We start from the raw sequence: 133,323 nt of genomic DNA, 5'->3' as shown, positions 1-133,323 counted from the left end.
AGCGTTGCATGTGGTAAGATTGGAATTAAGCTCCAGGATGATGGGCCAGGGCGGGTCACGGCCTGCGACTACTATGTAGCCCCTCTGTTTGGTGACTGAGAAACCCATCAAGATGTCTTCTCTGGTTCATACGCAGTACACTCCAACTGACTCGTGTGCCACAGTCGGAGCGTAGTTTGACAGGTTTATTGGCACTTAATGGCGGGCGATATTGTCGAATCTCCGTCATAGCCAGTCTGAGCGGCTGTCGCCGTTCTGCGAATCGGGGACTTTAGGGTTCGGCGAGCTATTGAAGTTACGGGCCACGATAGAGTGGTAAGGTACGAGATCCTATACTACCTTACGCTGACCGCGAGGTAAGCCGTGAAGCAATCTCGATGAACCATGAGTCAATGGGGCTCGCTGGCAACTCAGAGATGAAAATAAATCCGTGCCTTTGCCCATGTATCAGTACTGCGTAGCACCAGTGTGCCCCCCACCTCCACTGTGGTTGCCGCGACCCTCAACCAAATACCTGGTACTGTTGGCGCCGTTTACATAGAAGCATGAAGGAGATGGTTGATTCTCTTCTAGAATCGGCGATCAACGGTCAGCTAGACTCGGGCAGTTGGTCCCTTGCTTTGGCGCTGAATGCGAGGACCCTGAAGGAACCGTACTAGTGAGCAACCGACGACGGTTGGTATCGATCGCTGGGTAGGGCGTCATGGTCTCGTGGTTAGCCTCCTGTACCCCAGCGCCGTTGCGCGGGATGCCCCAAGATGGCTTCAACCATGTGTCCAGATTGGGATGCACACCATCAGTGGTCATAATTTCCTGCGGGCATTGAGCAATGAGCGCTCAGGAGGTTATACCGTTATACTAGGCGCTACGGAACGCCCTGGGGTCTGCTGAAATCCTCTTACCCCAAGAGTGCGTGCTCCGAAGCCACATGTGCCAGGGCCCCGCAAACATGCATGGCTGCCCTCCCACTTTGACGCGCTCAGAAAGGCCACGATCCCGGGCTCTCTATCCGTGTTGTACCACGGCCGCCCACCCAAGCTGGTCTGAAGCGTTGTATTTTCAATTCTTGGCGAGATTTGTGGCTCGCGATAACATCGTGCGAGGCCGATGGCAGCTGGCTTCAACGCCGCATATGCGGGCTTTAACTCAGGGCTTGCTGGACGCTCCGTGCGCTATCTGTTAGCGCAATATGGGCATGAAATGCCTACCAGGCATGATTATTTGACAGATAATCATCATGCCGCTGTAGTAGCCGTCTCTGGCACGTCTGGGTCGGCAACGTCCTGAGTGCTGAGTGCGGGCTCGCATTTGGGCTGGACATGGTATCCATGGTCGAGCTCAGGATCCCGGGGTAGAGCTTTTGCTGGACCCGTCTACTCATGGACAATGTACTCTGCCATCTCGCCTGGTAACACCTTGTCCGTATCCACTCGGTGAATTATCCGGCCAAGTTCAACTGATCAGAGAATTATGTTTCGTGGTATCCGTACTTCGTAGTGGGCAGAACTTGGTGATTGCTGCTGCTCAGGCAGACTCACCAGGCCCAGCAACTAGTTTCCATCAGTCAACGCCACAACATACTCGTGCCGCAACCCGGGAAGAATGAGGTGCCGAGACTGGCCGACCCCTGTATTTGTATCCATACTTCGATGTATCGTCAGGCCGAACAGAGCAAAGACGGGAGCCCCGTTTCTAGAGAGAATGACGTTGCTCGCGGCACCTCAGTATCCCCATTTGGACGGCACAAAATGTGACTGTAGTGAGGCCCTGAGGAAAGCTCAGCGCGCTCCCCTTTTCGGAAGCTGGTCTGACAAAGGTAAAGCCCATCAGATGACAGGGTTGCGAGTTTCGAACATGTCCCGCACAACTCTCTCAATGACACAGAGAGCCATGGATCGTGTGTTGTCGAGGTCTGTTTCAACTCTCTGTGCAACGACAGTTGATGCAAGTACCATTGCAATAGCACAACGCTGGGCTCTACCGGTGCCACGAATCAAGCGTGCGGCGCAGAGGTTTCCACACCGCAACTCTCAATGATGCTGCATTGCGGAGAGTTGGCTGAATACGTGAGGATTAAACACTGTTCATTGGAGCCTTTTGGAGTGGATGGAGCATGTGCCATCGTGGGATGTTGTTGGTGGAGTCGATGTCGCTGTTCCAAATGTATCCGTACTTTGGTGAAAATAGCAACCGAGTGAAGACAGTTTTTTCTTCTGCTTCTGTTTGGCTTTCTCAAGCACGACATGACATCATCCCTCCGTGGCGGTGCGCTCCCTCCAACGTTGACAACCATCCCCGGTCCTTGTCTAAGATGAAAGTGGAGATGGAGAATGGAGATGGAGCACGCGCACGCGGGTCCTGGGCCCCGCATCAGTTTGTTTCTCTCCATAGCCCCGGGGACGAAAGCAACATACGGCGCTTTGCAATACCGTCCTCTCCATCTGAGTACGCCGTGCCAAATCAACGTCAGGTCTCACCCCCAGGATGAAGAGGAGGAGGAAAATTTCAGTAGTGGACTCCATCTGAGTGGCACCAAACAAAACCATCAAAGTCACAGTCTGAGCTGCGAGGCCCATTTTGACTGGCTGCCAATGTCGTCAGTGAGGCATTTGCCATTTGGCGATGGCAACAAGACGACGCTGAAGGGGCGAATTCTCACCAAAGTCTGCCCACCCATGTTCCACGCGCTGGTGCATGTCTGTGTCTTTGATCACGAGACCCATCCCACAGACTCTGCAACTTCTTCCATACGCGAGGATTGCCTCTCATCAGCTTACCCACAAACCACGGCAGGTGTGTGCGACGTGAACCGTACAGCTGGAAATTATCGGGACCCCCAACTACCGATATTTGGCGAGTGTCTGGGTCTCAGGTAGAGGCCTTACGGCCGGATCCTTATGGTTTAATGTTGGCAATGTTATCCCGAAACTGATGCGAATTCATCGGACTGCAACGAGCGCGTTGGGTCTATCCCTGCAGGATCCTTTGGGAGTTGACTCTGTGGTTGGTGCTTGGATGCCATTCTTATTTGTATCCTGTGTAGCGGTATGACAACAGGATTGGACATGAGGAGAAGGTGATAAGTTTGCAACTTGATCAACAGGCCTGGACTGGAAGACCTCCTGCTCGGCCGCCTTGTTATGTGCGGGGAGGGGGATTCTCGGCCAGTGGCCCGGTCCAATCTCGTCAAGTCGTGGAAACTCTGTTGAGTAGACTCGAACTTCCATTCTCCTCGGGACGAACGGTTGGGTTGCTGTGCTCAGGAACCAAACAACGACCGTTGAAGTTGATGACAAAGGCAAGCGACGATTGGTTCGTCGTTGCCCCCCTGAAAGCTGTCCTGGGATGAACTACCACGCCCATGGGCAGATTCTCCAGCGTCTTGAGCCGAAGATCGGCATCAAAAACGGGTAGGCCAGCTGCGGCGGCCTGCTCCCGACAAACAGTGCTTCTATTTCGATTCCATGTTGGTCATTGGCGCCAACCAGTCCCGGCCCAATCGGCAAACCATTCATGACACCCTTCTTCCTGAGGCTCCTTTACGGATGTAGATCGTCGTCCAGAACCCAGAGACCTAGGTATCGCGCTTGTTGTCGCAGGCTTGTAGCCCCGTGATTGATGAGTTTCGAACTCTCGACATTAGCCTGTGGGTAAGGAGGTGAGTCTGGGTCGTCATGACGTCAGAGCCTTTCCCTCGTTGTCCCCGCCTCGCCCTGGTAATTTGGGAACAGTCACATACTCACAGCCGCTGCGCGAGACACTCGGGTCTAGAGTCTAGGCATGGGGTTGCTTGTGACATGAGACGGTCTGGCCCTCCATCAACCTTCTTCCCTAAATCGAGGCCTGTGGTAAAGGTTTCGGCTCGAGCGCTCTGCACTGATGGAGTACCTGTGCTGCATAGATACGGGGAGCCCGAGGGGAAATCTGAGTGGCTTCCTTTGGACTCTTCTTAGCGTGGTGCACTGAAGATGTTCCTGAGAGCTAGCTTCGTTGACGTCCGTCTAGAACAAATTGGCAGCTCGGCGATCCCATCTGCAAGGGCAACTGTGTGGCCTGTAGCTGTCACGACTTGAGGCGGATCCAGTGCCTCCACCGAACTATTGGGACGTGCTGGAAGTTGTTGTGGTCGGCAAGCTTTGCAGACTGTAGAGGTCATTGCAGCCGCAGTCGGGCCCTCGCTTAAGCTCGCATCGACAGTAGATCTTCTTTTAGCCCGCCCGTAAAGTGTGACTGAGATGAGTCTTTGACGACTTTCGGTTCGGAACCCCTGGTACGGAATATCTCTCGCTCATCATCAGACCCCGTTGGCAACTGTTCCGTTCTCCAGGTTTGGGGCTTACATAAAGTCTAGCCAGAGGCGCATTGAGGCGAAGGCCTTGAGTATTGTGGTTCTTGTGTTCTAGCCTCGAGGCTTGCTCTCGTGGTAATTAGTGAATTGTGTGGTAAAGTGAATAAGCTTAGATGAAACAAGGATCGCAGCGCCCGTCTCCTCTCTTGACAGCTACTGGTCCGAGTGGGAAATGATCAGTCGGCGCCCAACTTTGGTAGTCTCTCAATGGATCCCTGGATGTCGCCTTGTAATCTCCCGAGGACTTCTATGTACTGTGTAAATGAAAGGAGCCATATACCCATCGTCAAAAAACGTTTCTCTTGCTTTGATTCGATACGGCTCGAAGGATTCTGGACGAGTCGGCATCCCGAAATGGTTGTGAAGAATGCAGCGTCGTCTCAAACTACCACGCCCGGTTATGCAACGGCCGGGCGGTTTGGTTCTGGCAGCGTTTCGAGCCAATTCGATACTCAAAGAGGCTAAGTACGAAACACTCGACAAGTTTTGTGCCGTGGATTTGACGGCGGCCCGGAAGAATCCTCGTCAATTCTCGTTTCCGAAGCCTTGGTTGCATTTCAAGATGGGGATTGAGCTGACTCGAGTAAGCCCTTGGAGGTGCATCTAGGAACTCGCTGGTCGGGAAAATGACGTCAACCCCCTTTCAATATCATTAGCCATTCGAAACAAAGCTCCACGTCAAGACAGAGCTGTGTGATGTATGCTCCTGTTACGCGGCCAAGTTGAAGTCTCCTGCATGATGACTGCGGATACGTTTCCGCGTTGCCTTCGAGGTATCGAGGTACCGGACTGATATATTCCTCAATGCAGTATCATAAAGTAAATCTCACCCATTAGAATGGCTGCCACAATGACCGGTCACAGTCACCAGTGCTGTGCCGCCGCAAGTCTTCAGCAAACAGCGTACTGACGATGTCGGATGTGGTTTACCATCGGGATGGCGTCAACACAAATCTGCCTTGGAAAGTGATGGCAGCCAATGGTCGCGTGTGAACGGGACGGGAGCTATTGCCACGTGCCGTGTCCCGCGCGGGTAACAGTCGTCATGTCCAGTAGCGACAACGGCGCGCCAGGCTAACAGAACGTTGGCGACGTTGTGATAGCGCCACTTAGAGTTCACTAGATGGTGCGTAACGGTCGGCAAGGCCAGTCATCTGGAATAGGATAGTCAGGCCCGAAGCCACCGTTTAGCGAGCAACCTAGGATGTCGAATCAACGAGCCTGCAAGAGGTGGAATTGAAACGCTGAGCATACCTGCATGGTGGCAGCCACTACAGCCTCGCTGTGAAATTGCACCGTTTGTAAAGGATACGCGATTGACCCGATGAAAGACATGAAGTCGGATTCGGCCCTGTCAGTAAAGCAGAACCGAGACAGAGCCAACAGCCGTCCGTCCGCTGGGGACCACCAGTAGGGGGTTCAGGGGTAAATCATGCTCGCTGTCCGGATATTGTGTGCATTGTCTTGACGATTGCAGCGCTGATCGCATCGCTGAATCGTGGTTGACATCAAGAACACTACTTGGGGTTTGGGCGGCATGGCTTGCAGGGCAGAGATCTGCATTCACTAGTGTAGACATTGAATCGCCGCCAGGCAGAAAGGAGACACCCCAAGGGCCTGTTGTTGCAATATGCGATCCGAGACCATTGCCGCTTCTGAACCAATTCCCGACTTCATCGAGACTTGGGCGTGGGGTGTCGCCGGCGACTTGTGTCGGCCTGCTTAGCCGTCGAAGCGATGATCGACTGAATGAGCTGTTAGGTTGTCGCTATTGGCCGACAAGAAGCGCATACAGCCCGTCTTTCGGGATCGCATTCAGACGAACATCCCCGAAGACCCTAGGCTTCAAGCCCATGGCCAGCGTAATGCCCTTCCAATGGCAGCAGTCGTCGGGCATGACCGTTTTGGTGTGTCCTGCGATCTGTCAAATGACCCAGAAGTCTCTATCTTCGGACACTGGCCGTCCTGGCACAGCTCGATTGGGATTCGGCAGCTCTCCAGTTCGTCTAGGGCGCTTCGGCGAGGGGCAAAACGGAGATTGCACAGCCACACGGCTTAAGGGTCCAGGGGTCTTGTGGCAAGCCTTCGCCATCTTCAATATACAACGGGTGTGGTATGGTGGTGCAAGTATTGGTACACGCCGGCTTGATCCTTTGGCGGTAGATGTTTCTGGTAAGGCATTTGACTGCTTATGACGAAGAAGCAACTTTTTGCGTACTGGCAAAAATAGGTTTGTCAACCGCTGCACGGACTGACTGAGTACGAATACCTGAGTGTGCAGTCCGAGGTGGCGTTCCGCGGATTAGGTTTGACGGGGATAAACGGCTCGACCAGACTTGGAAGGCATCGCAGCGCTGTAGGCTTTGAGAGTTACCGAGCCGCGTGCTGCTATACGAATGAAGTGTCACATCGATTTTGTCCACCGACCATCCGCGACTCCTAGTTGTGTACCTATGGCCAGAGCGGCCAGGCAGAGAGAGTTGACGGAATGCACCCGTACGAATGGTGCGGTACTAGTTCGCCCTGTACGGAGTAGAAAGTGCATCTGAAGCATTGGACGAGGGATCGGGGGGCTGGCAGATTGTCTTGAGTTAGCGGATGAAATTGGTCGAAAAAAGCAAAGACGGAGAATTGCGAGCGTCCTTCAGCGGAATGACTGGTTAAAGCCCGAGGTAGTTGGGCGGCTGCGTCAATCTAGACGAGGTCTGCCCGAAGGGTGATGCAGATTTTGGACCCTGGAGTCGATTAACAATGCGATGAAAGTTTTGTGCAAAGAATACACAATGGGCGGACTGCACCGGCGAGCATCTTTGGAGACGAAGTTGTACAAAGCTCCGGCGCCTAATGCCAATACTGAACGTTTTCTCGGAGGGGCGGCGCCGGCATGGGGTATCCAGCTGTCAGAGACGCGATGGCGCAAGAAAGGACCGATCCAAGAGACGACGCCTTAATCAGACGATACCCACCGAGCCCACATAGTACTGTGACGGTAGACACATTAGCAGACTAACATGAGAAGGATGAGGCCTGTGGACGAGAAAGAAGAAGAGTGTACTCCGTACTCCATAGGTAAGGTATGCATGGATGGCATCGATGGCAGACGGCAGAAGAGGAAGCGCAGGACGGGCCAGGGGCGGGGTTAATGGGAATGATGAAGCCAAAGGGAGCATGGCACACGGAAATGCCAATGCGAGGATGGGGAAAACAAAAAGGCGCATGGACGCAGGACTGGAAATTGGCTTGTGGCAGTGTGGGCAGATGAAGATGAGGTCGGACTGGCCCTGGCAGGTTCTTGAGTTCAGTGTTCTCGAAGATGGAGACGACGGACGCAGGACGCAGGACGACGAGGACGGGGACGAGGGCAGCGGCGATATGATGTGATTGAAGAGCACGGGAGTCCCGTGGAGTTGAGTTCTACATTGGAAGAGAGCCTGGAAGCCTAAAGGTGCCTTTTGCGCAACATGGAAAGCACCCATTCTCAGTTCCTTCCGCTGGAAGACGAGGTTCCCAACACATGAAGTGTGGGGCAGGAAGTGAATCAGCCGAGCTGGGCACAAGGGAACGGGAGGACCAAGCCGCTGCAAAGGTCGAGGTGCGATGCCTGCTCTGCTCAGCTCAGCTCAGTACCTTGGGGCAAAGGTATTAGAGAGGTGGCCCAGGCCCACTCGGATAGAGAGACATTGTTTAGTGAGGCAGGCAAGGTAATGCTGACTACTACCTTCCATGCTTGACGATAAGGTGCGAGGAAGGCGCCGTTTAAAGTGCCCAGTTGACGATTAAAGTTTCGGTAAGGCGCCCTTCATCGCACACCTGCCATGTGTGGTGTTTCTGTTTTGAGCAAGGGCGTTTTGCGCTTTCCCATATTTGAAAAACACCATAACCCGTATGGCCTTACCTTGAGGTAAGGAAGGTAGGCACGAAGTAGACACTGGAGAGAGAGAACGGCAGGAGCAAGCGGGAGCAATTGACTGGTGCGCTATTTCTTCCCTTTACTTTCCTTCCGGGAAGGTACCTCGGAACAAGGAAAGGTGCCTTAGGGTAGGAAGCGTCAGAGCATTGCTTCCTTGTCCTTGGTACATGTGGCATGGCTGTTTTACCATGTTGGTCAAAAAAGTAAACAAAAAGAAGGAGAGAATAGAGTACCGTATCTTACTCCGTGCCTGGCCTTAGCTCAGCTCCCCATGTCAGCAATGTAGGTAGTATTAAAGGTGGCGAGCCCTTTGGGTGTGTAGCAACTGCCTTACATCGAGATTCAATAGTAATCCCGATGATATTGGTTAATGAGAAGGAGCGAGGGTTGGACGGCACACGGGAGCAGGTACGAAGTGCGAATGGGGAAAACCGCCGCGGTTATGGAGTCAAGTAAGGTACCTAAAGTAGGCCTCAGGCACATGGTGCGTATGAACAATGAACAATCCATCATTCTGGATGTTTATTGCTTCGTTAAAGAAACGGAAGGCACCTGCCTATGGCCTACGTTTGCTTGGCTGGCCGAACTTGTGCCTCCGTCCCCGTCTCCGTCCCCATCCATCACCGAGCATCTCCATTCTCGTCTTTGCACCCAATCTATGGCTACTATCGCTACTATGGTTAGCTCGAGAGAGAAAGCTGTCCTGTCGCAATCGAGCCTGCACACGGATGACGGCTCGCCAACAATGACCATCAGGGCTAGCCAAGCACCAAGATGGGACACACGGCAACGGCGACGGCGCCGAAATCTGATCCCAAGGACCCCAAGGGACCAAACGTTGTGCGGGCTGCAGCGTACAAGGTACCTTACCTTGTCTCGGGGTGGGAAGAGGCACGCAGTAGGCGCACGAGGGGAAAGTCTACACCGGTATGAAGCCAGGCCCAATCCAGACAGAAGAGGGCCAGAAAGGGCCTGCCATCTGACAAGACTCGCGCGTTTCCCCGTTCCCGCCTGTTCAAGGCTTCAAGCCAGAGTGAGAATAGCTCCCCCGACCACGAGACACCACCCAACTGCACCAGGGCAGGCCGCGCCGCCGCAGAACCGAAGATGAGGGACCGACTACCTTAGACTAACTAGCATCCGCAACTTAGGTCGCAAATGCTAGCAAGGCCTCCGTGGATGGTATCCATACTCTGTGGTCCTTTGCATTTTGCGCAGCACTTTTTTCTTAATTGACTGACGACGTCTTTTGCCTCTCACGTCTATTCCGAGCCGCGATCCCAATCAATCTGCCATACTAATCGGCTCTGTCAGAGAGTGGTCAGCTAAAGCAACTACGTCAGATGGGAAAGGTCGCCGCTGGGACGGAGTAGCGCGGCTTCGTCCCCCTGTCCATCCCCCACTCTCCGAATCTTTCTTCTCCGAGTCTACTGAAGTTAGAAAAAGTGTCGGCTGACTGTGCAGGGGAAGGAGAAGAGCAAAACAGAACGGCCGGCAGAGAGGCAATGCTGTGAGTGTATCCGTAGTGCTGTATACCATCGGTACGGATACAGATACGCTACTCTGCACTTTAGCTTGCGTAATAGCAGCCTTGGCCAAATAAGAAAGACATCGGAGAGTGCAAGAGCTCGAGCCACGATTGAGGTGCCACACTCGTCGGGGTTGAGCTTGACTGGTCGCTTGACTGGCGGTGATGAATGCGCGCGCCCCCTTTGCATAACGTGGGTGATTCTATTCGAAGCTGGGGCGCCAGAGACAACACTCGACAGAGCAGGGTGCGGATACATCTGGACTGGAAGGATGGACTTGACCTCGGTCTGATGGGGCCACAGAGCTGCGCGTTACGGGAGAGAGAGAGAAAAAAACAGAGAAATTCGGTCAGTCCGTCACCTCACCTCACCTTACCTTACGTCGTCGGTCGCCTCTCCTGTTCGTTCCCGAATCTCCTCATCGACTTTGCAGTACTCGGTACCTTACACATCAGCGGCGGCACTTTCTCATTCTCCCGTATCTCCCATCCATCTGAGTGATGATGATGGGGTAAGGAGTACGTATCCATACTTGGGTGCTCGAGAGAGACATTGGTACAACCGTTGCCGTCCATTTTCCGAAGAGCACGAGGGGCGTGTGCATAAATGAGCCTTGTCGACACATCCCATCCCGGGGGGGCCAGCGAGCGGGGGGTGCGATACAATGCTCATTGTCGCGCACTAACAATTATTTTTTCCAAGATGGACAGTCGGCCTGGCAAGGGAGGGGGGATCGAGTGGAGGAAGCCGCCGATGGACATGCCCTGCCCCTGCCTGCCCACTGCCACTGCCCACACACGACCTCACAGTCGCGGTAGCGGTACGGACATGTGTACAGACCAGACCACCTCACCTCACCTTACCTCCAGTGAGCAGGAGCGAGGGGAGCAGCAGCAGGAGGAAGGGGAGAAACAGTGGCACACATGTACTGCAAGTCGAGTCCCACCTCCAACGACACGTACCGCTACCTCGGCTGACCATGTGTCTCACGCAAGACAGCAAGTAGTCGGAACCTCGCATGTCCACCCGACCCGACCAGAAAAGCCAACGAGGGACAAAGTCCAGCCCAGCTGCGCAGTGGCAGCGGAAGCGGCAGCTCCAGCAGCAGGCCGACCTCACACATCACACATCCAATCCAATGGCACCCGACACAATATCGTCTTCTTCCTTCTAGTTCTCCCTCCCCCGTCCGACTCGTTTCTCTACCTGCCTTACTTTACGCAGTACATACCCTATCCTAACGTACCTTCACCGTGCTGTGATTCAAAGGGAGCGAGCGACTGTTTGTTCCTCATACTCAACATCTACCTCTTTCTTCCACCCGATCCAGCTTGACTTTGCTCTCTCTCTCTTTCTCTCTCGGAAGTAGTACCTGAGTTGACATCCATCATCCCTCTACGTATCCGTACTTTACACAGCTTCGCTCTGCTGTGCATCATTGCTCTGCTCAGCTCTGCTCCCACCTCACCCACCTCGAGGCAAGGAAAAGGTAAAAGGTACCTTACCTTACTGCCGGAAATCCTCCGTTGGATACATCACAAACACACCCCACTGCGATTTCTTCATATCTTCCGCCAGACTTCTCCCATATACCGGCCTTCTTCTCCATCCTTCCCCTCCTACCCGACTTCTCCTCACTTTTGTTGCTATTCCATCTCCAACTTCTGTTAGGTATCCTCCTGCGTTGCCAGTCCTTGCAACCCATTTCACCTCTTTTGTGTCTCTCGACTCAGCTGCTGCTGCTGCTGCCTGACATCAACTAGCTCACCTCACTTGCACATTTCATCCCACTCCCACAACCGCAAACCTCACCGGAAAGAAAAACGAGAGGGAAGAAAAAGAGTACGTACCATCAGCTACTTGTCTTTGCAGTCTTGCCCAAGCACATCGTCAGGTACCCATTCCCCCCGACCATCCTCACCCATGCCCATTTACCCATCTCTTCCAACACCCATTTCCATATCCCACACACCCATGCCCTTACCAGCGTCAACCCAAGGCCCCAAGGGCCCCAGTTCTCTCCTCCAAGGAGGTCCCAGACCCAGGTCCCATCCATCTTCATATCCATCAACCCAGGTCCCAGCCCAAAGGGCGCACTGCACCGTCGTTCAACCCGTGCGCACACCCCCATCCTTACCTGACCTCTCTTTACCTTACCTTGCTCTGCCTTACAAGCGCGCATTCACACATACATACATTAGATACCGCTCATCCCATCCATCCCTCTTCCCTTGGATTTTCTACCTACCCGTCCTGCTTGAAGTTCTGTTCCGACCTTCCATCGTAGCCGCGTCTCTTCTCGCTCTTGCGCGCTCTTCCAACCTCTCTCCCGGCCCCGGAGCATAATACGCATACCTCGCCCACGCACCCGCCGTGTTGTCTACCGTCCATTTACTCACCTTGAGCCACAGGTTGTGTACCAAGCAACGCACCATTACAGGCCGTACCCGAAACCACACACCAATACTACGAGACCCTTTGGCGAACCAACAGACCACCACTTGCTGTTACTTCTGGTGCGCGCATGGTCTCTGTCTTCCAACGTCTTAGTCTCCTCGTTTGCGCCTCTTAAGCAAGCCGCTACACCCGCCCGATTCATCTCCTCGGCGAAGCAGTTCCAATATCGACAGAAACGCCCACCGCGCATCTAGGCCATCGTGACTCCGCCGCGCATCCTTGTCTGTCCACCTTGCTTCACACACGTACTTACCAGGTACCCACCGCATCCTCTAATATACCGCTCTCTCCCCACGGACGTCATACCGGAGCGGCCTTTTCCTCTCGAACTGCACCTTCTTGACCTTTGCTAGCGGCCCATTCGACTTTGCACATCACCATTTGAAGAACCAATTTCGTATCGGTTTTTCCCCCCATTTGGTTCCGCGACCACGTACGACGCTATCACCTACCCATTCGCTCGTTTTCACTTCCGACCGCTCTATGAGGCGCCAAAGCTCGGCCTTCCCCCACCTGACCTACGCTCGTTAAGGAAGTTCAGGCTTGCTCAGCTGAATCACGGCAGACGAAGAAGAAAAAAGAGACAGGCGTCGCAAAGCAGCAACACGAGGGCGAGGATTCGGACCGTTCGATCGCTCGCCAGAAAGAGACTGGACTTGGGAGACCACCCACAACTACTGAACACCAACTCGGTATCGCTGTCACTAGGCAGCGCGCAGATCTACTATCAAGATGTTTCGCCAAAGGTAAGCTCTGCCATGTTTTGTCGTTATGTGCCGACAAAAATAGCTGTGCAGCCCGGCTCCCCGCAGAGGATGCGCGCGTTGTTGCGCCATCTCGAAACCTTTTTGCGCCTGCCCGGACATGTACTGACTCGTGTGCCTGTTCACAGAACAAGCGCCCAAAAACCCGGCGATGAATTGCTGGCCACTTTTCGAAAGCAGTTCCCCGAGGTGGCTGTTACGACCACGGCCCCAGTTGGCGCCGCGAGCGCCGCCGTTGATAATACGGGCATGGTTCCGTCTATTCCGGGCGTTCAAGAAAGGTCAGTACAAATACCTTCATGAACCTTTTCTGGAGTTTTGCAGTTGCTTTCGCGGCACCCGGCCGCGCCCGCCGGGATGAGTTCAGGCAGAAACGCGGGGTACTCTTGCCCATGTGTGGATCAAGAGGACTCATGCGCAGTATTCCAAATAAGATGCTTGATTTATCCGACTCTGTGGCTAACATTATACTTGCTGTAGAAGCCACAGCCTCAGTCATGAAGCTTTCAGGGATCAAGACCCAACGCCCAGAGCTACGAATGAACCATGGAGGTTCACGCCGTCGCTGCTTGACCCCAACTCGTTCTCCTTCACCAACTTCGCCAATGCTCCGCCCGGTTACTACACTCCCACGCCGGGAGGCACCAACACCATCTATCATCCTCAAGCCGGTGACTTGCACACACCTACCCTAGGGCTCGGCATGGGTCTCGGGACGCCTCTGTCGATGCCTACGTCTGAAGGCGCAATGCACGCTGGGCAGCCTATGATGGACCTCGCCGGGTTCCAGGGGATGCAAGGAATGCACCACCCTCAGCAGTTTCAACAACCCTTCAATCCCTTTATCCAGCCTCCGGCACACCAGCAATCCTTCGCCCCCTCGTCATTTGTTCATCAAGACACCGGATACGAGACTATGGAGCAAGATGGGTCGCCAATGAACTCCGATCCATCTGAAGAGCGAATGGCTTCTATCGACAGCGCATTTCACAACTCGCCCATGGTTGGTTTCCAGGGACGCCAATTCGGAGGCCTGCCCATGGCTGCGGTCATGCCACCATCTGCTGAGAAGTTCCGGTTTCACGCTACTTTGAATGCCCCTACCGCCATGATCAAACACGCCGATGAGATTCCCGTCACGTATCTCAACAAGGGCCAGGCTTACTCTCTGTCTGTGGTCGATACCAATGCTACAATGCCTGTGGCTCCGGGGACCAAGTTCCGCACTTTTGTCCGGATCTCCTTCGAAGACGAGCAGCAAAGGCAGAAGCCCGGCGTCTGCTGGGCTTTGTGGAAAGAGGGACGAGGCACAAACGAAGCTCATCAACGAGGCGGAAAGCTGCAGGCCGTGGAATATGTAGAGGCAGGCCAGCCGACCGAAGGCGACGACAAGAGAACCCGTGTTGAGTTGGAGTCGTCCTCCTTTGACGGGTTTTCAGTGGTTTGGACCCCCGGCATCAACGGCGCCCCCGAATGCAACATTGCCGTACGCTTCAACTTTTTATCAACCGACTTCAGTCACTCCAAGGGTGTCAAAGGCATTCCAGTAAGACTCTGCACCAAGACCAGCACATTCCCGATAGACACCGCACAGCCAGCAGCCGATGCCAACCCGGAGATCTGTTTCTGCAAGGTCAAGTTGTTCCGCGACCACGGTGCCGAGCGGAAGCTTTCCAACGATGTTGCACACGTCAAGAAGACCATCGACAAGCTCAAGCAACAGATTACCCAAGCTGAAAGCGGCATGAAGGACTTTGGAAAGCGCAAGAGGTCGAACGCTGCAGCACAAGTCAAGGGTGCAGATCAGCGACCCGGCAAGGTTCAGAAACACAAGCGAACTTGGTCCATGTCCTCCACCAGTTCAGCCGGGGCCGGAACTCGCCCTCCTCTCGAAGAAGACTTGCACTTCAAGCTTCAAACATTGCAGGATATGTTTACCAGTACCCGACCTGTGAGCGTATTGTACCTACGTGGCGAAGAACTCGACGATCCAGACCTGCACCCCGTTTCGCTTCCTGGAGAGCAAGGCGAACTTGCCAAGGTAGAATCCCGCGAAGGCCCAGCATGGCAAGCACGGAGTGGCCGCAGTTCTGTTGCTGGCTCGTCTCTCGTATCACCTTCGCCGAGCTCCCTATCACTAGCGTCTCAGGCTTCAGTTGTCCCCAATCGTCAATGGGCTGGGTTTGAGGGTGAGGGCTCTGGCGAACCTGCTTCCCGGCAAGGGTCAGACCAACCTACCAAGGTCACCAAAACAGACGATGCGGGCAATTTGAGCGGTTGGATCGAGGCACTAGGAGTGGACCCAGCTTATCGTCCTCCTCCAGAGCGCGTGGTAAAGCCCGCCGCTTGCTTCTACATTCTCCGACCCAACATAACGGAGCCAGAAAAGCGGGAGTACTACCGGGCTATCTACTTGGCCCAGAGGAATCTCAAAGACTTTAACTATCGTGTGGCTGCAAAGTGGAACCTGGATCCTTCGAAGATTCTGCGGACAGTTCACGTTCTCGATCGTGGTCTCGAGGTCGAGATAGACGACGACGTCATCCAAGAACTCAGAGAAGGCCAAGACATGAGGCTCGAAATCAAGGAGATCTTGCCCGAAAACCCCGTCCAGCTCAAACGCGAATGGGACATGGCCATCGACCCAAGCGATGGCGACGCCATGGATCAATCATCTGCACAAGGCGGTTTCGAATTGCGCCTTAACTTTTAATTTCACATAATTGGATCCATCTCTACTTCAGCAACAATTGGATAGGAATCGAATTGGGGACGGGCTTCATTTTTTCTTTCTGCTCGTCACCAGGGAGGCCACTAGGATATGGGTGGCATAGGCATACACGCGCTCGCACACGCATGGTTGGAATATCGCTCCGAAGGCGTTGTTGATTTTGAGATACCAAGTCCCTGGATGGGCCGCTTCTTCTTTTCAACGCTTCTCGCCACACGAATCGTGGGCGACTTTATGATTTGGGTGTTTAGATCTGGGCCACTATGGGCAATCCTGGGCAGCAAAAAACACACAAGATATCCCCCCCTTCCGCAAGGGCCGTTCGGCACACTCTGGAGAGGCCCGTTGGAAGCGCGACGGGCAGACACACGACGAAGAAGATCTCACAGACAAACCAGACTTCTGTGGCCCTTTCGACCTTGCCAATGGCCTCTGATGCGGCCTTTTTCAATCTCTTTTTTCATTTCACGCATCCATAACTTTTACCATACTATTTGGTACCCAACTCTCTGTCTTTCATTTGTTCGAGGCAACACCTTGTGTGTGTTTTTGCTTCCTGAGCGCTCAGGAGCCATGTAGCTTGGCCGATGGAGTGACGCAAGCATTGGAGGGGAACATTGATAGAGACGAGCTCCCTGCACTGCAATGCATTGTCGCTTGTACCATAGCAACATACCCGCTGATTTCTTCGGTCTATCCGGGAACAGAGAATTTACGGCATTTTCATGAAGTTTGCATTATTATCGCAGCGCTCGCATCAAGCATATTTCAAATTGAGATTGCCAGGCCCGAGAGACCGAACCACAGAAACAATGGCTGACTCTAGTGCTCATGTCGGTTCCGTATAGGTCATGCACGGCGGTTATTACTGACTGGGACACAAAAGCCGCCGTTTAGGTCGTTAAGCACGATGATTGGAAGATGGCCGTGTTGTGGCTAATCTCGCGTGGGAAGCGCTCATTTCGATCGTGGGAGCCACCAGGGAGGCGTTGAAACCGCTGTCGAAGTGTTTTTTCAGCTAGCGTCGTCGACGGTCTAGACCACTGTCATCGCGGGTCCGGTTGCTCCATCATAATCGAACAACATGAGCGGAGACTTCCCTCTGGCAATGAAGACGGATCCAAAGTTTCGGTCTGCCGCGACTGGGATAATCCCTGAATACAGCCATCGAGTCCACAACATCGTCGATGAAAAACGACTGTCTCTCTCCCACTGTTTAACTCCATCGTTTTGTATTACTAGAGGATTGCCGCAATATATATAGACGCTACCCTGCCCTCGAATTCCGCACTATTTAACCTTAACCCTTTTCTTACCTATCCTTTCTTCTATTCTACCCTCTCCCTTATTAAAAAATTACTAAAATCGTAATTTTAATAACTTATTAATAAGTTAATATTATTATTTAAAAATAAGTAACTTATTTTTATATATAAGTACTAAGAGTTTTATTATAAAAAAGTAATAAATATATTAGAGTATTTAAAAGAGCTTTTTAATAAATTTTAATACTATTTAAAGCGACTATTCTCGAGCTATAAAAAAAACCTAAGTATTATATTAATACGGCCTTATTTATTTTATTAATATTAATAATATCTTTTTTAATATAAAATATATTAATAATATTTTATGGCTATATTATTATATTTTATAAATTATACTTAACGTTAATAAAGTTTTTAGTATTATTTACTAAGTTTTTTATTAAAGTTATTATTATAAAGTTAATTTAGTTATTAATATTTTAATAAATATTTTAACTTAATATACTTAGAGGCTCTTATAACTCTTAAAGAGAGGTTTTTAAGGGATTTATAATTAGACTTTTTACTTATTATAAATAAAGCTATTATAATTAAAACTATAATATTATTTATAAACCTTAATAATAAGTAATTAATAATATAATTATTTTTTTTAATAATAAGTTTAAAAAAGTATTTTAATTTAAGTACTAAATAAGTACTATATTATTTTATTAAAACTATATTCGTATACTTATAACTTAGAAAGAATTAACTTTTTTTAATAATAAGGTACTTAGACTGTCTTTCTCTAACCGCACAGCGGTTTCCGTCCGATCGGTCCCATTACGACCTGCTCCAACGCCCTGACGCCGCGCCGCGCCGACGGGATCCGGGCGTATTCGTACCCTCGAACAAGAGCGAGGCTCTCACTTGAGAGTCATATCCAGACCGTCTCGCTGGCCCTCGGTGAAATCACGACAGAATCCGACATTGGGGCTCGTGAATACGGCATCAACTAATTCCTACGAGCTTTGACCCCCGCAGTTCATGTTTGTTCAACGATCCCAGCCAACCGGAGCAGAAGATGCAACTTTTGGGGAACGGGGCCAACCGAAGTTTATTTTCTTGCGACTCTACGGGGTGAAAAAGATTGGGCAAGCACACGGTAAAGGCTGAGGCAACAAGTTTCCATCGAGGATGGCAACCTAATTCCGTACAGCTGCTTGAGTACCACTGATCCATCAGGCTGCTATTCTGCGATCGGAATTCTCGAATTGGGGTAGAATGACCACTCAACATGCATGCCTCGGTCAGCGAATCAGTGAAAATGTTCGACAACCCTATCGAGTGCTTTCAGTATGGATAGAAGACACATCAGGTGCTCATACGCTGAAAGGGGTCCATCGCGACATACCCCGACAGCTCCGCGGCCACCGACTGGCGAATAGCGGGGCAATTGCTTACTTCGTCCGATCCGTCAGCAGACCATCCCCCCGACGTACCCGGCGAGACACTTACACACCGGCCGGATTCCGGCCATGCCGTGCGATCGGCGCAGTACAAGATACCTCGCGAGGCCGCCCGACAATCCCCCTCACTGCTCTACGTCAAGCCACAGCGATCGCCGCCTTCCATTGCCTTTTGAGATACACGAGCCACTAATGATGTGGCGAGTGCTTGCGTGTTTCGAGGGTCTGGAAGCGCCATGGACTTTTGTCTCATTCGCTCGAAGACGTTTCCTCGGATGACCCAAACATGAGTCAAAATATGAAGGTTGAGCTAGTAAGCCGACCTACATACGCCTATCCGTGCCGTGAGGCCGAGAAGCCACATGTGGCGCAAGCGACGCACCACAGGACCAAAGATGGGCGACTACCTACGACTACAATGGCCCATCATGAGCGTGTTGGATGCTGCGTTGCTCGGCTACCTCCAAGAACTTGTGGCTGAGGGGTGTGTAGAGAAAGGTTGTTGGTCGATACTTTGGAGCAGCAAACGTGTTGACCTCAAAGAGCTTGATATCAAGACACCAGCGTACACAAACGACTACCCATGCTCATACAATTCGATCGCCTACGTATCATAGTATCATCTCACCAAAAGCGATGCCGTATCACATCACAGGCACATCACCTCTGTAGCCTGGATCAAAGGTGTCTATCATGGAGGCCGCCCTTGGCTAGAGCTGCAAGATGAACGACCGGCCTCTTGTACGGCCGCAACCATGTGGCCGCACGAAACCTCCTTTGCCAGACGATGTCAGAGGACAAGCCCTCAAACGACATTGTGTCTCTGAATCACGCACGGCGACGACTGGATTGTATTGCATTACGCTAACAGATTGAGAGTTGTTGGATCTCTGACTCGATCTTCTGATCGATTTCTCCGGCACCAATAGCCCGGACCGTCTGATATTTCGGAATGCCGAGGTGAGGGTTTGTGATTGAAATACAGTCCAGTCACGTTGAACTGTTACTGAAAGACGTCAAACCCAACAAATTTCACAACATCGCAGAGAAATTCGAGGCGCATTTCGCCGGTAGTCTCGAACTTTCCTGACAGATACATTCAAAGAGGGGCCTGCGTGCGGGGAATTCGGGGTCAGAAAACGACCTTGGCATGCGGAAAGCGAGGCTTTCGCCTTACCAGGTCGATCTCCTGCGGCTAAAGGTAACGGTAGCACCTTCGGCTCCGGTCGCATGCGACCCCATGGTCCCATTGCTGATGGGAAAAAGAACGTAGGGATACTTCGAAGATTGCCCAACTTGCATCAGAGCCTGATAATGTCTCAAATTCTTCAGACATTGTCTAAGAATTTGGAGCTGTACACACCAAATCACCCAAGAAGAGAAAAGTAGCGGGAAGCACTCCTCCGGCCACGCGTCTCATACCATGTCGCGAAGACGCGGTTGCGAGACCCTGCACCTGAAAGTTAATGATTTCCGAAGGGTCTGCATCATGCAGCTGCACGAGTACACGATGAAGGTCTACGCGAGCGGGTGAAGCCATAGGTCCTGCATTCCAAGTACCGGTACATTGGAAAATGGAGTGCCAGCCACGGCCTAGAGATGGTGGAGGGCACTCGCCACAAATCAGTTCTCAAGTCGTTCAGCAGACGCTTCTGAGTGGCTCAAGATACGAGAGAGACTGGGACCTTTTGTCCTAAGGGAGTGGCTCAACCGGCTTCCCAAAACGGAGCGTTTGCACGCTGATCATTGACGACCACGGGAGCATCTCCAGGACCACGCAGAAGAGCCTGGACCCAACGAGCTGTAAGAGAGACCACGGAGAGACAGCCTTGTCACGCAGCTTCGACGGCGTCTATGGAACACGAAGATACTTCATGCAGAGAAAAGGAGGGCAGCTACATTCCAGATGACCTCTGTGCGCCTGTGACGAGACAGGATGCGCCATGATTGCGCGGCTACTAGCCACAGTTGGTGCCACAGGTCGATAATCCGGCGCCCATGATCCTCCATGGCATGAAGATCACTCCAAACTATATCTCAAAGTCGCATCATTCTTCAGGGGAAGTATCCAGTCAGATTCATCAAGACCATGGCATCTCAGCTGGCCAAGGGTTCAGCCCCTTCGCGTAAAACAATTAGGTTTAGCGAAGGGTTTAAGGCCTCTGTTCGGCTTCGACCTCGCCCGCCACAAGTGTAGGGAAGACGTCGATCACTTGCTTCATGTGGCTTTAGAGGCGAGCCACACTTGGAGCGTTCGAACGATATCTGTGGAGAGTTGCGTGGCTGAAGTGGCTGAGCCGCTGCTTCCCTGGGGGGTGTGCGCCAGGTGTGGAAGAAGTACGACTTCTGACTGGCTCTGGTCTGATGCACTCGCCACAGTTGAAGGGGGACGGATGGGGGAAACAAATGGCGTTCGTGCGTAGGTGCGGCTTTTGCAGCCGTCGGACGCAGTGGGCGCCCCAGGGGTGAGTGTCTTTGGGGTCTCGTTAGGAAGAAGTCACTTTCTATCTCGCCAACATCTGGGCCGCTCATTGGGTGACAGGACCCCTACACGATTCCAGACTCTTGGGATCGCCGAGGATAGGGGTGCCACGAGGGCTCGGGACTCGGGAGGCATGGCGGAGGGGTTCCATCAGAAGAAGGGAGTCTTGGACCCAGCCACAAGGGACTCTCGCCAAGTTGAAGAGGATAAGAGTCGACGATGCCCCATGGACCAACGCTCGACGCGGCTCTCTTGGTTGATGGATGTGAGGTTCTGGTGCCCTTTCCACGCTCTTACACCGATCGTGCCCTGTCTTTTTCTCCGATCTGCTTCTGCGACTCCCTTCTTCCTCCAGGACACAGCGACTTCGAGGTGAGAATCCCTCTTCTTGTTTCCTCGTTTCTCCTTACCCCATCCTCCACCTCCTCTCCAGCCACAGTGAGGGACTAGGTTTCTCTGCTTCGGTAGCGGAGTGACGCTTGTCTTGCCGTTGGAACGTCAATGGTGAGCCAATGGCGACGACACATGAGGCCTGTCGGTTTCCTGAAGCGGTAACTTGAGGCTTTTGCCACACCCGAGAGCTCTCTTTTGAGGGAAGATCGCGAGTTCGTGGCGGTGTTCCCCTTTCACACCCTTTCTGGCCTTTGGCTCGGAACGTGGGGGGGCGAGGGTGAGGGAGGAGCGAGAGGACCGTAGGCGAGAAGGGGCTAGGGCTGCAGGATCTCGCGATTCACATCCCCTTCACTATCAACTGGTCTGTTACCTGCTGCATGAGGGCATTCCCCTTGTAGAGCAGCAGCCGAGACGGCGATCCTCGCTTGCCAGCTGGCTCCTTGTGGGTGCAAGTGCTCCCTTCCGGGACCTTGAGGACGGATCAGTGCCCCCAGTGCCACCTACAATCGGTCTTGCTCCCTGTAGGGCAGGCGACAAGCGAACGAGAAGCCCTTGAAGCAGCGGAGACAAGCGTTTCCACTGATCAATGGGCAGGATGCTACGGGTGGCCAGGCGGCGAGCTGTCGCCACGCGAGACAGAAGCTTGCCCCTGGCTTGTTTCCGCGATCGGCAGGGAGAAGATAACTCTTCTGGCGGCGAAAGGGGCATCTATCACCACAAGAGACCACTGGAGAGGTTTATCGCGCGGGGCGATATTCAGATCTGCGGACTCTGTCACCTGGAATGCGACGGTGATCGTGTGGCAGGAGTACCAGTGGAAACGCGATCGCCGTGGGAAGATGCCTTCTAGGGGCAGCTGTCGCAGTATGCCGAGTAGCATTGAGTTTAGGGCTGAAAGGTGCCTTTTCTTTTCTACTGTGTATGCTTCCCCCGTTTCGCCAGCTCGCCACCCTACCTCTCTGCAAGCTCTCAGAGTTGCTCTGGGTGACCTGACCTGACAGGCTGGCGAAGAGGCACGTTGAGTGGTGGGGATCGGCAAACACGTTTTGAGGGGGGGGGGGGGGCCTCGGCACGGTTAGATGGGAGCCCATGATCGGCTGGGGATGACAGAACTCTGTGGATGATGGGACGTTTCAGAAGCTTTGTCAAAGAGAAGGGGAACGACCGACGAATGTGAAAGGCAGGGATTCTCCCGGATCTTTGTGCGATGGTCTTTTCTTTCTGATGGTTCTGACGGCGAACAAGAGGGATGAGATCTGCAGATCGACCGTTTGCAAGAAGCGGGGAAATCTGTTGTTGTGTGTTTTGTTGACTATTTTTTGCGTGGGTTTCTGGAAATGGCCAATTTGCAAAGCTTCTTTCTGCAGTTATCCGAATCGGCCCGTTTTGGGTTTTCAATTCAATTGATTTTGGATTTATTATGCCTGATTGCTGTTGATTCTTACATTCTTTTCGCAATGCTGTCATGTTTTTGGCGGAATTGAGTCGAAGAGGATTCTGGGGTTACTTTTCAGGTGAGAGGAGGCGAATGGTGATCGGCGGTGATCGGCCGTACGTCATTGCCCGTTTCTACCAGCTCCGCGACGTTTCGGAGGCGGGGGGCACGTTGCGCGGTCTAGCACAGCGTAGGAACGGCCGGCGGGAGAGGATCGGTTTTTTGCCACATGAGAGAATGAGAAATTTACCTATAATTCTAGTGATTTCTCTTTGCAATTTTTTGCCTGTGCTTTTTTGTTGTGACTGTTCTTTTCATTCGTGCGACTTGGGGAATACGCTCAGTGGAATCTGCGTGGATGGGCGACGCTTTGGGGGCAAGCAGTTTGGGTTTTACGACGACACGACGGTTGTATGAGTTTGGATTGGAGTACGACTGAGGTTGAATCTGGATATTCGGAATGACGGAGATTCGCTTGCTCTGGATGGGAACTTCGCGATGAGGTTGATGTCCGAGGTCGCGTAGGGGACGGAAAGGGGGGAGATACTGGGCGCGAAATGGGCGATGACGAAGACCACGACGAACACGAATGGGGTACACGATGATACGATTACGACGATAGCGAGAACGTTGCAACGGATTTGCGTTGATGGAGTCATTCGACACGAGTGGCGATGGTATAGAAGCATGCGGCCCCGGATGATGAGGATGGTTGCCCATGGATTCTGCCGACTCAACCCACAAGGGCGATTTCAACATCCGGCACGACGATAAAAGGCAAAAAGGTGGATGGGAGATGCTAGACTGTGACACCGAAACGGATCGAAGCGGAACGTGGGATGGTGTTTCCCGACGAGCGGAAGAGTTACGAGGATGCTTGGAAGGAGGGTGGGCTCGGGCTGGCATGCTATACTCCCACTACACAGCCATGCTCTGAGGCTACATCCATCCATTTTTTTATGTTTGGGGATGGGCCATGGAGAGTTTCCTTAGAGAATAAGGTCGAGCGGACAGATGGGATGCCAGGTTGTACGAGGTGAGAGGATACCTGGCTTTTGGGTCATGGTATGAGGGAAAGGTAAGTCGGTACTGGGGCCGGACATGCCGTCTCGCTATGCTTTCGTCGATGTGAAGTCATCCACCATTCACCCCTCAACCGTCGACCGGCAAGGTAAGCGGAGTCGGGTGCTTTCGCCGTTGGGGTTGTGTCTAGGGAGGTCGCTGTTTAAGGTGAGAGTATCAGGTGAGGTATCGTCTATTCCTTCAGCTGTCAGTCGTGGGAATTTCGTTATGGAGTTACATTCGGTGCTATTACTGTCGTCTCTCAAGTAGTAGATTGTTTCACTCTCAAACTTGGGTAAGTAATGTCCCCACGAGGTTCTTACCAAAGGCGTTTGTGGGCCTCTACGGACTGTATACACCCTGCGATAAGCTAGCCTTGCTGGGCCTCGCTGTGGTAACTCTGGGGAAGGACCTCGAGGGGACAAGGTTTGCCCAAGTGGGTTACTAAACGCCCACGACAAACACCTCGTAGGTTGTCGTCTTTGGGCCGCCGAGTGGTGGGTTCTCAGCGTGCTTATTCTTGTATTTGTTGTATGAGGGGTGGTTTGCGCCCACCCCTCTGTCACCTTCTGCTCTAGGCATTTTTGCGCATCGTCTGTGGTCATTCCGTTTCATCTCTGCCATCATCAGGATAATACGTAGTTGCTACTTGAACTCAAGTCATACAATGGCAAGCGCCATCGGGGCCTCTCGACCATTTCGTCACAATTAGTGGGAGGGAGTTAGAACTACGAGCAGTCTCTAAGTAATTCTTTCTTGATAAAGCCATACGCAGTCCTTGCTCATAGTCGACAGCAGGGCACCTTATATATACCCTCCAACTTCACGCAGCCGTTCAGGCGATCCTCAAGGCACCAGTGATTAATGCCATCGACTTCCTCGGCATGAGATAATTTCTAGGAGAAAACTGAATGTTACTGTTACCCCGAGATCATCTCTTCAAAGACAAACGTCTCTTTGTCTTGGTCTGACTAAGGATACCCTCCCGTTATCTATCACGCACGCTCATCCTCCCAACATCGTGAACGAATACGAACAGGTCTACCAGATCCCAGGAATGACTAGAAGTTCACTGTGCCTCCGAGGTCCCCTCCTTCGGATGTTGACACTCGTGCGGAACCTGGCCTCTCTCGGACCTCTTATTCAAGAGAGTCTCCTCGTCTCTTTCCATAGTATCGCGGAGCCGGCGTAGAAGCTCTTCCTCATAGTTCTTGCCGAAGCCACGTCTCAAGTTTCAACCTCGATGTCTTTTCTCAGTCCCTCCTTACCTTCGAGCTTAACTCTACATGGCCCCCACTCCAGGACCAACTCCACAACATGGAGGGACTACCGACAGAAGAGCCGAAAGCAGATCTCATCCTTCTCATCAAGGAATAGCTCTAACGGGACAGTCTCGTCACTCCCATCACTAAAGCTTGGATCGCGAACCACAACCGGAATTTTCCTACGCCGCAGCGCCTTCCACTGGGCCTTGTCTGTCGTCGGGCGTTGCAGATAATAGGTAATCCTGTCCGGTAACCCGACGAGGTGAAGATACTCAGGTCCACGCTTGCGAGACCCTAGCCGGTAGTGTCCCGTCTTCAAGTACCCGGCTGCGCCGTAGCTAGGATGTGTCAGGTGCTTGTCCACATAGACTCGCTCGATACTCGGTAGGGAGAGGGACCATTCGAGCGCGCCGGACAGGGCCCCTGGGGATATGATATTCGAACTGAGCCAATCGAATCTGACGTTTTGGATAACCCGGAGGATTCCGTCGGCCGTCGCACTAGGCTGAGAACTTGAGGGGGCGTGATGGTCGCTCGATTGTTGGGCACACGGCCACGGCTGCGCAAAGTCGATCTCGACGTCGTCATTAATGATCCAGAAGACGTCAAGAGCTGGGCATGCCCAAACACAATCCTCCTTCGAAAAGCCAAACATGCGCTCTCCAAAGAATGAGGCACGCGGTAGCATGTAGGGTTGGCTGCGATAGCGAAGGGGATGGAAAGTCTTCAGGGCCATGGCCCTGGTCCAAGAGCAGACTTGTAATGGCAGTCGCATATTGTTGAAGCGCTCCCTCGAGGAAACTAGCTTCGTGTCTTGAAGGTGTGGGAAATGTCGTTGTGAGTGGGCTATTACGTCGTCTTGTAATACGCGTCCCGGAAGTTGTAGTCTTTGAGGGTCTTGACTGTGACAAATTTCCCACGTGATGGGCTGGCAATCGGCGGCGGCGCCTGCGACCATTCTGTCGAATATCACAACTATGATCTCGTTTGGGAGATGGGGAAGGCAACGAGACTCCTCCACTACGTCCGAAGTCTTTTGCGGCGTCATTGTCGCAGGCGAATCAATACTCAGGAAGCGTAAAGTGATGTGGTAGTGATGATACTGTATGAGAAATTTGTGATGATGGTGTGTTGCCTCTAGAATTTCTCAGCGTTTGTCAGGTAGGATAGTAGCCATAATATCTGTAAAACCGATGGCTTCAGAGACGGCAGATGAAGAACCTTGAGTGTTCCACCGACACTGGACTCGAACAACTTTTTCTTTCGATCTTCGAAAGAAAATTTTGTCATGAAATGTTGATGCTCTGACGTTGAAGTCGGGAAAAGACGGACAAAGACTTTCTTTGCCGACCTTTCAAGCATGGGTTTGAAAACCAAAGGATCGTACGCCTACACGACCAGGCGTCGGGCTTTGAATTCTTTGTTTGGTATCTATGCTTAGAAGAAAGGAGAAGAAAGGGAAATTCTCAAGCACAATATTACTCCAGACTAACTAACTTGGCCCTCTTCAATATGTGTGAGGCATTCTGCAAAAGTAGAATCTCGTTGTCCGAAACTCCCTCACCACCATGTTCATGACGCCGTGGTTCCAAGAGCTTACTCCGTGCTCCGTAGCCACAGTGACACAGAATCATCTAGTATCGTTCCCAATATCCTGTTCGCATCACAGTATCATCCAACCTGACAAGAATTTACAATCTTTGGTCTCATCTGGAGTCAAGTATTTCATTTTGAAGCCTGCGGTCGTCTGAATGATCTCTGCACCACCCTCGCCATCCGTGACGTACAATCGAACTTTCTTTTTCTCGAGAAATTCCCAATTAGACATGCCATCAAATTTTGATGTTAAGAGTTGCAAGTCGAGACCTATTCTGTCGTCAATCTCTACCGGCTCGCTCGGGCGAGGGCTTGGTAGAGTCGATGGTGAACGGCGACTCCAATAATATCTCCATGGTTCGAGGTGACAGACTACTTTCCTAAGATTTGGTAGCAACGACAGAGCAGTACAGAAATTGACTGGCTGATTCTGGAAGTATCTACTACCAGGTTCCGCACTGGTGGGAAGGATGATGTTTTGCACTTTCTGTAGGAGTCGAATGCCCTCCAGATTTGCTTCAAAGTATTTGTCTTCCATGGAAAAAGCGTCGATTTCAGGCAACGCCCATCCGTAGGTGGGCTCTTCACCCCGTGATATCTCCGCTCGGATTAACCTTTGACGAACCATTTTTTGACCCGTTCTGTTGATCTGCGAGGGAAGTCTGAGGCTTGCGAATCTCTTTCGAATTTTGTGAGACATTCTTCCGTGGTCGCTGGCGTCTAGGGCGATGAGGCTTCTAATCAAATAAGTCCGTTCCCAGAAGATTGGACATGCGGACTGCACAGCTTCTGATATGAGGATATCGATGATGGCCATAAATATCCTAGAAGGCAATGAAGCCGGGCCAACGGGGCGGGTTTCGCTCTCTTTTTCGTCTTTTGTTGCCGACAAGCATTGTGAGCATGTGCATTCTGGATTTAGGAACTTGATACTTGGACTTTCCGCATCAGGGTCATCCGAAGTATTGTAAACCTCAAAGGTAGAGAGTCGACTATCTGGTACTTTTCCGTATACTCGTACGCTTCGACGGCCGAACGGATTCCAAAATGACCCAAACTTGGTCTTTTCGGGGAGATGATGGTCGCTCCATTCGGGAAAATTGTCGGCATCCATAGGAATCATACCGAGAAGGCATTTGGTATCACTCATCTCGATGGTGTCAATGAGGCTTTTCCCATTGAAGATGACTTCTTTCAGTTGCAGCAGATTCTCAACAACTTCGAGAATAGTCATGTTGAATTCCAGGATATGAAATCGTCGAATTTGTTGCATGAAAGCGTGGGCCTCAAAAGTCGGGAGATATATCAATGAATCGAGGAGGCTTCTAAAGTAATAACTTTCCACTTTGGGTACCCGGAATAGATCAACGTAAGGTAGGACGAAGATGTCAGGGCCCGTTCTCTCAAGATAAAAATGCAGCGAGGAAATCGGTATGAAGACCCTACTAGTGAGCTCTCTGCATTTCTTGTTGATCTGTAAAGGAATAGAGATGTTTCGGAATCGATGGATGCTGAGCGGTCCAGGGTAACCCACGTCGCCAGTGAGAGCGAGCCGGAAGTTCGACGGAGCGTCTTCTGCGTACTCTAACCGCCACTCAATGGCCCGTGAAGAAGCTTTCGCATCTGCGAGGAAGGCCTCAATGATGGCAAAAAATATCTCGGTGGGGATAGAGTCAGGGCCGGCGCAACCTGGAAGCGCCGGACGAATTTGATGAGGAGACATCCTTGGATGACATAGATTGGCTCGAAGAAAAGTAAGTGGTAAGAAATCAGATGAGAACGAAGTAGAAGCTTAAAGTGATTTTGGAAGAAGCGGGAAATCTGAAAGGAGGAGGAATGCCCCTCCTTTCCGGAATGAGGGAGGATGCACCATTTCGCGGCAAAGATTTCTACCCTTTTGGGCCTTATTCTATCCGACATATTACAGGTACCTGGAGGGCAATGTCTGCTGCCTTGAACAAACGATGACTGACTTTGGAGCTGCGGAGCCGCAAACCTTCGAAAGGGACCAAAGACTAGTGCCAGAGGCGACAGAAGGGAGGAAGCACCAGGAATATCAGCGGGCACAAATGATAAGAGAGCCCCAGCCACCTACCTGTTGGGGTCACAAGGCAATCAATTTGGTGTATTATGCCTATAAGCCGTTCCGTCCTCACAAATAATACCTTACATCGTACAGAGCATGTTTGAGATTAATCCGCAGTGAAAGCATGAACAGAGGAGTAGGAGGTAGTGAAATTGCGCTAAACGTTTGGCCAAATTAATTATATTTTCCACGGCCTACTCATTGCTTTCGACTTTGATCTGAACTGATAATGTATACCTCGCCCGAGACGCGGCAATCCCAGAGTCCGCGGGTTCATCGTAGCTCAATATCTCGTACAAGTACAAATGGCTATTCTGAAGCTTCAACTCTCCTTGTCATTATACTCAAGGTCGGAGGGACAGCAGAAGCAGTCGGGGAAAAGGTGCTTCACGCGGATACCGTCCTTGGTGATTTTCATCTCCATAACAGCCGGCTTGATATCATCCCTGAACGCAAAAAGCTCAATCTCACGTCTCTTAAACGGAAGCCACAGCTTGCGGAAGGCACGACCGTGTCTCTCCTCCCAAATCTTCATATCCGGGTACCGGTGACCCTCGACCTTCATCCAGCCTGGGTGAATCGCCAGGAGCTCGGGGTCATCGTACATGGGCACGGAATAGCCGGCGATAATGGAGACCGTCTGAAGGCTCGGGAGCGTTGACATCGCGGCGACGGCGACCTTGTTGTTCTTCTGAAAGAAGCGAAGTGTCGGGAGGAAGACGTGCTGGACGCCGCTCAGGAAGTCGTGGCCCAGGGGAGTGGGGAGCTGAATGGCCGACGAGCATTTTGTCTCGCGTATGGGACGGGCTCCTTCGGTGTCGTTGAAGTCGGGCGTGAAGAGGTCAACGTCAGGGCGAACCCAGGCGTCGACAGCGGAGAGGGGCGAGTAGTATGAGTGGTTCTTCTTGACGGGCATGCGACGGAAGTGGCGATGTACCATGGAGCGCGTCTTCTTGTCGATTTGGAGGGGAAGACGAATGCTCTGGAAACGGTCGAGTTCGCTCATCTCAACCATCTCGGAGCCGACGTTATGGCCTCTGATCCGAAGGACGAGCTTGGTCGGGGCGTCGTGGTGGTAGTCGATGACCCATAGGACTGAGCGGTTGTCGGCGAGAGCGTTTTCGAGGTAAGCATCGATGATGCTGAGAAAGATCTCGCGGGGCAGATCTGCAGGACTTAATTTGCCTCGTCGGATAGTGGATCGCGATATGCCGGCGAAGGAGGCTGTCGAGAGGACTGTTCGGTCTGCGAGGCGAACTTGACCGCCTTCTCCTTTGGTGTTTGACAAGCCTGCTGGCGAAGATGAAGCAACGATGTCAGACGCCATTGTATCTAGATGAGGAGATTTAGCAAATGAAAAGTGGTAGTGAGTGCGGCGAGTTGTCTACTTACCTTCCGACCGCCAGAATTGAGGATCTGACGGTGTTTTGTCGAATCCTTCTCAACACTCCGACCTCAATGCTAGAAGAGGGTGGAAAAGGAAAGAAGGGATGAGTCGAGGTAGGAAGATTAGGACTTTGAGAAGATTCGGTTTCATGTGAGTAGCCGCTTAGTCGTCATGTTGGGCTCTGTTTGTTTGTCCGCCTGCATACTCACTCTTGACTCAAGGTGCAGGATCAGGCCTATGGCAGATTGACCAACCACAATACGGATCAACGTCCTGTCACATTTTTCTCAGAAAAGCTGAGGCTTCATGAAAGGCCCTGAACTGGAGACAACGACATACATACTCGGTGAACATGTGCAAAAGAAACCGAATCACCTTCGATGAACTGTGCATGGGACAAAGACTTTGGTATTTCCTCATTACGACTTCTCATGAGCCAGCGTGTTGAACAACCTGAATTCTCAGTACGTCCTTCTATGATAGACTGATTCTTGGGGCGAGAGCTACCCCAACTGCCACACCAGTCTTTCCGTAACCACAAAGCTGGGTATCTATCCTCCTTCCAAAAGACAAGTGTGAATCCATCCCTTTGTACCATTCGTGATCCGCCAACGTCAAAGTCAGATTGCCAAAGATTCCAAGACCTGCTTCATGCGCTCTCTCAACTCTTCGACGGCTTCGTCGGCCTGAGGCTGAATGTATGTGATCATGATCTTGTCACGACTTGGGTGTAACTCCATGATGGGGCGCTGGTCATTGTCGATGACCCCGAAGAGCTTGACTCCTCGTGCTTCAAGATGACCGGCCCATAGAGTTCTGAGTGCTTCAGAGTCCTGAGTGCAGAATTCTGCAAGGCGCGGAAACTTCTTTGGGTCGACCTCATGGAGACCTGGCTTCATTCTATTGTGAAGTTTGCCAAATCTTCCAACGTTGACTGTGATTGACTTGAGGTTAGGGAGTCTGATCAGGGTTGAAAGGGACTCCTTGTTTGCAGTGATGAGGTAGCGCAAGCGCAGAAGAAAGATCTTTTCGATGCGAGAGAGGAGGGCGTAGCCAGAAGCAGAGGGCAGAAGCACAGCTTGGTTGTAGATGAACTGTTCGGCCTCGCGGCCTTCTTCCAGAGATGTGAAGAAAGGGACGAACTCGTCTGTGACAGGGACGTATGCTTTGACTGGGCAAAGTTGGCGACTGAGTCCGTCGGGAGTGGCGACCATGAATGGGAGTCTGGTAAAGGTCTTCTCGGTCATGCGTCGGGACTGCTGGTTGATCTGCGAGACAAGGCGAAGCTTCTGGTAGCGCTTGTAGGTCACGGAATAGGGCTTGTCCTCTAAAATGTTGACATCGTTGAGGACCAGCTTGGTGGCCAGGCTGTGATTGTAGGCGAGAGACCAGACCTTGGTATCGTTGCTCTTTGCCATATCGATAAGCTGTTCAACAACGTGAAGAAAGACCTCGTATGGCACACTAGCCTTCATCTGAGGGCGCTTATTCACCGCTGCGACAACAGAAGATGGGAAAGGGTCTGCCATGATGGCGGTGATCGTTGTGACTGGTGGTGGTTGAGGTGTGATAATATTGTGATATTGTTGTTGCTGTGGTAATGGGTACGGTCGCGGCAGTGAAAGTGAGAGAAAGGGAGAGTGGGAAGAAATGGATAAGCAGGTGAGTATTTTATACCACAGCAATAGGGAATTTTCGAATTGTAAAGAGGAAGGTGCAGCTCACTCAAAACAAAAAGGAAGGAGCAGGAAAATTGTGAGTGTGATTCAATGTGTTGAAGAGGAGGCTTCCGGGACCGAGAAGGACGACAGTGGCTGGACGAGACGAGAGACATACTAAGAATCATCGAGGCCATTGAAGCAAGGCTGTTTACAACTGGGATATGATGCCTCTTTCAAGATGAGTAAGGTAAACAAACAATTGGCAGTCTTTTCCGCGAGCCCTTCGGCCTATTGACATGGTGTGACGATAGCTTCACCTCAGAGCTTGAGATGGATTATAAGCCGAGGACTGCCACCGTCATAAAATCACTATCAATCTTACCCTCTGAACTTGCCGAAAGTGTACCATGCGGCCCTCCATATTGTACATGCGTCGGTAATCAATGCTATGGTAGAACGCGACTGGAAATTTGCATCTGGTCTTACCGTCTGTTATTTGGGCTGGCCGTGGACGGTGACAACTTTCTTAGACAAAAAAACAGCATTTTCTGATCGGACCATTGTAGCTATATCTCATGATGATATCACTGGTGCAATGAATTGAGACTTCATGGAGTTTACGAATGAGTATTGTGATTCATACGAACGACTAGCTGTCTGAGGCCCAATCCTCCCACTTGTCATCTCTTCGTATGAGCTGAATGATACCCCTTGTGTACAATCGAACAGGAGCCAGTATCGTGGAACTCTGAATAACGCGAGTACGCAATAAGGAGGCGGGAAACCTCGTGTCCATAACCATCACAGCCACTGCACTAAACGCTACGGAATTCGCCTCCGCGAGCCAGATCATCGCGACTGAGCATGTTCAGCTGACCATCGTTGTCAGCCTTCATGGCAAGAATGACCGGGTGACGCTGATTATCGTAGCAATGACAGACGGGGTCGAGGAATTTCATGCGGACGCTGCCATCGTTCTTTCGAATGAGCTCGAGAAGCTCCACGTCGCCGGCACCAGGCGCGTAGCACACGAGCTTGATGCCCTTCTGCTGCAGCTTGGCCCATACAGGCTTCATCTCTTGACGGTACTTGCGCTCCCACTCGATAAGTGACGGGAACAGCCTGCTGTCGAGGGGAAGTTCCGAGTTGTGCTGGTGGCGCTTTCTTTTGGGGGTGCTGAGGATGCGGATGACGCCAACGTCGATGGCGACTTGCTTGAGGTTGGGCAGCTGAAGGATGGCCTCGAAGTCCTTGCCATAGGCGTAGCGGTACAACTCAGTGATGAAGATGCGGACGCTCTGAATGGAGTGGGTGATGAGACAGTTGGCGGGGCGAGGTCTCATGAGAGCGGCATAGAGGTGCGGGATGCTCTCCCGCTCGCCCACGAAGATGAGGAAGTGGTCTCTGGTGGGACAGATCCAGCCGACACGCACGAAGCCGGGCTCGGCGCCTTCGACGTAGATCATCTCCCGGGGGCGGAAGAGGAGCTTGAACTTGATGCGGGAGCGGCGGTCGATCTGGTTGAGAATGCCGACGATGCGGAAGCGCTTGCGCTGGGGGGCGCGGTTACCGAGCGCGGCGTAGTCGACTTGGTCGAAAACCGTCAGGCCAGACTTGGCATCAGGCGTGGGGTCACGGGAGGTCCAATAGAGGATTGAGTCGGTCTTTTGCTCGGCCTCCTTGAGGAGGTGGTCGAAGACGAGCTCGAAGACCTTGTGCTTGGGGTCTTTCGGGCCCTTGACGACTGGAAGAACCTTGCCAAGAGATGACATATCCATGGACGGTGCCATCTTGGCGTCTGGAGTGGATGTCGAGGCACTCATCGCGATGGTTGGAAGCCTCAGAATCGGTTGGAGACTTTTCGTGTGCCTGAGTGGAAAGTGTATGAGAGAAGAAGAGAAGGAAAGCTGATTGAAGAGAGGTAAATAAGTAAAAAAGAATAGAGACGTGTGAGGAAGAAACCAGGCGAAAGTCTCTTTTCCATTGCTTGCAAACAGTAGCCGTCAATCTATTCAGACGTGCGGGTAGCCGAAGGAGCGGTATGAGTTGAAGCGGAGGTGGTTTGTTTGTGGTCAATCAATGCGGGAGTCGGGAGATGTTCAGTCATGCTTGATCGTACGGCCTTGACTCTGCTTCGCCTCCCGTACCGTATTCGTCACAGTGCTATCCTGAAATAGTATCAGTGCCAAGTACTTTGAGACTCAGGTTCTGGCCAGCCCTGCTCTGGAGGAAGATGGAATGAACTTCCATGGTAGCAAGAAAGTGAGTCCTTGATTTTGGTGTGTGAGAGGGAATCACCATTACGACAGACGAATTGGGGGAAGGTTTAGAAGGAAGATGCCATTGAAATGTGTTTTGAGGCGAGAGCAATTCACAAAGGCAAGAAGCAGTGTATAGTGTCAACTTAGGTATTATTAGATGAAGTTGTGATCGCTTAAATCCTTTATCAACCTTTCTGTGTGACTTTCGCCCCTTTTGTTACAAAGAAATTGAGTCCTCTACAGACTCAAGATTAATCTCCTTTGTAGTTGCCCGAATCTGCGGCAATTTGTTCACACTTCGACTTTGAAGCACATTGGTGACGCTCGCCTTCTTCTGCGGGGGGCTACTGAAGAAGATATCATCAAACAACTTGTTCGAGAACCGGGTCTTCAGATCCTCCAGAGTCCACCCGGCCTCCTTTCCAATATCCGCCATGATCCCGAGGAACTCTTGAATCTCAGCCCTGTAGTCCTCGTTCTTCATCTTCTCGAGCCACGGCCTGCCGTTGACGCTGAATTCCTTCCACTCTTTGGCCCAGTGAGGTCGCGTCTTCAACAGTTTCTGAGTATTAGGATCTTTGAGAGCCATCCAATTGTCAAGAACCTGCTGAGCGAACGGCACCCAGATATCCGAGGCCGCGTGGAGAGTAAGAACCTCAATGGAACAGGTGCCCAACTCGTTGCCGCGCTGAGGCGCCATCACGACGTTACTTCCTCCCATGATCCTCATCTCCAACGGCATACGCATAGGGCACTTTTGACGGTTCTCTTTCGTATACGCAGTAAGAATCGCATCCCACCAAGCGCGCTGGACAGGGGCATAGTCAATCTCTACAGGCTCATTAGGTCCAAACGTCTTGCCGCCTTTAGCCACGAGAGGGATCTCGACCTCCATGTCGCGCACGCGGACGTTCTGGATCGCGCGCTGGAAGTGCAGCGCGTCGGGGACGTAGGTCGTGACCTCCTTGTCCGGGAGAGCCAGCATGGCGAAGCGGGAGATGAGGGTTACGGCCGCCTCGGTGAAGCAGACTTGGTTGACGAGCTTGTCGAGGAGCGTGGTGTTCTGAAGCACGTTCATCGTGAAAGTCTGCACGAAGGAGAGGAAGATGTGGGCGTCGTCGGGGAAGTTCACGACGCCGGCGCTGTTGGTTGTGTCGTTCCAGCAGTTGACCCAGACTTTGTCCGAGTACGGGAACCAAAACCACTCCGAGTAAAAGTCGTTTGTCGCGCGGTCCTCAAAGATCTCCTGATATCCCCGCCTCTCTCCCTCGGTTAGGTTGCGCCAGGGGTCGGCGAGCGTAGCTGGGAGCTTAGACAGGTCGAGGTCCGCGGGCGGAGGCACGGCCAGCGCGACGGAGACCTTTTCGGGCTTCAGGCGAGCGTAGGTCATGGGCGACATCTCGAGTGTGATGTGCGTGACGACGCCCATCAGTCCGAAGCAGCCGCTCGCGGCTCGGAGGTGCTCGGGCCTGATGACTTCCTGCGGCTCTCCGTGGCAGTCGACGTACTCGATGCGACGGACGAGATCGCTGAGGGTCTGGTGGCGACGGCCGGCGCCGTGGCAGATTGGGGCGTTGGAGCCACCCAGGGTGATTTCCACCATGATGACGTTCATGGGCATCGTAACGGTCTTGTTGTCAATGCACCATCGGCGGAGTCTCTCGTTTGTGCAAGCGGTGCCGACCCTGACGAGGTAGTTGCCGTTCTCGAGGGGCTTTTCGGAGACCATGCTGATTGTCTGGAGGTCGTTGGCGGCGGACTCTGGGAAGGGTAGAGCCGTAATGTTGGGCAGCTTGGTGACCTCGTGAAGGCCAAGGAGGGAAATGAGAACATAGCCGTTCTCTGCGAAGACCGGGGACCACGAGTGACCTGTTGAGAGAAATCAGATATTGAGCGAGCAAATAGGGACATGCTGAAACTAACGGAAACCTGAGCACCGCACGCCCATGTTGTGCGCCTTGGCATACTTGACGATGAGTTGGACCTCTTGAGATGTCTTTGGCACACATGTGAGAGCTGGAACGTTCTTCACGGTGAGACCCCAGTTCTGGAACTCCGTCTTGTAGTATACCTGACGACTAGTTAGGCATATCGTTTGTCGAGATAAATCATTCGAGCGAGTACTTACTACGATACCGGCTCCTTGGAGCTCATTCTTATTACCCTCGAAGAAGTCCTCCATCTTGGTCAATGTGTTTTGAAGAAGCGCTCTCTCCTTAACAGCAAGCTTATGGATAGGCTCCTTAAGCTTCTTGATACCCCGCGCGCCAACCTGGATAACGCAGTCCGCCTCATGCAGCCTCGCCAGCTCCTCCCGGCACCCCAGACTGGGACCCATCTGGAAGCCGTTGCCGATCTTCTTGGGGTCATCGCCGGCGAGGAATCTCTTGATACACTTTTGCTCGTCGTCAGTATGCTTATGGAGAATGTTGGAGAATGCGCCATCGGTTTCCGAGTCCTTGAAGACCTGGAGAAGCCTGCGGAGGAATTGGACGTAGTCGACATCTATGTCTGTGTTGATGTAGTCATCGAGAAGGGCTTGTAGACCTGGGACTTCCTTTTTGCTGAATTTGGGGTTGTTGTGGAGGCCCTTGGCAATGTGCCCGATACGTTCGTCGACCGAGTGGTCCCACGCTTTCGATGTGGAAGTCATGATTCAGTTTGGCAGGGTAGTCGAGTAGCTATCAATATTGATTGTGATAGTAAGCAGTAAGCCTGTCAATTCATAACTATTGATGGCAGACTATCAAACGATGGGTATTAGGTAGTAGGATATCCTGCCGGGACTTTATATCTGTCCCAATTCTATGAGATATGCTCAGCTTTCCGCTCACAGAAGAATGCGATACCTAAGAGACCGTTTTCGTCTCTCAGAGCATCAGTTTTCGCGCAGTTCTATGACCTTCAGCCGCATTGAAAACATGCGAAATCAGAAAGTCAGTATCAGCCGTGTCTCAAATGAACACTGGGGGCGGGGGCGGACTTGACGACGAAAACGGCAATAGTATCGCCTTCGTGTGAAACAAGCGCCCACGAGGAGAGCCGGCAGTGAATGCCAACGTCTAGGTAGATCATGTGCGGGGTATTACCCATCTGTTGGTATCAAAAGGTGAACACGTTTGGGCTCTAGAGAAAAGCAGGCGTCTTGTGTCGGCTTTGGGTCTTCTCCAACTTGTATGTGAGAGCGGCGCATTAGGCTTTCTGAGAGAACACTCAGTTGAAGCGGGGATCACAAAGTTGATAGCGAAGAACAAAGTCAAGTTCACAAGGCCAAGAATCAGTCAATGGCATCAATACATGCGGGGAGTGGCAAGATCCTTGACCTCCCGCTTGATCAGAAAGGTCCGGCCCGACTTTTAGCCCATCCTCTGTGATGGCCTTAAACTCAATCGTTCACGGCCGAAGTGGATCACGGAAACATTAGGAATATCTCTCATGTTTTTTTTTTTTTGGGGGGGGGGGGGGGGGGAATCTCTTTGGCTTGTGGCGTTGTAAGACATTTGGGGAGGCAGATAACCGGTACCGTCTCATCGGCCGAATTTTGTGGCTTTTCCATTTCTCAGAGGTCGTTGACGGGGATTTAATCAGAAATGGGCGAGAATGGGCTTGAAATAAGTCTCGTCCCAACTCCCGTAGTTTGAGATTGCCAACGCAGACTATCTGGAGCGTCCTTCCTCTATTTTACGATAGACCGACTGTCCTCATTTTGATGGAATTTCTATATCAAAGCCTAGACTATCAGCGGGTAATCGCCGGCCACGAAGGCACAAAGACTATGATCAACGATGAAAAAGCGCCAAGGGTATCTTCTCCAAATATCATTGTCGATCAATCACTGACTGTCCTCTCTCCGCTCGCTGTATTGGTCTTCAACATCTCTATCCGATGCCGCAAAGATGCCTTGTGAATGCTCGGGCAACCTGATCCTGCTCTCACGCCCACACGCAACCCATAGCAGAGCCCACAAGATACTCTGCACAATTAGAAGCGGTAGTTGAGTGGCAAAGGTCGAGATGCTGTCCGTGTAGTCTATGATAATCTGACCGACTGCCCAGCCTATCCAAGACAGGGACACTGATCCCAGCGCCCCTGGCCACGATGTCGATTGGCGAACCATGAAGGCCCAAAGGACTCGAGAGCGTGTCAGCCGGGTATATCGGGAGGTTTTTGGGGGTTGACTTACGAGGCAGCGGCGCTTCATTAATTCGCCCTAGGAATTGGAAAGGAACAGCTTCGAGGAAGCTGAAGCCAGAAACAGCTAGGACGCTCAGGACACCTGATGTTGTCGCGACTAAAACCATGATGGCGACTGATTGAAGAAGTCAGCAAGAGGACAGTGAATTCAAAGGACCCAACCAATGCCATCAGAGAAACTAAGTGACTTACAGAGCGTTGATGGCAATTTGTAAATCAAGAGACCAGCGAGAATGCTGATGAATACAGCACCCGCCCCGCTGACAGGGTCTTCGTGAATGACACCCTGAGAGGTGAGAGAAATAGTCAGGGCGATGGAAAAGACCAAGAATGACAGTAAGGCGTTGAAGAGCGATTGCTATCAAAGACGTTAGAATATGAATGTCGTGGAAGAGGAAGATTTCAGTACGAACCTGGTGTTTCCACCACACAGCCCCCGCTGCTTTGGCGTAGAACGACTCAGAAGCCGCACGCTGTGAGTAGTAGAGTTTCTGATGCGGAAGGAGCCAGGTAACATCCTTTGGCCCTCCGATAAGATTTGAGAAGCCAACCTGTATGGCGTAGTACAGTAGGCTAATGTTGGTGAAGAAGATGATACCGCCAATGTCGATAGTCAGAGAAGTTTTGTGGAAGGTGATTTCTGGTAATGACCCAAGCGAGCTAACAAGCCCTTCGAAGGCAACGTTCCAAAAGAGGAAGCGCAGTGGTAACTCCTGGATGGGATACCATGTTATCATGTACTTGACGAGCGTCAACGCGAGACAGCTTCTCAAGACGGCGTGGACCCTGGAGAGCAATACGGCGATATTGTGGAACAATGTGCCGCCTCTCACAACGCTGACTAGAACTGCTCATTTATTAGTCCCTGGCTTGAGGAGGAGGGCGATGGGGATTTCTGAGTACTGTTCGCTGCGAAAGTGCAGATGGCGACTTGGTTGAGCGGCAAATACTGCATCAAAATGAAGCCTGGCAGTTGCCCCACGAGGGACCAAGTATGAAAGATGAAGATTGCGGATGGCCTGGCGGAATTAGATGGACCGAGAGTGCTCAGTCCGGCCTGCTATCAGTCAGCGGTTGTTCATCTACTGATTGATCTGAGGCATCATGGGCTTACAAGACATAGTGCGAAGAAGAGGAACTCTACTCCCCATGTGTGAGAAGTAGTGATAAGAGTCGAGGTCTTGGCTATGTTGTTTTGGGCTTGCACTGGTAGATTATCGTTATTGGAGGAAGAGGATGACGATGCATCATGTATGGTGTCGTGTGTCTGCTCCTTGGGTTGGGGGTGAGGTGCCAAAGACAGCCGGATCCTATCGATACGATGCAGCTGCTCGACCCCTCGACGATTCACTCTCAAGACAGCTTGCCTATGGAACGTGTTCGTCCGAGCGTCGTAAGAGCAGAGAAGAGTTCGCTGCAGACCACCTTCAGAGCCACATTCGAGTATAGCGACTGGTGGGATACGGCAGTGGAAGTGCGTGACCGTCATCAAGTACGTATCCACCAGAGTGAAAGCAAAGGTACCGCTTCCGGCAGGCGGCCCGGAGGGCTGCAGCAATGTTGGTGGGTCTCGTCGGTCATCTTCATCGCTGTAATGTTGCGGGTTCGTGGTGGTGAGATTGCCGTGATTGAACCCCCATAGATGCTTCTCAATGCTCGCAGAGTCGACAATGCCCTCTATGCCGATGAGTCGGGACTTGGCAGGCTGTTTGACTCTGCCTCGTGTTGAGATCAACACTATGGGGAACAAAAGAGCGAAGACCACAGCAAGAGGAAGGAGCCACATGTAGACCTGCCAGATCGACAATCGCATAAAGTCTGAGAGTACGATGCTGGCAATGCCAGTGAAGAAAGAGAATGCCATAGGGACGGAGAAGCATGCAAAGTACGTGAAGCCGACAAAAACGACATAACGCATCCCGAAGCTCCTGTCGAAATAAGGCTCTGGTTCGAGGTTGTCCCAATGAATCGTCGCACCGTGAACCTTATCCAGCATGACTGTATCGGCGCCGACCACGCCAGTTATACTGACGCTTGGAAAGATCTCGCTGAGCCTAGCACCCCAGGTATCTTCTACCCGGTGCCATGGGGCTCCGTCTGGCTGGGAGAGGGATATCAACCTGCTGAGGAAGGCTCCACTATCATTGGCGATGGAGAGCTTGGCAAAGGCCTGGAACCCGGAGTCTTCTTTGTTCACTGGGGGTCGATGGCGGTTGGGGAACAGACCCATTGTTGCATATGCGATGTCTCCCTTGTTGAATTGATCCGTCTGACGCCTCGAGAAACAAGCGAGAGCAGCTTCGATGAGCCGAAGGTCGGTAAGGATCGCGGATCCTTCAAAGTGGTCCACGAGTTCCTTCACAGCCTCCGCGTCGTCCCATGCCCGCTCAGCGAAGTTGCGTTTCGCCAATTCCTTAGGTTCCGCTTGGTCCCCGAGGACATAGAGTCGTATGCGATATTCCCCTGGGCAAAGTAGGAGTTCCGGCAGCGTCCACAGGCGGGATCCCCACTGCCGTAACCACGGCGTGACGTTCTCACGCTTGTACTCAGGAGGCTCAGTGCTAGCAAGGATTGAGGCAACCTCGTCGTTTGCGGATGGCCCGATGGCGATGATCATTGAATGTGCCGCGCGCACAATGTCGCAAATTCGATAGACGTCCTGACTACTACTCGTCGATCGTGCGATGCCGTCGTCGTTCCTAACACACTCGAAGTCGAGCCAGAATGCCCTTTTGCCCACCCTTTTTGCGGCATCCATGCCCCATTTGGCCAAGATCTCTCGATCCTGTCGTGCAACTTTTTTGTTAGCGTTCCTGGTAGCTTCGTCTTGGTAGTCGTGCTTGTTGAGTTCCTCCTCAGTAGCTACCCTGAACTGGAGCCTGGTGTATGAGACGAAGACGAACTCGAGGTCTACATCGTCTCCATGCTGCGCGAGGTAGTCGGAAACCTTGACTGTCTCATATATGCCTTGTTCAAAGTCTCTGACGAAGCATAGGTATCGTGGACGAAGAGAAGTTGGCGAGCTGTCGACGCGTGACCCTGAAGGCGGCAGAGACCCGCTCAACCTGATGTTTTCGGTGTATTGCTGCTCTGATGCTGGAGGCCTTGCTTCTTGCAGGGGACCAGGAAGGATGGCATCTTGCTCTATCGGATGTCGACCTGGAAACGGTCTCTTCTGGCTGCTTTCCTCCCTTGAGAGAACCCATACGTTATCGTAGCGTGAGTCCTTTTTGTTGCGAGCATCGACAAGCTGTTGTACAGTTGTCCCAAGATTCCCGGCCCAGCAGACCTTGAATTCATGATCAGCTCGGTTCTGGTCAGTCTGTCAAAGCAAGAATGTCTCATACCAGCATACAAAGCACCGGCCATGCCACGAGGAGCTTCAGCGCTGTCACCACTAGTGTGTAAAAGCTAACATTGTACTTCCTTGTCCCAGGAACAAATAAAGATGAGCCGGTCCAGTAAGAGACGCGCAAAACTGGCGAGACTCGGGAAGGTAACTTCCCCAGGCGCGACCATCTCGATGTCTCGGGCAGAACGTCCGGCTCTTGGCCGCACTGAAGCACGAGTGGAACCAAGTAGCCGTCCGATGGCCGGGCCCACCATTCGTGGCTTGGGTCCGTGTAGTCGGGTTCCATCCTTTCAGGATCTCGCGATGCTTGATGAGGCGCGCATAGATCAAATACGCAACGATTTCGCGCTCAACTTTGAAGCAGAGTAGGAATCAGAATGCGCTTGGCGCGTATCAAGGGAACGCCTCACTTTTGTGTGGTTTTCGCTCTGAATGTCGTTGCCTGCTTACGCTGCACAGCCACGGCGGCTGAGACCTTGCATGAACCCCTGTCATTGTCGATGAAGTTGCTTCTTCTAGAGGTAGGCGCCGATAGCTCAGACTATTGGCTGGAATTAGTCAATGTGGGGCCACGCAACATCCAGCGCGAAATTGGAAGGAAGCATCGATCTTAACTGTCATGGCTGCACCTTCCAGATATTGCCGTGAGAAGGCCCTATAGGACCCCTGAGTTCCATTCCTGTCACCAACGGTGGCAGGCGGCTCACAGGCTTGTGAGGTCAGGTCAAAGTCCCGTTTGGCGGGATGGTCAGGGGCGAGCCTTCTCGGCGGCAGACTCGTCTTCACCAGGGTTCAGGTTCGATTCCCAGCATGTGCACCAAGAGATGTAGCCCCCAGTTCAACACCGGGGGGGTGAACTCTTTTTGGTATCGACTTTTGGTCTTTTTCTGGTCTTTAGGCGACCTTATACTATGGCATCTCTAGGCTTAAGTCAAGTCGCGAGCCCCTGCCCAAGTCTGAGATTGACGCCTCAGTAAAATTGACTGAAAGGCATGACCTAGATGTCTGCTACCCAAAAGATTATTTGGGCTATGTTGGATTGATTGATTATTCTAGAAACATTGCATCATTAATCATCCAATACCTCCCAACTCATCACGTGACATCATCCTCCCACTCTTCGCACTTGCAGATCTTAACGGAACGAAATATCACGTAAGTCATTCCAAATAGAATCATCGTATAGAATGGAATAACTTTACACTCTTAAGTGGCGGCTGCAGACTGGTCCGTGTAGCTGTCGTCTGAACAACGGTTTCGTGACAAGCTGCAACTGCGAAGTCAGATTGACTCGAGCCCCTCCATATCTCGACGACATGTCTAATCGTCGACTGGTTCCGTCGCTGAAGACGCGAGTTGCAGGTAACTTTTGTTAGTATCCGACTACATGCTCTATCCTTTTGGATCTCAATTGCGCATTTTGGTCAGTCAATACGGCCGACTGAGAGCAAGAAAAACTGCATCCATCCTTCCGACCGTAATACCACAGACAACAACCGAGATTCAGGTGCTGATTCGAAAGAGAGTCTCAGCTCTGTATAGCCATCTCAGTCACATAAGATATCTGTAGTCTACTAGATACCTTATAAGGCCAGTATGAAACACTCACACAAGTCGGAAGGAGCAAGAGGGAATGTCGTTGCATCTCCGGAGATCGGAGCCGAAAGCGGACCTCAGACATCCGAAGCCCCGCTTTCGCCGAGATCCGCCGACCTCACGCCAAAACCGGATTGGGAACCCTGACCGAAAGCTCTGGCCATGGGTATGGATACCGGCCGACTTTGGCTTATCTTTCAGACTTTTTCCATCTTCCAGGTTCATCCTTCGGCGTCTCACCTCGGATTTCATACTGCCTCACGTTCTTAGTCCGGTGACAATGCTGCATTGCCTGAGACGCATGTCGTGCAACAGCACCATCGCTACGAAGGACAGCCACTCCGACATCTAGCCCAGGTCGCACAGCATACGCCGTCTACCAATGGCATTTTGAAGGGAAATTCTCTCGTTGTACGAAGGAGAAATTCCTACATTCATCCGTATGAATCGTCAAAAGTCAAAACAAGGGATGATTGTTTTTGCTGCTTATGCGGTCAGCGCCCCGCCGAAGCCTCGGACGGTATCTAGCGTCCAGGGATTTCCGCCGGGAATAACTTTTGCGACACACTGCCTGACAGGTTCCACCGTCCTGGGAAGCCACGCGGAACTGGCCAATCCGCAAACCTTCGTGGTGGTATTCTCGATTCCGCCAGACGTTCTGGAAAACTCTCGACAAGGTCATGGGCGAGGCCGCGAAGATCATTGTCGGAGCTGCCAAGGCGAGATATGACTTCATCTATCAACTACACTGTAAACAGTGTATCCTATCGGAGACGTGAGCGGCATTGTCTTGCACGCAAATGGCGAAAGAGACATGACTTATGTTCTCACCCGCCTCAGCAGTGCTTATTCTCATGGGACAATGGGAGTGGGGCAAACCGAAGCGGACCTCGGCTGAACTCCACACCTCCCCAATCATCGACTCATCTCACACCGGAAAACGATGGGCTCCATTGATAAGAGGAAACGCGGGATTTGGCACTGTTTTTTCCGCTTCCACAGCACCACGACTGCAAGGCTCCAATGCGGAGGAGAAGCTGGGGATTCTCATGAAGCGGGGGCAGAAGCAGTTCCAGACTCTAATTCTAGAGATGCATCGTGTCTCAGTCTCGATGATACGATACCTCAAAGTCTCGAGGTGAAGCGACACACGCATCCAACCAAATGTCGGCCCTCTTCGTCACCTCGCTCCAAGACGGCGGCCACTCTAGCCCGAGGCGATGCGACCCTAGCTCCGCCGTTATCCCCGTCGGGCTCTGAAGGTCGATCACCTACCCAATGGGCCAATTCTAGTGCTCTCCTCGTCAGGTTGTCCCTTTCCTTTCCCAATCCTGCTCCGATTGCGTGCCTTGAGGATACCCACACCGCGCACCCCACCAGCACCCTTTTCGCGGCGGTGGATCGGATGCGGGTTGCCGCCCACCACCCATTCCATGGATCTAGCACTAGGTCCCCTCGCCCCTTTGACGGCGGCGTTGTGCTGCTGGGGGCGTGGGCTTGGGCGTGGGACGTTTGAGAAATTGTCGGTTTGTAAAACTCTTCTGTCTCTCCCTCGCTCTTAGAGGTCCTATCTACTATCCGTGTCTCTTGAAGGATTTCTTCGGGGCCGCCCCTCTTGCAAATCTCCCGTTGACTCATTTGCATAGTATACCCGCTTTGTCGACTGCGTCTAGCTGTGAAGGAAGTTTGTTACACCTTCGGTCAGAGATACTACTAGTACGGTTAAAAGTCTCTTGTCCCGAGGCTCGGCGCGCCGTTTCTTGATCTACTTTCCCTGTCCCGATTACCCCCAAGAGCCGCAATTCCCAGGACATTCGGCCACTCTTTGCGTGGAGGGAGATCAAACATCGCGCCGGGCGCCTACCCACACAGGCCTTTGAACCAAAGAAGACCTCGGCAGCAAATCGAATAATGTCCGCAATACACGATTTCGGGACCGGGTTCAACGCGGCCGCCACCGACACGGCGACCGCGACCTCAGCCAGCTCCGGCCAAGACTCTCCGCCACTCCGCCCGCTCAAGGAGGTCGAGTCCCGGCACAGCCACCACAGCCGGAGCCGGGCCTCGTCCCACTCGTCCACCGACACCGACCCCCTCGAGCCACTCGAGCACGCCCTGACGCCCGACCTCGAGACCGAGGCAGAGCACGTCGCTCGAGAGCCCATCACGTACACTCGCACCGGCACGAGTATCGGCAGCACCGCGTCACGGCCTCCGGATTACGAGGTCGTATTTGAGCCCGATGACCCAGAGAACCCAAAGAACTGGCCCCTATGGTACCGCGGCTGGACCATCTTCGTCGTCTCACTCTCTACTTGGATTGTCGTGCTTTACAGCACGAGTTATACGGCATCTATCCCCGGCCTCGTTGAGGAGTATCACTCGAGCAGGGTCATTGCGACGCTTGGTGTTACTACTTACCTTCTTGGCTTGGCTGCCGGCAGTTTGATCGTTGCCCCGATGAGCGAGTTGTATGGCCGGCAATATGTCTACCTTGGATGCTTCACCGTTTCATCTCTTCTGATCATTCCCTGCGCTCTTGCAAAGTCTCTGACGACACTGATCGTCGTTCGCTTCTTCGGGTAAGCAATCCACTCTCTCAAGTAACCGGGATCATCTAACACTGTAACCCAGTGCATTGTTCGGAGCTGCCTTGATCGCCAACAGCCCAGGAACGGTGGTGGACATTTCAGATGAGGAGTATCGTGCCCTCGCCATGTCCTTCTACTCCATCGCCCCCTTGAACGGTCCAGTCACCGGCCCGATCATCGGTGGCTTTGTGTACCAGTACCTAGGCTGGCGATGGACCAACTGGATCGTCCTCATCATCGCCGGCGTGGGCATCGCGCTCATGTTCACCCTCCGTGAGACCTACGCACCCACCATTCTCCAACGAAAGGCCGCTCGCATTCGCAAAGAGACGGATGATCCGCGCTGGTGGTGCCGCTACGACGAGAAGGTTTCCAAGGTCCACCTTATCAAGCTGAATCTCAGCCGTCCCTTTGTTCTCAGTTTCACAGAGCCCATTCTGTGGTTCTTCAACCTCTGGTAAGACTCTCCCGTCACGCCCCCCCCCCCCCCCCACCGCCCCGGCCGAAATATTAACAAAAAGCCCAGGATCTCACTCATCTACGGCATCCTCTACCTCTGCTTCGTCGCCTACCCCATCGTCTTCTCCCAATACCGCGGCTGGGGTCCAGGCGTCTCGGGCCTCGCCTTCGTCGGCATCGGCATCGGCACCATCCTCGCCATCATCAGCGAGCCCATCTTCCGCCGCATCATCAATGCTCACCCAAAGGACCCAATCACAGGCCGCGTCCCGCCCGAAGCCACCGCCCGCGTAATGACCATCGGCGCCATCCTCACCCCCATAGGCCAGCTCGTCTTCTCCTGGACCTGCCTCCCCGCCACGATCCACTGGGCCATTCCCATCGCCTTCGGCATCCCCTTTGGCGCCGGCAACACAATCTCCTTCATCTACGGGTCCAATTACCTCGCCGGCGCGTACGGCATCTACGCGGCCTCCGCGCTGGCCGGCAACGCCGTCATGCGGAGCATGTTTGGCGGCACGCTGCCGCTCGCGGGCACGTCCATGTATAAGGCCATGTCGCCCCAGTGGGCGGGAACGCTCTGCGGTCTCCTCGAGCTCGCGCTCATTCCGATCCCCATCATCTTTTGGCGGTACGGCGAGAAGATTCGCGCAAAGAGCCCGATTATTCGGCAGATGAGGGAGGATCAGGAGAAGAATGAGAGTAAGCGGGCTAAGCAGCTCGCGCGGCTGGAGAGGAAGAGGGAGAGGGAGGCTGCTGCTGCTGCTGCGGCTGCGGGTGGTAACAGCGAGAAGTCTACGGGCGTGTTGGCGAGCGAGGAGCAGACCGGACCTCGAGACATCGAGAAGAGTGCTTGAGAGAGGTCATCATTCTCTTGCAAACCCATTGAGAAGAGGGAGGATGTGTCTGATGTATAGTGTGTCCGTCGCGACACAAATTAGAAGAGGACTGTATACCCCCTTAGCCCTCCGAAAAGATCTATTGTAGCATATACGGCGTTTGGAATGTCGCATCAGGAGACACATCAGCCATTGAGCCTTTCTCCATAGAAGTTGTCGAGAAGTGAAGATTATTATAGCTACATCCATAGGATCGCCTCATAGAAGTAATACTTGTTTTTTCAGAAAATGGTCTCCCACGGTCCCAGGTCTCTGGCCAGTTCCTTTAGCCTCTCCTTGACACCGTCGCCCGTGCCCTTGGTGCCCTCTTCTCCCGGTCCCGTGGCGTACCGCAGGCAGCCTATATCTCGATACCCTCCTTTGCCGCTATTGGTTTTATCGCCTGTATCAAAAAGGTCAGCATACAATACGAATGTTGGTTAATGAATCTGTCAATGAAGTAGCTGGTAGACGAGCTGTACTCACATTCTTTCCAGTTCCAGTTCAGCATGTACTCGCACCGATTCATCCCATCAATCTCCTCCCCCGTCTCCCTCGGATCAAAGGCCCTCATGCCATACTTTGTTCTCTCCTTGCTCGGAAAGGTGCAGCCCTGTATCCAAGAAATTGTAAAATGATGTTTTGAACCATTCGTGCCCAGCCCGTTGGATTTGTATTCCCCGCTATCTGGCGATATCCGCAGCTTCTTCTCATCCAACGCCTTGCAAATCTTCTCAATATCCATCAGGATATCCCTCCCGCTAATGACCTCCTGGCCGAACGAAACCTTGTCGTTGCATTTCTGCTCGCCGACCTTGATCTCCATATCCTTGATCCACTGTGTGACAATAGGATACGGAGCTTTGCTGGTGTTCTTGGTCGGCGTTGTTGGGGTAGGATCCGATGTAGGCGCAAGCGTAGGCACGGCTAGACACTTGCAGACCTGGGCCACTTTATCACAAGCCGGGGTCTGGTCGCGAGCGCACTGGTTTGGGAGGTTGCAGTGGCTGTCTTCGGTGCAAGCTGTTCCCGGTTTCTGTACCGCAGCTGTGGAGGAGGGCCATACTGTGGGTACGTCGGATGGGTTGAATGACTTTTCGCTCTTGGTTGATTGAGGCAGAGGAGACGTCTGAGGAGCTGATGGAGTTGTCGTCAGAATTGGAATTACAGATGGACCGGGTGGGCCAGGAGGTGGCGGTGATTCTGCCAGAACAACATGTTTGTTGTTGTAGCTGGTTGTCCATGCTGCCCATTTTTGAATGATGTGTGATGGTTCAGCGAGTACTCCTAATTGAGGACTGGCCAACAGCAACGAGCCTAGGAAAAGAGTGAACCCGGACTTCGACGGCATGATATGTTTTCAAAAATGGATTGATGAGGAAAAGAGATGGCAGACAACACAGCGACGTAGTCTGGTAAAAAATAAGGGAGGAAGTGCACTTAAGTCGCCAGTGGACTTATCGCAACTCAAAGGGGAGATGATTGCCTGATTGAAAGTGTAACGCCCTTGTTTTGGGGCTTTGATTCGTGACACCACATCACCCCTTCTGAATCTGGGACAAACAACTCTGTCGTAGACTTGCCAACATTGTACTTTTTCTTACTGAAGAGAGCAGTTCATTGACGCGAGGTCCTCGAGGAGCCATTTGTACTTTGAAGGGATGAACTCATGCCACTGCAGTTGTTCCCGAAAATAGACTGGATACAAAACTCACCTCAATAGCCCAAGTGGGTCCGAGTAAATAAACATGAAGGTACATCAGGGAGGCAGAAAGCACTCGGGGAAAGTCTCAAGAGAACATTAACAAAGAAGTCGGTGTCAGCGTTGGAAAGAACTTGGCAAGGGAAGATTGGAGTGTCTGCCTCTGCCCCCTAGTTACTTCATCGCCTTGATTGACCCCATTACTCTTCGATCGCGTTCCGTTTCCGTGTTGCCTCCACTAATGACTGAACTGGACTGGAATATGGGTCAAAGAAACCCCAACATTCTACAATGCAAGCCAGAAATTCATCATAAACATGGCCGCGCAGTTGTATTCTGGCCTGGCTTCGTGTTAAAAGCTTCAAAAAGTATCCGTTCCGGATAAGTTAAACGGCTGTACTCGTGATTCGCCACTGTCTAACATGGGACACACTACAGCGCAAGGTAACTCCCAACGCCGGGCGCGGCTGAGATGGCATATTGCATACGTCAAACGCATCAATGAGGAACGTCTATCGAAGCAGCGCCCCATTTCCGATGCCCCTCAGCTAATAGACGAAATTCAAGAATTCGAAGCTCTGTTTGTGGACTTGCCCCCGCTGCCGCCTCGCCTTCCACGACCCGATTATGCTATTGATGTCGGTAACCTAAACCCCGATGACCCCATGGAGCTCGGGTTCTACATTGCTTGTCGAATGGGCCACCTGCAACAGGTTGAAGTCTTCATTCACGACATTTCTCCTAGTCACGCAGTTCGTCAATTTGGTCTGCAGCAAGCTTCTTTCGGGAACCAGCCTGCTGTCGCCAAGTTCTTGCTTGCCAACGGTACAGCTCTCCACGGATACGTCTTTGAAGGCACGGAAGCCGCATCAAAGACACGAGGAACCGCTGTTGGCGCTTCCCTTTTCGAGACTTTTCCAGACGATGACGATACCTTGGTTCCTCTACTGCAAGCCTTCATGGACGCAGGGTGGCACCCGAATCAAGCTTGGGAGCCCAGAGAGGGGAACTACCCAAATTGGGCGCTCCAAGATCCTTTATGCGTCCGCAACAAACCTCTGGCCAAATTTCTCCTCTCTTGCGGCGCTGATCCGAATATTGGGCCAGGGTGGTATCATATTCCGACACTTAGGGAACAAGAACCAGATGTCTGGTTTCCAGTTGAGGTTCCGTTTCATCGGCATGGGATATGGACATTTGGTCTTGCGATTGAGACCTGGAATCCGCGGTTCTTCGAGCTGCTCAGAACGTACAGCGATCCTGCCCTCAAGGTCTCCGAACTCATGCCCTTGCTGCGCATCGTGCGAGACATGTTAGTATTATCAGCTGTCGGCCAACATAGTGAGGACGGTGAACGATGGGTGAGCCCGTTCTCCATGCGTCGTGAGATGGCTGAGCACATGTTGAGCTTCGATGATGTAGGGGTCGATGACGTGAAGTGGGCAGGAGAAAGAGGGGAGCAGACTGCTCTGACTTTGGCTTGTGCCACGGGGGACTGGGATTACGTGGAGTGGCTTCTTGACAAGGGGGCTGATCCGAGTGTTCTTGACGGGATCGCTTTCGCTCATGATCCCAAGAGGCTGTTGGGGCTTATGAGTCGGGCTGGGGCACCCGATTCAGGGCAGGTCGAAGATGTTGCCCGGCCATATCAGATAAAATTGAAAAAGGAGCTGGACCAATATAAGATAAACAATCGAATTACGCGCCGTTAAGGCGTGATCAACAAGTTCTGACGACGGGACATATGTATGAGGTGCCAGATAGGTACATCAAGTACGACTTGTCCATGAAAGACAGGATGGAGTTGAGATTTCCATAGACCAGGGCCCAGCCCATCTAAACTGTGATGAATTGCAGTATCGTTATGGTGAATGTGAACTTGACACTGACAATGTTCAGAAGAACGAAGGTTTCAAAGATCCCCAAGATCTAGCAGTGAACGAAATTGAAAATACGACACCTGTAGCAGTCTTGATAAAGTTGATAGACACTCATTTTCAATTGTAGGCTACTATAGCTACATTCTCACCTCGATTTAGATCTACAGCTCCATGTCCTTACAGAATTTTGTCCCATTTTGGCAGGTTGCCATTCCGCATAATGTTTGGGCTTTATCTAGAGATGAATGGACTGCCGGGATATCTTATGACAGGCCGCAAAGACGATTTCGTTATCCAAGTCACAACAACCATACCTCTCCCGGCTAGAACTTGTGATCTCAAAACTGCTAATAGCTGAACAGACGGCACCCTACTGTGCTACTGCCAAGTTCTTCGCCCCCGGCAAGCTGGTGAATCAGTCGAGACTTCCCTTCGTAGCCTTGCGCCTCAGCCTTCCACGGAGGGGCTGACTTCTCCTTCTTCCTTCCAATTCCCTTGACAACCAAAAGGTTACCTCTCTCCCTTTCACATCATCGGTTTCCAATATATTCCTCGTTTTTCCATTTGTTTCCTTCGCAGGAAGGCAAACGTGTCACTCTAATCTCCCGGCTTCAAGCTGTCGAAAAGGCACGACAGCCGTCGCCACATCGAAACCAAGGACTTTCGGTCTTTGCTTCACCGACACCAGACGAATACAGTTGAGAGATTGAACTTGACCATCGAAATAACGCAAGCGGAAAGCCACGATCATGTCTCTGTCAAAGCTTCCGAACCTGACCGATTCGGTCCGCGTCCCTTACGAAATTTTCCTCAATATCATCGAGGTTCTCGTCCGGCAAGAAGTGAAACACACCCATCCGCTGGAACACGTTCTCGAGTACGACAGACGGAGTGAGGCCAGGATTGTCGTCAGCACGATCGGCTATGACGATGATCACTACGTACGAATCAACCGAATTCGCGACCTCCTGCACATCGATTCCAGAAGCCGCAATATGGTTAGCAAATACTTCCCTCGAATGGCCATGATCACACGCAGGCATCGGTGTTACCGGGTCCCGTTCGTGGGACGGGTGTGCCTCGCTACCGACATATTCACTCTCAAGAAAAATCACGAGATCGATTTTCTCAAGGCCTCGATCATTCTGCCCACCGTCAATGGCAATAAGATCGTCCGGAACATCACGGCCATCAACGGAAGCGACACTAAGTTCTTCCGAGAGAACTTCGAAAATTTTGTCGACGTGCTCGCTTCCCTTCCCAACCTCCGCAAGATCGTCATCGATGGTGGTAACTATCAACCGAAGGAGAATGACGACAGGTGCGCATGCTCTCTCTCGGAATCCCACCCAGAGTTTACGACCGTTGACGCGTTCCACTTTCCATCGTTGGCCAAGTGGGCGGAAGACTACGGCGACGTTGCTCGAAAGTTTGGTCCTCAGTTCAGAAAGAGAAACACTTCAATCATCGCCCGTGTCTCCACGAACACATTCAAGTCCAATCTGGAGCTGGATATCACCGAGGATGCCATTCGCGTCAAGTCCAACTGCCGGAACTGCGAGTGCTGGGTGGATGAGGTTTGTCTAGATATGGCTTTGCTCCTTCGGCAATGTCGTCTCGCCGATCTCAGGGAGAATTCCGAAAGTCACCCCTAGATGCTATTATCTGTAGAGTTATGCTCTCGAAGGACGAGATACCGGAGGAGCATTGCGAATGGCAAAGGGGGAGGGGTGGGAGGTGGGGGCGTTTCCTCGAACTTTGAAACATAGGATGGGACAATGAAGGAATCGACATCTCGCGAAATGGGTCGAACAATAAGATGGACATCCTTTCATGCTATTGAGGACTTCTAATGAATAAAGTGAATAGTTGCGCATACAATCAAAAGAGAGACTCTATGGGCATTCGACACCCAAGTAAGGTGTCTACATTGATAGCTGGCTTGGGTACCTACCATCTTGAACCCAGCCTGATGAGGTCAACTGTTTTGTACATGATTTGTGGTCTTATCACAATCGAAGTGGACAAAGAACACTGCGTGAAACAGCATCGACCGTCAGTGTCATGATGGGAAAGTAAGTCAAGAATTTGATGTAAGCTGCAATCTACCGCAAGTGATACAAACAACCTCTAGAAATGGAAACGCAAAGCATACTCTTAAACACTCATCCGTGATACCTTATCGTAAATACCACAGTCCAAGCCTCATGAAAAACTAATCCTGCTGCTGCATCGCTTGCTGTAGAGTAAGGCCAAGAGCTCTGAGATCCTCAGAAAGCTCAAGGTAACAATCGCAATGCGGGTCAAGGAACCGCATTCGAACAGCTCCATCCTTCAAGGATAATCGTAATGTCTTGGCGCGGGAACTCTGTGTCCATGCTGTGCTTGTTGTTACGTAAACATCAATCCCTCGTTTTTCTGCAACGCGCAACTGCGTCTTCAAAGTCTTCAGGTCGTGACCCGATGCATCCAGACCCAGTTCGGGGAGAATTTGGGTGTCGAGTGGCATGTCGTCATCGTGAGAGTCATGGAAAGAGACTCTCGGATCGATCCCTGTGAAGTTTTGTTCGACATGGATCCAAATTTCTCGCAAGTTGGGAAAACACAGCAGCGTTTCAGGAGTAAGAGTTTGCGGCCAAATCTGAGTGGGTAGGTAGTCAAACCAAGTCCCTTTGACCCGTCTTACTAGTTGAAAAAGCTTTTCGTGTTCAGGTTGAGGATGAAGAGTGAAAGATGCATGGAAGATGCTATTCCCGTCCGGCGCTATCTCGAAAATGTCAACATCCGGAAGCACACACCCTGGCAGCAGACGGACCCTTTCGTCCATGGATCGAGGATCATACGTGCGTGAAAAGTACGCGACGCGTACCATGTCGTTGGTAACGAAGGCTCCTTTTACCAAGCGTCTGCTGGTTCCGTCAATTCGTAGAAGGTCGCGGATTTGTTTCCATCGCTGCATCTGTATCTTGAAGCTTTTACGGCCCCACAATACAACAGAAAAACTGGACTGCGAGACACTTTGATGCTGTCCGTCCGTGAAATCAATTGTGTAGATTACCTTTTCATGTCTAGCCCGCTCGTAGGCCTCCGAAATCATTGCCTCTACGATGAGGAGGAAAATCTCGTAGGGCAGGTTGATAGGGCCCTTCCGAGCTGGGAAAACTGCATGCAACGATTGAGCGGACATGTTGCTTTTCTTTTAGGGGATGGAGTGATAGGTTTTGTTGCCTGATTAGTGTACTTTACCTCTTTCTGGAGGACTTCGCTTTTAGTGTCTTGAAATTCTGAGTATGTTGAGAAGTTTGGTGATGAGAATGTTGGTGATTGGCTGATGTGGTATGAGAGAACTCCAGATATGACATTGCATCTTGGTATTAGTCCATCTTATACATTAACAAATTTTCATCGGCCTTTTGTGCCTTTGATCAACTGTTCTTGGTCTCTCTTGCATTGTCATCGCTCAGACAAATCTATTGTACGCATATCATGGGCCTAGTTCGTCGGTATTATTAGTTGTCGCGTCAGGCATTGATCAGTCCAAGTCATTGTTACACGACTATTGTCTTTGAGACAAGAAGGAAATCACCATGTCTTCCTTCGAGGATCTTTGTGCTATTTATTGAGCTTGAACTTTTCTATTCTTGCCAGCATGTCCTCCTAGCATTTACTCCAAGTAAGTAGTATAGGTACATGACGTCAGAAAGCTTCCTGGCCACTGTAGCTTTTCTAAACATAGCTCTTTAGATATGCCACAAGGCTCCTGCAAAATCCTTTGAGTCTGGACACTTCTTTCTAATTGAGCTACATTTATACCAGGCGTTCACGATGTCATAGCTCTACTCATATGCAGCAAGTGATTCCATCGCCTCTTAACTATCAATGAACAGCCATGGTCCAGTTTAATGCCACAGAACTGTCGGGAAATACTGGAGGGTGCTGATAATTCGGAAAGGACCCGAGCGAGACATATGTGCCAGATGTAGAAGTCAGTTTGTCTCAAGCTCGCTAACTATTACTCAACAGATGGCAGATGGCCATATACACCTAATCCCCCAAGTCAGCTAGATGACCACATGAAGAATTTGCCTGCTTAGTTGGAGTCATTGGAGCAAAGGTGGGAAATTAACATTACGAGGTCACCACAGCATAACAATAAAAGAGGCTCGTGAATACAGAAAAGACGAGGTGAGAAAAAAGAAAATGGCTGTTGTAGCTTCAATTATATGACAGACTCGCTTAAATGTTCCAAGGAACACCAATTCTCCTAAAACCAAGCCTTGACACCAGCCTGAATGGCCTTGAGAAGGCTGAAGTCGTACGAGTCCTCACCCAAACTCCAAACAGCGACGCCACCCAGGCCACGAGCCTTGGCAATCTCATTGAACTTGCGGGTGACAAGAGCAGGAGTATCCCAGGTCCAGAAGAAAGGACCGGCGGGGTCCCAGTACCACTGGCCACCGCTGACCTCATCGGTCTTGCCGTTGGCCATGGCAGTCTTGAAGGAAGAGAGGGTGGAGGTGCCGTTGCAGATACCGTAGTCGGACTGGCAGCCATTACCGCAGTGAGCAGCGGTGGCACCGCAGAATCCGTACTGGGAGCAGCAGTTGCCAGTGGGGCACTTGTAGAAAGTTCCGGCACCGCAGGAAGCATCCGGAGAAGTAGTCAGGTTGGTGGGAGCAGCCTGGAAGTTGGCGGTCTCGAAGGTGACGGCGCCAGACATTCCCGTATCGGTGCCGTCGGCAGCCTCCATGAGCTCGGTGGGGCAGCCGAGACCCTGGGTGCAGTTGTAGCCCTTGGCGGTGGTGAACCACTTGGCGTAGAGAGCAAAGCCAAGGTTGATCTTGGCGGGCTCGACGCCAAGAGCGATGTAGGTGTCGATAGCCTCAAGAGAACCCTTGATGTCGGTGTGGTGCTTAGTGATATTGTCACGGCGGTTCATGAGATCGTAGGTCATGACGGTGAAGTGGTCGACGGCGGCGTTGATCTTGGGAGTCTGGTGCTTGGTGAACGCAATCATGTCGCGCTTCAGGCCCGGGGCGGTGACGGAAAGCTCCATCTTATGGTGCTTCAGCTGAGTCTTGATTGCGGACAGGAGCAGAGGGAAGGTGTTGATCTCCGAAGTCTTCTGGATATTTGGCTTCTGGATGTAGTCCGCACCATTGCCACCGGGATATTCCCAATCGACATCTAAGACCACGTTTAGTCGGCTATCATAACAGAAACACGGCGAAGGATCATGCTTCACTTACCGACACAGTCATATCCGAGCTTGACTGCCGTCTCTGCGACGTTGATGGCGTACTTGTGACGGCTCTCGTTGGTGGCGGCCCCAAGACCGAATCCGTCCGTGTCGCCCCAACCTCCGATGGCCATGCAGACCTTGGTTCCGTTGTTGAAAAGAGCGCGAACCTCATTCAGGGGCTTGAACGGCTTGTATTCGCCAGCCGGATCGGAAGCAAAAAGGGACGAGTTGGCGAATGCGGTGATTACGTGGGTAACACCGGAAGTTACGGACTTGTCCGGAATCCCTGCGGTGTGGTACCTAATTGGATCTGTTAGAAAATTGTCTTGGATTCCGGGTGATTGGAGCAACTTACTGGTCAAAGTACATGACATAACGAGGAGCTGCACCTGTTCCTTCGGTGCAGGTAGTGCCGTCAGAGGCAGCCTGAGCGGCCACGGCGGCCATAGAGGCCAAGCCAAGAGATCGGAACAGCATTATTACTATGGTCTGGTATTATTAAAAGAATGTGGTTCCTCAACGAGTGGTTGAGACGGTCAGGTTGGATTGACTTGGAGAGGCGTGAAAGCGCTTGCCAAAGAATCTTCAACACATGCGTGGGGAGAGGGAGACGCACCCTCAAATACCTCGACCCCTATCCGAGGGATACGCAACTGGTCTCGTGTTGACGAAAGTTACACACGGGTAGCGGGACCTGGTGCACATTACCGCTGCCCACAACCCGGCTGTTTGGAGGAGCAAACTTGGACGTTTGGTTTGCCTAGGTTGATTGCACTCGTAACGAGTGAAAAGGTAGATTAAACGGGCATTTGTTGGGTGGATCACGAGGGGTGATCATTCGCGGGCGGACGCGGTAGTGCGGCACTGCGCGGTGCCAAGTAAGGAGACAAGGCGGGATCGGTTGCGGTCACTGCGAGACATGGTTGACAGCGGTGGAGAGTTCAATATATCAAGAAAGTATAAACTGGCCGTTTGGTACAGTCGGAAATTGCGGTTGGACTCGGTCTGCGTTTAGATAGGCTGACTCGCTGGGATGAGCCCGTCCGAAATACCGTCGACTGAATCGCGCGCTCTAGAAAGTGCTATAGCCAAGATGATTTCTGTCACGAGTTATGGCACGCAGCAATGGGCATACGGAGTGTAGTAAAAGTGGCTTAACTATTAAAATAGAAATAGATAAAAGGAAAAGGTCTATATATATAATATCTAAGATAAATACGTAATTTAGTACGTAACGAGTACTTCGTGAGGTATAATTACTATTTCTATTACGTAATATACTCCCTAATTACTACTATTAGGGAGCTATTATACCTAAAATAGAATTTCTAAATACCCTTATAAAGGCCTAATTTAGTTAAATATAAATAAAGGAAAAATAAGTATAAAGGATATGCGTTTTTTAAACTGCGTTTATTATAAATATATCCTTTTATTTAAAGTAAATAGAATCTTAACTTAGAATAGTATATATTATACTACTTTTAGTATATAAATTACTAAGGGCGAGGCTACCTAGCCGCTTTATATATATTTAAATTCTCACAGTATTACTTAGCTATTAATTTTTTTTTTTTTTTAACCTCTTATAATTATTATAGGTACCCCCGTTTATTATGCGCATACGTTTATACTATCGAATTATTTACTAATTTTATTTTAAATATAAATATCTAATATATTTAAAAATAATAATAAGTTTTACGTAATTTTTATAATACTTTTTATATATATATTATATAGTTTATTAAGAGTTTAGATAAGTAATAATATTAACGAGCCCTTTTAAGTTATTTCCTCTCCCTACGACCTCTTACCCGCTTATTAGGGCCTAATTACTAAGCTCTCCCTCCTTAACTAAGGAGATATTAAGGCTACTAATTAAAATACTAAGGACTTTATTAAGTTCGAAGCTCTTTTTAATAGCCGTAATAAAGGTAATAATAAAGTAAGTAATAGTAATAAGAGCTTTAATAAGCTTTTACCTATCCCCCCCTTAGAGTTTAAAAATAAAAATAAGACTAGTTTAGATAATAAGCCCTCTAAGAAAAGTATATTATATACTTATTATTTTAAGAGTTTATATTTAATATTATTCTAAGGTTTAAAAAACGTAAGACTAGCTTTTTTTAAAAAAGTAATAAGAAGTAAAAAAAAACGCCGAGAGATAAAAGTACCCCCCGTAATAAGTATAGTTCTTTTTACTATTCTAGGCCTATTTAATATATACTTAATCCTTAAAAAGCTTAAGGGAGAGGCTTTTAAAAAATAAGAGATCTAATACTTACCCTATTTTAAAATAGCCCTTTAATATACTAACTCTAAGGATAATAATCGTTATTTTATAAGAAGTAATAGTTAGTATGCGCGCTATTTTAATAACTATTTAGCTAAGGGGTATATTAATATACTAGTCGTTTTATAACTAATAGCCTAGGCCCTTATTAAAGTTATTATAAATAGCGCTCCCTCTTTTATAAATATATTATCCTTTTTTATTATTAAGAAGCGTATTTTTAATTATAGTTTTAATAAAATATTATTAAGCTTTATAATATTATTCGCTAAATAAATAAAAACTAAAGGCTATATAAGAACTATATTAGCTTTTATATAGAGGACTTCTTTAACCCGCACCTCCGGTCTTTTTTTATACTTATCGTAGTTATTTATAACTAATTTCTTATTACGCCGCTCGTTTTTATACTTTAAGTTATTAATTTAATAATTATTCTAGTTCCTGCGCCCTTCGCTACCCCCGCTATTCTTAGTTTTATAAACTTCGAAATATATAAAATACGTTTTTTAGTACGCATACTAACCCTCTTTTTTAATAATACTATACTCTTAATAATTATATACTTCGTAAACTAGGAGTTTAAATAGTAAGCGTAAGCCCGGGTTTTATTTTTATATACGTATACCTTACGGGGTAAGGTTATTTTAGGAATTTAGGCCTTTAGGCTATAAGAGGTTTTTATTTTATTTATTTTAGGCCTCTAGGCCGTACTCTAAGTTTTGTTTATTATTTATTTTTAAGTATTAAGTTTTTTTAAGCATAGCCTAAATTAATTATTTTTAACTATTTTAGCTATTTATAATAGCTTTTTACGTATTATAGAGGTTAAGAAGTATGCGGAAATGTTTAAACTTAGTTTATAAAAGGTTTTTAGTAAGTTTATTTACTAGTATGTTTTTTATTAATATATAAATAACCTCGAAGCTACTTCTAGCGTACTCTTATCTTAGTTATATATTTTATATATTAATATAGTAAAGTTAAGTAGCTATTCTTTTTTTTTCCTTTATAACGAGTCGAATCGTTTATTAATTATTATAGTTAACTAATTATACTTCTCTTAGGTTAAGGGTAATATCCTTAAAAAGGCGCTTTAGAGTTATAGTCTTTTTTATAGTTTCTTTAAAATAAAGAAACTTAGTTTTAGTAATTAACGTTATAATTGTTACTTAGCGTACTAATTTTTATTAAATTAGGCTATTAAAAAGGAATATTATATATCTTTAAGATAATCGTTATATTATTTTATTATTTACGAAGCTAGTATCTCTAGCTAGAAATAATAATTATATACTCGGTATACTATTATAGTAAAGCGTAAGATATTTCGTTATATAAAAATATTAGATATAGTAATTAATTATTTTAATATAGGTTATGCTTAGGTTAATTAAGAACCGTAATAATTATAAGTAAGTAAAGGCAACGTTTAGTCTAATTATAATAGCTATATAAAGTATACTCCTAACCTTTTCTTAATAGCTTTTTATTTCCTTTTTTATTACTTACCCCTCGTTTAGTTTAAACTCTTTTTAAAAAAGAGGGGTAGTTAGATATAATAAATTTATAAAGTTAAAACGTTTAGTAACTCGCTTAATATATACGTTATAAATAAGGTAAACTTTATAAGTAGTACGGTTTTATAAAATCCGTATTCTAAAAAAGTAATTAATTAGTCTATTCTCTTTAAAATTAATATATTTTTTTATATTATTAACGATTCCCTAAGCTGCTTTTTAATCGTTTCGATAGTATAAAATAATAAAATCGTTAATATAGAATATTAGTATTACCTTCTTATCTACGGTTTAGTAAATATAGATCTTTTCGTAGCTATATATTATATTTATATTACGAAGTATAGAAATAAAAGTTTAGAACTAGAGAATTAGCAAGTCTTAGAGGTTATATAGAGCGCGTTAGAGCTTACTTACTTTATTAATAACCTTATATCCCTCTAGGAGTTTAATAATTATTAGCTTCTCGCTCTTAAGAGGCGCGTTAAGGAATGCGTTAATAGTATTATACTAGTCTATTTTAAGGTTAAATTAGGTAATTATTATTATTATAAGCCTAAAGGCTTTTATAGCGAGCGTCGAAGCGTACGTATTTTATAAGGGGTTAAGTAGTTATATATCCCCCCTTATATATATACGTACCTTTACTTTACTAACCTCGTTATTAACATTATATTTATAAGTATATACCTATTTTAATAAAAATAGGATCTTTTATTTAGGATTACGGTCGACCTCTTTTTATATATTAATATTCCTTAGCTTTTTTATTTTTATATTTATAATATCCCTAAGTAGCTTTTATAATTATAATAGGAGATATTTAATATTACTAAACTTTTTTAGTAAGCTTTAGAAGTTAACTTTAATAAGTTATAGTTTTTAAGCTTTTTTAGAGCGCTCTAAATAGGTCTTATAAACTACTCTTTTTACTACTTAATAAAGTATTATATATTTTATATTATTTTTTTTTATAGCTTTTTACTAATTAGGTATAAAAGTAGAGAAAAAGTAGTCCTAAAAACGGTTATAATAATTACCGTCTCTTATATTTAAATATAAGAGCGTTATAAAAATATTACTATCGAAGTATTATAGAAGTCTATAGGCCCGGTTTAAATATTTAGGACCTAACGGAGCTTTATTTAGTACTTAATAAGGTAGTTTTTATAAGCTCTATTTTTATATAATAATAAAGGTTTATTATAAGGGTTCTTTATTAATATTAACTTTAGCGTTAGGAATTACTTCCTTATAATTAGTACCTCGTTTATTACGTACTCTAGCGTTTTATTAAGAGTTATTAAAAATTAAAAGCTTAAGAACCTCTGCAGTATATATAAATATTTATAAAGAGGACTATGGACTATATAGAGCTATTTATAACCCGGTTATTATATTTCTTTCTTTACCCCTACTCCCGAGCTTATATAAGGGGGTTATTTTAGGGGTTAATAATAATAATAAAACTATATTAGCCTTTTTAGCTTTATTAACTATATCTTAAAATATATTTATTAGTTACTTAGCGTCCTAAATAGTTAAAAATCTAATAGTAATACTATTTTTAATTATAGAGTTATTTTAAGTACTAGTATTTTTAAAGTTTAGATCTATTTTTCTAAGTACTCGAACTAGCTTATTATTAATATTAAAGAGTTCTTATATTTTTTAGATTACTAAATTTGCTTATTTACTTACGATAGCTTATTCCTTATATATAAGATTATAAAAGACTTTTTTATTAAACCTAATATTTTTTATAATAAATACTTACTCGAGCGCGGGTACTTAGACCCTATATAAGTTATATATTTTTAATATATATCTAACTAGGTATCTTATATACCCATAAGGAAGTACTTTAAACTCTTTTTAATATATACCCCTCTTACGATCTTTATAAAAAAGGTATACTTAGTAGTTATATATATAGAGATTACCGAGATACGGAGTAATTAGTTTAAAATCCCGTACTTAGTAACCCGTTTACTATTAGTATTAATATCGCTTTTACTAGTTAATTTTTATTATAATAAGTAAATCTCCTTTATTAGCTTCTCGTAGGGTAATATTATAAATAAAAATTACTATTAGTACTATTTTATTTTATAAATTTATAAAGAGGTTTATAAAAAGGCATATTTTATAAGCTTTAGTAATTACGAGTTAACTTACTTTTTTAGTGTTATTTACGAGTTTTTTTATATATAGAAATAGAAGTTCTATTCCGATTCCTAGCTCGTTATATTACGTCTTATATACGCGTTTAATATTTATAGTTAAGAAGGTAGTTTTATTATTACTTCTAAAGAAGTAAATTAGAGTCCCTTTTTAATAACGAATCGCTACCTCGAGGCTTTATAATATAAAAAGTACTTCTTTTTTTATTTTAGTTTTTAAAGGGAACCCCCTAAGCTACTTATTATATTCGTTAGAAACTATAAGTATATATTATTATCTATTTAGAAATAGTTCGAAATAAAAAAGATCTTAATATATATAATATTATAGTTATAAAGCTCTTTTTAAGAGTAGTCCTTTTAAGACTATTATCTTAGCTTTAGATAATATATATACTTTATACTTAACTTATAATAGAGGTTTAATATATATACTTCGAGTTTTATATAGTAATTAATAAAGAGTATTAAGTCCGAAATAACTTATTTTAAAGTACTAGAGGAGCGCGCTATTAGACTTCTTATAGGTATATTAATATAAGTATTAAAATTTTCTATAGCTAATTAGTAGTATAATACTAACTAGGCTCTATAAAATATGCTTAAGGTTTATAAAAAAAGGATAGGATTAAAAGAGCTTATATTTAAGGAAGACTAGATTATTTTTTTAAATAAGCTACTTTTTAATAGTACTTTTATAAAGCGTTCCTTATTATAAAGTATAATTTAAACCGTAGTACTAGAGTACGCTTCTATTTAGTAAAGTTTCTAAGACTATATTAATATAAAATCCCTTAACGTAAGTAACGTTTTAGAGTTTTAAATTATAGGTTCCTTTTTTTTTAAATCCGTTTAAGACGCCCTTTATAATACGAGTACTACGTATAATAATAAGTAGTATAGTAGTTCTTAATTTAACGTAGTTATTATTACTTAATAGTATATAACTTTTAGGTTTAAATAAGCTTTTATTATTAACTAGATATATTATTTTATAGCTATTTATTACTGTATTTTAAGAAAGGGGGTAAGCGCTACTTATAGGGGTACTAAAAATTGTATTTATTTTTAAGTCCTAACTTTTTATAAGTATAGTAATTACGTAGCCCTCGTCCTAGTTTATTAATAAGCTCGTTATAAGTTAGTTAGAGGATCTTTTTAGAAACCTAGGTTTTTTAGGGGTACTATCGTTTTTTAGCTAACTAGCTTTTTTAAGCTTATTATAGAATGATTTTTATTTACTTAATTTAATAGCGGCGAGGACTTTTTTTATATAGCTCTTTAGTATTCGTATTAATAACCTATTAACGTTTTAGCTTATAAGTACTTATTTTAATTTTTAATATACTATAGGGCGTTATAAGTATACGTAATTATAAAAATATATAATATTACCCTTATTATTTATATTATTAACTAAGTTAGAGCGTTTAGTAAAAATAGAGTAAGCCCCTTTTTAACCTAAAGGTTATTTAGTATATACGTCCTAGGTTATTAAGCTAAATATATACGTAATTTCCTTAAGGGTCCTTATATACGTTCTAAAGGCTATTAATTTGCTAAAGGTTTTATATATACGTTAGCCCTATATAGGGTTAAGTCTAAACTTAACTATAACTAAGAAGTTAAGTATAATAATTTTTTTACTAATTTTTAAAATATCGTATGTTTTAGCTCGGAAGTAAGTAGATTATTACTCCTTATATTAGTATTAGGGGTTAATTCCGGTCCTCGCTTTATTAAGGATTTATTAATATTCTTCTCGAACCGCATTCTTTATTACTAGTTCGGGGGGCGTAAATTCTTATTTTAAGTATTTAATAATTTACTATATACTAAACTTAGCGCCGTTCTTAATAGCTTTTTAAAATACGTATTTATATAGTATAGCGTTAATTAATTTTATTAATTATTAGGCGAGGACTTTAATATATATATTAATAGTATTATATTTATAAGCTATAAGTTACTTATATTTAGTATTAAGCTCTTATTATTTTTAAATACTCTTAAGTATATAAATCCTTTTTATAAATATAGTATAAAGATAGATTTATTTACGTAAAATAAATAGTATAGTTAGTTTTATAAAAAGAAACTTAGCTTAGTCTTATAAGTTACTCGTACTCGAGGAAGTCGAAAGGTTCGTATTAAGAGTTATATTTAAAAGCTATTAATAGAGGATTTCTTAGTTTTTTTAATTATTTTTAAACGCCTTATAACGGGCTTAGTAAGCTCGTAGTTCTTTTTTATTATAGGTCATAACTAATTATCCGAATTTAAAAAGTAAAATAAATATTATAAAGGGGTTAAGGAATATATTAAAGTTTAGAGCGTTTAGGTTAACGTATTTTTAGACCCCGACGCTCTTATTTATAGTACGAAGTATATTAAACTATTTAATTTAACTATTATAACTAGTTAATTTAGCTTAAGCTAAAGTAGGTATAAGTAAGTCGGTTATTTTAAAAAGATCGTAAAAATCGTATTAATAAGTACGTTATCGTAATATAAGGTCTTAACTAAGAGCTAGGCTTATAATTATTATAAGTTATAATACGTAATAATAGGTATACGGAGTATAGTAAAAGTAGCTTAATTATTAAAATAGAAATAGATAAAAGGAAAAGGTCTATATATACGATATTTAAGATAGATACGTGATTTAGCACGTAACGGGCACTTCGTGAGGTGCGATTACTATCCCTGTTACGTGACAATTTCCCAGATAGAAAAAGCTTGACCTAAGCACAAGCCTTCCGGGGTTTCCGTCCGAACTCATAGACACCCTGCAAAGTGGTTCGTGCACTTACTTCTCGAACGAACCAGCGCGGCGTTGAAGAATCCAATATTATTTTTGGCAAGTTTGGCATCTTGCACTACTTCTCACCGTCTCTTCGGGCTTTCGATTTCGAAAAGTTTCAGTGTACGGGGTACATGTGTTCAGTAGCATGAAACTTTGGCTGGCATCGGAAGTATCTGAGAACAAAGTGAGCAACGTCTTTACTTTTGCTTCTATTTCTAGTAGCCGTGTGCCTTGCTTAGGTTAGTTTGTGGCTTAAAACCGCTTGAGGCTGGAGCTCAGTGCAGCTGCTCTGTCTTTCCTGCACCTTCCATGGGAACAACAAGCTTGTGGCACTTAAGGGATGACACCATGTCGCGTCTGATCGTGCAGCAGACAGAATTTCTTTTGGGTTTCTTCAATTCACACCTTTTGACCAAAAGATCATCGCGTTTCGTGATGTGTGATCGTATGAACTGAGCAGAGACATAAGGCAAAGTGGATACTAGTTCACAAGTGTTGGTTGCAGCACTGGTCCCTTGTCTTTGAAAGCGAGTTAAAAGTGGCGGCACAACTTAATTGCAAAGAAGCATTTGTGGCTATGACCTTTATATGCTCCATCTGGGTCTGCTTCATCTGGGTGTTGGGCTTGATCCCAACCTGGCAGAAGGGACAGTGAAATGTGATGTGGTTAACAAACACAGTCATGGTTCGTCGAATAGAGCCGGTGTATGAAGGAGTAAGAATGTTGGGAGAGAAGTTCGATGTCCAGATAAAAGCCTGGCGAGGAGGTGTAAGTGAGCAGAGCTACGGCCGTGAGTGCCCAACCACATGGAGAGAAGCCATAGATGGCCCCTACGGAGGTGGCTTGACGACAAGCTATCTCGAGACCTCCCTGACGAACTGTCCATGTCCCGGCTCAAAAGGAAACTAAAGACCTGTGTAATGCCAGATATCTCCAGAGAGCTGGTTGCCCTCGAGGATTGACAGTGGCATCTTCTCAACCAGGATCATGACTGTGCGATGAATGAATTGCCTGGACTTTTCGACGAGTGTGCACTCCATTAGTAGCAGTAGAACACTCATCAAACAGAACGCAAATTAAGCCCCATCGAGAAGCCCCTGACATGCAATGGTAAGTATGTGGCTTTTACATTCGCTCTTCGTAAACTCGTGTTCTTCTTTCGCTATATTTGGGTAAATACAAGCAATTTTCTGCTTACTTCACGCGCCTACTGCTGCGCCGTAACTCGTAACATAGAAGTTGCCCCCCTTATTTGAAGTTACAAACAATGACGATAGTAAGGAAACTTTGAACATGCCCTCGTTACAGATATCGGAAGTTGTCAGGTTGCAACATGACTAGGAGTAACACCAACCCAAGGACACTTGAATATTTCCTTTGCCCAGGTTCCCTACTATTCTGGAGGCTCAAGTAACAACTAAAAGTGCTAGTAGTATTCTGATCAATCGTGAAAAGCCTTTGCTATTGTTGCCACTCCTCCTATGGTCATCCCTTTCTTAGACCTTCTGGGTTAGAATTCGGAAAGAATAGTTGTAGCGAACTCAAACAAAAAAGTCCATACATATTGCTCATTACAATATCAGTCAAAACGTGGCCCAGACCACGGGAAGCAATCAATGGTTTCGTTTCTCAATAGAGTCTCTGCGTGAACTGCAATTTTTTACGGTGTTCTTATTGTCAAACTTTCATTGTTTGGTTACATACCGCACGACTTGTGTCTGGTCACTCATCATTTTGCCATTTAAGGATTACGTCAGGACGAAGGGCAAGGAGCTAGCCCAGGCTCGAAGATTGCTGTTGCACGCTTCCGGAGTTCCAGTTTATTCAGAATCGTGCGTTGAACTTGAACTTGAACTTTCTGACACAGAGGGCTACAGTAGATAATAATTATACTTCTCATTGGCGTAAGACGCTCTTACTTTTCTCATCTCTCTGAACATCGGAACGAAATCACCTCCCAGCTCATGGCCCCTGAATTCTTCAGTCTATTCTGACAATACTCAGTCTCACTCTCAAAACCATAGCATACAATCACGCCAGTCCTGGTGCATATAGCATGATTGCAACCCAGACTCAGAGTATGCTAACATCAACATGGCAGTTACTACAAGAAGCACAAATCGTGTCAAACAACCAAATCTCGGAATTTCTGTTCTCAGAGCTTTCGGTGGGTGATCAAAGCGTGCATATCGGGTTCATAGCCTCCACAACAAGCATGGCCACTCTGCAGCCTTCGTTCTCTTGGTAAATGCACATAAGATGCTCTTTCGAAAAATCATTTGCAACTGCGTGTGAGCTGTTACCGCCATACAAGTACTACTATGAAAACGTCAGCGTCAGAAGAAATCAGCCGGTGTCCATGAGAGTAGAAGCCAAGTTCTCTCTCATCAGCGCTAAAGTTTGACTTGTCAAATTCTCTACCGCTGTGAACTTATTGGTGATTCTGCCAAAAACGCGTCTGAGTCAATCTGCAGTTCAAATTCCCGGGTGCCGAATTCAGAAGCCTACGAAGCCAATAGAAACGAAATGTTGCCGAATTTCTAACAGAGCAGCGTCTCTTCTGTCATGTACCAACCCAAATTTTCACGTCGAATCGTGCCCTAATTTCTACAAACAGTAATTGCGGAATGTCCTGCTTTGCGAAGTATCCTCCAGAGTCATGAATTCAGGGACGTTAGGCAGTTTCTGAAGCTTCATGAATCATAGGCTGTTTCAAAGTGACCTACCTAAACCGCCAAGTGTCTTTTCCGCTCCAACTGGCCAAACTCTCCTTCCCCCCTTAACAGAATGTAACTAGAGGTTGGAAAAAGGGACACCGTGGAAGGAAAATTGTCCGTCGTAAAGGTTCATGTCAACAGAATCCTGCTCATACCTAGCACACTGGCGAGAATTAGGGTCTTCTCACGGGCATCGCCGACTTGTCATATCTAATACAACCCCCCATTTGACGTCGTACTGCATCAGTGAATCCCGATACCACCTCAGGTTACCTAAAATGAACTCTCAGGCCATAGTCATACCTCGACTTCCCAAAAGAGGCCAAGAATCAGCATAAGAGTACCTCTCGCGCTCCCGTAATATTCCGGCCTCTTCAGATCGCCAAGCGGGAAGAGCGGTTTGTATCCGCCGTGGATAATATCTAAATATGGTCCATCTCAGCTGGGGCACATTTGAGAAACCTTATTTCCCGCTACTACCTTCGATCCAGCGTGAATTCGATATCATAAGAAGACTGCTAGATCACAATATCACCCATGACTCCGATCTAAGCCCCAAGACTCACATGTCTCACACTGGATTCAGCAAACGGCAAAGCGACGAAACCATCAAAACGCGTCGAGGGGATTACGCTTCTAGGTTTACAAGCTCCCTAATAGCCTGATTATGGATGTATTGACTCTCCAGAGGATAATCCAAACCCCGGATAAGTCGTGTTTGAGAGCGTTTCTGCGACCGGCCGAATGCTACATGTAGGAATCAGGGGCGATGCGGAGGCAGTTCCGACGCTTCAACTTCACAGCCGGTATATCCTGGACATATGTAGTCAGATTCAAAATTCGTCTCAACCTCGACAACTGTTCCTTTCAGCCAAGGCCGCTGTCGAACCTCCAGAAGCTGCTTACATTTTTCAGACCTGCGAAATCATGTTCTTTTACGCTCATTCAAGCAATCTGGACTTCTCTCGGCTAGCATCTCAATCTCGTAAAAGATTTTCCAGTTTCAGTCAGTTCAGCCCGATATCAGATATGTGAAGAATGCATGGACGTCGGCGTATGAGTTGTTGAAGCCATAGAGCTATCTAGAAAGTTTGGTTTGAAGGATGCCCGGGAATGTGTCTTTGTCCTTTCGAGGAGGGGCGTGGACATCATTGAGGTGTTGCCTTTTACTTTGTACGACGAGCGAACTTGTGTTCAAGAACTTGTCGGGTATCAGTACTCTCTGGATCGGATCCAACGACGACTTTTGCAGTTCTGGCGCCCAAAATATCTTCATCGGGACTCCTGACCACCTGTCGCGTTGTAGTTTATGCATAAAGTATTGCCTCAGACTGCATTCGTCTACTACGTGGCTTCTGCTAGCCATCCGACTCAAGAGAAACGTCGAAATGTAGCAAGCAGAACATCCGGCAACCTGAGCCATTCTCATTTCATGGACATACTAGACTTTTATGCCAAATTGGTTGGGGACAAGACATTGCGGACTTGTCATTAGCTAATCTATTTTCGAGCAAACCTTGGGTAACGAGCACATCAAAATCCGCCAAAATCAGATTACTGGCGGAAAAGATCTGTCATCTTAAGTCTTGGTCCCAGGGAATCCAAGCTTTTGACGATCCTGAACGTCTCGTGTAGATTTGGACTGGCATTATCCCTGTTGACAGGAATTCATGGATGGGAACTCGGACTTTGAAGGAAGCCCTACACCGAGAGACTGTGTGCTTGTGCATACATACCTCCAATGAGAGGGTTGGTGAAGCTCTCACATATTATCTGGAGACGTTGCAATTTTACACGAGGGAGACTCATTCAGCAGTTATCGTAACTCTGGTCAACCTCCGAGCTTATCGGGTTGTTATGTTGCGCTGAGACTCGAATAATCCCATTTAAAAAAAAATTACAAGAATCAACATTGCCCTTCCATAATTGGGCCGCCTTTCTCCAAGCTGATCCCCGGAATCTTGTCCGTTCGTACACTAGAGTCACGGATCATACGGAGACGCATCGATGGGGACAACTTGGCGGCCTCGGCTGTGCCGCACAGTAGTTCCAGAAAAGGCAAGGTTTCCTTTGAAAGGAGTGAAGGTACGAGGTCCACGAATCATGGTTTGCGGCCAGCTCCCACTTTGGAACGTCGACGCAGGATGACTAAAGTCCGTGTCCGGGGTAATTGTCCGGAGATGACGGCCTCAGAAAGGGCCTGGCGTCTTGGGGACGGACCAGATGCGAAGGTCGAGGCTTGGACATCTCATAGCCCGGGAGAGAAGAGATCTCGTTATGACTCGCGCCTCTCACTCATCAAAGAACGTTTGAGTCGCTGCCGAGCCTCGACACTGTTAAACCGCTCGTCTGGTAACGCGCGCGAAACTCTCTTGATCCGTAAGCAGCCAATCCGGTACCAAAGCATCAGTTAAGGTTTCGTGTCACCTGGGGCGAGCCTCATTTAGCCGTGGGCAGAAAAGAAAGTCTAAACCTACGTGGATCCCATGGAAGGTAACCCTTGGCGGCTGAGCAAGAGCAGGCTCCTGGGTAACTTGTTGCAGAGCGGCGAGAGCGGTCAATTCAACAGTTATTGTTGCAGGAGTGCACAAATCAGTCTGTCCAATCATCCTGTACACGCTACCCTAGACTTACGGCTCAATGCAACCAAAGCTTTGATCACAATTTGTCTGTATCGCACAAGTTCACAAGATCTTGATTGGCTCATACATTTCTTGGTTAAGTTGTCAATTCATTCTGATGGACTTCAGACTTGGCAATCGTCTCTTTAATTACTTGAAAAGGGGCTTTACTTATTGCAACTGTTTTTGCTAATCTTCAGGACCGGTTTAAAAGGACAACGAAGCCCTAGTTACTGAAGCTAGCTGCCGGTGGGCTTCTTGGCATCTATCGAAGATACAGGCCATCGTGGAGATGCCCAATTGCAAAATTGCAAGGGACATTGCGAAATCTGATCTTCTTGACTCGACAACTCCTCCTGGTTACTCAGTGGGTCTTCTGGAGACCTCGACACGGGTTCCACCTCTATTCCGCCGAAGACATTGTGCCCCGACCCATGAAGATGCCAAGCATCGTTGATAGCTTCCTGGGCGTCTGCGGGATACACCAGCTAAAACGGAAAATCGATGCCGACCAGGCATGGCTTGATACCTCCTGAGGTCTAAAGCACCGCCCCTCTGTTGCTAAATGGGATAGATTTAAGTTCAAGTATATGTTATGAACGAGACCTCGTCAATACCGAAGGAAACTTAAACTTGTTTCTGTAGTCCTTGAGACAATGAAAACGTGCCTCCGGCATGTGAATTGCAACCCAATGCCGTTTGACAGAAGCTATGATGAGGCCCAGAGAGCGAAGTGCCAAGTATAAAGAGAGCAGATGTAAGCTGTAAAGATCGAGAACTTCAAGTCTTTCACCACTGCTCTTTCAGCATATTGTCTTTCACCAAATTTTCTTGGAAATAATTTGTATTCGGAGCTCCATCACAGATATGTCAGCCATCACGAAGTCTTTGAGCACACTCGCTCGCCGCGGCGCACGAAAGTCAGCCCTTGGCCACCCCCGTCGTGACTTGGCAACCGTCACAGACCACAACCTCGCGCAGATGGCTGCCACAATGCCTCCGGGGCACAGAGCCACGGTAGCTCAGCTTGAGACATTCACACTTCCTGAGCGTGTCACAGGTAGCCCTGGAGATCGCGCCATGGGAAAAGCTTTAGTTGATGCCTGGCGCCGAGATGGTATCCTCCAAGTCTCTATGAACGACAAGCAGCAGCATATCTTCAACGAAGCCACAGCCTCAAGCAAGGCATTCTTTGCTAAACCCCATGATGAAAAGGCTGCTTGTGTTGACTCTCAGAGCTACTCGGGTTACATCGCCTCCGGCGAGGAAATTACCGATGGCATCGCGGACTACTCCGAGATCTTCACTGTCACTAAAGACTTGGATCTTGCTGAACCCCGCGTTCGCGCAAAGTGGCCCTGCCACGGCCCGGCCCCGTGGCCCGACTACGAAATGAAACAGCCTATGACTACATACATGGACTACCTTGGAGAAAGTGGAGAGAAGTTGCTCCAGCTTGCTGAATTGGGCTTGAATGTCCCCGCTGGCTCCCTCACAAATTTGACTCAGGACGGATGGCATCACATGCGTATTCTCAGGTAAGTCACAGTCACAGTCGCAGTAGCAGTCAAGTCTTCTCAGACGCCTATCAACTAACACCTATCCTACTAGATTTCCTCCCACCCATAATACAAACGGCAAGGGCAAGGCTGGACGTGGTATTGGCTCTCACACGGACTATGGCCTGTTGGTTATTGCTGCTCAAGATGATGTTGGCGGTAAGTCGAGATCATGAGCGAGTCAGACTTAGCGGAAACTAACACATAGATGCAGGCCTCTTCATCCGTCCCCCCTATGACGGTGAGCACTACGCAAACTGGGAAAAGAGCTCAGCTGGAATGGCGGAGGAGGACGACCGCTGGCACTACGTACCCCCTGTTCCCAACGTCTTCACAGTCTTCCCCGGTGATATCATGCAGTACATCACCAACTCCTACCTGCCCTCTACTCCCCATAAGGTCGGCTTGAACACCCGCGATCGTTTCGCCTTCGCCTACTTTCATGAGCCCAGCTTTCAGGCCGTTGCCAAACCTCTGCCAGGCTACGATGTCGGCCAGTCTCCCGAGGAGGGGATCCACTACGGCAGTCACTTTACCAACATGTTCCTGAGGAATTACCCTGAGAGAATTACCACTAAGAGAATGCATGCGGAGAATCGTCTTACCCTCCTCGAGAAGGAGGAGCTCCGAGCCCATTCTTCTCAATCAAATAAGGCGGGCAGAGTTATTACAAATGTCGTACAGCAGACTCAACAGGCTTCTTTGTAAGTTAACGATACTCAATAAGCAAGCGACACAAAATTGTCTTGGATTCACTGGCCTGACGGCGTAAGAAGAAAGCGATGGGGGGAAATCAAATTGATCAGGACTCCTTCGAGCAGAATTTCATTAGATCATTAGACAAAACTTCTGGTAACAGACAACAAAAAGTTTGGCAACAATTCTACGGTTTGGATTAATCTCGAAATCATGTTCTAGCGTTATCCCTTTGTGTCAGTTGTCAATCGTAGTCGTGCTGAATACCCGCCTCTGGACTCAAAATAGCCCGGGCTTCAGCGCATTGCCACTTCAATTATGCAAGTACCGACGGTATCATGTTCTGCAGAGTGGGTTTCGATGATAAGCTCTCTGATGCCCTGTTCGAAATTCTGCTCCAACTAGACAAACACAAGCTTGGAAGGCAAATTTAGGTTGGAAGTCACATATGACAGTATCTCGTGGCATGCTTTTAAGGGACCAATCAGGCATCCTCATCCGAACCTCGCTCTCCACAACAACTCAAAAGCCCGCCCACACCACCATACTTAAACTTCTCGTCTCTCACCATCTTCAACACTACGATCGAGCAATCTGACATGGCGTCAACAGCAATTCGATTTGTGTCAGGTACCAAGAAATCCCCCTTAGGTACCCTATATTTACAGTGCCATGTAAAACCTGGCGCTTCCCGAGTTCGTGAGGGGGTCACCGCCGTCACAGAAGCGACCGTAGAGCTCTGCGTTTCAGCGCAGGCGAAGGAAGGCGAAGCAAATAAAGCTGTTGTGAAATTGCTCAGTGGGGTATGTATCCTAGTCTAGCTTATTTTCCGCTCTGTAGCATTTCCGAACTAAGCGGCAGGAGCCCATCATTTGCGGTTTTCCTTAGTTACTGGTTGCTAACTCAAGTACAGGTTTTGGGCATCCCTAAATCAGACCTCACAATCACCCAAGGGCTCAAGTCAAGAGAAAAAACTGTTGCAGTAGGCAACATTCAAGACGGAGAGTCGAGTATGGCTAAGATAAGGGAGCAGCTCGAGAAGGCCATGGAAGATGGTTGATGAGGGTACATAGAATGGCGTTAAAATAATTGTGACAGCGGGCCGTTTGTCCCACAGCGAGAGGCATCAAAGGCATCTGTAAAGTATGCTTCAGTGCGGCTAGAAGAATGAGTTATACAATTTCTGGTTCAATATTGCTCAATGAAAGACAGGGCAAGATTCGTTGTTCAGCCAGCTGCTGCGCCGTGTCCTCTTTCCATCTATACATGTTCCAGCGTAGCTTACGACCGATCGACGTTGTAAGTCTCTGTCACGAGTATGCCGCCAAGTCTGGGTTCTTGTTCGTCATACCTGTTACAGTCACGTCCCTCAGTCTGCCTGACTTGGCTTTTCCGGAACTCCTCCCCCAAAATCTCTTCATCCGAAGTGTTATCCATCGGTATGTCTCCCCTGCTGACTTGTGTGCGAGTGGAAGATCCTTTGATACCAAGCGCAGCATCCTTGAAGCTTAGATCATCAGTGTCCGACTTGTTGGTGGTGTCTGTCTTGCTCTGAGGCAGTGGGCGACCGCCTCCGCCGACCATTCCACCGCCAATCGTGCGGAGAGGGACCGAAGAGGATCGTTCTTCATTTTGTTTTTGGTACCCCGAGCTGGCATTCTCGGACGTGAATCGATGAAAAAGACGCTTGTAAAGCGGCCGGCAAACGGGGATGCCGACACAGATCTGCGACGGTCAGTTTCTGTAAGGTAATTGGAGTCTCGGGTCTTGCTTTGTAGGAATTACCATTGTAATAGCCATCTCAGCAGCTGACCAAACAATCAAACCCACACTGTCTCCTGTTGAGGATGGGTCAGTATTCGTTACAATTGTTGAGTTTAGGTGTTTGAGGTGGATGTACTCAGGTAGTTCTCCGTATAGAGGCCCTCTACTTCGACAGTACGCTTGATACCTGCTGCTGCAGCACTATTTGATCGAAAAGTTAGCCATATGAAGCCCTGAGCGGTGCAGAGAGAAGCGGCTGGTCAACGCACATAAGTCCGAAGCTCATACTCGCCGCGATAGTGATCTTGTCGCGTTTTGGCATCTGTAGCTTCCAAATAAACACCCAAGGAAATATAGCGAAGAACATATCAACAAAAATTGTAGACACTGAAAGTACAGTCAGCATGTGTTGACTCTTCATATTGTCTCGGCAGAGATGTAGCTCACCACATAGAATGTACGAAGTCGGCCTCGTATCAATGGGGCAGTATCCTCCCTCAATTCTGCGATCGTACACGTAGTCAAAGGGCACGCATGACAGCCAAAAACAAAGGACCTGTGCTATTGGTTGCAAATGTCAGCGGGACTGAAAAACTGGGCAGTGGGCAATTTTTGTTCGAGGAACATCCAAAGCTGAGACTACTGATAGAGACATGAGCAGTAAAGCCATTAGTCTTAATAGGTACTTACCAATAGAGGCGAGTCCCACAAGAACCATTGCTGTCCAGATAGCTATCTTGTGCCATCCGAGTGTAACTATTCGTAGCAGGAAAAAGCCCATGGACCACTTCGCAATGGCCATCCCCACAATGGCGAATCCTTGGCCAATACATTCAAACAGAGTGGCACGAACTACTTCCTCCATGTTCCCGATCTCGTCCGGTGTTTGTCCGAAACCATGGTTGGCTGCTAGATGCGTGAACATGTTGAAGATAAGAAGAAAAACCTGATGCGTCAAATGTCAGTCTTGGGCTGGACAAAGCCTAGGGCGAGCCATGCGCGAAGAGAAAGGGAACTTACAAATGCGGCGATGTAGATTTGGTCATCGAGACCATATGATGAAAGGCACACTACGCGCGTATAAATACGTAGAAGAAGAAACAGAAAAACGAGTCCCGTCATAGACCACATAACAGGCAGAGCCCACAAGGCCTCACCGTCCATCGCCATGGTTTAGATTGGCGACAAAGTCAGAAAAACTACCTAAGTCTCTAGAAACAGAGTGAACTCTGTCGGGGAAGACGTGTTGTGAATGGCCTCGATCTTGGTGATGAGATTGATAGCTTGCAGAGTATGTTACAGTACGGAGAGGCCACAACTTTCATCAGCTGGAAACCTTTGGCAATAAGTTCCGTCCATAGCTCGTGGAGATGCACCAGATAGATATCTACAAAGATCTGCCGGGAATTTGCGGACGGTTATCACATCACAATCCAACAGTTGGTCAATTCAACTCCACACAGTTGATTTGAGAGGTACAGCATGTCCAAACATTCTCTCACGGTATTATAGGGGCACTGGGATACACACAAGCTTTAACGGCTGGTACGTATCAATCAACACTGCCAGCCATGAGCTCCAACATAAGACCGGGGACGCTTCTTCGACTCTGCTGGTGTCCGGGACTTGTGACCCTGCCGCATGTTCCTACAACCGATCTCTGGCAAACACATAAGGGTGTTGATTTTCTGTCACCAGGGGCCTTGTTTGCCAAGGTAGAAGGAGGTCCTTGGTGCATTTCCGGCATCCCAAGGGCCCAGATGTCGTTTTTCTTCTGAGACGAAATTTTCATGGTGGATTTGGGGAATCTAATTGCACAGATCGATCTTGGGGGTTTCCGATACGGAAAACACAGCCTTGATCCATAGGTGTTTCTGCAAGACATCAAATAGTGTTAGTCTAGATCATCAACAAAAGACGGAGTTAGCGACGTCTAAACACCAGACGTCCTTCAGTCTATGTCGCCATTAGTAGCGTGAGACATTCAAGCAAAGCTACGCAGAGTCTCGTGTTGGTTGCTCCCTGTGGAATTATCCTAGTCTTAGACGAGCTCGGCGGAGGGACACGTAATGACTTCCTCGTCTGTAACCAAATTCACTAGGTTGGTTGGTATTTTGTTCCCTGGCTCTGCTCGTGAACCAACACGTTCTCCAGCAAACTGCGTTTGGGCTCCACAATCTAGATCCCTACTCAAAAAGCAACCGAGCTTCTCAAGCGAACCGGAGCACACCAATTTCAATCCCGGTGTAGAAAGATACCCACTGGAGAACCAGGTCCCCGGTTGGCAAAGTCCAAAAGATCCGCCAAGTTTGCTCAAAAGTCGCGGAATCAGCCTCCCGTTCACCCGTCGCCACGCCCGTTGGAACTCACACGTCAGTTGTAATGTTATGTTCCGAATCCTGGAGTCTAGATTGAGTATAGATCCTCGAGAAGGCCCTGGCCGTTGCCAAGATTTTGGCCATGGCCAATCATAGCCCTTCTATTGGTGTATCGTGCGTTCAATCGTTGCTATGCAGTTATGCATGAGTGTGATGGTCGAACGTAACACCGCGCTGCTACCCGTACAAGCGATCTGTCATTCAATGTACACCGGTCACCATCCTGACTGATTGAGGTCTAATGCAAGAAATATCAACTAGTAAGCCAGCAACACGAACGCTGAGATCATTGTTGCGACCGATTTTGGGGAAGAAAATTGATGGGACACTTGAGTGGCTGGGTTTGAGAACGTGCCCAGCCTCGGAGACCTGAGCTCATTTTATCACATGTAAGAAGCCCAACTCTCCTCACAGTTATGGAGCAAAAGTGCTTGCTAGCAATCGTGCCATTGCATCTCGACCCAACATCAGACAGCTGTATGGCGGCATGGCCCCTCCGCCAAGAGCAAGGGTCCCCGCATATCATTTCTACAAAGTTGCAAATAAGTCGGATGGGATGACACAGGAAAACATGGAGCGTTGCACTTGCAATCAACAGCTTACTGCGGATCTATCTCTACGCAGGGTATCACAAACAATTCGTGTCGCTGCCTCCCTCGTCGTTTCTGCCGACTCGCTTATAGAACCCGAGGGCACGTTGATTCTCAATACCCTGACTGTCATTTGTTCCTCTCCTTTTTCAATCATAACACATACCGGGCCTTCTCGACTCATGTTCGTGGTTGCAACAGCTCTCACTCATTGTTATGGATTCTCTGCCTTCGTCTACTAACGGGACATCGTCCTCGTGGGAGTCCGTCTTGACGAATGCTCAATCCCATAAGGCGAGCATCGTGTTGCTCACTCCTACTATCGGCATCGTTCTCTGGTTCTTCGCCTCCTGGCAGACTTCTTCACTGAAAAGATACCCTGGTCCTTTCCTAGCAGGTCAGTCCAGTCACAAAAGTTTTTACCTACAGACTTCCGTCTATCCACAGAACGGAAGAGACTATCTGTGATGCGAACAATACTTACCATGCCCTAGGATGGACCAACCTATGGCGTCTTTGGCAAGTCATCTCAGCCGACTATGCCCCTCGAATGAAGAAGCTCCATGAGAAGTACGGGCCCGTAGTACGACTGGGCCCGAATCTCCTAGACATTGACATACCAGAGTTGGTCAAGGTCATCTACAGCACCGACGGAAAATGGACAAAGGTAGGTTCGCCAAACGACTTCCAGAACACTCAAAAACTTATCAATCGTTTCCAGTCAAACTTTTACCAGAACAGCAAATCCATAATCAATGGCAAGATCACATATCACATGTTCAGCGAAGTCGACAATGTCGAGCACGCCAGATTGAAGAGGCCGGTTGTCCGACACTACTCCGTCCCCAGCGTGCTCGCAATGGAGCCACACATGGATCAGGTCATTGACGAGTTTTGCGATCATCTTCAAAGCCGATTCGTCGACACTGGCAAGACTTGCGACTTTGGTGACTGGTTAGCATACTGTAAGCACAACTGCCATCGCACCTTTCTTGGGCCTACTATCTAGTCTAGTACCCTTTTTCTGACATTCGAATCACAGATGCATGGGACTTCCTCGGCTACGTCACATTCAGCAAGAAGTTTGGCTACATGGACGCAGGCCGCGACTTTGACGGCACTCTAGCCATCGGAGACCAGTCGATCGACTACCTCGGCCTCTGCGGTCAGATGCCGTGGACGGACTACTGGCTCGACAAGAACCCGGTCTATCCTCTCGGCCCGCCAAACATCTCCAACGTGACCAGAATCGCTGTTGAGAACATGACTGAGCGCCTCAAAGGCGAAGATACAAACTTTACGCCCGAGAAGCCGGACTTCCTGCAATATTTCATCGATTCCAAGGGAACGCATCCTGAGATTGTCAATGAGGGTACAATCATTGGGTACCTCCTGTTGAACTGTGCGTTCTACACTTACCCCGTCTGTCAAGATTGTGTTCGATGGGAACAGGGCTGATGCAAGATTACAGTAATCGCCGGCGCTGACACAACAGCCATCACCATGCGCGCCCTATTCTACTACTGCCTCAAGAACCCCCGCATCTGGAAGCGCCTCGAAGCCGAAGTCGTAGCCAACATCCCCAGTGACAAGCCGGCATCCCACTCCGCCGCCCGCGCCCTCCCCTACCTCGAAGCAGTCTGCCGTGAAACGACCCGCTACCACCCAGCCGTATCCATGACGATGGAGCGCATCGTCCCCGAGGGCGGCCTTGCGCTCCCCGACGGCTCCGTCGTGCCCGGCGGCTCCCTCGTCGGCATGAACCCGTACATTGTGGGCCGCAACAAGAGTGTCTACGGCGAGGACGCCGACGAGTTCCGCCCCGAGCGCTGGCTGCGGCAGGAGGCTGAGGGCGCGGAGGCGTACAAGCTGCGGATGAGGCAGTGGAACGCGGCGGATATTACGTTTGGCGGGGGGTCGCGTATTTGTCTTGGAAGGAATTTGAGTCAGATGGAGGTGTACAAGGTTGTTCCGTCGTTGATTTCGAGATTCGAGATTGAGCTCGTGGATCCGAATGAGAAATGGTGGACTAGCTCGCGGTGGTTTTACCGGACAAAGGGAGTTGTCTGTCACTTGAAGCGCAGAACCGCAAAGGTGTAAGGCGGTATTGCGCTGGAGGCTGTCAAACGAAACGTGGGCGAATATCACACTCATCTTGCGTTCATGAGAAGGAATCGAAAGACTGATCAATGTACTTGAAGGTTGATTACTATTACTATGCTATAACACACACGCAAACTCCATTCATGCGGTGGGCGCGAATGTGCCGTTGGCGCACTCGAAGCCGAGGTTAGGGTTGAGCGTCGGCATCGCGTTCATGCAGATGAGCTTGGGGGCGCCGCAGCTCTGGGGGTGGATCTTGATGTCTCTGGTCTGGAAGTTCTTGCAAGACGTCTGGGTGTTGCACTCAATGATGACGGCCTCGGTGTGGGTGAGGTTAGGGAGTCCAGCGTTGTACCAGCAAGGCTGCGTATCATTGTCAGCATCGATGCACTCGTCGCAAATCGAACATCTTAAGACGTGTGAGGTGTGAGAGAAAAGACTTACGTTTGTGGTGCAGGATCCGTCACCAGGGTTGTTGGTGTTGATGCTGCCGGAGAAGTGCTCCCAGGTGAAGTCCTCCATCATGACGGACGAGTTGTTGGGCCTGTCGCCGCCAGCGCTCGCCTGGTTGAAGTAGGTCTGCGTAACAAAGATGGGGAAGGTAACGTTGTCGAGGCGGATGTTGCTCCAGGTAATGTTCTTCGCCAACCCCTGCCCACCAATCCAGCTCTTGAAGCGCGCAGCATACAGCCCGCCGTGGACATCCACGTCCTCGAAGCGGATGTTCTTCACATCAGCTACAGAGGCGACCTTTGAGCCCAGCGAGCCGACGCTCATGCCGTGGGTCTCGAAGCCGATGGTGGCGTGCTTGAAGAGGACGTTGTTGGCGCCGTCGTTGATGGCGATGGCGTCGTCGCCGTTGAAGATGTTGCTGTTTGTGATGGTCACGTCCGTGGCGCCGACGTCGAAGCCGTCTGTGTTGAAGGGGAAACTGCTCGTCTCGGAGCGGGCGTCGATGACGGTGTCGGAGATTGTGATGTTCTTGCCCTTGATGGAGAAGTTCCAGCCGATGGGCTTGAGGGACTTCATGTTCTTCATGATGCCATTGGTGACGCTGAACTGCATGAGATGGGGCCGGTTGGGCGTGCCGGCCTCGCCGGGCTTGTTGGCGTCCCACCAGGCTTGTCCATGGGACTTAATCCATCCGGCGTGAGGCTGTAGAAGAGGATTATGAGTATCAATTGAGATATTGTTAGGGTATCACAGTCAGAAAAACATACGTCAGTTGAGGCGATCCATTGGACGTTGGTGCCGCCGATTTGGAACCATGTGAGCGTGCCGCCCTTGGCAGAAACAAGAGCCTGGACGGTGGGGATGTCCTCGGGCAGAGTAATGTTGCCGTTGACGGTGATGACGACGTTGGAAAGCTTGGTGGCGACAATCGGCTCGTAGGCCTTGTACTCGACGCCCTCACGGAAGATGATCTCGGCATTGCTAGCGCACTTGGTGAACGCCTCGGCGATGGCAGCCGCGTCCGATGTCGCATTGCTGGAGGGCGAAATAACGCATTTCGTCGTCTGCGCGAGCGCGGGGGCCGCGAGAGAGAAAGCCACTGGCAGCAGGTTGCGGTACAGCATGACGGCGGCGAAGAATGTAGAGACCGTGGGTTGACGTTGAGAGAGAGGGTGAGCAGCTCAGTAGCGACTCAAGCTATCACGGCGGCCGAGCCGGGTTGTTATAAACATCTCAAAGCTTCGCCCCCGAGTCGTGGGACCCTCTCATAATGAGGGGTCCACAATGGAGAGGAAGGGTAACATCGGTCTCCCGGGTGAGAGCATATCGAAAATGGTACACCCGCAGATTTTCTTGGGAATTTTTTTTGAGTTGGGTTGGGATTCCCGGGATGGTGGTGGTTTTTTGCGGAGATGAGACTAGTATCAGGTAAGGAGAGGCCGAATCTTAACGGCTTACTGACGTTGGTCTCGGTGGGCAAGAACAGCCTCAATTGCGGAGGGGAGAGGGGAGTGTAGGAGTCAGGGGGTGTCCCAAAAGGGGGATAGGCAAACAAACGCGAGTTCAGACGATCCACCGTTGCGGGTGATTGGATGGAAAATTATTCCCCGTTTCCTTGACTGATCTTGCAAGTTACGCTATGGAATTGAGTCCTTGCAAGCTGCAAAAAGAGATCATCCGCACGTGTTGGAACTTGATCCATTTACCAGTTGGTATTAGTGATCCCCGCGCGTGAGCTTGCGGTTGACTAGGACCAGGGCCGGATGTGCGGCACACTACCCTGCGGCTCTTTTTCTCATGTTCTGCGAGGTGAAGACTTGGCGTTGGATCAGGAACAGAGAGGCAATGTCAGTAGAGAAGAGACGAGAAGATTATCGCTGGCAGAATTTATAGCTGGTCTGATAAAATGACATTGCTTGTCAATTTGCGTGATGCGACAAGTCATATCAAAGACACAGCCCTACGCACCTTGTCAATCTAAGACAGGGTGAATTAATCAAACCTTGTGCCATCTCAAGGAGCAATTTCCGGCTAAGCTTTGGGACGCAGTCTATATTTTGAATTTGAGCTTGCATGGATGCCACGAGATCTCAGATGAGCAGCACTCCAGTATTATCTGTCAGCGGCCAGCGGGCAGACCAGGATTAGTTACGTGCCATTGTCACTTTGTCGGTCTGATATATGGAAACTCAATGGTACAGACGGCAAGTGACTGTTCACAAAAATTCTTAGGTCTAAAGAAAGAACTCGTTGGAAGAAAAGACTGTATACGTGAGTTTCATCCAACAGACTTGTCGTCGTGGGCATCGAAGAAGCCAAGCCGGAACCCCGTCTGGATCGACAGATTGAGAAGGCCGGGCCCGGCTCGGCAGTCTCGGCGCCCCGCTCTTTCCCGAGTGGTCGAAGCAGCCCCGGTCCTCCTTTGGCATCCGATATCGAGAACAGTGTCGTCGTTTCCTATCAACTTGCCTTGATCTATACTAGGGGCGTACAAGACAAGTCATGCCTTGAGGTTTAGGCAGTTCAATGTTTTGAATTACATTCGATGAATGATTTGGTGTCGGGTATCATACACATGCCACGTCTCACTCCTCCTGCTGATGCTCCTCCGCATCAACCTTACCTCTCACCGGGGCGGCGGCCGCTGGTCTCGGCTGAAGCCCCCTTTGCTGGTCCAACTTCCTCCTCTCCCACGGCTTCAACTTGGTCTCCTCGGCCGGCCCATCCACCTCCTTGGCCCACTTGACCCAGTCGGAACGCCTCGTCTTCCACATGTCACCCTTCCACGTGCGCCAGACGCTGCGGCCCATCCAGGAGTCACGCAGGGCCCTCTCGTGCTCCGCCAGCGCGCCGATGATGGTCTGCTTGACGTGAAACGGGATCGACCGGTCTGTGCCGCGGGAGGGCACCTCGATGATGGCGAGGACGACGTTGTGGCCGAACTGCGACTGGGCGAGCTCGGCCGCGTGCGGGGCAATCGCACCGACGAGCGCCTTGTGGAAGAACTCGTTTTGGGGGGCTGCCGGGGTGGCGAGGGCTGTCGTCAGGACGGTCATTGATGCCATTGACGTGGTTGCGAGCTTGACGAGGAGGTCTGGGGGCGTGGCGAGGAGGGATTTCTGGGCGACCTTGACGGGATTGCCTGAGGTCTTGAGCATAGCTGTTACGAGTTGACAGCCGTGGTTGGCAACTGCGGTCTTGTTCTGCGGGCCATCCTGCTGGAACTTCTTGTCGTCTGAGGCAGGCTCTTCCTCGACTAGGTGGCAAAGCTTCGGCACTACGTCCTTGGGATTGGAGCCGAGCGCGTCGGTGAGAGCTCTTGTGAGCGCACTCTTCTCCTCATACGCGCCACGGGCCTCGCAGCGCTCAAAGAGGGTCTTGAGCACGTTGTACCGGGCCTTGGTCACCAAGAGGGGCACGGCGGGGATGATCTTCTTGACAGCCTCGACGAGATCGTCCTTGCTGGCACGGTTCAGAACGCGAAGAGCGGGATACGAGGCAATGTCGTTGCGGACGTAGGTTGCGATGCGCTCGCCGAAGAAGTTACGAGAGAGCGCCTTGAAGATCTTGCCGGGGCAATTTGTGAGGAGCGTTTCGAGGAGGCGAGATCCGATCTGGTCGTACACCATGCTGTTGACAAAGTCTGCCGCCTGCGATGACTCGTCGCTCAGAGATTGAGGCGCGTCGGGCAACAGTCTGTACAGCAGGGTGTCCTTCGTTGATGCTGCGGATTCCTTGTCGCTCTTGTGGTTGAGGGAGATGTCGAGCTCGAGCAGGAGCTGGAGGAGAGGGTTGCCCGTGGGGTGCTTGGCGAGCACGCGCAGCGCGGTAAAGTCCATACCAGAAACAGCATCCTGGATGATCTTCTTGGTGGCCATGGTGAAGGATTCGGGAACGGCCCTCAGCTGGTGGGTGAGTTCGTCTGCGGTTGCTGTGGCTCCCTGGACGGAAATGTACTCCTTCTTCTTGCTCTTCAGCATCGACTTGGTAGCTGCGTCGTCCAGTGGTCTTCCGGACAGAACAACCAGGAGCACGCGCAGGGTATGGGACCCGAATCTGTCCGTCAGGAGGAATCCCATGTGCTGTTCGAACTCATCGAGGGTCATAAGGAAGAGGTCCTCCATAGTGTTCTCAGGCGCCGGCTCGCCGTCCTCTTCAGTATTCATCTCGTCGTCCGCCTTAGATTCCGGCACGATACCTCCCAACTCTTGTGTCACAACTGGTGCCGATTCGAGGAACAGCTTCTCACAGCAGTGACTGGCAAATCGATGCTGTACCAGGGACAGAAAATGAGTAGCAAAAGCGTTGAAGATCTGCTTCTTCTGTCTTGTGTTCGAAAGGATAATGAGGCGCTCCATGAGTCGTGAAAGCGATTGACTGCTGGCCAACTTCAATTCCTTGCCCCGCGCCTCCTTGTACACGTTTTGTAGGAAGACGTCGCGCTCCTCGGAGGAGGGAAACTGGTTCAATTCGAGCAGCTCGTCGGCGCGGCGGAAGTATTCCTGTTCCTCGTCGGCAAGCATTCCGAAGAACTCCACCTCGGGCCCATTGCCACGGAAAGACTGCTCCTGCTCGTTCGCCGCATCGTTGAAGGCGGGCTGTTGTTCGCCATGCTGTTCCTCGTCCTCGACCCGCCTGCGCTTCGACGATCGTTCCTCTTTGTTCGCCTCGTAATTCTCTTCATCCACCTCCCTCCTCTTCTTCTTTCGCTCGTCGCGGATCGCTTGACGTTTCGTTCTCGGCTTCGGCATTGTGATTGAGGGCTGGAGGTTGCAAGGCGAAAAGTATTTTGCTGGGGAACTGGGCGGGTTCGTCGTACCGAACACTGGAGAGACGAGTACCTCAAGAAAAAAAACTTTTGGGCTCCTTTATCTAATCTCTTATCTTATCTGGGGCCACCCCACCACCCACTCCCTACCTTACTGTCCCTCATCCAGGCTCATCATCCATGCTCCCCCAGAAATGTCTCCTCCGTCTTCCATCTAGGTTCGCTTCGGTTCTTCTCATCTCCTGGTCTAATTTCATGCCTGAAAGATGCTTCTAGCTGTTCTCACTTATAAAATCTCTTCTTATTTGATTCTTCTGTCATCCAAGCTTGTCTCGGTCACAGGTAGCGCCATCAACGCCCAAACACATTGCGCACGCAGCATCTCGTCTATGAACCTTCTGCTGGCATTTGTTCGGCCGAGTCTATCATCTAAGACATCATTCTTCGATGTATTTATATCGAATTGCACCATTTTACCACATGATTCTCTCGCACTTACGCCGCAATCTCCTTGCCGACTTCTTCTAGCGCCTTGACCAAGCCCTCGACGGTTCCCTGTAGGGTCTGACAGTTGACGACAACCCGGAAGAAGCTACCTCGTTCCCCAGGAGCATAGTCGATCATGAAGCCGCGCTGTATCAGCTTGTGGACCATTTCGCTGGTCCGTCTCGTGTTCGCCTCGGCTTCCTCTGCAAGCTGGCCGTTTGGCGCATAGTAGAAGCAGACCTGTAAGCAAGGTGGCGGATTCGACGAGACCAGGACAAAGTTGTCGCTCTTCTGCACCAACGTCGCGAGGTGCTCCGCCAGGGAAAACGCATGATCAATCTGCTGCTCGAAGCCGCCGGCGCCATAGTAGATCCAGGCCAGCGCCAGCTTCAGACTGTCGCCCCTACGTCCGCACTGGAGGGTCAGGTCCGCCAGATCCCACACGTCCTCGGCTTCGTCCACGTTGTGGAACAAGTACCCGGCAGGCAAGGTGTTTGCCTTGTGAAATACCTTCTCGTCCGGCGTGAGCAGGAATGAGCACGTCACAGGTACGTTCATCATCTTGTGCGGATTGACTGTCAACGAATCGGCCAGGTGGGAGCCCTTGAGCTTGGCCTTTTGCTTCTCCGAGAAGATGGCGGATCCTCCCCAGCTGGCGTCGATGTGGAACCACAAGCCAAACTCCTTGCAGATGCTCGAAATCTCCTCAAAGGGGTCGTAGGAGCCCATGACTGTCGTTCCGGCGGTCGAGTTGACGTACAAGGGCGTCTTGCCCTCGGCTTTGGCGCGGACGACGAGCTCGCGGAGGGCTTCGGGGATCATGCGTCCGGCGTCGTCGATGGGCACGGCCCACACGCTCGACGCGCCGAGGCCGCAGGCGAGAGCGCTCTTCTCGACAGAGTAGTGGCCGTGGGCGCTGGTGAAGATGACAAAGTCGTGCGAGCCGTTGCCGGATGCCTTTGTCTCGGGGTAGAGGGCGCTCCGCGCCACGACGAGGGAGGTCAGGTTGGAGGCGCTGCCGCCCTGGCAGGTGACGCCGCCGGCGCGGGGGCCGTTGAAGCCGAAGAGGTTTGCAAACTTTCGTGCCGTGATCTTTTCGATTATGCTCAGTGCAGGCGAGACTTGGTAGACGTGGAGCTTGGTTTACTTAGCAAGGACAATACCGCAAGACCAGGGGACAGGTGAACTTACATTTGTGTTGAGAACAGATAGAACGAGATCGGAGACGACGCCAACCTGTGAAAAGTCAGAGCTTCATCTAGCGCATCGCACATTTACCAAAAGGGTTGCGAACATACCGGAGTATTGCTTGCATACAACTTATCCATGAAGCCCTGGTCCCAGGTGTTGACGCTGTACCTAAGGATCTTTTGCACGACATCGAGCAAGCCCTCCTTACCGAGCCCATCGCCCTCGGGAAGAGAGAGCTTTAACTTTTCGACCAACGTCTCAGGCTTCTGGGTGTCGACCAAGACATTGCTGGGGACGCCTTCAATGTCAACGGATGTGAAGCCGTTGGCCTTTTGGCCAGCTGCCTCATCGGCTGCTCTGATGTACGGGACGATCAGACCCTTGACGGCATCGAGCAGCTATTGAACAGGGAGCAGGCAGATCAGTCGGGATGTCCGGGCAGCATGTCGCACCCAGCCTAGCTGACGATGCTGAGACACTTACATCCTCTACTTCCTCGGCTCTTTTGAGCGTCTGCGGGACTGCATGGTGCCCATTTGTGCCGTTGGTGCCGTTCATCGTTGTTGTGCTGAGAGATCGAAACTTCCCTTGCACCGGCCGGAAGTTTGAGAAAGTTTCGAAAATTCTTTCAAAAATGCCAGAAGCTCAGACAGTGAAAGATTCGTCAAAATTACCGCTCAAACTGGACCGGATGGAATGGCTCGTCGGTATATCAAAGTCTTCGAATCGCTTGCTCGGTCCACTCTATGTTTCTCCAATGTCGACTCCGACCAGAATGAGTAATAACGTTTGGAGAAATTCTTCAACAGCCGGCGTTAATTCCCCGATGACGGCACATCGGAGCAAAGTGGCGCGAGCCCACCTTTACCCACCCGGCTGGGAAACTAGCCGCAATCGCCGAGTCTGTGCCGTGTACGGCATGACAAGGATCTAGTGTTTCCAGCTTGAAGATCGAGTGGTGGGGTTAACAGCGTCGCCGCGATCACGTTTCGAAATCTCACGTATGTGATTAACCAATTTTTAAGGAATGTCTGGATTTGGATTTACCCCAAACATATTCAAACTCCTCAATATTCCACTCAAAAGTCAGACGCAGCATCTACGTTCTGCTCCACACGCATACCGCTGGGCAGATTGTCCTTGACCGCATCCTTGATCACCTCACCGCCAGTCCTCATAGCCTGAATGATGCCAGCCGCAGGCATGGGAACGCCGACCTTGTGTAAAATGTCTGTTTGCTCTGCGATTGCATCGATGCGGGACTGAAGGCCGTCGGAGATTTCCTGCTGCTTCTAAGATGAGAAAGATGTCAATGTTAGTGATGTTCATTAACGCAGAAAGTCCCTCAGCCCGAAAAGACACAAGGACTCACCTGAGCAACAAGCTCATTTATAGCCTTATTAGCAGCATCTGTGAAGTTATTAAGCTGGTCGCGCTTGGGAGCGATCTCCTCAGCAGTCCTTGTGACCTTGCTTAGTTCCGTGAGAAGGTAAAGGCCCGGATTAACGTATTTGGCATGCACATTGGTATACATCTGGCAGGTCATCTGTAGAAGATCAAAGTATGCTTTGATCTGCAGAGTCGACATGTAGATGGTCTCGATGTCGAGATCATTAAGCTTCAGCATGCCCTTCTGAGACGCCTCCTCACCAACAGCGGTGGCGTCAGTGTCAAAGTTCTTCACCTTGGTATCAATAATGACCTTGACCATGGTAGAAAGAGCGTTGAAGAAGGTGGTTAGCTTGCTGATCTGCACCTTAAGCTCAACCAGAATGGCGATGCATTCAATCAAGATCTCTTTGACGCGCTCAAGGGCTTTTCCAGTAATCTCAATGCCCTTAAGTTTAGTCTGAATCCCAGTCAGCCTCTTCTGAACTTCCGCGGCAGCTGCTACAGCATTAGTATAGTTGGACTGGGCAGTCTCGAGGGCTCTTTGATTAAGGGCAAGTTTCTCGGTGGCCGTGCTAAGGGCGGCAGTGACGGCACTATTGTCCTTCTTGTCCACAGAGATGTTATTCAACTTTGGTGCATTCGAGGAGGATCCAGGGAACGACTTTGCTGTGGCTTCGAGCTTTGTGACGGCAAGCTTCGCCTTGGTGATGGCATCTTGCCACTTCTCAATGGAGGCCGGGTCAGTCTTGGCGGAAGTAAAACTTTGCTGATTGGCGACCTCTTTTTTGATATCCTCGACAATAGCAATACTGGAGTCAAAGACAGCGGTCAACTCAACGCTAGGTTGACCGGTACCCAGCTTTGCAGACTTCTGTTGCATCTCGAGGTTGGTGAGGAGCCAAGTCAGGCCCTCAGTACCGGCTCCGTTGTTAGACGCCTGATCCTTGAACTTTGACCAGTCGGGGGTATTGCCCTCACCAGAAGTAAGATAAGTCAAGAGCGTGGTGATGAAGGGGGCAAGAAGAGGGGCTGCGACATAGGCAGGATCGGTCTCAGGAGTTGCGTCGTTGAACTGGAGGGTTGCGCCCCTAGGCTGAACGCCTTGATGGGCACCGAGAAGAGCCCGGGCAACGGGCGGTGCACCCGCAGCGTTGAGCGCACCTTGGCGACCAATTTGAGTTAGCCCATTTACAAGTCCATTGACTCCAGTCATGGGATTGGCGGCACTGATAATGGCAGGCAGTGCCTGGGCAATAAGCACGGGTCCTGCCGAAGTAATAGAGGTCAGAGCACCCATAGCGCAGGTCTCCCAAGCTGCGAAAAGACTTTATTAGCGATGTATTCCATTGTAATAGGTGAGACCAAGTCAAGTTACCAGATGGTACAGCGTCGTTGGCGGTTTGAAACGCCTTCTCCTGCTTCTGGAGCGACTCCTTCATCTCTTCAGAAGCCTTGTCGGCCCTGTCGAGTTCCTTGTTTGTGTAACTTGCCTCAATCTCAGCCCGTAACATAGCGCTTAGATTCGTTTGAGACTGCTGCTCAGTCTTCCCGTGTTCCTGAACAGAGGCCTGGTGGAACTCGGAAACAGCTAGAAGCCAGGTATCAAAGGCCTTTTCGGTTTCTTGGGCATGGTTGAGGCAAAAGTTGGACAACCTTCGCAACTTTACAAGCTCGTTCGTTAAGTTGCGCTGAGTGTCTGGGAGACCCTGGATGGCCCTGATAGTGCCAGCGATGGCCTCTATGATGTTGGAAGACTGGCTAGCAATGGATGACATGTTGCTTCCCGCAACGCGAAATGCCTTGTCACCCTCGCCGGCAACAAACACCAGACACGCTCTGAGGGTTGGATTTTGGGCGACACTGGAAAGGTTTAGATTACTGTTCCATTGGAATGCCTGGAGAATTAATGAGGGGGAACGAACCGCAGATACTTGAATCCCCCAACTGGGACAGAGTCTTTCAAGCTAATCCTTGCAGCATCGGGTGAGGCCGCGGCAACATGGCAGGAACCAACTAATGTAATGGCAGTTGGAGCTGCGGAAAGAAGCTCATTCCAGTTGTATTGAAAAAGAAGGGATTCCTTGACCTCCTGAACAAACTGGGCTCCCGCTTTGCCTCCATGAGTCTTCTTCAAGACGGCCTGTTGAGCGGCTTCAACCTTGGAGAGATAATCAACAGGCATGATAACAATAATTGAAAGAGGAAATCGGATTTCTTGAGGGGTAATGGTAATTTGTGCTAAAGCAAGGTGATGGATAGTAATGGTAATTCAAACCCCCATTTGGAGTGAATTCGATGGGGGACTCCGGCTTCTTTATACAAGATAACGAGCCAGTTTGTCATTTCCGGCTTTAGGAGCTCCAGATATACATGACTATCATGCTCAGCTAAGCCTCTGGAAACCTGATCACTATGACATTACGGAAAGCTGAGACCTTCGCAGCTTGCAGTGCAGTTTTCGACTATTTCCTGTATCTTGGGTTCTGTCTGTAGATGCGCCAGGCTTTACAGACTCAACATCCTCCGCCGAATCTCACTATGGATGCGGTAGTATAGGATCTGTCTTGCCACATGCACGCAGCCACTGCTCCATGCTCATGCAACCACTGTTCATTGGCTCTTTCTCCGCGTCACTGTGGTGGTTCCTTTACCTGAATGACTTTTCAGCCACCCAGAGAACATCGCAGTGAAGTGGTTTCGCCGAAAGCGTCTCTGGAAACAGTTCGTCCGCACTTCTTTGCACGCTGATATGGTGGTCTCGATACGCTAAATACATCTTCAGCCAGCCAGAGAATATCACATGAAGTGGTTTCTCTGAAAGCCTCTCTGAAAACAATTCTTGAATGCAATTTTGTCAAAGAGACTTTCAGCTAGGTAGCGCAATTGAGACAGACGGCACCTCTCTCCGGGTTCATGTGGCTGAGGCCAATGACAGCGGAGAGTGAAGGCTAGCGGCTGCGAAACAACAAAGTGAGACAACGCTTGCGGCTGGGGGCAAAAACCACCAAATGGGAAAGTTCAAAACATCATTGTAGGAGAGCATCCCTTTCGGCGCCTTTCGTGCTCTGGATTCAATATTTTCAGCGTTGCGATGTACCAGTGGCTCGACAGACCAAAGCTGAAGGAAGAGTTCTCCACCATGCCGGTGGCTTGCCAAGAAGGGATCACTATCTGGAGGAGGTATTCGGAGAATGAACCAATCGCAAGATGTGGTGTTTGGTCTGAAAGCCCTTGGCTTAAACAGGATCCCACCCCTATAATCTTTATAGGGGATCATCGCTCAGTGGGATAGCCAGGTGCCATCACTCTACATTCTTGATATTTAACAGATTTATGCTTCAGAGTTTTCTTTTTCTATTCTGTCACAATGTACCACATATATCTTGACTCGTTCTACGGATTTCAGTCCAAGTCGAACCAGTTTCAGCAACGTCTTGTAGAGTAGCGTGCTGAAGATGGCACGCTTTTCAGTGAAGCTGCCACTTTACTAGACAAGACCAATGATGCCGCCTTTGAAGGACTTGAGACCTTAGTTGTTCAGCTTCTGCAGATAGCAGATGGGGTTTCACCTGTCGGTAAAGACACTGTACCACAGCTACCCATTGCTATCGAACTCTTCCACAAGTTGGCCAAGTCCTGTGAAGGTTTTGTTGACCGTATCGGTCAGGAATTCATAGATACAACTCAGTATGGTGGGGAAAACAAGCAACTTCAAGATAACATCCAGAAACTCCTCGTCGACATTACTAGGGAGATTCGTAGCGCAGAAGGCGCGCTTCAAAGAGCTCAAGACTCGTCAAGGAGCTCCTTTGAGCGTCTGACGACAGCTAGACGCAATTTGAAAGATGCGGAATATGAGAAAGATGTAAGCGAGCTTCATTTATCGTAAAATCATTGCGCTATCTTCTAGACGTCATGTGTAGAACTGGTACGAAATATCTTCTTTTCTTGGAGGGGGCGGAGACATCGGTAACCAGATCCGAGTGAACGAGCAAAACGTCAAAATCTGCCAACGAAATTTGGACGATGCCGAGACGGATGAGAATGACTGCAAGAATAACCTTTCCAATCTGCAGAGCTTGGTCCCAAGGGTACAGGAGCTTACCAGACTCCTGGGTGATCTCTTCTGGCAGATGAATGCTGAGTACGAGAAGATCGTCAAGGATAGGAAGATCATCGAACGGACTTGGGTGGCTATTAGAACGCTTGACTACCACGTCAGCACCAACGATGTCGACACCTCTCGCGATGACATTCTACGCCATGTGGTTCAGTTGATGCACATGAGAGTGGAACAAGTGGATAAGGATCCGGATGTCCAGCGTTTCAAAGAGAACATCGAGAGACGGATGCGTGAAGCACTGGGCGAGGCTCTGGTGGAAGAGCTCCACCAGGAGAGGAAATTCCTCCTCATGGAAGATGTCGACTTTTAGTCTATTTGTGCTAGTTTCAATTCGGAATCTGTGCCTTGCTTGATTCTCGCCTCTGAGACGAAAGAAGGAGCGGCTGCCACCACTATAATTCAAGGGCTTCAAATGTGTAGGAGTAAGGCAGATGAGGCCAGTGCCATAAGTCAAAGTGCAGAATTAATACAGTGTCTAGGCATCCGCGGCTCGGCCGTCGACGCTCGGGGCGGTTTACGGGAGAATCCACGCACGAAGAACTGGCGGCAGATGGATAAGCTGAAATTTCAAACTGTCTGTTGGTGGCTGCCTGAGCTACGAACAAAACCCTGCCTGGTAGATATCACACGTGTGGCGGGTCGACTCCAGCGCATGAACCTCTAGTCATTCTCCAACTTAGAAATGATCCTCAATTTTCGATGTGCGGGAATAAGGGATATAAGGTCGGATGGTCATATAACTCGCCAATACCCCCCATATCATTGCGCCCCATTGTACTCAAGTCGATCCGCGATTGATGGAATATGTCGAGTGATAGAACTGCGAGTTGTATCCAAGATATGTTTGCAGTTAGAAAGGAAACTAGGCTGGCTGACGTGGAGGGGCCGGGTATGGGGAAGTGGCGTTGCTTCCTGAGCTAGTATCGTGCGTGCCAACGGTCAGCCAGCCACAGGACGGAGAACGCCGGCGCGTAAAGGTGCCGAGGTGTTGCTTCAAGCGGGGTTGGATACATATCTCGAAGCAGTACGGATAAATTTCTGGTCAATAATGTCAAGTCAATCAAATGTACACTGTATAGATCTCCAAGACTATCCCGGAGATGTTTGCCCGTCAACCTTAGAGGGCTGGAAGAGCAGACCTTCGGTCGAGATGATTTGAGACAGGCTGGCCCAGACTCAGCAAAACCCACACCCAGGTCGCCCCAAGGGCTTTGTTGATTGATACACTGAATGAAGAGGCCGAGCTCACACACATAAATACTTTTTATTGGCGGCCCGGTAGAGTGTGAGCAGTCAGGTGGTAAAAAGGGGCAAGGCGTAGTTCGCATGGCTAGCAAATCACGGCACTGATTGTGAAACATCACAATGCACTCAGCTCAACCAAGTAATTCACCTTGACAAGCAGCACGCCACATATGGTTTGCATCGGGTAGAGTAGCCTCAATTGAACTAATATCACTATCACATCCATTGGCCTCGGTCTAGGTTACGATGGATTCTTCAGCCGCACAAAGTCACCGAAACCAGCAGCCTGGTGTAAGGTTCGGTGTGGCTGGCTGATTGGAAACAATACCCAGATATTTCTATTTCGTCAGCTGATCGCCTTCACGAACCCATGACTGTATGTCTCCTTCTTTGGGATAATGCCATGTAGAACCCTCACTGGACCAGTCACTTCATCAACCATCACACTCTCGATTCCGGGCCAACTTGCTCAGCCGTGGTCCAGAAGTGTTACCATTTGAGCCACGTCGTATCTTCAGGTCGGGCAGACTCAGACGCCTTTCCCCGTTTAGAACCTGCAGAGACGGCACGAGACGAAGTACCGGCGTTTGCACACAAAACGCCACCACATAATTCAAGGGTTGCAAAGTACGTAGTCTGTACTGAAAAACGATTAATTAGCAAGACAATTCCAAACCCGGACACGAAAGTCAGCATTATAAGTGAAGTAGCTCACCCTTTCCTATTGTACAACCAAAAGTGCCAAATCGCCTTTTCATTTACCTCTCTCGGATATAGAACTCGGTACGCAGACTACGATTTTGGTCCAAATCTTATGTCTGGCTGACAACTTCAAGTAAATCAGATTCTCTCCACAAGAGGCCGCCTCAGACCTTTGTGCCTTCCGCCGCTTTCGGGTTGTAGCAGCCCTGTCGAGATAACAAACTCCACCTCGAACGATCTCGTAAGTGTTTTAATGCATTGATATCCTAGTGTGTTTATTAAATGGGGGCTAAGAGGCTATAGGCAAGATGCAATCGAATGCAAGCTCCGATATTGCAGACAAATATGCGAGTATAGTTCCTGGCCCTACCGTCCTTGAGCTCCTCACCGAGTTCAAGCAAGAGGAATTTCTCAAGAAATATCTGAACCCCAAGTCTCTGCCGAATAAGTTGAGCAAACCTTTGCTTGAGGATCACCATGCAGAAGGGGCAGCTGAAGGAGTCTGCTCGGCTGCGGTGATGCACTGGCTTGATACCGGCGCCGTCCCTCCTCCCACCGAGGAAATGGCTGCAGGGCTAGCCCGAGTTCAAGGCTCCTTTGAGGCTGACACTGAGCGGGATTACTGGAAATTGTGCAGCAACCTATCAAAATCTTCCAAGAACCTCAAGGAACCTGTCAAAGACAGCAAGGGCTTAGAACTCAACATCACGCAAACTTTTATCAACTATTTGCTTGACAACTCGGGTAAAATCAACACAAAGTTCAAGCTTTTCCTCATTCTTGGTTTCGTGGATGGCTCTGCCCATGCAGTTGGCTGGAATCTGGGAACCAAAAGCTTCTTCGATCCCAATTATGGCGTTTGGAGGATCAAGACTCCTGATCCCAAGAGTGGCATTTGGAAGATGATACCTTTTGCCAATGGCCCTGATGCTGCCACAGACATCGCATACTCAATTTCTGGTTTGGATGAGATTCGCAGTAAATATGGAGCCAAAGTCTCTATCAAAGCCATCACTTTCTAATCTGTTTGAGAAAGAACTGTCCTGTAGAATACTCAACTCTAGATTTGGTATTGTTCTAATGAACATTTAGGAGCCAAAGCGATTTGATAGAATGAGTTAAGAACAATTCCCATGGTCCTCGGATAGTGAGCTGCAGTGGGCAGCGATACATTCAGTAACATTGTAACCTAATAATAATATCTAGATCAGCATCTTCTTTCGACGAATCACGTTGATTGGGTTCATTCCAAATGGCTCAATTGACGTCCTGGATTCTGTAGATAGACGCGTTATTCTGTTGCTCGCATTTGAGTTCTCCAAGAGGACAATCAATCAGCAGATCAAGCCTGGCCAACGTGCCTAATACGGACTCCGGAGGACCGCTTGCAAGTAGAGGACCCCCGGTCGGATAGGATGCGGCACAGTCAGATCTCTCCCACCGACCCGGATTCGTCCCACTGAACCGCCGTATCAAGCAAGTGGTTTAAAGGTGTCCCACCCGGAATGTCTCACCGGGTACCCAGAGTCTAAATTAAGGTGGCCGATTTTTGTTCGGCCCTGCTCCGGATCCCGGTGATGTAGAGTGGCCTACATCTAAATATCAACGCCTTTCTAACAATCCGTCCCGACATTATACTAGCCAGCGACTTAGCGACCTAACGACTTGCGACTGGCACAGTCCTTATCGACCGACCTTTCAAAATACTATTCGAGGGAGCCGAATCAGGGATACAGTCGAGCACCGTGACTACTTGTTGGAAGATTGCCCGTCTCTGAGGTACAGTACACTGGTAGCACACAATAGGGATCATGCGATGTCAAGCCCACCTATTGTCTCCCATAGACTAGGAGTCATCCCCGCTCAGCTTTCACGAACCCGATCAATCGGTTCTCACACCGTGACAAACCCTCTAGCGATGCAACCCGGGCATTAGTCGGCGTCCAGCTTGCTTCTCCAAAGAGTCCCGAGGGGACGGAGCATGAATACGCAGAATCAACAGACGACATTTGTTTGAGATGCCACGGAGAAAGTTTCACAGGATTGAAAGCTGGAACCCCCGGGCCCCTGTCACCCCACGACCTTTCCAGGAAGAAGGGGCATACCTGTGACCAATGCGGGTGAGGTGGCATTTGACAAGATGTTGAAACGCAGGTTCCCTATCGTCATTGGAGGATAGAAATCCGTACACCTGATTGTACCATGATGTTTCCTCCACACTGCAGAGTACGAAGTATTCGGGGAGAAACCATGCAGCTAATTATTAATACCCGCTGGGCTGACCTGCATCGGATTGCGCCGCCATCAGCCGCCCAGGGACGAATCTGCATGCAGTCCGCCTGATTGACGCCCGAGATCGTAAGGCGTTCTATTTTGCCATGTGCATGATGCACCTTCGACGCAGGGGGAGGGAAGCGGGAATGCATAGAACAAACATTGTTCGATCGAAGGGGATTGCCCGCCTGCAAACAGGAATTGGAGTGATCGCGTGGCACGACAAAGCGAACAAAGAGAATGATCCCAGAGACACACGTGGTATGAGATCCAGGAACGCCCCAAACCCGAAACCCCGGATGAGAAAACGGTCTCAGAGGGGAGGGGGGGAAGAAGTGCTTGCTTGCTTGCTGCTTCTGGTGGATGGTGTACGGACTACGAAGTACTACGTACCAACCTGACCATGGAACCGGGAATCAGGGCCGAGTGGGCGATGCGACGGGCATAGCGTCGTCGCTTGGTGTTGAACTTGAACCCGCCAGACCGGATGCACTTGGTTCCATTTGCCAGGCATGCTTTGCCTAAGTAGCGTGAAGCGTGAAGCGTCGCTGGAAGTCTCCATGTCTTGAGTCTTTGGGCTTTCACTCTGGAATCGGGAAACTGTTGCAGAGTAAAAATATGTGAGTCTCACTCGCTCTCCTCACAGTGAGACACCATGCACCAAGAAAAACGTTGTCGTAAGGCATCAATTGAAATTCACCATCCCAAGACGGGTTACGAGTTTGACGCAGAACTAGACAAAATAGGAAGAAGGCGAGGAAAATCTTTTTGCAGCTTTGCGCCGTTGCGGGCGTTATGAGTCGTTGTTCCTGGAACCTATTCCTGGTTCCTGGGGTTGGTGTTTGGTCGCTTAGAGGACGATCAACTGTCGCCAAACAGGGGCAGCCAACAGTTTACGGGTTGCCAGCGTCGCTTCTCGAAGGGCAAACACCATCTTGGATCGATTGATTGATTGCGGCCCAGCCTACTGGGTGAGAGGTGGTGGTGGTGGGAGGCGGGCGTTTTAGGCCGAAAAGAAATAGGTGGCTGCAACTATCAACGTTTTTCAAGTTGTACTTTACGGATAGACGAGCAGCCAATGCGACGCAATACGACACACGTTTACAACAAACGTCCTCCGCTCAGCCACTGCAAGGCGAAAGGGGAAAAAAAGGAGGTCGGCCCCCATGACGAACATGAAGACATTGTAAAAAGTTGACAGACATCTCGGACAGCCCGATATGCAAGGGTGAAAATCTTCACAAGCAGATTGCACAAGTCTCCACGTTCATTTATCGCAGTGAGAAAGCAGAGAGGATTCGGAGAATAAGAAGGAAAGAAGGAGTGGAAGAATAATCGATTCGAGATTCGAATGTGGACCACTGACCGCGGCTCTCGGATCCATTCTCCTTGGAAAAAAACAAGCGCCGTCTTGCAATTATTCTGCATCGGAATGGAGTACGGGTCCGTAACATGGCATGTCCAATAAATAAACATGCAATATTATTTCGCTGTTTTAGTGTTGAGTTGTCCGCAATCTCATTTCAGCCCACCTACGCGGTATTGCTGTGAAGGCCCCCCCGGGTCTCCCCCGGCCTCTGCACTGACAAAGATCCCGGACGGTGGACGGAGCACCTAGCGGGCCAGCAGCATCTTTGACATTTGCAGTAACAGGGCAGCAGCAGTGGTACCCTGCAGATATTGTGGTTTTTTTCTTCTTTCTGCGCAGCACGGGCATCTCCAGAAACAGACGACATTTCCATTCTTGTTTATTGAAAAGGGTCAAGGAGCGGGAAAAAAAAAGGGAGAGCAGTTTTTTACTTGATATTGACGAAACAATCAGAGACGCATCAGGAAGGGGCGGAAAGGGGGAAATCAACACGGAAGGAAGGAAGGCAGGAAGGAGGGAAGGAGGCAGGCAGGTTTGTCTGCACCTTCTTCCCCGAGGCCGAGTGACAGGTACGTATACATACACAATACGAAATACCTAGGTAGGTACCTAAGAAGTTAGGAATACTTGATACTTCATGCTGCTCGTTGCCTCTCCATTTGTTCCATCGTCACATCGTCACATCTTGGATCAAGGTGATCAGGGTCCCCTCCCCTCCTCCAAACGCTTTCTTCGTCACCAAGACCAAACACAAATCACAAATCAAAGCCATCAATAACCCCCCCCCCCCCCCCCCCCCCCCCCCCCCCCCCCCCCCCCCCCCCCCCCCCCCCCCCCCCCCCCCCCCCCCCACCCCCACCCCCCCCCCCCCCGTCCCGCCCCCTCCCGCCCAAACCCACCAACAAACCCCACACCCCCCCCACGCCAACACACCCCCCCCCCCCCCCCTCTTCATCCCTCAGTGACGACATCCCATCCTCGTCCGGCGCCCCGGCATCCAAAACCCAACGCTACCCGTGATCCGTCAGGTTTAGCTACGCACGGTTTGAGCAACACACACCAGTGACCAGCAACACCACTCATCGGAACTGTAGGCACGATAGAAACACCATCGCTGCAGGGAGCTCCCCTCCTGGAGCTTGCGCCCACCCCTCGTGCGATCCCACAATCGCCGAGACAGAGCCGCGCAGTCGCATCCCGTCTTGCAGCCAAACAGCGCCCGGGATAGACTCTTTATTTGAATACCAGTACCTCACCGGGTCAGAGCTGGAGGTTCCCCATCAGAGCTCCCCCATCGAGCAGGCCTCATCCCTCTTGTTTCTTCCACCTCACCCTCGGACGGGGCGACGCTCGAGCACTCCAGTGACCACTCTTTTTCTCTTCCACGACCACCACAGACATCTCATACGAGCACGACAAGGAAAACAAATACATAATAGGAGGGCGGAACGAGGAAGAATAGAGTCAGGGGCTCGGTCCTTGGTCTGCTCGTTGCTTTTGCCTTTAATCCGCACCCATCTTTGAGCTTTGGGTTCCGATTGTACTCAATTCGTATTCTACCGACATCCTTGTGTACCTACCTTGGGTGGTTATCTTCCCAGTCTCGTAGGTTCTTGCCTTTCAAGTTTCGGCCCCCAAAGACCGAGTGCATCCGTCAATCCTTCCCTTCCATCGATCCATTGCAACGCAACGCAATACAATACGACGCAACACAACTCAAGGTCCAAGGAAGAGCGTACCGTAGCACCGCCGCCAAGGGTCGCTATCAAAAGCAAGCGCATCCCCTCGCTCATTCTGTCATCTCTCCAGCCATTCATCCATACCGAATACAGTCCACCCACCACCATCCCGCATTATCGCTGCGATATTCGGGCCATCCCAGAGACACACCACCCAACCATCGGCAGGCCTACCAACAGCCTCGTCACACTTTCGGATTTCACACCAATATCCCATCCCGCAGCTTACCATCAATTTTCACCTGTTGATTGCATCTGCGGCGGCGCCCAATTGACCAACGACGTCTTCTGCTCCCCGCATCGCTCAAGCTCCCACTCGCGACAAAAGAAACATCTTGTCTCACCTTTGATGGCGAAGAATACGAACGGGTTCTGTTTACGTCCAGTCAATCCATTCCCACCGATTCACTCCTCGCTCATTGCAACCTCAACGGTCTACACTCTCTGTCTCGCGCGCGCGCGCCACACGATACGGACTAACCCCAACGACACCTCCATCATCCCATCCACATCCCTCTTGGTGGGCACGTAGAAAAGGCGACGAACGACACCTGCTACCCGCACCAAAGCAACAAGATCAACCAAAATAACAACCACGAGGCGAAGAGAGGCGACGCAAACCACACAGACGCACACCTTTCTTAACTTCCGGTGTCTTCCACTCTCCTTCTCGTCTTCGCTTCCCCCACCTTGCCCAGAAAAAGCCCACGGTCCCAAACGAACGAACCCTGTTTGGGGGCCGCTCCCGTGAACGATTACGCCACAGCCTTTTGCCTCTTACTCGATCCTAACTAAAAGAAGAAAAACGGTCGAACCGCGCGCGCGGTCTGAGAGCCGAAACGAAGCTAAGAAGCACCAGAGCTGCTGCACTGCCGTCCGACTACCTTGCTCCCACGAGCCTACGAATACCTTACCTGCCCTACCGCCGCCACTAATAGAGAGTCGGACCTCTTCTTATCTCACCTCACCCACCACCACTTATTGTACTAGCGACTCTTTCCCACAAAACTTCTCGACTGAATCTCCCGAACCAGAGTTTCCTCCCGAGATATCACCACGAGATCGCACTCGACCTTTCTTTGAAAGCTCAATTCAACGCGTAACGCAGCAAACAGCGCATTTGCGACGCCAAGTCCACCGTCATCAAGCGTCCTCTACTCGCGACTTCCAACGGCGCACGCGACGTGTGACGACACAACCTCGGAGCTGTCCCCGCGATCCAAGGCGGCCGACACTGGACCACCACAACCACCACATCTCTGGTCTTTCGGAACGAAAATCAACTACCACAATGTCAATCTCACAACAAGCCCCGACGCCAATCTCGATTACCATTTGCGGCGACGGCGGCTGCGGAAAATCCTCTATAACTCTCCGTCTCGTGCGTTCGCAATGGACCTCCGAATACGACCCCACTATTGAGGACTCCTACTCCATCACCCGCAAGATCGATGGACAAAACTACCACCTTTCTCTTACGGATACGGCCGGGCAAGAGGAGTACCGCGGCATGTGGGCATCATCGAACCTCGGCGCGGATGCTTTCTTGCTCGTGTACGACATCACCTCCCGCGATTCCATCGACGCTCTCCAGTACTTTAACGACCTCATCGACATGGAGGCAGAGACTCGCCTCGATAATGCTGAGCGCGCAAAACGTGCCGGCCTCTCACCCTCCTCCTACCGCGATACCGTATCTGCCACGCCGGGCGCTAAAACCGTTCCTCCCGTTAAGATTGTCGCCGGCAACAAATGTGACCTTCAAGAGTCCCGCGCCGTTCCTGCGGCCATGGGCCTAGACTGGGCGCGTCGCCGGGGGTGCGGTTTCATGGAGACGAGTGCACGGCTCGAGGTCAATATCGAGGAGACGTTTGCGCTCATTGTTCGTCGCGTTGTTGAGGCTAGGCGCATGGCGGAGCTGGGCGTCAACGAAAACATGGAAATGGATCGGAGAGGAATGACCAAGCCGCTAAGTCCCCTTCCGGCGGGCAGCGAGCAGAATGAGAAACGCGGCCCCGGTGTTCGGGGTCCGAACATCGAAGGCAAGGTTGGCAAGGCATCGATATGGAGGAAGCTCCGGTGCTGGTGAGGCTTTGACTTGATGGGCCCCTAAGCCAAGATGGCTTTCGAATGTCGATGTTGCATCTAAAGCTGTTACGGCGGGGTTGCTACTCAAAAGTGATGCCATCAAATGAGACCATGAGCGGCTTCGCCTGTCGACCTGTGGCTGAGATGGGGGGGCCGACGAGGAGGTCCAAGCCTATCTCTAGAGAGACCCAGGGACGAGTGTGACAACCAAAGTCATTGCAGGCCGTTGCGCAAGGAAAGGGTCTGCATAAAGCGCCATGGCGATGAAGCATGCCATCATCCACGGTAGCAGAGGCAGCTTTGATAGCCGGTACATTGTCGTTTTTGCACATTGGGGTTTCAGAGAGATTGGGACTTACACGCAAGTGTAGCATTATCAAATGGGGGCGTTTGGGAGTCTCGAGCACAAGTTCCTCACCGCCTGTTGTACGGGTCATGAAGGGCGAGGGACTGGACCCAGGGGGGATTGGGCAAAACACCACCGATATGGCCTAGGCTGTATCTCAACTTTTGCGTTTTCTTGTGTTTTTTGCTTTCGTTTAGATACCAATGATGCGTGTGAATTATCAAGCATATTCAAGGTGAAGCAGACTGGCCATATTCTTTCCAGTGTGAGATCTTGTGGAGATGAATGTAAATCTAATGAAAAAACACATATATTTTGTTTTTCATTCAACTTTAGAGCACATGTGCCACCGCCGCGACAAAAACCTCATTCTCAAACTCGCAAAAAACTGCCCTGATATCTTCTCCTCTTATCCCGAGTATACCACAACGCCGTAGCATCAAACAAACTCTTTCCGATAAAACGTTACTGTCTGTGAAACCTGTCTCAACATTTCATCTAGTCGTTTCTTCCATCTAAAGCTTTTCTAATCCCCATCTATCAAAAGTCTTAGGTGGTGATCTTGGCGACCTTTTGCCACAGGCCGTTGTGAGACCAGGTCCAGTTCTTGAGGAAGGGCGGGTCCATGCCCGTCTCGAACGCCTCGATGCGGGCGGCGATCTGCTGGTTGCGCAGCGTCTCGCGGGCGGCGGCGCCGCGGTTGTGGAGCTGTGGCATGCGGTCGATGGCGTCCATGGCGAGGCTGAAGCGGTCCGTCTGGTTGCGGATGGCGAGCTCGAGGGGCGTGTCGATGTTGCCCTTTTCCTTATAGCCGCGGACGTGGAGGTTCATGTTGCCCGGACGCTTGTAGGTGAGGCGGTGGACGAGCCAGGGGTAGGAGTGGAAGTTGAAAATGACGGGCTTGTCGTCCGTGAAGAGGGAGACCCATTCGGCGTTTGTGAGGCCGTGGGGGTGGTCTTCGTGGGAGATGAGCTTGAAGAGGTCGACGCAGTTGACGCAGCGGATCTTGAGCTCGGGGAAGTGTTGCAGCAGGAGGTCGATGGCGGCGAGGGACTCGTGGGTGGAGATGTCGCCGCACGAGGCCATGACGAGGTCGGGCTCCTCGCCCTGGTCGGTGCTGAACTGGGGCCAGATGCCGATGCCCTTTGTGCAGTGCTCGACGGCCTTCTCCATGGTGAGGTACTGCAGGTGCTCCTGCTTGTCGGCGACGATGACGTTGACGTAGTTTGAGGAGGCGAGGCAGTGGTCCATTGTAGAGAGGAGGCAGTTACCGTCGGGCGGGAGGTAGATGCGGACGACCTCGGGGCTCTTGTTGGCGACGACGTCGAGGAAGCCCGGGTCCTGGTGCGTGAAGCCGTTGTGGTCCTGGCGCCAGACGACGGCGGTGAGGAGGATGTTGAGGGAGGCGATCTTGTTGCGCCACTCGACTTCGAGGGCCTTTTCGATCCACTTGCAGTGCTGGTTGACCATGGAGTCGATGACGTGGACTGCACGATTTGTTAGCATCATGTTTGTTCAATACGTGAGAGAGAGGTGAACTTACTGAATGGCTCGTAGCTGTTGAGGAGACCGTGACGTCCGGTCAGGATGTAACCCTCGAGCCAACCCTCACAGGTGTGCTCGGAAAGCATCTCCATGACACGTCCCTCGGGGGCCAGGTTGCCGCCGTTGGCATCCTCTTCAAAGTACTCGCCCATCCAGACCTTCTTGCCGGCCTCGTAGACGGCACCAAGCTTGTTGGACTCGGTCTCGTCGGGTCCGAACAGACGGAAGCTCTGCATATTCTGGGCCATGACATCTCGAAGGTAGGTAGCCATGTTGTTCATGCTGGCAGCCATGGTGCCGCCAGACTTGTCAACCTTGATAGCGTACTCCTTGAAGTCGGGAAGCTTGAGAGGCTTCCTAAGAACGCCACCGTTAGCCACGGGGTTGGCACTCATGCGGCGATTACCGGTAGGGCAGAGGGACTTGAGCTCATCCGAGATACGGCCGTCCTTGAAGAGACGCTCGGGCTCGTAGCTGCGCATCCACTGCTCGAGGAGCTTCATGTGCTCGGGGTTGGTGGCGGCGTTGGGGATGGGGACTTGGTGGGCTCTCCAGTAGCCCTCCAAGTAGTTGTCGTCAATCTTGCGGGGGCCAGTCCAGCCCTTGGGACTGCGAAGGACAATCAAGGGCCAGATGGGGCGGAAGGCCTTGCCGGAGTCGCGGGCCTGCTTCTGGAACTTGCGGATCTCGAGGACGCAGTGTTCCAGAGTGGCGGCCATGGCCTGGTGCATGGTATCGACATCGTCGCCCTCGACAAAGTACGGCTGCCAACCGTAGCCGAGGAAGAGGTTCTCCAGCTCCTTGTGGGAGATTCTGGCCAGGATCGTGGGGTTGTTGATCTTGTAACCGTTCAGGTGCAGGACAGGCAATACGGCGCCATCCACAATGGGGTTGAGGAACTTGGTGCTGTGCCATGCAGTTGCCAGCGGGCCAGTCTCGGCCTCACCATCGCCGACCATGGTCAGGGCAATGAGATCGGGGTGGTCGTAGACGGCACCGAACGCATGCGAGACGGAGTAGCCAAGCTCTCCACCCTCGTGGATGGAGCCCGGGGTCTCCGGGGTAGCGTGGGAACCGATGCCACCGGGGAAGGAGAAGGACTTGAAGAACTTCTGCATGCCTTCAACGTCTTCCGACTTCTCTGGGTAGACCTCGGAGTAGACACCCTCGAGGTACGACTGGGAGAGCACGGCGGGGGCTCCATGGCCCGGGCCGGAGATGAAGATGGAGTCGAGGTCGTACTTCTTGATAAGACGGTTGAAGTGCATCCAGGTAAAGATTTGACCCGGAGCTGATCCGAAGTGACCGAGTAACCTCAGCTTCATGTGCTCCTTCTTGAGGGGCTCCCTGAGAAGGGGGTTCTCTTTGAGGAAGATCATTCCCAAAGACAGGTACAAGCTGGCCTTGAAGAAGTCATTGTACTTTACAATGTCCTCCTTGGAGAGGGGCTCGCCCTTTACTGTTGACCGGGCTGGGCCATAGGGGCTGATGGACTCGACCTCCTTGTCGGCCATGTTGATGGTGACGGGAGGTAGGTACGTAAGGGTTGGTGATGTTTATCGTAGGTGTGTTCAGGCCAAGATGCCTTGAAAGGGGTGGTTTAGAAAAGGAAAGGCAAGAGTTGACTGAAGTCCGAGAGGGCTTGGTCTTTATACCTACTAGTCAGGCCGGAAGAGGTCAGAGGAGAGACAGAGAGAGAGCAAGATATGCTGCGGTCATTTCGCCCAGAGGTCGGGCGGCAGGCGGGTAGCTCTGCCCAGGCTGGAGTTTGATGCTCACGTCTATGGTGCTGATCCCCGGTTGGAGGCCGGCGGGCATCGACTGAGTAGCGTAAACGCAGGTCCGGGAGCTATCAGCCGATATTGACGGCTACCAACCTGGGTTGGAGGCGAAGGTTGCGAACGTTGAGAGAACAAGGGCATACAAGCAGGGGTGGGGTATACGAAGATACGGAACGGAACCTGGTGGCACATAACACGTTCCTTGATGGGGCTCCAGGTGAAGCATCTTTTTGGGACTTTTAGCCTGGGGAGTTGGAGAAGTGGTAACCCCAGGTGCGGGACTCTCATTCATTCCACAATGAAAGGCTCCAATGGGCTGGCAACGTGGGGGGGAAGAGGAGAAGAGAAAGAGATGTCGGGTGTCATGGCATCCTGGCAACGTGGACTTCTGGCGTGGGTTGCCGTTAGTGGCATATGGCGAAGTCTCCTTCTGGGCGGTCCGGAAGCTGCCTATGACAGGGTGACGGGACGAAAACTAAGACGGCGGCTGCAGATGAGCTGAGGAATTGCGGGTTTTCCTTGCATGTTCTTTTGGCGACGAGAGGTTGATCGGTGGGTGGTGCTGGTGATTGTGCGTGGGGAGAAGAGGTGGTCTGATTTTCTGAACGCAACTCAACTGCGGTCATGGCACCAGGCGACATGTAGCCGACGTCACCTTACGCCCCACGTCGGTATCGATTGTGCCTGTCCGCGTCATAGTGCTTAATTTGCCCTGTCAGTCCGTTTTCAGGAGATTGGGGAAGGATGTTCAGGATTCAATGGCTTTTTGGGTCAGGAACGCTTGCACCTTGGTGGTCGAGAGGTCTCAGTCAGCGGAGGAAGTACGGAGAAAAACTGCTGCTCAGATTTCAGAGTCGGGGCAGCAGCGGGCCGAGCAGAATCGCCGCTTCGGGACATGGTACGGTACCTTCAAGGTACGTATTCGGCACCGTCGGCAGCTGCCGTTTGCCGGCCCGGGCTACGTATCTACGGTGTCCATGGCGAGCCAAGGTGAAGACGGTGACTAGCAAGGTGAGGAAGGTGCTGATGCACACATCTTCATTCCAATTTGCAACGTAACGCCTGCAACTACATTGGCATTATCGGCAGCTCTGCCCAGTCCGTGCTGCCGGGCCAATCTCTGTTACACCAACACGATTCTGACCCAATCCAACCCATCCATGCCTGCATCAAAAAGCCTCAATCACCTTTTGGCTAGGTGGTCTCACTACCCGATCTTCGGGAATGAGATAGTCAACTCCCAGGACAACGGCTAATCGCCAGATACGATCCCCTTCTTGGCGTGGCGTCAACCGAAATGGCACACCCAAAGTATCTCCCTACCATCACGGGACAGTGGCATCCTTCCATCGAGAAAACAGCAGAATCCGTTCTACCTCGCCTCCAGAGAAAGCCAACAGAGCCTCCATCCCGGGTTAGGCATGCTTTACGGCACCACCGTTTCGGACCGTTTACTCGTATCAACGCCCTATCGCAACCAGTGCCGGTGCCCCCGTGCAACCGGCTTAGAACGACCAGCCTTTTCTCTCGATTCGCTTGTCTGGTCGACCAGTTCACTGATGGCCCGATCATTAGCTGCACCAACGGCGTTGGTAATGACAATACTGTCCCGGAGGAGCCAGACGAATATCGAAACAAGGACGTCGTCAGTTAGCCGGCAAGGGGTATGAATGACAGGCCCGGCGAGCCTAGCAGTGAACCCGGACGCCTTCTGCCCTTGGCCAATCTAGCTAGGCATGCAGCAAATATCCCGCCATTGCAGAGAGGTGCCTTGGTACTTGGCCTTCTTCTGCAGGCAACTGGGCAGGCTGTGCCGAATTGCATCAGACTACCTTAGTCGTGTAAGCCTGGCATAAGGCACGAACTAGACGAAAAAACAACTGACGGTGCGGAACCCGGCCGGCTCCTCGCCCAGATCCAGAAGCAGCTGATTCATGGCGAGTCTGGATCATGGCATATGCACGCAGATCATGGCACCGCTCATCCACGACTTGCCTTACGTGCCACAATAAGCCTGGCAACCCCGGTTCACTGGGGGGCCTGACACACCCCGCCAAGTGTCAATCCTGCAGACATCACCCCACCACCTTTCACGGCGGGAGCTAGGACCCCAGCCCCGAGAAGACGAGGACAAAGTGGAGGGGAGCTGGAGCTTGAGCTCGGTGCTCGTCCTTGGTGCCACTTCCGCAGAAACAACGCGCTGTCTTGAATCGCCATTTATATTGTTTTTCTGGGAATTTCTCGCCCAGGTCATTTTTCTCTTCAGCATCAGCGTTTCTTCTGCCTACAACAAGTATCTTGCCCCCCAGAGGACACGCCATCCGCTGAATGACGATTGACATTCAGTGTCTTGCGTCTTGAGAGACTCCGAGCAATTGCAGCGGCAACCGGCAAGTCAGCTAGTGATGAGACCTCGCCCATGGAGGGGTAGCCTCTTGGCGAAACCCTGCCAGATGAGGGGAAAGCCCAAAATGTGCGCTTGAAGGAATGTTCACGGAATGCCGTTGGGTTCCAAGTCATCCGGTGTTCCGCATTGGGTCAGGACTTATGCCAACCAACAACGCCGGCGATCTGCTTGAGACGACGACATGGGAACGCAACGACATACGCTTATCAATATGATAAAATGTTCCATCCCGCGGGTGTTGAATAGGCTCGTCTTTCAGCGGGTACAGCCTTCCTCGCTATGCACCGTATTCACCTTGTTTTGTGTGACAGCACTCGGCAAAGCCAAGCGTCTATTGGACTAGACACGGGATTTAAATGTGACATTGCATCCATGGTCTCAAGGCTCTGCAAGTCGAACAATCCGGGGATCTGGCAGACGTTCAAAGACAAGACATCTGCGACAATTTTATCACCATAAAACGCTAACCTCCTTGACCCGGAGAGTGGATTCCCACCTGTCATCTGAATCGTCCCGACTTATTCTGAGTTAGGTATGCATTGTCTCATTGCCTCGACGTTTGCGCAACCTTGAGAGATTTCACGCATTTCTTCTTCACCGCAATCTCGGACTAGAAACAGGTTTCGGCTTTCCTTGGATGTCGATGAGCGGGACCCCTCGCGAGAAGCTGTTCAGCGAGGTGGATGGTGGGGTTTTCACATTCTCATGTCCTGATCTGATAATTTATGGGTACGGGGAGTCTGACAGCTGCTCTCCACGCTGTGCCGCAGGTACTTCGTATGCGGGTCAAAAGCCAGGTCCTCCGAGCCGACCGGGGGCTGCTGTCCTGCGGCTGCGGCGGGGTTGGTGGGGGATCAGCCGCCGACACGCGGGAACTAACCGTTTACCAGCAGCACTCAGGGGCAGTAGGCACTTGCAAAGAGCTTTGGTTCAGCTGCCTAGGAGTTTGCGCCGATGTGGCTTTGCTCTGGGCGCAGAGTCACTGCTATCGTGCCTACTCGCAAGTCAGGATGTCCACATCTAAGTATGATTAGTTGCTCCTTTCTCGACATGGGCACGCATTATTTGTAGGAGATACTGACCGCAGTGAAGGCAAACTATCATACGGATGACGATTTTTTAGCCATGATTAGCCATAGAAGTTGGAGTTTATAAAACGTGGCCTTGATCCTCGTCACTTACGTCCCATCTCAATGACCATTGACTTACGATGACATCCAATCCCGGACCCCATTCTGGTCTGATATCAAACTGACAGCACGAAGATAATGTCCCCATGCGAGATTGCGACCCTTAAAACAAAAAGTCATTGTTCCATAATGCGAGACCCCCAACTGTAGACTTTTATTCACTTCCGGTGGACGACGAGTTGCAAGTCCATCCCCCGCACCGACGGACTGAACTCTCTCGATGACCACTTCACTCCCTTTGCCATATGCCCCATTTACCCGAAAGGGTTGCGAGACCGCGTAAACTCATTTAATTGACTTATCTCACGAACCGTCCGAGCGGAACGCCCGTGACCACCTTCATAGTAGAGAACAGCCAAGTGAAGGGGAGAGTCGACACACTTGGACATCACGGTGGCCTGACGTCACGCCGTCCCCCCCGCGTTCTATGGTCCCCAATAGTTTGGTTCAGACAGAAAAGAAAAGGTAAAGAGAGGGGAAGCATAGAAGTTATTTGTGTATATACTCTGCTCCGTCCGCTCTCAAATTGCGACCAATGGTGAAAACTTTCTTCCACCCTCTTCCTTGACTGACTATCATAAACCGCCTCGTGAGTGATTCTCTTACGTCGAACATTATCATCCCATCCATAAGGAGAGTCGAATGAGCATTTCGATTGATTATACGATTGTACGCAGAAGAAAAGAAAACATTTCCACACCCTTGTAATGGCATCCTACCCAAGTCACAAACCTCAAACCCCACAGCCTCCTGCGCCTATCCCCATCAAGGACGGCGACGACGACCAGGGCGATGTGATGAGAGACTACTAAAATGGAAGAGGGCAAATTTGGGAGAGCGACAGGAAACTGGCTTCGATGGAAGTTGAATGGGCTCGGGCCGACACACGCACACAAAGCTTGGAAGAGGCAAGGAACACTGAGACTGTGATAAGGTTAAACACGAGCTGAGACGTGAGGGCAAAGGGAGGCAGGCTAGCGTTGCAACTACTGGGACTGCAAGCTTGTACGATGTTATGCAATTCGAACTACTTTCTGATTGAACCTTTGTTTTCTAAGACCCCCATCACGCGAAGAAATCACTTTGGTATGCCGGCAGTCCGCTTCACCTACTGCAGACTCCCAGCAAACCTGTCCCCATTTTCCCTCGTTGATTCTGAGCCCCTGCATATCTACTCCCTCATCCCAGCTACCCGGGTCTTCAAGCCGGTGCCGCCATTCTAGGGTTCCAGACCTCATCAGACCACGCCTCTTCCCCTCCCCCTAGCTCTCCCCACGGGGTACGAACGCCTACGGCTGCGCATCTTGACGTGATGATTGCATATAGCGGGCATGACTAGCCTCCTTTCCTGCTCGCAATACCTACCCCGCCCTATGGTCCGTCTCCTTTGGACGATCCTTCCGAGCTCACCTGGATCTCGCAGGGCAGTGTCTTAATTATCACGCCAACAAGCCACATATGATATCTAAGATATCTTGCAGGGAGAAAGATTGAAACATGTTTCTTGATCTCGCAGAAAGCCTGATAGTAATTGATAGATCTTGCGTAGTGTCTCATCTTACCCCTGGTTCCATGGATCTCGCAGTAAGCGGGACCGGTGTCAATGTTGAAGACATCAGGTGATGACTCCCCTGCATATACATCGGCTTTCTTTTTGAGGCTTACACCAATCCCAGTGTAATAGACGTCCCTTCGATGAGAAGGATAGGCTCTGAGAAAGCAGTTTCTTCTAGATCCATAGCCCAAAATTGAAATAGCTCGAGGCTTTTGCCGAGAGACCCACGCACAAACATACAATGAAGAGAACATGCCACAGGAGATTTCGGTGAATTGCTACGCATCTGAGCAAAACCCGAGTCTCCTACGCCTCACCTTCAGATTCTGAGCAATAGACGACAAAACATTTGAACCACACTCGCCCCCAAGAACACGGTCTTCACAGCCACGAGAACTATTCAGATTCAGCGAGTACAACGAGGAGAAGAAGCAAGACAGGAATGCGAACAGGGAGAAATGTAACGTCTAAATCGTTTCTATCATTAAGCAAGAGGGTATTGGCGGTGGTTTCCCAGTCAGAAATGATGATGCCTCTACCAAAGCCATGCCCGCTCGTGCCTTTATAACTCGAACCCCAATGAGCTATCTACAAGGGCCCAAGCGCGTTTTCTACACCTTTCATTTGATAAAGTCCAAAGCCAATCTCTCAGTAGGTTGATGCGAATCACCGTGTCGCCATTGCATCGTTATTTCGTGGTTCAGTCAAGCTGGAAACGTAGCTTGGATGGGCGTGTTGACAGCGGACGTGATGCCCTCTGAAAGTTCGGCGGAGTCCTCTTCACTAGAGACAATTAGTGGAAGCCTGATGATGGTTTGAGCCAGGCCCTGACTTACTTGCACTTCGTCTCCTTAATGCGCGACCCCTTTCCTCCTTTGGATTTTCATCTGCTGCGTCTGTTTCTTTGTTGTAATTTCCGAATAAGTTGAGAATGACATTCTTCGGCAGGGCGTTCTACTCCTTTAGTGACAGAATGCCTGAGCCCTGCGGCCATTTGTTCTCTACGTCAATGAGTTCGATGTCCCCATCAGCATCCCGATCCCCGTCCTTGACAGCAGAGTTAGGATTTTCTTGCTGGCGTTTGGGGACTTTGACCAAGTCGCCTTCTTTGCCATCTTCCACGTAACAGAGGTAGTAAGGATCGCCGTTGCTGTTGAGAGTCTTCATGACTTCCTTCGTGTCGGCGTTTTCTGTGACGACCCTGTCATTGTATTTGCGCCACACTCCAGCCTCAAAATCGTGGATCCAGACCCAATAATGACCAGCTCTGAGCTGACCACTGTGGCAGATCACTGCATGCAAACGATACGCATGCTTCTTGTGTTGTGCGAATAGCTGATCAAGCTCCGCTTTGTGGGACTTCAGTTCATCCTCGCGCATGTTGCTGATCTGCTGGCGTCCTTCCACCGTGAAGCCTGTAGGCTCAGGCGGTTCCACTTTTTCAAATGTCTCATCCGACTGTGGAGGGTAGATAGGGAATGTCAGCTCTTGCCCCGCAAAGCTAAGGGACGACGTAGGCATGTCGTTGAGAAGCGACGATGTCTCCTCAGCATCAGTCTTGTCAACGTGTACAAAGTCACTGATGAAACTGTCGATGAGTTGAGTATCCTCGACCGCAGTCTTGGGCATGTTGTTCAGCTGGTCTAAGCGCTGTTGAAGAGCCCAGCCTTTCTGCCGCAACTTGAAGAACTGAGGGTCGTCCGGGGTGTCCATATACCGGTCGAGATACAATGTCTCGAATACCTCAACCGGGTTCATGTTCTTGTGGCCATCACCTTTCGTTCTCTGGATAAGGACATGTAAGATCGGAGGAAGCTTCTTGATCGACGTGTATCGCATGATATCTGCTTCTCCGGCAGCGACACGTTGGAGATCAAAATTGCGACTAAGGCCGTCATGAATGTTCGTCGGCCCACCTTCAGCAGGATATGCCGTGATGGCACGCTCCAGAGTTGAGTCTGATTTGTACTTGTCCTGATTAGGGAACTTCGTGTGGTTGGTCAACTCAACATAGAACGTGTCCATGATCGGCTCCCACTGGACCTCATCGGTGGTATCTACCCTTGTAGGCTTAATGGCAGCCTGCAGACGGTTGATGATGCTGCCCATGACCTCTTCAACGTCTTGTTGATCGGTGCCTGAGTCTCGGGTCTGTGTTTCCAAGGCCTTGAGTACTCGTTGTTCCACGTTGAGAACGGCTGTATCGAACCCCGTCATTTTGACATCGTTATCGTTCGTGGATCGGGCCGAGGACACCTCGACTGGTTGAGAAACGATTCTGATGTCGGTTTTATCCTCGGGCACGTAATCCTTCTTCTCGTGGTCAACATCGGAAAGGTTGACCAGAGTCTGCGAGCTGACGCTGCTAGCAGACTCAGAGATCGGGTCCACAGTGACGTTAACCATGTCAACGTCCTCGACGTGTTCTGCCGTATGTGTAGGAGGCCCAGGAGCAGGCCTGGCAGGGAGTGGCGGAGGGGCGGGAAACTGGGTACCCATGACTTCCAGAGTCTTCGGCTCTTCCGCAGTCTTGCTCGGTTGCTTAGCAGGATCTTCAGTCAAGTTCGAGGTCGGCAACAGCACGGCATTGGCCAGACGTTGGGATGGTCGGATCGCACTAGCCTGAGAGCCACTAAGATTGTCCAAGAGTTTGCTCAACTCATCGACGACTATGGGGTGTTAGCAATGGCTCCCCGTGCCTATCATGCTAGAAAAGTACTTACAAGCGCGGGCAACAACCGCCTCGGCACGATCGATTTTGAGCTTGTTGCCGCCGACAAGCCGGCGTTGGATATGCGAATCATCCAGGCCTAGCTCATAGTCTGGGTAATGGGCAAGCAAGTCTTTGATGGGAATGACAGTGTTGAGATACTGAAGAATGCTGTTCAAGTAGCAAGTGTTGCCGATGTTCTCGAGACCGACAGGTAAGTTGGCTGAGCTGGAAGGTCTGGCGTCCATCTCCACAGCTTGTGCGGACTGATCCGGAGCTTGAGCCAATAGAGATAAAGTTCTTGCCGCTTCGCGGATTTCGTCGCTATTCCTATCCTCGGCGATAGCTTCCATCGCCTTGATCGCGACTTCCTCTGTAGCTTTGCTTTTCGGATCCTTGTTCAGCTAGAGGGATTGTTAGCGGGATCAGATGGTCGCAGTTCCGGCTAAATAACTCACCTTGACACTGGACATCATCACAATGGTGCTGTCAGGCCATTGAGGATCTACCTCAAGAATGCGATAGGCTGAGGCGACGTCCATTGGGCCGTTTGCGTGGGTAAGAATGCGATCGCTGTTCCTGTGGCGCCCAATGATCTGTAGCATTTCTCGGGCAGAGTCAGCTTGAGAGGGTGAGTGTTCGATCTTGGTATTGAAGGCAGAAACTACATTATCGTCGCTGGCGGTGTATTTAAGGCTAAAAAATTGGTACGCCTGTGTTTGCAACTCGTCGCCTGCGCCAATGCTATCCGGAGCGGGCATCCCGTCCATGATGGTGAGCTCTTGGATCGCTCGGGTTTGGAAATCGTCGTCGTTTGTAAGGAGAGCGATATCCTTGAGGGCCTCGACAAACGTAGGACGTCGCTTCTCACAAAGGGCCGACTGCCGAGTGTAAGCAAAAAAGATGAGTGCCTTGTCGAAGTCCGGAAGCACTCCAAGAATCCGATGCGCTTCCGTTGCTGTTTGTGCAATCTTGTTCTGGGGGTAGTCAAGACATTGTAGCTCTTTGAAGAGCCTGTTGCCGACATAGGGCCGATTCTCGCCAGTCTTTCCGCCTCTTATTATGACACTCTCCGTCTCGGCCTGCATATCCTCAACAAATGCCCGCAATGCGCTGAGCTCCGTTGGTATGCCGGGGGTGCCAGGTTCGAGAGTGGGCGGGATGAAGTAAGGCTCAAGAACCCCGTCCTTGTCCAGGTTTTCCTCTGTGAACATGATGGCTCTGAAAATGACATAGCATTCTTCGCCAAACACGACCTGGAAGCGCTTATTACGCTGAGATATGTTGCGTGGATTGGGCCTATCCAGCAAGTCTCTGAGATAGGTGTTCAGGGTGACTGGAGCGCTTGTGCACCAATCGTCTCTTGCGTCCGCGAATCGTTCCGGCGACTGCTTCCTGGCTTTTGCCAGATTGTCTAGAATGCGCTGTTCATTGAGAAGGAGGTGTAGCCATTCGCGCTTGAGCCGAGGCCGTGATATTTCGACTGTAACTTGCAGTGTGCAGCGAGGAGCGGAGCAGGCGAAGTGCTCAACAGCGAGTATAGTCTCGCGAATGAGAGGATGATAGTTTGACGTCGACTTGGTCGGTCGAACTGGCTGCTTGATGTTGACGAGATGATGGAGGTAGAAATCTGTGTCTTTTGGAGGGAAGTGGAGAGCATTAGGGCGACACAGACAGACAAGCTGATCTGGGTCCCAACAGGTCCTGATCAAGAAGTGGAAGTCGCAGATCGCGCAGACAGAAGACAGCACGCCAGGGTTGCGAGTATCTGATGTGCTCTGGTTGCCCACCAGGACGAGTCGATGCGGTACTCCTGGTTTGCTGCAGCGCGCCTGTTGGTCCCATTCGATTCTTGCGAAGGATCCGGAATCAAGGTCAGAGTTGAGCAAGTCTTGGATCCATCTTGGGGCAAGGCGTCCTAGAGAAACGTAAGCATTCAATATCAACGGTCGATGGACAAATGCGGGTGAGCCATAGTGTCGCGAAGACCAGGCACGCAATCCGTGCTCATTTGGAATATCCAACGTACCAGTCTTTCCAACCATATTCTCTTTGACCGGCGCAGGGCTGCCTTCCCAGTGCTGGGTAGTCGGTGAATCGCTTGGTGACATGATGGAGTAATGGTCCGTGATGGCCATGCGTTACTGCCTCTTTCGATATGGTATGCTCAATGATGAATCGAAGCTCGCGCTAAACCTTTGACTGGACGCTTCAGTGTGGGTAGACTGGTCGATTAATGCCTCGCATACGACTCCCGAATCGTCATCAGCTTCCCGTTCGGGACCTCGAGTCACAGGTTGGTGGTCGTCTACGAGTATGTAGAGTTTCGATGTAAGTGCTCGGCCCAGCTAGTAGCTCAACGTAGTCAGTAGTGCTTCGGGCGGATCGACGGGCAGCCGTAGTTATTCCTCGTCCCTCTACTGATGTATGACCGTCAAAAACTATCGCAGCCGTCGGCGAGAATATCTATGTCCGTATTGGAGATGCGCAACTCGATGTATGTTCGGCGGAGGATCGCTCGACCGCGAACGGCAGGGTAGGTTTTGTTAGACGCGGGGCACTGAATAACTGTTAGTTCAAGAAAGCGAGACCAAGTTGCATAGAAGAGAGAGAACGAACAGCGAAGGGGCTTCTTTTGTCGAGGCCGGTTGGTTTGGCTTTGTGGCCGAGAGTGTTTGTCGTGCCGGCCTCAAACGGAGGCCACGCCTAAATCGTGCGGTGCGGTATGCATGCGGGGGAGAGTGGCAGAAACAGCGACGTGGAGGAGAACGCAAGCAGAGCTTGGGGTATCTAAATGCATGTGTAAACAGATAAGAAGACTGTAGACCCCAGGAAAAGACGACGACGTGAAAAGTGTCTGGAAAAGAGGATGGTAAACAATTACGCAGCTTCAATGCGTTAAGGACAGGGACGGACGTACGGGCAAGAGCTACCTCATGCGACCTCAAGGTGGGCAGGTAGTGTGGTGTGTGGCGGGGATCGAGACGTAGACAGGCTGACGCAGCTGGTAGCCTCGCACTAAGCCGTCGCAGTTGAAGGAGCTTAGATCACCTGCAAGGTACTTTGCCAGCGAGAGGAAGCTTCCCTGGTGAGGTTTAGGTAGGTATGTAGCCGCTAACCTCGTCACCGCCTGCCGAGTTCTTTCAGGTCAACCCCCGGCTCGGCATGGGGCGATTAAGGCACGGCGCCTGTGGCTAGAATCACATGGAATGCAGGGATATGGCTTCCATGAACCGTCGTCGGGACCAAGATCAGGTGACCTGGCAAGCGGATCCAAGCTCGTTGGAGGAAAGCTGAGTCATCAAGAAAACTGTATCACCTAATTCTTCTTCCCAAGCAACCAAGGTGCCTACTTACCTCGACCGAGAAAAGACTGGTTGAAACAGATGCGAATTGGTCTCAGGTCATCTTAGCCTGGACTTTCATGTAAGATATGAATCGATTGTTTCTAATTCGATACAGAAATTAATTTCAAGTACCTTACTTTATGAGCCAAAGCCAAAGGCGGAAACACACCTCACCGAGGGCATACACAGTTGACCTTTGCACGTGGTCTGATTGGCTCTACACCGAAGTGGCACGTGACTGACCCGGAGGTGGAGCACCTGTCGTGGAGCTTCAACCTGACCTCAAACTTCCGCAACATCCCTCACCAACTTCTTTTCCAATTGAGTGTCTGGCCCGCGACTCCGAACCACCCCGCAACCATGGCCGGCGACCACGATACGTACCACTCCAAGGACGCCATCAAGGCGGCCATCTCCTCCTCTGCCGCCCTCGGTGGTGCCGGCTTCTTCATTGCCGCTGTTCACAATGCCCTCCAGAAGCAGAATGTTGGCGCCATGTCCGTCTTCACCCGCAGCGGCGGCATCATCGCCGTGATGGGTATGTCGCCCAATTACCTTTCGTCACGTCCAATTGAAAGTTTTTAATACTAACGAATGTGCGCAGCGATTGGTGGTGGCGCATACGGCTTCACTAAGTCGGCAATGGCCAACCTGAGAGAAAAGGACGACCCGTGGAACACCGCGACTGCCGGCTTCATTGCCGGTTCAATCCTCGGCATGACAAGTATGGATGCAAACCCCGAGTCTGGAAAGAAGCAATTAAGACAGAATACTTACAAGTCGCGCCTCACACAGCCAGAAGAATGCCCGTTGTGCTCGGCCTGGGTGCTGCCTTCGGCGCATGGCAAGGAGTCTTTGAGGTCACCGGCGGACGCCTCAGAGGATGGAACACGGCCGAAGTTGACGAAGCCGATTTCGAGGGCAAGATTGCTCAGCGCGCGGCCAAGAGACGCCCGATCGAGGAGACGATTGCAGAGCTTGGCGAGGGCCGTGGTATGTTTAACTTTTGGAGTACGGGGCTCGATATCCCACAGAGGGCTGACGCGTTACAGGTATCCGGCCGCCGGGCTACGAGGAGCGGAGACGTGAGCGGCTTAAGGAGAAGTACGGTGTTGAGATCAACCCCGTCAAGGCAACTGTCGAGTAAAACAAAGTCAAACGAAACATCAAAACCATCACCACCACCAATCCACCACCCAGCCCAGCGAGGCATGCTCTTTTATTTCCCGTTGCTTGTACATATACACAGCCTGCGAAACACGTGGGCACATGAAGAGGAGTCTCATCGGCTAGAGGAAATGGAGAATTGTACTATTTTTTTCTCATGCTCTCTGAGCTTCCCCGTGATGTGTGCCTGTCTCCAATGACGCACCGCCGACTGCGTCTCAACAATGGTACGTTCTTGCGTAATGTCGGCATTTGCCAACTTCAATGATGATACATTAGCTTCAGAGGCTGTTTATGAATTATTTTATGATTCGACCAATCACCGTTCTATCATTTATCTGATTATGAGTTTGTTTTTTGGAAACTTTTGCATCTTGCTGTTCTCGACACTCGCTAACAAGAAGTCGATTTCTAGCAGCAACCAACAACACCAAGTGTTTCGTTATCACCGCCGCAACCTCATCTACCAATGGTCAGTTTATTTTGTTTACCCTTTCCCTCCTTATGATGATACAGTAGCTTCAGAGGCTGTTTATGAAATCACTTCATGATTCGACCCATCACCGTTCTATCATTCGTCTGACTTGGCTTTCAATACTCATAATCTCGTGTTACATTATCTGTGACTGAAACTGACATCCAAATCCAGACCTGACGTCAGTGTGCTATGCTGAGCCTCCGATACATACCATTCACATATGTTAGGGTAAGTCTTGGCAAGTTCTTTGTCTCTACCCCATCTCTTTTGATGATACTCAAGCTTCAGAGGCTGTTTATGATCTACATGATTCAACACATCACCGTTCTATCTTTTTGTCTGATTTGCGATTCAAATTTCCGATTTTCTGCGTCTGCCAGCTTTTCACGAATACTGACATAGCTTTCAGGCCAGCATGATCTAACCTTCGGGCCAAGCCCAACTTGATGTTTTCAGAGTAAGTCCAGCCTTTATTTTCATTCACTGCACATTTTCTGTATGATGATACACTAGCTTCAGAGGCTGTTTATGATCTTCATGATTAGACCCATCACCGTTCTATCATTTGTCTGATTACACTTCAATCTTTCCTGTCAACATTGCATACTTGTTGATCTTTCAAATGTACTGACCGCGACGTCTAGGCATTTGGACGCTAGAAAATTGCAGAACTCGTTTGGAACTACAAGAGAAAAGCAGAGAACAGAAGACATGGAAGGACGCTCGGTGTGCCATCAGATCTACGCGAAGACTCTTTCACTTGTCAGATCAAGGGATCAGGGTGCAATCTGCCGCTATAGTGTGGACAGACTTGAGTTGCAGTAAACGCCGTGATGGAACGGCGGACACGCGGGTTCTCGTCCCCCCGACTTTGGTAAGCTTGAATTTTCTCTCGTTACCCCCTTTCTTTAGCATGATGAATCATTAGCTTCAGAGGCTGTTTATGAATTATTTCATGATTCGACCCATCACCGTTCTATCAATTTTCTGATCCTTCTTAAACCACAATGTCTTGGCTTTTCGTATCCGTCGAGGTCCGGCATCGGCTAATCACCCTTCAGACAGGATCTTTCTGGGTCAAAGGGCTTCTGTTCAGTTAATCAAGACGCTTTCACAGTCGCAATGTTGAAGTCTTGGTAAGCACTCTTCTCACAACTCGCATCACCGAATCAAACCCCCACTACATGATGAGACTCAGCTTCAGAGGCTGTTAATGATTACAATCAACATGATTCGAAACATCACCGTTCTATCACTTTCTGACACCCGCTACGACGCCACAACCTTACTCACGTTCAGACATCATTCGTACACAAAAATTGCAGGTGGCTAACTTCGATGCCAGATCTCTTCAGCAGCACGTTCCAACATGTCCTGGACTCATTATGATGAACATCCTTCGTCGTTAATGCTCATATCTAGCAGTTCCACAGTGCTGTGCAGCGCTTTATCCATGGTACGTCGTCCTCTTCTCTGCCCCTTTCATATCTCTCCCCTGTTACTATGATGATATTCAGCTTCAGAGGCTGTTTATGAATGTTATTTGTGATTCAAACTTTTACCGTTCTATCATTTGTCTGATTTGTTCCACGACAACAACTCTATCTTGATACCCTCACGGGATGCGTCGTTCAAGGTGCTAACAATCCCAAGTCTCTAGGTATGCGTTGCACTTTGCGCTGGCACTATTAATCAAGAACGTCGCATAGAGTGATCCGATGTTGTCTTGCTACATGCCTCCCATTGTAGTTCTGCCGTCCTTAATAAAAGCCATTCTTCTTCAGAAGCCAGCATATTGATCGTAATATTGTACACCAGTGACCTAGACCCCCAACGCCTTGCGCAAAGTTATCAAACGAGGGCAGCCATCATTGGGGTTGCCCTCACAAAGTCTTGACAGACTGGAAAAAGGGGTTCGCAAGCAGCTTCTCATCCGCCATGACGAGCCCCTTGAGCTTAGAGACCATCTCCTCCTTGCTCATCTGCCCAGCGGCGACCTCTTCCTTCCACTTGAGCAGCACCTCCTTGAGCAGCGCGCTGCCCTCCTCGATATCGGTCTTGCTGTACTTGAGACCCAGGTCCTCGTGCTTGGACGTAAAGTCCTCCAGCTCGTCAGCCTTGCGCTTCGCCATCCGCACGACCTTGTCGGGGAAGCGGACCAGCTCTGCAACGTGGATACCGAAGCTCTGATCGCACACGCCGTCGTCGACCTTGTACAGCAACGTCACCTCGCGCTTGCTGTTTTCGCCGCCGCCGCCGCCAATGTGCGCGGTGACGTGCAGGTTGTGCACCTGCGGATGGTCGTCCGCCAGGGCCGTCAGCTCGTGGAAATGCGTCGCGAACATGGCGAAGCAGCCAATCTCCTTGACAATGTGTTCGGAAATGGCCCACGCGAGACCGAAGCCGTCGTATGTTGATGTGCCGCGACCAAGCTCGTCAATGATGATGAGCGATTCGGCCGTGGCCGATTTGAGAATGTTGGCCGTCTCGAGCATTTCCGCCATGAAGGTTGACACGCCCTTGAGCTGAGAGTCGCTGGCTCCGACACGCGCCAGGATGGAGTCGAAGATGGTTAGCTCGGCCTCACTGCAGGGAACGAAGCAGCCAATCTGGGCCATGAGGGCGATGACGCCGATCTGGCGGATGTACGTTGACTTTCCGCCCATGTTGGGACCAGTGATTATGAGGAATGAAGACTTGTCGCGAGTCAAAGAGACGTCGTTCGTGATGAACTGGACATCGTCTTGCATTTCCAGACACGGGTGTCGAGCCTCCTTCAGTATTGTCTGGCCTTCACCCCGCTTGTGAATCTTGGGTCGAACGTATTCCGAAGGTGCATGGACCGAGCAGTGTGCGAGGGAAACGATGACGTCCAGGTGTGCCAGGACACCAGCGAGTCTTTCCAAGACTGGGCAGTACGACGCAGCTACGCCGACGACCTCGTTGACCAAACTGCTCTGGGTTCTGTTGTAGTTCTGCGACAGCTGATCGAACTCGCGGCGGAGACTTTGTAGGGTCTTCGTCGTGAAGTATACACCGTTCTTCTGCGTTGAGCATTCCTGGTAGCCCGACTTATTACGGATCGCGCCGGCTTCTTGTCTCGTGAGTCTCATGCAGTAGCCATGGACTTTGTGGTTCTCGAGGAAGATCTTCTTGCCGACTTCCTGCTTCAGGTCGCGAGCGGCATCCGAAAATTGCTGGTCAATATCCCTCTTGAGCTTGTCGAGCTTCTTTCTGATGATCCTCAAGCTGTCGTCGAACTCTGGCTTGATGATGTACTCATGATTGTCGAGCGCATCCAAGTCAACCGTGGTCTCAACCATCTCCGAGAGCTTTGCAAGACTATTGGATAGCTCGCGGAGAGGGGTGGTGTATGCTTCATCGAGGGGGTCTCTGTAGGCTTCGTCCATGACACCCTCCAGGGTTCCCAAGAACCCGGGCAGACGAATGATGACCTGATACGCACGAACAACGTCCTCGAGGTTTGCCTTGCCCCTTTGGAACCGCTTGGCGAGGCGGTATAGATCCGGGACTGAGCGAAGGTGCTCCTCTTGCATAGTCTGCCGCAGCTCAGTATCATTGACGAATGCCTCAACAAGCTGTTGGCGCTTCTCGATTTCCTCTTTGTTCATGAGTGGTTGCTTGAGCCATTGCGACAGCAGTCTGCTGCCGACAGGTGTCTTGCAGTGGTTCAGCAGACCGTACAAACTCATAGACTTGGCACCGTCGCGGGCGCCGGGCATCAAGTTGAGAGCCTTGAGCGCCGCCGCATCCAGCTTCATGAACTGTGAGAGGTCATGCTGGTACAGCTGGTACTGCCCAAAGTTGGACGAATCGTGGAGAACGCCGAGGTACTTGATAAGCGCCGCGGCCGAGCCCATGGCCAACTTGAGGTCGGTTTGTGGGAGGAGAGTGGTGGCGCGTTCGTCCTTCAAAAGACGTGCCAGGTCCTGCTCGATATCCTTGGTACCGAACTCGCTGGCAGACCGCTCCGATACGGCTACGCCGCAGTTGACGATGATCTGCTTGAGCTTCGTCAGGTCGGGATCCTTGTTCTTATCCGCTTTGTCTGTCTGAACAAGACACTCCCTAACACCGAGCTGAATGAGGAGGGCCTCGAAGTTGGAGAAAAGGTCGTTGTCAAGGAACTCGCTGACACCCAACTCTCGCACACTGGCATCGGCGAAGCAGACGCCCACACTCCGGGCCTCCGAGGCTTTTGTTGAGATCTTGACGGCAAGCATCATCGGTGCTGCTTCAATTTGACCACCGAGGTCCTCCTCCACATCCTGCAGGTTGCCAGGCGAAGCTTGCTTGACAACTTTCCAGTTCATGCGACCGCCGGTGCTCTCCCATATCTCGATTCTCTTGCCGAGCTTGAACAGTGCTTCTCGGAGGAATTGTCGAAATACCGTGACGGTCATTGTCACTGAGGCGAGCCCCGTCTTCTCATCTCGGCCGAGTGTCCTTACGACGGACGTTGTCTTGTAGACCTGGGAATTGTCAGACCGCTCAGCTCATGGTGGTGAATAGGTGATGTAGGACCAGACGTACTGTGCGGGCAATGAAGTTGGCATCTTCGCCATGTGATGTGTACCAGTCGCCTCGGTCGAATATGCGAACTGTATCCTCGTGGACGGCCGGGAGCGACTTGAAGAAGCGAATGAAGCCGTGTTCATCGTCGACCTATGGCAATGACGTATCAGCGAGGCGTCTAGTCGGTATTGATTGGAAAACAAACCTTCAATTCCGGCCGGGAAGACATGGTGAGGAGGGTATCGTAAAGGATTGAATAGCGAACGGTAAAACGGAAAGCAAAATCAAGTTGGACAATGTAGGTGGTGTAAACCGTGCGTGACACCAGGTGCTGTGCTTCTCCCGAGTGAGCGAAGTTAAAGTGGTTTCCGAGTGTGGCGCGTCTGGAAATCTACCTGGCGGGAGACGCGACGCGCTGGCGCTAGTTCAATTTGGGTGGGAAAGCTGCTGACCGCCCTCCAATCTGCCGGGACTACGGAGTAACTAACTAGGTATTCGCACCTCAATTACTCCGTGCTAGCCACCACTGCCGAAGATGCTGAGACTGTGAATGCCATTCAGCGAGCTTACTTGCGGCTCAAAATTCCAATCTCATCAGTCCATAGTTGACGCTTTTTAGAAGTCTGCTCACTTTCACAGCAAAACGCCGTTTTAGGTGACCAGCTACAATTTTGGTAATCTGCGTATCAAGACTTTGGCTCTGGCTACGGAACAGCAAACCAGCCGGTCGTTTTCGACATCTGATCTCACACCTTGCCAAACACACTATCTACGCTGTCATAGATATAACTGTACACTCATCATTCGGAACCCAGCCCCCGCGTTGATGCTGTTCAGGAACTTGAGAGAACTGCAGCTCAGAACGCGAGTTCTCTGTCGCGCCGGTGCCGTTGCAAGGGAGAGCTGCAAAGCTCCAACAACTGCCCTGCATTACGCTCCAAACGGTTTAGCGTATTTCTCCAACCTTTCCGCACACCACCAGCTGGGCAACGACCATCGCAGGTGGTCATCGCCAAAATTTCGCAAAAGTCCCCCACTTCGCGACCTAAAGTTTGCATCGACGTCCAGCTCGACCACCGCAGCAATGGACCCATCCGCAGCAGAACCCGTCAATCAGCCAGCAAAGGACCTCGAGATGTCCGAAACCACTCCAGAAACTACCGCCGTCGCATCTTCAGCCCCCAATGGTGGTGTCGCAGAGGGTGCCGCAGCAGCAGCACCGTCGATCGCCACGGCAGAAGGAGGAGCGCAAGCCGCTGAGGAAAAGGAAGGCGAGGAAGCCGACGTGGAATCATCCGGTCCAGCCGCAGACGGCGACGGCGCCGCCTCCGAAGAACCCAAAATCTCAAAGAACCAGCTCCGCAAGATGAAGCGCAAAGCCGCGTGGGAGGACGGCCGCGAAGACCGCAAGCGCAAACGCAAAGACAAGCGCCACGACAGACAAGTCGCCCGCCGCGAAGAGCTCGCCGCCGCCGTGGCCGAAGCCGAAGCAAAAGGTATCGACCCGTCCACCGTCACCATCCCGCCGCGCCGCAAGGTGCCCCGCGTGCCCCCGACGCAGGTGCCCATCACCCTGATCCTCGACTGCGCGTTCGAAAAGTACATGCTCGAAAAGGAGCAGGTCTCGCTCGCGAGCCAGATCACCCGATCCTACTCGGACAACCGCCAGTCGCGGTACCGCGCGCACCTGTACGTCAGCTCGTACGGGGGCCAGCTCAAGGAGCGCTTCGAGGGTACGCTGGGCAGCCAGCACGTGCACTGGAAGGGAGTGAAGCTCGTCGAGGGCGACTTTGTCGCGGCGGCCAAGGACGCGGACGAGCTGATGAAGGGCCCGCGCGGCGGAAAGATCATTGACGTGCTGAATCCCACCGAGGAGGACGGCACACCCGCGAAGAAGGCCGCCGTGTTTAGAGACGTCATCCACGACTCGCCGAACCCGGATCCCGAACCCGAACCCGCTGACGAGCTCAAGAACATTGTCTACCTTTCCTCCGACTCGGTAAACACCCTCGACCGCCTCGAGCCCAACACGAGCTATGTCATTGGCGGCCTCGTGGACAGGAACAGGGAAAAGGGCCTGTGCCACCGCCGCGCGCGCGAGATGGGCATCCGGACGGCCAAGTTGCCCATCGGGGAATATATGAATCTGTCGAGCCGGAGGGTCCTCGCGACGAACCACGTTGTGGAGATTATGCTCAACTGGCTCGAGACGGGCAGCTGGGCCGAGGCGTTCCTTAAGATCATCCCCAAGCGCAAGGAGGCGAAGCTGAAGGAGGAGGGCGCGGGCAGTACCAGTGGTACGCCGGCTGCTCAGGGGGAGGGCGAGGGCGAGGGTGATAATGTTGAGGATAGCAGGTTTGAGGAAGAGAATGATGAGGATGTGGATGAGAACCAGACCATCACGGAGACCGTGGCGGCACCTGAATCAACAGAGGCGGCTCAGGAGAGTGGCAAGACGGAAGTGAGTACATCATAGCCAGGCATGGCAGGCGATTTAAAAAGTTGATAGAATACCCCCTCCCTTTGTTGTCTGGAATCAAAGGGACAAAACAGACCACAAACACCAACCCATTAACCAAAAGGCCCCCAATCATACAAGAGTCGTGTCGATTTGCTTTCAAAATTCCATGCTGTCCTCCTCCCTTTCCCTCTTGACCTTGACGTCCCTCTCATCCTTCATCAAACCAATCACAAACGACCGGAACTGTTCCACGTACGGCTTCAAGCTCGTCTTCTCCCAATCCTGCACGCTCTTCTGCTGCGACCCAGCCCCCTCGGCGTCCTCGTCGCCGCCCTTCCACGCATCAATCTCCGCCAGCAGGCTCTGCACCGTCGGCACGGCCAGCGGGTCAAAGTCCTCGAGCCTCTTGGTGTCGATCGGCACGCACACCCTGCCGGTGCCGGGGTGGACAACAAAGGGCGATTTAAGCAAATGGTTCAGCTTCTTGCTGACCTCGATATCGAGGCGCGGGTACGTGTACTCGAGCACAATATCCTGCTTGGCCTCCAGCAGCGCCTTGGCATCGAGCTTCTTGCTCGCGCCGCTCTTGGCCACGGTGTCGATGTCGGCCCACTTGGCAATGGATGACCGACCCGGCGCCGCGTCCCACTTCTTGCGAAGGGATTCGTTGAGGTCCTTGTCCGGGAGGAGCTGGAGCAGACGCTCCGCGCGCTCGTTGGAGGCCCAGGGGTCTTGAGCCTCGAGGACATCTTCTTGGAAGTGTGATTTGAGGGTATCCAGACTCCGTCTACGGCCATGTTAGTTATTCCAACGCCTTGCTCAGTTGTGCAAACATCACTTACGAAACGTGAGGATGCAGCGGTCGCCACAGGTTGACCTTCTTCCCGCTCTGCGCGCCACCCTTGAGAACCTCCAAGTACCCCGCGATAGACCTACGCATCTGGTCGCCCATCGTGCGCGCCTTCTTGTCGCAAACCCACGCGTGGGCACCTCTTCGACCAGAGTACACCCACATTATGTGCTTGAATCCAAAGTCGTCCCGCAGCGCAACGTCGACGACCTTGATCGCCATCGTGATGAACTGCCAACACTTATTGCAGATATTCGCCTTGTCACAACACGTTCTGATGTCGTCGTAATCTGTCAAATCGATATCGAAGCACAGCTCCTTGGCGAGCGGCTTGAATGCGCTGGCGTTACGGAGGGTCTTGCGGTCGCGCGGGTTCGTGGTGTAGACGGGACCGATCTCGAAACGGGAGGGCATGAGGCGAAGAACGTCCTTTCGCAGGCTGGGGTGTGAGGGGTTAGTTTCTGTCGTACTCCCAGGAGTGAAGTAAGAAGATCATAGTAGACTCACAGATCGTGGCTCGCAAAGGACTGGTATCGTAGGTATGCGTCGTTCTGTAGCGTGAAAGCGAATTCTCTATGACCAAAGTCGTTGGTCGGTGATGGGCTGTGATTCAGCCATTGAAAGAGGTATCTCCAAGGGAATAGACGCTGATAAAAACTGCGCATCACCTCAGGATCTGAAGCCTTGAGGTCTGCAACATCTCTACACCTGGTATTAGCAATTGCCCCTCCATTCCATGGCGGACAACCTACGTTGGAGAAGGGGGTGTCAAAACCCCATCTGGACTCGATGAGGGAGCGTCTTGTGGTCTTGAACTGGGGAATTCATCGTCTGAGTCGGCGTCTGCAAACAGGTCGTCCAGCTTGACCTCGCTCTTCTCTTCGGCGGCCGGCGCAGGCGCAGGCGCCTCGGCCTCCTCCATCGCTACGTCGCCATCCGTTACCTGGGCGACATCTTCGGGAACGGTGGAATCGACCATTGCGTCGTCGGTCATGGCGGTGGTCTGAGGTGAGTTTGCTTCTGGTGACACGGAATGAGGCATCGCTATGTCTGTGAGGGTGATTGAAGGTGACAACTTCAAGTATCGCTCTGCTAGTATCGGTCACTTTGTCTTGGTGGGCAATTTGCCGGGGCAACTTTGCGGGCGGGCGTTGCTGGACAGGGGCGCGTCAGGGACGCGTTTTCTCGCGTAAAGAGCTGGGATGGGCCCCGTCCCCTGCTGGATGGCTTAGTCATTAGCGGAACCATCCTGACTTCACCTCCTTCCTTCCGTCTACCCTACTCCGTGCTCTACTACTCTAACTCCTCGAAGGGACCTAGTAAATGCAACGTTCCTCACATTCTGAGTCGGATTGTATTATTTCCCTATATTTCTAGGTCAAAATTCAATGGTCCCGTTTCAGATGATGCCCATCGTTCGTCTATCATAAACTCATTCAGGCGCTATACACCATGACAATAGTTGACGTAAAAGACCACCTACCAGAGCAATGCCATCCGTGAACCGTCCGGTTTTCTGGCTCTTTCCGCCTGATTCGATCCCTCTTTTCTTCCTTATCTGAGCCTCTGATTTTCGCTCGGCCGGATAGATCTCAGATTGCCGCAAACTCATCCTCACTGACGGCTCCCACAGGATTTTGAGGTCCGAAACGGGGTTGGCAATACTTCACCAGGCTAACTCCCGTTCCGCTAATCGACTGCTTCCTCATATGGAGTGAGAGTCCACGGCGAATTGTACGAGGCACCGGTCCAGGCTATCCTCTCACTTAAACGTATAATTCTAATGACCCTCACCTGTCGACTGACTTCATCGTAACAGTTCACTACAAATTCATGAAAGACTGAACCAGAGGCCCTGACACCAAGCACTTTCTTCATTGGATCGCCATCTCTGGGAAAGCCTCACAGGTGGTTGCGGGAATACATCGCACAGTGTCGGATCTAGCACTGAAGGTCAACCCCATGTATACTCGACCACGAGGTGCTCACTCGGCCGAGTCGCTCCCGTGGTAGTTCATTCCATGATCAGCAGTGCAACGTGGTTCCAGATGACGGAATTTCTTCAATCCATTCGTGGGCAATATCAATGCTGCAGATGCCGAAGAGAAGGCATGAGGCCCCATACCTCATCCTGTAGGATCTCTGGAGTTTTGGTACCTCCTTCGATGGAGAATTCGTAACATCTGCGGTGCGAAAAGAAACCGTTTTCTTATTAGGATATCATCGGTGCATGGCTTTGACGAGAAGCTGCCGTTGCAAAATTGCCCCGTACGGGTTTCGTGATCCATCGCTTTCATCCCTTTGTGAACAAACGCAGGAAGGATAAGCGTGAGACTTGGTGACTGGGAAGGATGCTGGCAGCTCGAAAGAGATTTCTGGTGGAGGCCAGTGGCCACGGAATACAACATCATTTTCATATGTGTTCAGAGTCTACTGGAAGGCACGCTCGTTTTACCGTAGACTTGAGAAGTAAAATGGAGGTCCAGATGGGAGACTTGAAGTCTCATCAATATGATGGCGAGAAAGTGAGGAGGTACGCCGGTAAAGCTCGCTCAAGCAGCAAGAACTCCATGTCGGTGACAAGAATCCACCAATAACCGTGTAACACGGAGGGCCAGGAGCAATCAAGGTCAGCACCGGCGTCAGAGTGTCCTCTATTCGACTTGCTTCGTCGAGCTCTCCTCGTCCCATAAAAGTTGGCCGTGAAGCTATCCGAAAATCTCGAATCCCGCAAGCTAGTCTGCTGCATACGCTACTAGATATGATCAGCCGCTGGCTTCTCGTGCTCATAAAGCAGGGCCAAGTTGTGGCCTGTACTTGCAAGCCTACTTTACCTGGAGAACATGACTGTCGCTCTCACTTAGATATCGCTGCCTTTGCTTACACAGGGGAAAGCTATCAACGCCACAGAGAGCAAACATTTCAACATCCTCAGCACGATGGTCCGGTAGAGGGGATGATGAAGTTTGAAATCATTGTTGTGATTCATCTTGAACTCTAAGCGTGATCCCGTTCAGTCGGCGAAATTGCAGGCTCTTGGTTCCCCACCATATGGACTCGGTAGCCCCGTGCCGGAAAATCTCAGCCTCGAGTGATAATGACCTCGTTGGCAGATCTTCGGACATCAGGTGTCCCTCGCCGGATGCTCTATCCCTCCAGTAAGCATCTGGAGGCTCTCCAGCGACGAGATGACTTGGCCGGCTACGCCCGTCAAATAGCAGAGCCTCCAGAACTGGGATATCAAACAACCAATAGATTCAAGTTCTTGATGACTTCAACCCTTGGAGCGGCATCTTGCCCGAAGTTGAATCTCATTGGCTGGTTGGTTTGCGGAATTTTCCCAGCTATTTCGAAATGAGAACACCCGCAGTGCTTCAAGCTCACCTCAGACAGGTCTGGATTACGTTTCAAAGGGATTTCCTTTCTGTGTAATTGACAGGAGCGTGAAGAATACGTATCTCAGCTGGCGATCGCCAGGTAATTCTCGACACGATGCCGATGTGCGAAACTTGCCTCCATGCCAGTGATGTGGAATCAAAAAGGGTCTTCAGTATTCAAGTTGTCCAGTCAATCACTGTCTCGAAAAAACAGGCCAATCTGGAAGAAGGATTATAGATGATTGGTGGGCTTCCACCCGGGCGATATATGCCACACATGCCACGCGATAGGGCTATAAAGGGTTCAAGGGAGGAGGCCATGGCCGGCACCTGCTGGTCTACGGCGCTACGTCCGGCTGGCAGGACGGGAGCAAAAGCCATCAACAACGCGGAGCCGGGCGCTCGCCCGCCCTCTAGCTCGAGACATTGTGTCTCGGCGCCTGGTCCCCCGCCGTGGAATGCTCGGCCACGATGTCTTTGAACCCAATCTCCCTGCACTCGTAGAGCTCGGCGATATGGCCTGATTCGATATCGTCCCAGGCACTTGGGTCTGGCAGATGGGATGATCGACTGGAGAGGGATTCAGATCAATAATCCTGAGGGCCGCTTGATGATCCCTTGAGGGGAAGAGGACTTGTCCAGCATGTGCCGTCCGGTGTCTCTAGAAACATGTTGTCTGAGCCCATTGCTGACTTCTTGTTCAAGAATTGAGCCGGTTTTGGACGAAGGCGTGGAAAGGTAATCTGATTAGATGGATCCAAGCCCATCTTGGATGTCCTAGAGTCATCTCACCTTGTAACAGTATTACATTTCATCAGAAAACATTGAATCTGCTGGTCACTGCGGGAACGTTGCTGGTGTCCTCGGCTTAACGGCATCTGCATCTTCAGAAACATCGGATGCGGTTGGAGGCTCACCGCGCCAGCGGCTCTCTGCGCCTCGAGACGCGATCACCAACCAGCAACTGACAGGACGGCTGTAACGGGTGTGTGTTCGACTTCGGATCCGGCGGGTGTAAAATGTTTTCGGAAACGCCAATGTCGATCCCCTGCTCGTAATCCCCGCCGCAGGCATCCAACGAATGGAGACGTCTGACAAGGAGAGGAGGATCTCAGGCTCGCACTGCTCGGTCTGAGACCCTTCAGCCAGAAGTGCGGTACCGTACGGCAAGAGTGAGAGGCAGCCGGGAAATATCCGACTCTGTGGTTGGCTGCACAGTGTTCGAATAGAGTAGGTATTTACGGTGAAGCGGGCAGCCGTCGTGCCGTCAAAACGTGCTGCTGGTCCCCTGGATACTGCTCTGCAATTTGCATCCTGCGTCGTGGTAGGAATCCGGATGGTTTCGCCAATTGGGGCCAACCCCCCCAGCACCAGTGGCGGACAGTGGATTGGGCCAAGGGGTTTGACGGTGACCTCCCTCACCTGACGCTGTGAAAAATCTTACCGTCCCGCCTCATCATTTTCCCTCTCCCATCGGTCGGGAGATCTCATGGATCCTGGTCCTGGGCGCCAAGGTCACGGTGTGGATGGTGTGACCCGTGCAGAACTGGCAGCGTCCCCTCAGTTGCGTCATAATGGGGCTAGCGTCGCTGTGTAGATGGGACAGGCCGGCTTGGAGTTGTCTGCTAACTTCAGCCTCCATCAGCAAGTGTGCCATGTTTGGCCATGTTGCCGCTCGGACGTCCATGATGATGATGTTGATGATGATAACTTCAAGGTTGATTGAAAGCTTCGTGTACCTTAATTTTAGTTGGCAACCTGAGAAGGGCAAGTTCGGCGCGAGCTGCGTCACCTCCGCCGGCCGCATGCTTTGACAGTATCCTAGTTGTCCGTTTGGCGATGTTGAACCCTTGGCGACGCCGTGGCTCCGTCCAACTTCTTGGTTTGCCGATCTTGGCGCCGGATGGAATGCTGTCCGTTTCGGAATCGGCCTGGGACCGCTGAGCTAATTCAATTATTTGTGTCCGCACGCTGAAGTATTCCGGGGACTGAGCAGTCCAATCGGCCGACACGTCCTTCGCTGGGACCCCTTGCATGGGCCAGATGGAGGGGAATGCACCGCAAGGTACGGTTGGAAAGCACAATGCCGTGTGCCCATCTGAACTATTCGTACAGGCAGTACCTAAGCTTCCTTTGGCGAGGGAGGTTTTTAGGTAGTCGGTTCAAACCGAAGCGCGGTCCCAGAAGGCCGGGTTTCGGCTGCTGTCAGTGCTCGAGTCTGGTCTGCCCTATGTTGCACGCGCTGACGAGGCAGGCTTGCGCTGCGACGCCCTTTACGCAATGCCTTCTAGAAAGCAGAGAAAGGTCACCCCGGAGGACAGATTAGGATCAGCGAGACGCTGCTTCAAGATGAGCAGACTGCGTTACACTGTTGAGAAATTGAAGGGGACAGTACCGAAAGTGTAAAACATAGCTTTGCGTATTAGTTACCGGCGTCATTGGTTTGTAGTTGGCGAGGTCAACTCGATATCTCGTTGTTGTGTGTCTGGAAGATGCTGTGATCTCTAGACCGCCGTGGTCATTAACGTTCGAAATACACTGGCGAGAATGAACCGTCCTCAGGCGGGAGGATTGGCGGAAAAGGGACAGCGGATTGTAGGACCTATTGTCAAAGCAGCCCGGACTGCTCGTCAGATGGCGGCAGCGCGGCAAGACTCATACGCCCGTTTAGGACGTCTTGAGCTGATCCAGTTAATCAAGGCTGGCCAATCTAGAGGCAGCCATCGCGGATCGTTGCTGTCTTGGTCCTCAGGATGATGGCTGGGCGGGTGGTGCAGTAGGCCGGTCAAGTTGCCAAATCCACCGCCCATCACACGGGCATCCACTCGATTGGCGAACAACTACTGTTGACTTGGAGCACAGTATGAAGGGTCTTCATTCCAGTTTTGTCTTTGTCCGAGAGGATCTCCCAAACCGTTTCTCCGTCTCTCCCCGCACTACAGGAAGGACCCTTTACCGCCCAGAGTTGAGATGGCATGCATCCTAGGAGTCGGCGAGACAAGCAAGACAAGATAATTTCTGCAGCTGTCTCTGCGCTCGTTGCTCCTATACAGGACACTCGCACAGCGCAGCAGGAATCGTGTGTCGCGGAAACAGCCGGCCGTGTCCTATTGGTCACTCCATATTTCGGCTGCCAGTCCGTCTTTCGAGGTCGCCGAGAAGATGGCTTACTCGAGCACGATATTTTCAGGACGACAGGGTCTTTGAGAAGAAGCCATCGCGCCGTGCGGCACGCAACTTGGTGGTTGCTTGCCCGCCGGAATTGCTTTTGGGGCGCTAGTTGGCCCCCAGCGTCGGATAACCCGAGTTCCTTATTGTCTCGGACTCCCTATTCGTGGTGTGAAGGATGACCACTGTGTGCGTGCGAGCATCTGTGTCTTCACACGCTACGTAGGTATTCACCTGGATCGCCTTGTGGGTTCAGACCAGGAGTTGGAGAGTCAGGGTGCGAGGTGTTTTCAGGTCAACACGACACAAAGAGCAAGGGTCCAGAGCAGCAGTTCAGAGCTAGGATGCCATTCCCCTACTAACGAATTATCAGCCCGTGGTAAAAGTTAGTTCCCCGCGTGGGCAGCTTGCCAGTGCTTTCTTAGACCAGCAGGTAAGGCCAAACCTTGGCCAGATGACTTTGCAAAGTGCACTGACAAGCTCTGTGAGTGCATGTCGTCTACGTAAGGCTTGCAAGTTGGGACGAGTGACTCTGCTGTGGTAGACTTGCTCTTAGCTCCGATGATTTTGATCTATCGAGAAGATTGAGTGTCGGAATCTGGCTTGTCTGGGTTGCATGTCGCCTATTAGCCCGAATTTTGTCGGCTAGTCGAACCGGGGAAGTCCTGACAGGTGCAACACACGACACGGTCAGAGAGACGCGGATGGTGAGAGTGTGGTGGAGACGGTAGATGAGGTTGAAGTTGGTAGCACCCTATGCCAACCTGCGGCACATGGGGGACAGGTGGCAAGGACGGTATACTTATTGGAGCCTTTAGGGATGCTGTCGAAATGTTCGGTCTGGTCGGTGGCGAGCCGTAGCTATCTTTGGACCACCTGTTTGTGAGCACTGAGGTCGTCTGCATGTTGAAATTGGCTTGATGAACCATCGGGCGACGAGAAGGGCAAGTTGAGGTGGTGGTGGTGGTGGTGGTGGTGCCTGTTCTGTTAGTGTACCGAGGTACTCCCGGGTTGGGAAAAAAGCGTGCATGCAGGGCTTGTCGAGGTACGTAGCTACGTACTGATCACACCGTCAGACGTCTTGCCATGTTCTGAGGACAGTATGAGGTCATTGTTTCCGACACGGATCATCAGTGGGCCCGCGCAGCCGGCAGCAACTGGAGACGTCCCAGGTGTGGGGTCGGCTGTGGACCCGAAATGGACGAATCCCACGAGAGGAGAAAAAGGACACACTGTTACACTGTGAACAAGGGCTGATCCACGATTCGCATGTCTCTTGTCCCCATCGCAGCTTAACCACTTCCAATGCAACCGCAGTTGGCACAAGGGCCACGAGCTGCGCGAACCGGGACCTCGAATTC

The 133,323-nt window shown here is 50.6% G+C and overlaps 36 protein-coding genes across 36 annotated transcripts; 14 read left to right on the top strand and 22 right to left on the bottom strand.

The window, feature by feature from the left end:
- Positions 1-12,976: 12,976 nt before the first annotated feature.
- Positions 12,977-15,721, top strand: CABS01_05032 (CP2 transcription factor; the record flags this gene model as incomplete). Its single annotated transcript, XM_060538402.1, has 3 exons — positions 12,977-12,990; positions 13,137-13,289; positions 13,489-15,721. 3 exons carry the CDS (start codon positions 12,977-12,979, stop codon positions 15,719-15,721), a joined length of 2,400 nt encoding a protein of 799 aa, XP_060405574.1.
- Positions 15,722-18,316: 2,595 nt separating this feature from the next.
- Positions 18,317-18,634, top strand: CABS01_05031 (uncharacterized protein; the record flags this gene model as incomplete). Its single annotated transcript, XM_060538401.1, has 2 exons — positions 18,317-18,345; positions 18,412-18,634. 2 exons carry the CDS (start codon positions 18,317-18,319, stop codon positions 18,632-18,634), a joined length of 252 nt encoding a protein of 83 aa, XP_060405573.1.
- Positions 18,635-25,156: 6,522 nt separating this feature from the next.
- On the bottom strand, positions 25,157-26,143 carry CABS01_05030 (uncharacterized protein; the record flags this gene model as incomplete). The annotated part of the gene is made up of 1 exon (XM_060538400.1): positions 25,157-26,143. One exon carries the CDS (start codon positions 26,141-26,143, stop codon positions 25,157-25,159), a length of 987 nt encoding a protein of 328 aa, XP_060405572.1.
- Positions 26,144-26,758: 615 nt separating this feature from the next.
- On the bottom strand, positions 26,759-28,414 carry CABS01_05029 (uncharacterized protein; the record flags this gene model as incomplete). Its single annotated transcript, XM_060538399.1, has 2 exons — positions 26,759-27,226; positions 27,992-28,414. The coding sequence occupies 2 exons, from the start codon at positions 28,412-28,414 to the stop codon at positions 26,759-26,761; spliced, it is 891 nt and encodes a 296-aa protein (XP_060405571.1).
- A 685-nt stretch (positions 28,415-29,099) lies between these two features.
- On the bottom strand, positions 29,100-30,104 carry CABS01_05028 (uncharacterized protein; the record flags this gene model as incomplete). The annotated part of the gene is made up of 1 exon (XM_060538398.1): positions 29,100-30,104. The coding sequence occupies one exon, from the start codon at positions 30,102-30,104 to the stop codon at positions 29,100-29,102; it is 1,005 nt and encodes a 334-aa protein (XP_060405570.1).
- A 680-nt stretch (positions 30,105-30,784) lies between these two features.
- CABS01_05027 (uncharacterized protein) lies at positions 30,785-31,693 on the bottom strand (the record flags this gene model as incomplete). Its single annotated transcript, XM_060538397.1, has 1 exon — positions 30,785-31,693. The coding sequence occupies one exon, from the start codon at positions 31,691-31,693 to the stop codon at positions 30,785-30,787; it is 909 nt and encodes a 302-aa protein (XP_060405569.1).
- Positions 31,694-32,640: 947 nt separating this feature from the next.
- On the bottom strand, positions 32,641-33,648 carry CABS01_05026 (uncharacterized protein; the record flags this gene model as incomplete). The annotated part of the gene is made up of 1 exon (XM_060538396.1): positions 32,641-33,648. The coding sequence occupies one exon, from the start codon at positions 33,646-33,648 to the stop codon at positions 32,641-32,643; it is 1,008 nt and encodes a 335-aa protein (XP_060405568.1).
- A 655-nt stretch (positions 33,649-34,303) lies between these two features.
- On the bottom strand, positions 34,304-36,739 carry CABS01_05025 (uncharacterized protein; the record flags this gene model as incomplete). The annotated part of the gene is made up of 3 exons (XM_060538395.1): positions 34,304-35,955; positions 36,010-36,157; positions 36,215-36,739. The coding sequence occupies 3 exons, from the start codon at positions 36,737-36,739 to the stop codon at positions 34,304-34,306; spliced, it is 2,325 nt and encodes a 774-aa protein (XP_060405567.1).
- Positions 36,740-37,918: 1,179 nt separating this feature from the next.
- On the bottom strand, positions 37,919-41,918 carry CABS01_05024 (uncharacterized protein; the record flags this gene model as incomplete). The annotated part of the gene is made up of 7 exons (XM_060538394.1): positions 37,919-38,217; positions 38,270-38,395; positions 38,473-38,638; positions 38,694-39,127; positions 39,184-39,337; positions 39,395-41,569; positions 41,628-41,918. 7 exons carry the CDS (start codon positions 41,916-41,918, stop codon positions 37,919-37,921), a joined length of 3,645 nt encoding a protein of 1,214 aa, XP_060405566.1.
- A 3,221-nt stretch (positions 41,919-45,139) lies between these two features.
- Positions 45,140-47,135, top strand: CABS01_05023 (major facilitator superfamily transporter; the record flags this gene model as incomplete). The annotated part of the gene is made up of 3 exons (XM_060538393.1): positions 45,140-45,810; positions 45,863-46,276; positions 46,346-47,135. The coding sequence occupies 3 exons, from the start codon at positions 45,140-45,142 to the stop codon at positions 47,133-47,135; spliced, it is 1,875 nt and encodes a 624-aa protein (XP_060405565.1).
- Positions 47,136-47,398: 263 nt separating this feature from the next.
- CABS01_05022 (uncharacterized protein) lies at positions 47,399-48,507 on the bottom strand (the record flags this gene model as incomplete). The annotated part of the gene is made up of 2 exons (XM_060538392.1): positions 47,399-47,559; positions 47,643-48,507. The coding sequence occupies 2 exons, from the start codon at positions 48,505-48,507 to the stop codon at positions 47,399-47,401; spliced, it is 1,026 nt and encodes a 341-aa protein (XP_060405564.1).
- Positions 48,508-49,280: 773 nt separating this feature from the next.
- CABS01_05021 (uncharacterized protein) lies at positions 49,281-50,570 on the top strand (the record flags this gene model as incomplete). The annotated part of the gene is made up of 1 exon (XM_060538391.1): positions 49,281-50,570. The coding sequence occupies one exon, from the start codon at positions 49,281-49,283 to the stop codon at positions 50,568-50,570; it is 1,290 nt and encodes a 429-aa protein (XP_060405563.1).
- Positions 50,571-51,487: 917 nt separating this feature from the next.
- CABS01_05020 (uncharacterized protein) lies at positions 51,488-52,393 on the top strand (the record flags this gene model as incomplete). Its single annotated transcript, XM_060538390.1, has 1 exon — positions 51,488-52,393. One exon carries the CDS (start codon positions 51,488-51,490, stop codon positions 52,391-52,393), a length of 906 nt encoding a protein of 301 aa, XP_060405562.1.
- A 560-nt stretch (positions 52,394-52,953) lies between these two features.
- Positions 52,954-53,925, bottom strand: CABS01_05019 (uncharacterized protein; the record flags this gene model as incomplete). Its single annotated transcript, XM_060538389.1, has 2 exons — positions 52,954-53,379; positions 53,608-53,925. The coding sequence occupies 2 exons, from the start codon at positions 53,923-53,925 to the stop codon at positions 52,954-52,956; spliced, it is 744 nt and encodes a 247-aa protein (XP_060405561.1).
- Positions 53,926-55,002: 1,077 nt separating this feature from the next.
- CABS01_05018 (glycosyl hydrolase family 18) lies at positions 55,003-56,427 on the bottom strand (the record flags this gene model as incomplete). The annotated part of the gene is made up of 3 exons (XM_060538388.1): positions 55,003-55,925; positions 55,988-56,280; positions 56,336-56,427. 3 exons carry the CDS (start codon positions 56,425-56,427, stop codon positions 55,003-55,005), a joined length of 1,308 nt encoding a protein of 435 aa, XP_060405560.1.
- Positions 56,428-69,204: 12,777 nt separating this feature from the next.
- On the bottom strand, positions 69,205-70,112 carry CABS01_05017 (uncharacterized protein; the record flags this gene model as incomplete). Its single annotated transcript, XM_060538387.1, has 3 exons — positions 69,205-69,276; positions 69,479-69,571; positions 69,981-70,112. The coding sequence occupies 3 exons, from the start codon at positions 70,110-70,112 to the stop codon at positions 69,205-69,207; spliced, it is 297 nt and encodes a 98-aa protein (XP_060405559.1).
- An 879-nt stretch (positions 70,113-70,991) lies between these two features.
- Positions 70,992-72,391, top strand: CABS01_05016 (2OG-Fe(II)oxygenase; the record flags this gene model as incomplete). Its single annotated transcript, XM_060538386.1, has 3 exons — positions 70,992-71,662; positions 71,736-71,842; positions 71,898-72,391. 3 exons carry the CDS (start codon positions 70,992-70,994, stop codon positions 72,389-72,391), a joined length of 1,272 nt encoding a protein of 423 aa, XP_060405558.1.
- Positions 72,392-72,978: 587 nt separating this feature from the next.
- Positions 72,979-73,439, top strand: CABS01_05015 (uncharacterized protein; the record flags this gene model as incomplete). The annotated part of the gene is made up of 2 exons (XM_060538385.1): positions 72,979-73,182; positions 73,293-73,439. The coding sequence occupies 2 exons, from the start codon at positions 72,979-72,981 to the stop codon at positions 73,437-73,439; spliced, it is 351 nt and encodes a 116-aa protein (XP_060405557.1).
- A 221-nt stretch (positions 73,440-73,660) lies between these two features.
- On the bottom strand, positions 73,661-75,313 carry CABS01_05014 (uncharacterized protein; the record flags this gene model as incomplete). Its single annotated transcript, XM_060538384.1, has 7 exons — positions 73,661-74,104; positions 74,165-74,217; positions 74,280-74,344; positions 74,413-74,530; positions 74,591-74,704; positions 74,834-75,089; positions 75,164-75,313. 7 exons carry the CDS (start codon positions 75,311-75,313, stop codon positions 73,661-73,663), a joined length of 1,200 nt encoding a protein of 399 aa, XP_060405556.1.
- A 401-nt stretch (positions 75,314-75,714) lies between these two features.
- CABS01_05013 (uncharacterized protein) lies at positions 75,715-76,526 on the top strand (the record flags this gene model as incomplete). The annotated part of the gene is made up of 3 exons (XM_060538383.1): positions 75,715-75,868; positions 76,099-76,118; positions 76,326-76,526. 3 exons carry the CDS (start codon positions 75,715-75,717, stop codon positions 76,524-76,526), a joined length of 375 nt encoding a protein of 124 aa, XP_060405555.1.
- An 801-nt stretch (positions 76,527-77,327) lies between these two features.
- On the top strand, positions 77,328-79,211 carry CABS01_05012 (uncharacterized protein; the record flags this gene model as incomplete). The annotated part of the gene is made up of 5 exons (XM_060538382.1): positions 77,328-77,508; positions 77,606-77,778; positions 77,833-78,076; positions 78,154-78,513; positions 78,583-79,211. 5 exons carry the CDS (start codon positions 77,328-77,330, stop codon positions 79,209-79,211), a joined length of 1,587 nt encoding a protein of 528 aa, XP_060405554.1.
- Positions 79,212-79,355: 144 nt separating this feature from the next.
- Positions 79,356-80,791, bottom strand: CABS01_05011 (glycosyl hydrolase family 28; the record flags this gene model as incomplete). Its single annotated transcript, XM_060538381.1, has 3 exons — positions 79,356-79,577; positions 79,659-80,369; positions 80,435-80,791. 3 exons carry the CDS (start codon positions 80,789-80,791, stop codon positions 79,356-79,358), a joined length of 1,290 nt encoding a protein of 429 aa, XP_060405553.1.
- A 1,461-nt stretch (positions 80,792-82,252) lies between these two features.
- CABS01_05010 (pumilio-family RNA binding repeat domain-containing protein) lies at positions 82,253-84,418 on the bottom strand (the record flags this gene model as incomplete). The annotated part of the gene is made up of 1 exon (XM_060538380.1): positions 82,253-84,418. The coding sequence occupies one exon, from the start codon at positions 84,416-84,418 to the stop codon at positions 82,253-82,255; it is 2,166 nt and encodes a 721-aa protein (XP_060405552.1).
- Positions 84,419-84,930: 512 nt separating this feature from the next.
- On the bottom strand, positions 84,931-86,670 carry CABS01_05009 (uncharacterized protein; the record flags this gene model as incomplete). Its single annotated transcript, XM_060538379.1, has 4 exons — positions 84,931-86,058; positions 86,113-86,157; positions 86,220-86,510; positions 86,596-86,670. The coding sequence occupies 4 exons, from the start codon at positions 86,668-86,670 to the stop codon at positions 84,931-84,933; spliced, it is 1,539 nt and encodes a 512-aa protein (XP_060405551.1).
- A 521-nt stretch (positions 86,671-87,191) lies between these two features.
- Positions 87,192-89,686, bottom strand: CABS01_05008 (uncharacterized protein; the record flags this gene model as incomplete). Its single annotated transcript, XM_060538378.1, has 4 exons — positions 87,192-87,404; positions 87,485-88,818; positions 88,880-89,364; positions 89,427-89,686. The coding sequence occupies 4 exons, from the start codon at positions 89,684-89,686 to the stop codon at positions 87,192-87,194; spliced, it is 2,292 nt and encodes a 763-aa protein (XP_060405550.1).
- A 1,185-nt stretch (positions 89,687-90,871) lies between these two features.
- Positions 90,872-91,937, top strand: CABS01_05007 (uncharacterized protein; the record flags this gene model as incomplete). The annotated part of the gene is made up of 3 exons (XM_060538377.1): positions 90,872-90,935; positions 90,996-91,369; positions 91,428-91,937. The coding sequence occupies 3 exons, from the start codon at positions 90,872-90,874 to the stop codon at positions 91,935-91,937; spliced, it is 948 nt and encodes a 315-aa protein (XP_060405549.1).
- A 1,945-nt stretch (positions 91,938-93,882) lies between these two features.
- On the top strand, positions 93,883-94,596 carry CABS01_05006 (uncharacterized protein; the record flags this gene model as incomplete). The annotated part of the gene is made up of 1 exon (XM_060538376.1): positions 93,883-94,596. One exon carries the CDS (start codon positions 93,883-93,885, stop codon positions 94,594-94,596), a length of 714 nt encoding a protein of 237 aa, XP_060405548.1.
- A 5,651-nt stretch (positions 94,597-100,247) lies between these two features.
- CABS01_05005 (Ras family protein) lies at positions 100,248-101,045 on the top strand (the record flags this gene model as incomplete). Its single annotated transcript, XM_060538375.1, has 1 exon — positions 100,248-101,045. One exon carries the CDS (start codon positions 100,248-100,250, stop codon positions 101,043-101,045), a length of 798 nt encoding a protein of 265 aa, XP_060405547.1.
- An 894-nt stretch (positions 101,046-101,939) lies between these two features.
- On the bottom strand, positions 101,940-104,449 carry CABS01_05004 (phosphoketolase; the record flags this gene model as incomplete). Its single annotated transcript, XM_060538374.1, has 2 exons — positions 101,940-102,877; positions 102,934-104,449. The coding sequence occupies 2 exons, from the start codon at positions 104,447-104,449 to the stop codon at positions 101,940-101,942; spliced, it is 2,454 nt and encodes an 817-aa protein (XP_060405546.1).
- Positions 104,450-106,184: 1,735 nt separating this feature from the next.
- Positions 106,185-107,236, bottom strand: CABS01_05003 (uncharacterized protein; the record flags this gene model as incomplete). The annotated part of the gene is made up of 4 exons (XM_060538373.1): positions 106,185-106,442; positions 106,602-106,659; positions 106,717-106,946; positions 107,033-107,236. The coding sequence occupies 4 exons, from the start codon at positions 107,234-107,236 to the stop codon at positions 106,185-106,187; spliced, it is 750 nt and encodes a 249-aa protein (XP_060405545.1).
- A 3,586-nt stretch (positions 107,237-110,822) lies between these two features.
- CABS01_05002 (ubiquitin carboxyl-terminal hydrolase) lies at positions 110,823-114,716 on the bottom strand (the record flags this gene model as incomplete). The annotated part of the gene is made up of 4 exons (XM_060538372.1): positions 110,823-112,537; positions 112,592-112,982; positions 113,037-114,496; positions 114,608-114,716. 4 exons carry the CDS (start codon positions 114,714-114,716, stop codon positions 110,823-110,825), a joined length of 3,675 nt encoding a protein of 1,224 aa, XP_060405544.1.
- A 328-nt stretch (positions 114,717-115,044) lies between these two features.
- CABS01_05001 (uncharacterized protein) lies at positions 115,045-115,505 on the bottom strand (the record flags this gene model as incomplete). Its single annotated transcript, XM_060538371.1, has 2 exons — positions 115,045-115,138; positions 115,198-115,505. Coding segments are annotated over 2 exons (402 nt in total), but the record flags the coding sequence as incomplete, so codon positions are not given.
- Positions 115,506-116,285: 780 nt separating this feature from the next.
- CABS01_05000 (Tim17/Tim22/Tim23 family protein) lies at positions 116,286-117,072 on the top strand (the record flags this gene model as incomplete). The annotated part of the gene is made up of 4 exons (XM_060538370.1): positions 116,286-116,463; positions 116,530-116,649; positions 116,721-116,918; positions 116,978-117,072. 4 exons carry the CDS (start codon positions 116,286-116,288, stop codon positions 117,070-117,072), a joined length of 591 nt encoding a protein of 196 aa, XP_060405542.1.
- Positions 117,073-119,453: 2,381 nt separating this feature from the next.
- CABS01_04999 (DNA mismatch repair protein msh-2) lies at positions 119,454-122,335 on the bottom strand (the record flags this gene model as incomplete). Its single annotated transcript, XM_060538369.1, has 3 exons — positions 119,454-122,063; positions 122,125-122,256; positions 122,312-122,335. The coding sequence occupies 3 exons, from the start codon at positions 122,333-122,335 to the stop codon at positions 119,454-119,456; spliced, it is 2,766 nt and encodes a 921-aa protein (XP_060405541.1).
- Positions 122,336-123,190: 855 nt separating this feature from the next.
- CABS01_04998 (uncharacterized protein) lies at positions 123,191-124,582 on the top strand (the record flags this gene model as incomplete). Its single annotated transcript, XM_060538368.1, has 1 exon — positions 123,191-124,582. One exon carries the CDS (start codon positions 123,191-123,193, stop codon positions 124,580-124,582), a length of 1,392 nt encoding a protein of 463 aa, XP_060405540.1.
- Positions 124,583-124,723: 141 nt separating this feature from the next.
- On the bottom strand, positions 124,724-126,411 carry CABS01_04997 (eukaryotic and archaeal DNA primase small subunit; the record flags this gene model as incomplete). The annotated part of the gene is made up of 4 exons (XM_060538367.1): positions 124,724-125,354; positions 125,410-125,856; positions 125,925-126,119; positions 126,170-126,411. 4 exons carry the CDS (start codon positions 126,409-126,411, stop codon positions 124,724-124,726), a joined length of 1,515 nt encoding a protein of 504 aa, XP_060405539.1.
- Between the last annotated feature and the right edge of the window lie 6,912 nt (positions 126,412-133,323).

The sequence above is a fragment of the Colletotrichum abscissum genome, assembly GCF_030869225.1.
Source record: "Colletotrichum abscissum strain IMI 504890 chromosome Unknown Scaffold_10.1, whole genome shotgun sequence".
Lineage (NCBI taxonomy): Eukaryota > Fungi > Ascomycota > Sordariomycetes > Glomerellales > Glomerellaceae > Colletotrichum > Colletotrichum abscissum.
This window is presented reverse-complemented; position numbering and strand designations above follow the sequence as displayed.